We start from the raw sequence: 144179 nt of genomic DNA, 5'->3' as shown, positions 1-144179 counted from the left end.
CTTTTTAAAAAGCGTGTAATAATGAGAACCTTCAGTGATCCCGAATAAGTGGAGATAAGTGCAAGAACCTTCTAATCAATCTCGCCATCTGAAAACCACTTCCTCGCCAAAATCCCAAACGCCTTGACACACATACAAACGCCTACACATGCAAATACCTACACTGATATTTAAATATAAGAGTTAGTGCAGAATTTGTTTTAATTCTAAATACAAGATCTCATCAATCTCCTTTTTTCAAACTATATATCTATATAGTTAGACTTTTTGTGCCATGTCTAAGTTATGCTGGTAATATTGTTTTAAATTATTAAAATAAGAGGTAAAGGTGCATTTGTTTAAATAATGATATATTTAAATTAAATAATATAGTATATGATGAAGAAAATAAAGGCCAGTCCCCAAAAGAGAAAATTACGTAAAGAATTATTACAACCTGCCCGTAATTATGACATCTACTAAACAAGATTTCAAAATTAGCATAGGCATTAAAATTAAACAATTACCAAATTTAAAAAAAATATAAGACAAAGGAGAAAAATATAACGATTAAAAAATAGGTCAAAAGGAAAAACCTGAACCTGAACTTAGGGGTGTTCAGTCTGAATCCGTCCCGATTGGCCCGATATCGTTTCGATCATATCGGGACGGGTCTTGTCCCGACCCGAAAATAATGGGATGAGACTTTACGGGATAGGACAGAAAAAGGGTTCGGGACGGGACGGGACATAGGATTACCATCGGGATGTCCCGTCCCATCTCGAATATTATATATATTTTTTTTATGTTAAATATATTAATTATATTAATATAATTTATACTTATATTAATTATATCAATTATAATTTTAATACTTTCAATTCTTATTTAAAGCTAAATTTTTTTTATATTGATAATTTCAATGGCATGGAGTAAATATGACGATATCTTTCTTTATAATATCTTAATAATATTAATATAAATTATTCTTATATCTATTGATTTAATAACTTTTATTTATAACATATTTTTTACTTTATTTTTAGAAGAGTAATTAGCTTAGTACATTTTTACTAAAATAAAAGAACAATGATTTGATGTTGTAGTTAACTTGCTTGTTGTTGCTAATCTTATAGTATAAAGATCACTTATATTTGTTATTATAATGTGCAGTTGTAATTAATATAATTCAATAATTAATTTAAAATTATTTTTATTTATGTACTTGTGTTGTTTTGATTTTAAACTTAATAAATTATATGATTTAAAATTTTAATAAACATTATTATCCAGATCTTTTTTTAATATTATTTTATTTATTGGGACGGTGGGACGTCCTGATCTTGTCCCGGTCCCATTTCGTTCCATAAACACCCCTATCTAAACTCAAACCAAGTTGACCTATTTGAATGAATCCGCATTCCTCGCATGCATTAAATGGATATGTTAAGCTACAGTCAAGCACCGTCCTGCCCTTCAATTGGAGCTTAAAAGGAAATTGCAATTGCAAAGTAATAATTGGGCTTAAACTTAAATTTCTTGCCCAATATCAGGCCCAGTTACGGCCCAACAAGCAAGGCCAGGTATCTGATGATATTCTTTGAAACTTAGTTCCAATGACTTCACGGTCATATAGGATATTATATTTTAACTCCAAAATAAATAATAAATCATTAAAAAGGTGAGGAAACCTGATGAAGTTACCACTAATATGTAAAATATTAATTTTGGCGCACTGTTGAATTTGTATTTCCACCATACTTCAGAGGATGATACGGAAATAACAGAGAAATTTCTGATTTCAATCTTTGTCACATAACCAATGTAAAAATGATACTTTCGTGTCAGTTGTAATTTTAAGCTAACATGGAAAATAAATTTTTATTAACAAAAGGTCCATCGACCACGTTTAATACACGTAAAAATTTAGACAAAATAAATAAATAAATTTGAAAAGCAGAAAAATCCTTCATTTTCTTCAAACTATCTTGAATCCCATGAGCTTTGCCTGATAAATTAATTAGATGTCAAAGTTAGGAAACATGGAAGCAGTATGGAAGCCTATGAATTATTTGATTATGTATGTTTTTCCCATTCCTGATGTCTATGTCTATAGCCATAATCATGGGACATGATGAGCTCTTTCCAACCTAGATCGTAGAGACAGAAAGATTCGTCCAACACGATCGAATTAATGGGATAAAGGGATTTGGAAGTTTTCGTATTGTATGATCATTAGAGCCATACACTCATGCATGCAGTGATTCAAGAAAATCCAATCCTCGTGGAAATAAGGAGTGCGTGGCTTTGGTTTTCTGGTCGGAAGTTGAGGGAAAAAAAGCTAACGTTGTAGACTTGTGGTGTTGTGTTATTCTTGTCTGGTGGTGGCACATATGCTCATTCTAATTTAAATAGACCCTTCTAATCACATTTCACACACAAATAAAAGTAGTTACTTCCTTACTTTCATTTTAAAAAAAAAAATATGTACTGTATCCATCCCTCCATATTATATATAAAGACTAAGATATCCCTAACACCATCTCATTAGAATTAATGAAAGACGATCAAGTCCTTGATTTTATTTTAAAATAGAATTATTTTAAAATAGAATGAACTTTTAATTTTACTCATATTTAAATAGGAATGTTTAAATTTGTATTATATTTTCTCTCATAATTAATGAGTTTAAATAAGGGTAATATTAAAAAAATAATTAATACTCTATCAAGTGTCTATATTAAGGATCCTCAATTTCTTTTAGAAAATGCTTTTATAATAAGAGTTGGGGAGTGTTTTTCCTTCTTTCCTTTAACCCTTTTACTGTGAAGAATGGGAAGAAGTGTTCAGTGAGATTTTATTTTTATTCCCACATTAATAAATACAAATATAAATTTAATAAGAAAAATAATTTTAAAAAGTACTAATAAGTGTTATATATTTTTAACCAAATTAGCTTGGATGGAAAAAATGTTTTACAATTTGGAACCGAGGGTATACATGAAAATGCCAATATACCCTGAAAACTAAAAGCTTAAAAAGATTCATTATTAATTTCCCAGATGGGAATTGAATAGTGATGTAAACCAACAAAGAAAGACATGAAAAGAGATGAGAAAATAGCTTTCTGCATATTGAAGATGAGGTGACCTTCCTCCACCTCTCTGTCTGCCAATCAAGTTTGGATTCTTGATGTGACCAGAAAACGACTCCGATTTTGAGTAAAATGTGCATTATATTGTTCAATTGATTTCAATAAACAGGCTCTTAATATGATCAACATAATTTTTTAAAATTTTTGTGTGAAAGATAAATCTATACCAACCTTTTTTATATTGATTGAACGGTTATATATAAAACTTATTCTTTTTTCGTCTTCTCCTTTTTTAAGATAATGCAATACACTCACAGCTTACATTTACTCCACCCGCCAATAATGTTTGAGAGAGACAGAGAGAAACTAATTATGAAAAATACGTTGCCTTGCATGTTATTAGCTGTCTGAAGAGCGAAAATGGGTGAATCTATGAAAAGTACAGGGGCCCTATTTTCATGCATCATGCATGGAGTAGAAATATCAAGTATATTTTCATATTTTAGTGGACGAAATATTATTTTAATTGAATCACAATTTATTTATATCTATATATTTAATATTTGTTTTTTTTTGTTAAATCGGACTAGGAAACTGATATGTGAAGTTTAACTGGATTTAATTTAATGTAAAGAGAAGTAATAATAAAGTCCCACAATAGAAAAATTGAGTTAAAAAAAAGGTGTATATGTAAGTGAAGAAAGGTATAAACTCAATATCTATTAAGATTTGGTATACTGTAAATAAACCTCATTTATATACATCGTTTTGTAATATTTCAAAGGTTAGGTGGATCTTTTCCCTTTCTGGAAGCTATCATTTGTCAACAGCTGGTTTCTATAGTTTAAATTTATCATTATAACTATCTTTGCATGTCATATAGAACCCGTAATAAGAGTTGAGAATATTAATCAAGTTCATTGAATTACCCCATCTAATCTAAACCTTTTTTTTTGTTTTGCTTGAATTTTAAAAATTACAAGTACTTTGTCTAAAAAAACTTCCAAGCCTAACTCGTTTAAATCATAGAAAAAGGACTCAGGTTTGAGCTCATGCTCATGCTCAAGTTCCCCATTTAAACTCATATTTATTTTAAGCATACAAATAAATTATTTTTCAATTTTTGAATTAAATTTACACTTTATAATATTTGTTTGTACTTTAAAGTTCTGAATTATATTGCTTATTTAAAATTTCAAAACATTATAATTTATATTTTAGATAATAAATATGTAATATCATGATGTTAAATTTAATTTTTAAACATTTTTAAAAGAAAAAATTGAGGCCCTATCCATTTTTTTAAGCTTTAATGATATGCTGCAAGCCTTTTTCATATTTGAATCTGGTGAGTAACCAGAATAACTATTTGATTTACCCAAATAATTGTAAGAAATTTTATCACATAATATTTAAAAAGTATCAAATTTCAAAAAATTTGAAAGGACACACATGAGTGAAAAGTGCTTTAATCATGAAGCTTTTTTTAAATTTTTAAAGAAAAGTGTATCTTAATAATTTTTAAATATTAAAAAATTCAATAGCTATAATTAAAATACTCATTGAGTCAATGAATTTAAACTATTCATTAGATTCAAATTTGAATTTTTTTTCTATTTGCGTTTGATTGGTTGAAAATTCTTTCTACAGGAAGAAAAGAAAAAAAATATAAAAGAAAGAAAGACAGAAGAATCGAACTATGTGACCAATTTAGTTGGTCAAGAATGTTTGGACTATATGTTGATAAGAGAATTAAAAGGTCCAAAAATAACGTAAATTATTACTGGTCAATAGTGAAAGGAAATTTATTATTAATTAATTAAAGTGGGGATGAATCGGTACCCTTCGAAGAAGATGCTTGGGTTGGCACCTTCGTGGCTTTCACCAATCAACTTCGACCCTTTTGCCCAAATAAAGTCTTATTGGTTGGAATTGACTCTTCAGTCGTTTTTGCAAATTATTGCACTCACGAAACTTCTCACCACACATACACAACAAAGCTAATCCGTATCTTTCCATTTTTATTAAAATTAAAATATAATTCCCCAAAATTACGTTATTCTGCATGTATTCTGAGAAAAATTATAAATAAATCGCACTATATTAGGAAATTTCAAAAGATTTAAACAATATGGCATATTATTATTAGTTCCATATTTTATACTCACGACTATATGTTGTCATTATCATTATCTTTGAGTTTTTTTTTTGTATGTAAAAACTATATATTCGATTAAAAAAAATATGGCTACTGTTAAAAGGAGCAGAGATAAATATAATCTATCTCAAATTATTCTGGATCATTCACGAGGGTGATTGCGGGACCTGGCAGACAAATGAAGGTAGTCTATTTTCTGCTTAGCTATGGAGATGATGACGAAACTTAAATATTGTCACGTATTTTAATTTTTCTTTATTATTTATTCTTTTTTCTTAATTCTTGAAACTTTTTATATTCTTTCTTCTTTAACTTATTTCATCTGTACCTCATTTCCATGTCTTGAAAGCATAACAATTAGCATATTCGATCTAATAATAATTTAATCAAATCTTGTTGACGTCTAAAAGAAAACACTTTTAAAGTATTATTAACTTGATTATCTCTTTTCTAACAAATCACGAACAGCTTAATTTCTGTATTTTATTTATTTGGTGTCAATAATTTATTATTCACTTTGCGCCTAGTCTTGAACAAAGATGTCAAAAATAAGATGAATTTCGGCCATGTTTTCGTAATTTATTTTAATTAATAATGATGTGTCTGCAAGCAAGGTGAAAAATCATACATGGAAACAAGGGATACAGCGTACTTACTGTCAAGACCTTATCTGAGAGCTGTTGGAGAACGTAGCTTTCATATCTGTCCCTCCACACAAACTGAACCAAATAAATAAAGGTCCAAAGTTTTTCACTAATTAACAAAGTTGCACGACTCACTTTGATCCAAACAATATTAAGGATGGAAACTTCATCACACGGTACAACATCCCCACGCTAGTCCCTTCACTTTCTTCATTTTTGATATAGATTATTTAAATTTTGTGAGTTATTTCAAACATAATTAGTTGGTCAAAATCGATCTAATTAATTAATATTGTAGCAAACTATGTACATGGTATTTGATAGTATTATTGACTAATAATTCCGAAATGTAACAAACAATTTAATATTTAATATGGTTGATGAGGCGGAATTGAAGTTAGTTCGGGTTGGTTTCAAACCAATGACAAGCTGTGCATCATTGTGTTTGAAGAACGTGCAAAGGAAAGGATCTAAGTGATCTGATCTGATGGAAAACTAATCAATCTAAGAATAGTACGTAGTTGGTATGCCCACATGACCCACCCTTCGGTTTGCCTTTGGAGTCAACAATCTCCCATCTCCACCCCTTTCTTTTCCCCTCCTTAATTTCTACAGCATCCTACACTTTCTTACCCCTAACCAAAAAAAAAAAAAAAGATACATCACATTCATTAATTACTATAAGCTAAAAAGTAAAACACAAATTAAATTTGATATAGTTGATTGAATTTTAATTCTTGTTTCATACCAAAAAGTTTCCTCTCTAATTTGAGAAAATATAATTTTTACTCTTTAAAAATGCTTTTTATATTAATTTAGTCTTTGAATTTTGATCCAAAACAACACAATTTTTATAATTTTGTAATTCAAAACAATTCAATTCTTATAGTTTTTGGAGTTAGCACAACAATCATTTCCTATAACTCTTTACCTCAATACATTGTTACTAAAATTCAAGGAGTGAATAATCAATTACTAAGTGAAAGTTTCTGCACTAAAAGTTATATTATCCATAGTATTTATCAAAGTTATTGCACAACTAATGAAGTCAATCATATTTCAAAGTAGTAGTTCGAGCGAAGTATTATGGATTATGATTATATTGATTATCATACAATAGCTTAAACCGGGACAAGCACTTATAAATATTTATTCTCTTAAAAAAAATAAATGTAGAGGCACATTAGGTTTGTGAATTTATGGTGCGTAACTATCTCTAGCGGCCTTTTCTACTTTTGTTTCCACAATCATATCATCCCTCTTGCACTCACATCAACTTTCTCACCCCCTTACGTAAATTCACATCAAAGCAACCATAAAATTTTCTCTGCTCACAAACACAGACACAACACGCACACACAACCTTCCACACCATCATCAATCTTCTTCACCGCCAAATTCAATTCTCTCTCTGAGATACACAAGCATGTCAATCTCTCATCTCTTGCCTTTCTTCTTCCTTCTCCTCGCGTTCTCAACCTTCACGTCCCCGTCATCTTCCGCAACCGACTCCTTCATCTTCGGCGGCTGCTCGCTGCTGAAGTTCTTGCCGGGGACGGCCTACGAGAGCAACGTGAACTCCGTTCTAACCTCTCTTGTGAACTCAGCCATGTTCTCCAACTACAACAACTCCACCGTCCAGGGCTCCACCATGCAGGACACCGTCTACGGCCTCTTCCAGTGCCGCGGCGACCTCGCCAACAGCGATTGCTCTCGTTGTGTTTCCCGGGCTGTCAATCAACTTGGCACCTTCTGCCTTGATGCTTGCGGCGGCGCGTTGCAGCTGGACGGCTGCTTCGTCAAGTATGATAACGCAACATTCCTGGGCGTGGAGGACAAGACTATGGTGCTGAAGAAATGTGGGCCGTCGATGGGATTGACTTATGATTCGTTGACTCCGAGAGATGCTGTGTTGGCGAATTTGGGAGCGTTGGATGGGGCCTTCAGGATTGCGAGCTCCGGGGATGTACAGGGTATTGCGCAGTGCGTAGGGGATTTGAGTGCGAGCGAGTGTCAGGATTGTCTCTCCGATGCGATCCAACGGCTGAGAACGGAGTGTGGGGGCGGCGCGTGGGGAGAGATGTACCTGGCCAAATGTTACGCGCGATACTCAGAACGTGGGCGTCACTCGCCAGGCGGAAATGGTATGCAACGTTACAAATTCGCACTGGAGATTATTAAACTAAATTATATATATTTTTGTTTGGGAAAGTGCATGAATATTTTTAGAATTGGAACATATAATGCGAATATATAATATAAATATAAATATATCTAAAAATACGTAACAAGAATATTTTTCTATTGAATATATAAATTATAAGTTTTATAAAAACTTTTATTTTAATTTGATTTCACGAGCATAAAAATTTTCAAGCTCATTTTTAATTAAAATGAAAAATTATTATTTCTGTATTAATAAAATAACGTTGAAAATTCACTGTCATAAGGGGGTAACGTTTCAAAATGTTCGTGCCGGAGAATTAAATTAATTTTACCTTTTCCTACCCCTTTGATATTATTAATTGATAATTGATATTCTTTTCTGACAGTAAAGATAGATGTGAAATGAATATTCTTAGCTTACAAAAAAAGTTGTGATGTGAATACAAAGGGAATAACATAAAAAGAAACAATAACATATATATTGGAAAGTTTAAGAAAAAAGAAGCATAATTTGATCACCTCCAGATATGTATTTTTTGTTTAACAAAGAAATTAAAGAACTGATGGAATTGAAATAATCTAGAAACATTTTATGGTGTCAAAGTACAGTGACTTTAAATTCTTTTTGCTAGGCAAGAAATCAAACCAGATCCATATACCACATGCACAATATTTCATCAAAGAGGCAAAGAAGGTCCCACTTTGAATTAGTGTCTAATAATCTATGAGTTGATGAAGAATCCTATGCATGCAAAGAAACCACCTATAACAGGAAAAAAAAAAAAAAACTATCACCTCTATAATTGTTTGTCCTAATCCCTAGAAGGCGCATCAAAAGAATGAAAAGCCACTTTCTAGTGTTTAATTTTGATACCCTATACATGTGTCCCGTGAGCTTGTAAGGTAATTAACTTTCCATTAAAAAAATATAAAATATTTTTAATTAAATTATACTTTTAATAAAATAATTATTTATTTTTAAATTAATCCTACCTTTTCATATGTATTTTATTTATCAAAATATTTTATTTTAAAATAAATATCAATTAATTTATTTAATAAGTGTATTTAAAAAAAGATAATGATTACACTTTAAAAAATTAAAAATATTTTATATTTTTTAACGTTTAATCCCTCAAAAAAATATATTTAACAGAGGAAATAATCTTTTTGTGAAAAAAAGGTCTTAATTATTCTACCTTTCTTTAGTTTTACTGTTAATTTCAGAATATGTAGATGAACGGGTTTTATAAACTGAAATTCAGCTAGCCAGATTATTTTTCATAACTATAATTTTGCATTCGGATGAAAATGTCAATAATTATATATGAAATTAACCTTTTCATATATATATATATATAGATATATAATGAATTTGAGTGATGCAGATGATAGCAACAAAAATGATGAAGAGATCGAGAAGACATTGGCAATTCTAATTGGACTCATTGCTGGGGTGGGTCTAATCATCCTCTTCATCTCCTTCTTCTCCAAAGTGTGTGGGAAGCAAAAAGGTAAGTTTATTGAATTTTAGATCCAATAAGTGGCGTAAATTCAATCACTTGATAAGTATTTTAATTATAATTATTAGATTTTACTAATACTTCAAAATTATTGAGATAAATTTTTTCTTCAAAAATTTTAAACAAAACTCATACTCGAATACACGTGGTACTTTATCCTTATAAAAATGTGAGATTTTGATCTTTTTGAATATTAAAGACAAAATATCTAATAATCATTTAATTAAATCGACAGTTATTATTGTGTCACACATGAAACGCTCATTAAATAAATAGATTTGTGCTGAGTTAAATTAATATTTTGATTATATGCAGGTGGCAAATGAAAAAAAGATAGAGAGAGCTAGATGTGGGGGATACAACTACTCCAGCTTCTTCACCCTTAGTTCTCAAAGTACCACTTTTTGTTTTTGGTAATATTATTTGGTATTGCTTTTGTGATATTCAAAATCCATGCACATTTTTGTTTGAAAATGTTTTAATGAATTAATTGTAAGTTTCCTGCACAGTTCCTTGTAGCTTTATAAAGAGTATATAACCGTGAAGGCATATATTGATTGAGACGGTGAGGGAAAAAGGTCGTGGAGAGAGAAAAGGGGGGAGAGAGGGAGAGAGCTGATCAATGATTCGTCTTTCTTCACAGCCACATATATTTGAAGCCGGATAAGTTCAAATCAAAGAAGAATTTTTCGGGTTCACTTTTTTTGATTCATCATTTTTTTCATAATTAATTCAATTTTTTTATATATTCTATATATTTTATTTTTATTCGTATTTAATTTTTATTGTTATTTTAATTTTAAATTTTTGTAATTTCTTATTAATATTATTAATTAATTAATAAATTTATTATCCCATTATTATTATCATTATCTTTTATTTTTTTATTAATAAAAAATTTAAAAAAAAAACGAAGCTAGCTGTCTTGATGTGTACACACATAGTGACTTATTACTCACAATGTGTGTGTACGTATAAGGATTCATCTTGAATGTTCACCACTCTTAATAAAATATAAATTATCCAGATTTATTATTTTAAATTTATATATTATTTTTTATTATTAAAATAAAAAAATTATAAAAATTATATAAAAGTTTTTATATATCAGCTTATTACCAACTGGAACAGTAGTATAGATTTAATTTAAGGATTTAAATTTAATATTAAAATTTTTTATAAATTAACTATTCATATTTACTTCAAATAGTCTAGATTTAAAATTTTTAACTTATATTTTTTACAAAAAATTAAAATTTTCAATTAAAAAATTATCTTTATTTTTAATATTTTATTTAAATTTTTTTAAAAAAATTAAATTTAAATATAGATTATTCAGGATATATCTTGATAGTCAATTTATAAAAATTATAAATTTTTTAAAAAATTATAAAAACTATATCCAAGGTATATCTAGACCGTTAAATTAAATTTATACTATCTAAATTTGTGATAAACATATTTGTTAAAAATTTATAAATTTATATTTATTAAATATAAATAAAATATAAAAATATTAAATATTAACTACCCAGATTAAAAATGGGGATATAGTTCATGTCTCAAGGACCGGACCAATATAGGGACCCATATATATAGCCTTTCATGGTATTATTCCATCATTTTCCCGTACTTTTTTGTTAATATTAAAAGTATTATTTACTTTTTCTTATTCAGATTAATATAATTAGGATTATCTCCTGAATTATTACATACACACGTTCATCGGTATTATTCTCTCACCCCCTCCTCCCTTTACAAAATAGGGATCAATTTTACAAAAATTAATTTGATCAAATCATTAGTCTTATGTGCTTTAAAAATTAAAGCAACTCAATATAAAACTCTCACAGTTTCTGCACAAAAAAATTCCAAAAGTTAAAAATCCTTTAATTTATTTACAATTTAATGATAGTGATGAAACAAAAAAAAGTACACTTTACAGAAAGAATGATACAATGGAATATAGTGAAACATGGAAATCCATATCATATAATTATACAATTTCACAGTTTTTCCCCTTTATCTTCATCAACAAGCTCCCTATGCAACCATTTTCTAATTTTAATTTGTAGATGGAAACTGAAACTTTCATTAATAACCAAGAAATACAATAGAAAAAAAATAAAAAAAATAAAAGGAGATTGACCTAATTAAGCTATCATCATAATTCAATTTTGTGATGAGATAAATAATAATGGGAAGTCAGAAAAGGATGGTCCCTTCCTCAATTATTTAATAAATGGTTGACTAAAATGTCATCCATCTCATGTTAATGTGAAAAGTTTAAGGTTTTGTTGGTCGAAGAAAAGACAGCTTTTATGTCAAAATCACGAAAAATTTGCAATGATTAAGGAGGCATATTAAAATGGACCCCAAAAAAGGAATTGTATATTTAAAAAAAACACCACCTTTCATATGTATGCTTGATCTGTTCAAATTAAAGAGACTGCTTAGACTAATCCTATAATAAATTTGTTAAGGTATTTGATACATTGTTTCACAATCATTTTTAGAAAGAAATAAAGACGAGGGTTTAAGGTTCAAAATAATTATGTCAAATAGAAACTAAGTACTATATTCATGCATATGAAAAGTCTGTTCAAGCAACATGATAAAGTTTTCTGATAAAAGCAGACGAAATGTATTATATTTTTCTCTTTTAAAAAAACATATAATAAAATAATTGACTTATATGATTAGTAGAATGTTTGTCAATGAATTTAATTTATAATATAATTCTCTTTTAAAAAATTTGACGGCCATATGCATATCAACCGATAAAAACATTAGAAATTCCAAATCAACGATCATTATCGAGAAAGAATGAAATGGACAGAGAAAGTACCGGAACAAATAGTGATAAAGTAATTAGCCAATGAAGAAAGAAATAGTGTTTTGGTTTCATCACGTGATCTCACACTTTCAAAAAGTTTAAAAAGGTTCTTGGCGAGAACACAACACTTAGCTCCGTGTTTGTTTTTGCAAATATGCATGGCCCTATTTGAAAAAGCAAAGATTCTTCTACATCACAGCCTATCTTTCTTTATGTTGCGGCTTATGTGTAAAGATCAATATGGTGGAATTATATAAACACCTAGTGACCAAAATTGTTCTTATCTTTAGCTTCTTCTGGACGTTGGCCACACAAAGGAAAACAATTTAAAAAAAAACTATAAAAGTCCTCAATATATGATCTCATTTACTTATTAAAAAGGAATGAAATTAAATTGATTGAGAATATAAAAGTAAAAATAAAATAATTAAAGGATATACATGAGTACATTTATAAGAGAGGGATAATTTAGTCTATGAAGTTGAAAATTATGATTTATGAGATTTTTGAAGAATGTGATAATTCCTTCATTTACAGTATATATTAATAAATTTTATTATACTTGTCATAAGAAAAAGGATAATTTAATTTAATTTTTTTTATTTTTTAATTCTTTTAATAATCAAAAGGGACTGTGATCCCAAAAGAGGATGAGAGAAGTCTGCCAAAACAATGAAGAAGGGAAAAGGATTTGAGTTAGGCATAACTTCACTTTTTTTAAATAATTTTTATCCAAATTTATATACACATGTAAAATCGTCAATCGCTATATTTTGCTATGTGGACTTTATATCTTTTTTAATTAATAAAATATTAACAAAAATCTGTTTAGGTGTTAAAGGTTTTGAAGACTTGTCAAGATCAGATGTTTCTCGATTTAAATAATTTTTTTTTGGTTTTTCATCGGATATCCTAGAGAGTGTGGACATCCTGAGCTCTTTGCCAGCCCACCTCATTCCAAACTAATTCGAATTCTTGCATAGGTTGGGCCCTTCTTCGAGAGGTTTTTGCAGATACCACTAATATTCGATATCCTAAAGAGTGTGAATATCTTGAATTCTTTGTTAGCCCATTTCATTCTAGACTAATCTGAATTCTTGCATAGGTTGGGCTTTTCTTCAAAGGATTTTTACAGTTACTACTGGTGAGACATACTTTGTATGTTTAGTTATGCGACTGTGCATCCCAAAAGTAAAAAATGAGATCCCAAATTAACATGTCTAAACTCTTGATCACTTAGACAAGCGCTCATTGGTTCATAGTTTAAATATTCTTTATATAAGTATTTACAGATTATTATTAGACAGTAGATAGATTTGAATTTAGTCCATTAGGAATATGGGACGACTTTTTTATGATTAGACGAAGGTTTTTGTATTTCATGCCCATTTTTTAAATATAGTGGCCTATATCCTGAAAATAGTAGCCCAATCAGACCAGCCCATAGTAACTCATATTGGGCCTTGAGCAACACATCATGTCAAGTGCTTAGCTGGACTACTCATCCGGCCCATAGATATGTCTTAAAGAAATAGTCAAGAGCTAGTCCAAATAATTTTACACCGTACGATAATGTCTCATGGACAACTGAGGATGAAGATTGTATAGTAATATTTACAATAACGTAGACGACTGTGGCCCAAGAACCCTTCCTATTAACGCCTTCCGTCTTCCGAATCCGAGCCATTACCCTTACTTCCAAAATTCAAGCTCTATAGGTTCGCATCGGAAGAGGGAGCTCAACAATGGCGCTTGAATGGGTTGTACTAGGGTACGCCGCGGGTGCTGAGGCTATCATGGTCCTCCTCCTCACGATCCCTGGCCTCGACGGCCTCCGCAAGGGTCTCATCGCTGTGACTCGTAATCTTCTCAAGCCTTTCCTCTCTGTGGTTCCCTTTTGCCTCTTTTTGCTCATGGACATCTACTGGAAGTACGAGACTCGTCCCACCTGCGAGGCCGACACGTGTTCCCCCTCCGAGCACCTTCGCCACCAGAAGTCCATCATGAAGAGCCAGCGCAATGCTCTCCTTATCGCTGCTGCCTTGATGTTCTACTGGCTTCTGTACTCCGTCACCAATCTCGTTGTCAGGATTGAGCAATTGAACCAGCGGATTGAGCGTTTGAAGAATAGGGATTGACTCCGCTGATCGGTGGGTTGTCTGGTTAAGATAAGTATCTTACTTTTTGTTGGAATGATTTCTATTTGTGCTGTTGTATTAGGAGAACATTTTTTCATTTTCTGATTTTGTACCACTTATTTTGAGATTGAAGAAGAAATAAAAAAGAATAGAGACTTACTGTTATTTTGTTTGATCGGAGGAGTCTGTGGAAGGGAGTTTTTCTCACCATATTGAATGTGGTTTTTAACATGTGTGTACCCTTTTGTTCACTCTTGTTTCTGAAACCATTTCTTGTCTCGGATCTTCTAACATCTATAAAAGGAAAGTGATGGTGTGAGTAGTGAATGTGTATCTCATCAATGGCTTAACACTAATTATCCAATTGTCTTGTTCGTTTTAACCCTAGAGACAATGGTACATTGTTGTTTAATTTAGCAAGTAGGCGTTGAAGTTACCAGATTTTCTGCCCTGCCCCTGGCTTTGCCTTCCATGTCTATATGATACAACCAACAGTAAACGAAGACTATTTCTTTATTGTCCCAAACTTGGTTCGTTTGGATGGGTGACAATGGCTGTATCGGAATGGATAACTTCTCCTAGCTTGGAATTGTTTTAAAATGAAGGAGGGTAATGGAAAAGTATCGCAACTCCTTCCTCATACATATTTAAGTGTTTATCTAACATTTGAGTGTAGAGATTAATCCAAAAGGAATGGAGACTTGTTAGTGTTGCTTTGTTAGATGCAAAAATGGTTTTGGACGGGACTTTTTTGTGTTTTGCTTTCTTTGCACATTCCTGTTTCTGAAATCATTTCTGGTCTTGACTATAGCTGTCAAATTGTGATACATATGAAACTAAAGTTGAATGATGAGCTTCTGAATTGTGAATCACATCAATTTGCAAAATTTAACGATAATCAAATATAGCTTAAATATATGATTTAAAATATTATATCAATATAATATAAAAAAAGGCTCCCAAGAAAATCCATAAATATAATAAACATGGTAGAGGTGCATTTTTATTATACACACTACGCGATTGAAAAATCATTTGACACTCTAATATAATTAAATTGTTTATGCTTCTGCATTTTGTAATGAAATTGTTTATGTGCATTTTCATACAAAACTGAGCGATTGATGCAGCCATTTATAAGAGACTAGGATAAAATACTAACACAGTTGGATAAGTCACATAGAACCTGTTGACTTTGGCCTGGATAATTTAGAAAACTGTTGATTTAATAATTTTAATTGTGGAATTAGTTGTTTTTATGAACCTGTTCATACATAATTAAGCAGTTGCTGTAGCCATTTAGAGGTTCCTATTGATTTTGTAAAGCATCTTGGTGTCATTCTGTAGATGAACAAGTTCTATCTTTGTCCATGAAGGGTAAGGGACATGATCATCTTTCCGTCGGCCAGGAGGATGTTTATCTGGCATTGCATGGCAGAGCATCCATAGAACATGAAAGAATAAATCAAGAAGGCTATATAGAGGATATTCATATAACTCTTTTTTCCCCCCCATAACACAGTGGCTAGCTAAATTTACAAAGTATGCTTCCTGTTCTTGGGTTTGTCTTCCTTGTCTATATAATAGAGTGTGCAAGAAAACGAGATTTCTTTATTCTAGTTCTTCTGTTAGTCATTAGTTGCTAACAATAGAATTATTATAGCTCAAAGTAGTTCATGTTTACCAACGATGGTTGAGTGGAACGTAAAGGACTTAATGCACCTTAAGTGAGATCAGTCATTCAAATATTGTGAATGAAAAAAAAAAAAAAATTCACATTGAAAGAGCTACTTTTATTTGGACTCAATTTTTAAATTTGGGTTAGTTGTAGTAGTGCTAAGTGGCTGTATCGAGGGAGAAAAAGTAGTTTAGGTTTCAGATATTAGGATTGGAATGTCTCAACTAATACTGTTGTCGATCTTCAAGTCTTTCTTTCCATCAGGCATTCCTGGGAGTGCAGTTTAATTATGATTTTTGGGGATTGTGTGGTGTAGCTCTCCAGCAGATGAATTAGCTATACATATGCCATGCATCAATTCCATAGAATTGTTGCTGAAATTGCCTTCAATTATTGAAGATGAGAATGGATTGTGCTCGATTTTCAACTGGATATGGTTTGATAGGTTGTTTTTTCTCATTGATTCTAATTCATTGCATTGTCCTGTTACTACTTACTAGGCTTGAATTAACGTAGGTGTCTAGCTCCTGTCATCCCTTTTCCTCTTGTGCGTTATTCCTTTGAATTATCTTGCTATTGCTATGGTCCAACTTTAGTTAGTTTTCGTGGAGGCGCGCATTTATTAAACCCATTGTCCTGCTATGTCATATTTTATTGCCAATACAGAGAAATCCCTCGTTAAGACACTCAAAAACCCCTATTGCATTCAACTTAATTATAAACCCTCATCAAATGTTAACACTGCCCATACATTTTTACTGCTTTGTTGTATAACTTGTTTATAAAACGCATTCCCGATTCACCCATTAAGATTTTTGCCCGAGTTCTGATTGTTTATAACTTGTTTATTTTATGATGTTGATTGTTTAGAAATGATAGAGGACATGTCTTCTGATATACAACTCTCTGTTCATCAGATCTCGCCCCTGCTATGTTGTTATTTGCTGCTCACTACATAAAATTAATCATCTTGGTGCATACATTGAATGCAGTTTCCATGTTTTCAAACCTAGCCTTCTAGAAAGAGCACATTAGTTTCTTTCGATAAGGATATCATTAACGTTCAAAAAGTTTTCAACCCCCTTTAGGAGGAAGAAGACATGATGATGTTTGCTATACTATATTTGATTTTAGGATTTCAAGTTTCAACACTTTATTGATGTTTTCTAATAATAAGGAGAACATCCTATACGTTGCAAGGGTTTATGGAAATGATTCTAGTTTCATACCGAGAGGGAGATATATTCCTTGTTTGTCTAAATAATATTGCCCAAGTTCAACACGAAAACAAAAATAATACAAGTTTTTTCAAACACAAGAACTTGACAAAATTAGAATATATTTACCTTTATCAATAAAAGTTAATTTAGTTGGTAAGGATTTTGTTTATAACCCAGAAGATTGTGGGATCAAGTCCTGCTATTGATGTGAGAATTTTGTTGATGAGTGATCTGTAAATATTTTTACAAGTGTTTTTTGAGCTTAAAAGCTTGCCCTGATTTTGGTCAATTCTTTGAACTTAACTTACCTAATTTTTTTGTCATTAAAAAAGAGATAATATATTTACACTTTGGTTTTAACAAGATAACTTATCCATGAACGTACAATTAAATTGATGTATGAAATTGTTTAGTTCACAATTATCCATTGAAGTTTTGCGCAAACATAATATATATGACTGTAAGAAATTACAATTTATTTCTTCCATAATAAAATGTTCCCTTGGCATCATTCTCCTGTTGATTCAGAAGTACAGCGGCGGCTAAAGGGTTCTTCCCAATGTAATACTCTATGTTTTTGGATGCATATTTTGCAAGAAAGTCAGCGCATTGAATTCCTTTCTCATATATATATATATATATATATATATTGAACTAATCTGATAAGTTCACCGAACACATGAATGGCAATATTAGCTCATTTGATTGATGGAAGAGAGTACTTGGAGTAAGTTACCTTAGGATATCCTGCAAATATCCCATGCAAACTGAGTCCTCTTTTGATAGCTTAAAGTTCAACATGCAAAAATTAACACCAACAAAACCTGAGAAACCAACAATACATTTGAGTCTTGAATGCCAGCCCTTTTTTGAATTGATATTGAAACTTCCATCCACATTGATTTTGACTTTTGAATGCACCAAGTATCATCGCTTCCCACTTCACTACTAGAAAACGTCGGTGTAGATTGTTGAATTGGACAATAAATCACTCCATTTACTATTATAGCATTTGAGAATTGAGATCAAAGCCATCTACGAAAAAAAAAATATCTATAAATGAGAACACATGATACTAATAAAGCAAATCTATTCCATAATTTTTTTTTAAAAAAACAAGTATAGAAACAAAATATAGTATTTTCAATTCTCTCATTTACATGGCACTGGAATTGGAATCTAGTTTCACTCATAAAATTTCTTTTAGGCACTATACATGGGATTTACTGTTAATCAAGCTTTGGCTATTAAAAGGTATGCTAGTCTAATGTGCATATGGACTAATTAAATCTCTTATGCTGTGCTTGGCTCGCAAAAGAGAATAAGGAGAGAAAATGAGAGAAGAAAAAATGAAAAAAAGAAAAAAGTAAAAAAATGTAATTTTTTTTTATTATGTTTGGTTGAACGTGAGAAAACAAGGAGAGAAAAGTTTTTAATTTTATATTATTTATAAAAATATTTATATAATAAAATTTAATATTTTCATATGTTATATATATAATAATTTTTATCATATATTATTGACAGAACAAAAGTATAATTAAAAATTATTTTATCCAATATTAACAAAACATATTTTATTCAATTTGAAATTATTTATTAAATTATTAAATATATTATAATTTAATAAATATAAGGTATTTAATTGAAAATTAACCTGAAATTTTAAAATTAGCATTTGTCTAATTAGTCTAAAAATTAAATATATTTCCATTTTAACAAAAGTTCATAATTAAAATGTAATCACACTGTAAATATTATGATAAAAATAGAGGAAAGCAAGAGTCGACAATAAAACAATTAGCAGGTAAATTTAAAAATAAAATTTTCTCTTCAAAATCTCCCTATATTTAGAGAGAAAAGTTGGAGGTAAAAATATATGAGTCTCACATATTATTTTCCTCACTTTTTTCTTCCCTTCATTTTTCTCTCCTTAACCAAGCAAGGAAAAATGCTGTTTGCTCTTCACTTTTTCCCCCCACTTTTCTCCCCCCCTCACTTTTCTCCCTTGCCAAGCAAAGCATTAGAGTAGTTGCACAAGTAATTACACTCGTTGCATTGTAATGGTTGGATATAATTCAACTATTTGGTCAAAAAAAAAAAAAAAACAGATGGAATTCAACTACAAGCAGAGTTTTTGTGTGTGTGTGTGTGTGGCCATTTCTATCTTTTCTATCTAAATATATGAACGTATAAATGTATAATTCACCTGCGCGAAAAAATCTGTATTCCTCTTTACTTTCATTCAAAACAATTCTTATTTGTTTATATAAAAATTAAAACACTGCATTTTTTAAAAAAAGAAATTATCATTTTGATGCAATTCCATACATTTTTTTTTTGTTTTATATCACTTACTCTTCAGGTGAAGATATAGAGACGTGACTTGTAATATTGTTATAGATTAAACATTATAGAAAGCATATGAGTGAAAACTTGCTGAATGATAATATTTTTTCTTCGACCATATACAATATTCTCATTTTAAAATAATATATGATATCTAATCACTGAATTAAATACTAAATGAATGAGCTATATGTATAATCACATCACATCGCGTGTTCTATCTACAAATAGATGAATTTAACTCACTAGTTGGAAAATTTTTATATTATCTTTTTTACTATCTTATTCATTCAAAACGATTCTTATTTCTCCATATAAAAATACGAAATTCATATTATATTTTGTTATTTCACATGACCTGTCCTTTGAAAATAAGATAGACAAAGTATCATGTGATGTTGTTATTTGTTAAAATTGAAAACTAGCAATGGGAAACAAAATAAAGAAGCAAAGAATTAAACCATAAGAAAGATTTGATGGTGTTTTACTTACGTTTTGAAGTACTTTTATTTTTTTTCGGATAGTATCTTCTCTCTTCTCTGGGTTCTGTCTTGTGAAATTGAGTCCTCCCCTCCTTGGATTGACATCGTTTAATCTAATTTTATAATCTAGTAACAAGATCGCTCTTTGAATCAATTTGGGTTGATTTAAGTTAATATAATCTATTACCTTATTCTTATAACCACTCCTTTACTTACAAATTTAAGTTGTTAAAAAGGAATGAAATGGAATAAATTAAAAATAAAAATAAAAATAAGATGATTATAATGTAGAAGGGGTGAGTAAACTATGTTCATAAAGGAGTAGGGTAATTTTAATTTAGTTCATGCAGTTGAAAACAATAATTTATGAGTTTTTCCAGGGGTGTGATGATTTTAACATTTGTGATATATTGTATTAAGTTTTATCATTCTTATCATGAGAGGGTAGAGTGATTTAATTCATTTTTATTTTAATTTTTTCAATCTATTTTATTTCTATCATTTCTAGCAACTAAATGGGACCTAAATTTTGGTTTGGCTTGGCTTGATCTATTTAACAAAAAGTTCATGCTTAAGTTTATAGTTAGACTTACTTATATAACTAGACTACACTTGTTTAGCTAAAACTTGACTTGGCCTATTTGAATAAATGATCTTATCTTTCTTTCTTTCTTTTTTGGGTCAAAGAGTAGTAAACGATCTCATCTATTGATGGATTTAATTCTAAGTCAAGGGGAATTGAATTGGTGATTATAAATTTCTGGTATAAAAGTAAAAATCGATTAATAATGGGACACTTTCTAAAACTGAATTAACGGCTATGGTTATTCTTTAAGTAACTAACATGGTGATATATATATATATATATATAACATTTTAAACTTTTGTGCATATATTTCTTAAATGAAAATATTTCTATTTTTTACAGCTGAATGTTGCATTTTTTTAAAAGGAAATACGCATTTCACATATCAATGACTATTAGAAATTAAACGCTTAAAATTTTGCACAAATTTAAGCGCCATAATTAAAACCATAATTATAGATACAATTGAGTTTATCTACGTCTTTTGGGTCAAAACATGGGGCAACTTGCTTTCCTGTTTGTTTAATTAGAAACCTTTCAGTACATCTTTGGCCAAATGGAAAATCTCAATCGTATTGCCCCAAAAACTAACCCAAATTTTTTTGGGAAAATCACCTAGAGAATTTTATTTACCAAGAAGGATCAAATAATTTTGAAATCATGCTGCATGATCAAGAGATCAAAATGTAATTAATTTTTAGTGAGAAAAGATAAAACATTGGCATGGAAAGTAAAAATAAAGTTAAATATATATATATATATATATATATATTTGCATTATGCCTAGTGGCTAACTATCTTTTTTGGTAGCCAAAAGCAATGTTTTGAAACTCAGATTGAAAGTCAAACTAAAAAGAGAAATGGGTTACAGTTCTAAAATTCAACTGGTTAGATTGCTGGTCAAATTGATGACATAAAAAATAATATTTATATACACAAATATGTAAATAAAACATTAATTTGATGACGATGTTTGGGATCTTGATGCCAAAGATTAGACGCCTAGACTGCTGGAGTATCTTGGAGCAAAATGGAGCTAGTAGCATGTCATCATGTCATGACTTATGAGCTTTTGATCTCGATACTAAAGGTTGAATCGCTAGAGCTGAAAGCAGAGGCTAGATGAGAGATCAGAGATTAAGCATAGGCTGTGGAGGGGAGATCATAAATTAGAGAAGAAAAGATAGAAGAGAACCAGAGATTAGTGTAATGTCCTCCTGACTTTACCAAAAGCACGAAACACGGTACACAAGATATTGTTATAATAATTAGGATGAATTAAAATTTCTTATATAAGCTTATCATAATACAAGAGTTTAAAAAATTAATTTAAAACCAATTAAATAAGGTAGCGAAAGCATAGAAATTGCTTATAGCCCTTAAAAGCATCAATGAAACATTTTGGAAAATTTCAAAAATTCCCCTGTTTGCCACAACACTAGTATCACTTGCCGCGGTGGATGGCATAGAGGGACTACGTCCCTCTTTATGCAGTGTGCCATGGTGTGCTCCTGCTGTCATGACAACTCTTTTAGCCAACTTTCAAAGTGTGTCATTTCACCATCTGACTTCTGATTTAAGTGTCCACACATAGCTCTTAGAATTACCTAATTATTAGCACAAATCTCCTACCTACACCTTACAAAACAAAAATTGGACACTCAGACATAAATGGGTTTGTTTTCCTTTTAAAACAACTACAAGGGTGTCCTAAGTCCCATACCTAACGCCAATAGCCTTGGAGCTACTTAAACCAATTCAAACAGACCACATACAACCTAATAGACCAATTATACAAAAAAAAAAATCCAAATCTAAATTGACCATTAATTGCCCCTTTTGCACAATAATTCAAGGGGGAACAATAAATTACACTTAAACATTCTCATGGCCATTTTAAAACACAATCAACATAAAAATATCACTTGTATTAGTATCTCAATCTCTCACAATAATTTTTATCAAACATATAACATTCTAGGTCGAGATACTCACATTTATACAATAATTCTCATACAAGTGATATCAAAACAATGCATGATCCTAAGGTGGCATAATTTATACAAATTCATTACATTACTAAAAAGAAAGAGAAGAGATATACAAACTAAAGTTCTTTAAGACTCGATAGCTCCTTCTTTCCTTTTGCTCTTATCGGAGTCTTCAATTGTAAAATGTAACTACGGTGTGAGTCGAGGACTCAATAACTAAATAATTTAAACAAAATACTTGTGTGTAAGAACAACTAGCATGTGAAGTGGTATTTAAACATAACATTTCATACATAACAAGTCACACACACACATGGCTATACAATAGAGATATGCATGATCAACACATCACCTTATATCCTGCTCATTTCTTTCAACTGAATCTGTGGGCTGGCAATTTGATAAAACCAAATCAATGTGATTGGATTTGCTCAAGCTCTCTAATTATGGGAGCCAGGGACTGGCCAAAGGCACCTTCACCCACTATAGACCACAGATTCCCCCTTTCCACGAATATCCGGGGTGTTATATGCCAAATCTATTTCAAAAAGTATTAGGACTTTTAAATAATAATAAAACTGTGCACCAAGGCCTCCACGGTGCTAGTGTATCATATAAATTTTCAAATAATGTTCCCAAAATAATATTAGGGTGAACTCCTACCCTCTTACAATGATCATGCCAAACATATGCTTAACAATTCCACACATGGCATAAACATGTAAATTACACTTGAAATAATTATTTTCACTATAAACCATACAACTTCACAAACACACACACACAGAGGAATTTAACAAAAAACTTTCAACATCACAATGTACAAAACACAATCATCCATTCCATTTCATATAAACTTTCTAACTCATAATCATTTTTCATATTAATAGGAAACATAAGTGTTCGTATTTAATGTTGAAAAGTATTTAGTCTAATAACTCAAGGAATTTGCAAGTTTGATTCCCCATTTTATAATTTCGTTGTAATGCATTTGAAACTTATTTTTCTAATTTTAATAGGGAACACAAATGTTCATATTTAATTTTTAAAAGTATTAAGTCTAACAATTTATAGGATATGTAGGTTTGGCTCTCAATTTTGCAACTTTATTGGAAAGCATGTGCAACTTATTTTTCAAATTTTCACATGCAACACCAATATTTATCTTTAATGTTAAAAAAATATTAAGTCTATTGTTTATTATTTTCCTATTGCCTATTTATCAGTATATAAAATAGATAGATCTTGTACTTCTCCATTACTTATTTATTCTTCAATCCTATTAAAATTTGAAAAAAAAAAGGTGCAAATGCCATATAATGAAGTTGTAAAATTGGGACCTGAACATGCAAATCTTTGGAATTGCTAGACTTATTACTACTGAAGGACCAAGCGATTTAATTTGTTAGCATTTTAAAATTAGTTAAAATTTACCTTGAATTAATTAGTCTACCAGAAGCTTAACTATTGTTCTCCCTTAAATTTAAGAGTAGCTAGCTGCTAGCTAGGCCCCATTCAAGAAGTACTTTTTAGCTGGCCCAAGAATATGAAAATGAAATTGAAAGCTATGAAGAAATCTGAATTATTTGTGTGTGTGTGTTTTTTCCCATGCCTTATTATTTTTTGATTGAATGAGTCATAAATAATTAATGTCAAACTTTGTTATAACGTATAATTGATTTAACTATTATATACATGAAGTTAATATTATAAAATATTGAAATAATAGTTGTGAATTATTGATGAGGTAGTTGCATATAATTACTATCAAAATCATAATGCATAATTTTAATTATTGGATACGTGAAGTTACAACTATATAAAGTTAAAATGATAATTATAAAATACTGATGAAGTAGTCATAAATTATTTAACTAATGTAATGTATATTTAATAGAGGTATTATTATCTCTACACTCCAATTTCAAATTACACTCAAGCCTCAGGGGATTTGTCTATGGTTCTTTTAATTTTATGGGACTTATTTACAAATAAATTTACTTCATGGGATCTATATGTAATTTTTTTGTTATCTTACATTTATTTCGTGCATCAATTAATTACCTTGACCCCACCATTAAATTTAGGAAAAATGACAATTAAGTTTCATAAAGACTAGCTAATTCAAGTTAAGTGGCAACTAATTTCATAATGCCAACAAAGTGCCTTAATTCTTCAGTGGTGATAAGTTTAACCTAACAGTTCTAGAGATTTGCAAGTTCAATTCTTAATTTTGTAATTTTCTTGCAATATATTTGAAACTTGTTTTTCCAAATTTTAATAAGAAACATAAATGTTTATATTTAATGTTGAGAAGTATTAACTCTAATAACTTAAGGAATTTGCAAGTTTGATTCTCAATTTTACAATTTCATTATAATGCATTTGGAGCTAGTTTTTTTTAATTTTAATAGGGAACACAAATGTTCTTGTTTAATTTTTAAAAGTATTAAGTTTAAAAATTTATTGGATTTGCAAGTTTGGCTTCCAATTTTGTAATTTCTTTGCAAAGCATTTGCAACTTTTTTTTTCTTCAAATTTGCACATGCAACACAAATGTTTATCTTTGATGTTAAAAAAATATTAAGTCTATTGTTTATTATTTTCCTATTTCTTGTTTATTAGTATATAAAATAGATAGATCATGTACTTCTCCATTACTTATTTATTCTTCAAGCCTATTAATATTTGAAAAAAAAAAAGTTACAAATGCATCATAACGAAGTTATAAAATTGGGACTTAAACTTGCAAATCTTTAAAGCAGTTAGACTTATTACTACTAAAGGACCAAATGACTTAATTTGTTGGCATTTTGAAATTGGTTAGGATTTATCTTGAATTAATTAATTCACAAAAAACTTAACTATCATTCTCACCTAAATTTAAGAGTAGCTAGCTACTAGTTAGGCCCCATTAAAGAAGTACTTTTCAGTTGGCCCTAGAGTATGAAAATGAAATTGAAAGGGATGAAGAAATTTGAATTATTTTGTGTGTGTGTGTGTGTGTTTTCCTATACCTAATTATTATTTTTTAATTGAATGTGTCATAAATAATTAGTGTTAAACTTTGTTACAATGCATGATTGGTTTTAGCTATTATATATGTGAAATTATTGTTGTAAAATATTGAAGTAATAGTTGTGAATTATTGATGAGGTAGTTGCATATAATTAGTATCAAAATCATAATACATGATCAATTTAACTATTAGATATATAAAGTTACATCTATAAAATGTTAAAATGATAGTTGTAAAATACTTTAATAGGGGTATTATTATCTCTACACCCCTAATTTTAAATTACACTTAGGTCCTAATGGATTTGGCTATGGTTTTTACATTTCGTAAGGCTTACTTGCAAATACATTTGCTCTGTGAGACCTATACATAATTTTTTCTGTTATCATACATTTATTTTGTGAATCAATTAATGTAATTACCTTGACCCCACTATTAAATTTAGGGAGAATGACAATTAATTTTGTAGAAGACTAATTAATTTAACTTAAGTTTTAACTAATTTCATAATGCCAACAAAATGCCTTGATTCTTCAGTGGTAATAAGTCTAACCTAATAGTTCTAGAGATTTGTGAGTTCAGTTCTTAATTTTGTAACTTCGTTGCAATATATTTGAAACTTATTTTTCCAAATTTTAATAGCGAACATAAATGTTTATATTCAATGTTGAGAAGTATTAAGTCTAATAACTTAAGGAAATCGCAAGTACGATTTCAATTTTACAATTTCATTCTAATGCATTTAGAGCTTGTTTTTCTAATTTTAATAGGGAACACACATGTTCTTATTTAATTTTTAAAAGTATTAAGTTTAAAAATTTATTGTGTTCGTAAGTTTGGCTTCCAATTTTGCAACTTCTTTGGGAAGCATCTGCAACTTTTTTTCCTTCAAATTTTCACATGCAATGCAAATGTTTATCTTTGACGTTAAAAAAAATATTAAGTCTATTGGTTATGATTTTCCTATTGCCTATTTATCAGTATATAAAATAGATAGATCCTGTACTTCTCCATTACTTATTTATTCTTCAAACCTATTAAAATTTTTAAAAAAAGTTACAAATGCATTATAATAAAGTTATAAAATTAGAACCTGAACTTGCAAATCTCTAAAAATGTTAGACTTATTACTATTGAAGAATAAAGGGACTTAATTTGTTGGCATTTCAAAATCAGTTAGGACTTACCTTGAATTAATTAGTCAACTTAAAACTTAAATGTCATTCTCCCTTAAATTTAACAATAGCTAGCTACTAGCAAGGGCCCATTTGAGAAGTACTTTTCAGCTGGCCCAAGAATATGAAAATGAAAATGAAAGGGATGAAGAAATCTGAATTGTGTGTGTGTGTTTTTTCCTGCGCCTTATTATTTTTCGATTGAATGAGCCATGAATAATTAGTGTGAAACTTTGTTACAATGCATAATTGATTTAAATATTATATATGTGAAGTTATGTTATAAAATATTGAAATAATAGTTGTTAGTTATTGATAAGGTAATTCTATATAATTAGTATTAAAAATGTAATGTATTATCAATTTAACTATTGGATATATGAAATTACAGCTATAAAAAGTTAAAATGATAGTTGTAAATTCCTAATAAAATTATTGTAAATTATTTGATTGATGTAATGTATGTTTAATAGGGATATTATTGTCTCTACACTCTAATTTTAAATTACAGTCAGATTCCAAAAGATTTGATTGTGGTTTTTAAATTTTATGAGACTTACTTGCAAATAATTTTTTGTGTGGGACCTATGCATAATTTTTTTTTGTTATCATACATTTATTTTGTGGATCAATTAATTACCTTAACCCCACTATTAAATTTAGGGAAAATGACAATTAAGTTTCAAGAAAGTTAACTCTTAGCTAATTTCGACTTGGATACTCCACCGAACAATTTGAGCAAGCTCCTGAATGATGATGCTCCAGACGTATGTCAGATTCATAGTTGTATTATTAGACCCTAGCTCGGTCTTTTCTCCTTGTTGAACCAAAAAAAACAGATTTTTCTTTTGAAATAACGTTTTCTTTTACCAAGTAGCATCTTCTAATTGTATAACCTTCTAATAAATGTGCCTTTAGAAATTAGAAAGATTACATAATCTTAGTAATTGTAACTCTTTACATAATCCTTTATAAAAATTTTTAATCCATTAAAGACATGACATTTCAAAAACACATCTGTTCGTTTTAAAATTATTCCAATATGTTGGGTAGACATCAAAGCCAATATTTATAATTTAATATTTCTACATATTTTTATAAAATCATGATATTTATAAATTATAAATAATATGGTTGTCCTTGCACGCTGGGTGGGACAGGGGAAGATGAAGACAAGAGAGTGATTATGGAGCTAGCCAGCAAGGTGGAGGCTCCACATAATAGATGTTATGTCTCTGTATGATTGTGAATCACTTGAAAAAGGAGAAAAAACAGAAATATATTTAGATAGATTGAGTGTATCATGTCATTTATGATCTGTCCAATCAAAGCAGGATATTTGAATAGCATTAAATATAAATTGATTATAATATTAATGATAGTAGGGAGAGAAAAGACGCAAAATTAAATATGAATTATGTTATAAGAATAAAATCAATTAAAATAATATCACATAAGATTTTATTTAGATGATTTGGGGCGTTCTAATTGAACAGACCGCAAATGACATGCACATGCTTTACCTAAGAATTTCTAAAAAAAAAACAAAATGAAAATTCAATAGATTACTCCTCTAGTCTTATTTATAAGTCATTTTCAACATGTTTCACTAGTACCAAGAAAAATTTTAAAATTTATTAACATTATCTTAAAATTTAATAAGTTTCTAACTTTGTCTTTATTAAACATACATATTTCAATAACATATTTTCTCTCTCTAACATTTAATAGAGGATAAAAGAAAAAATTTATGATGAAAATTTAATGATGTAACTTATAAATTAGGACCAAAATTTTTTTCTCTCTCTACCCTATAAATAGGACTAGAGGGAATAAGCTTTTAATTAAAATTATTACATTTATAATTAATTCTCATACTTGCAATATTAAAAAACACAGCTAAAACGAATTATGTAAGAACACGTTTCAACTACGAATTTCAACAAAGTAAATTATTTAATAAGTAGAATCAAGAGGGATGATTTACAAAAAATAGAGGGATAAAGAAGCTTGAGATATTGTATCTATCACTAAAACAAACTTCTCAACTAGCCCATGCAATTAAGACTAGTCAGAGTATATTTTTAGAAGGTTAAAAAGTAAAAATGTCTTGAATTTTTTTTTCGCCAAAAAATGTATGATATTTTAATTTTTGTCGGAAACAATTTTGTCTTGAACTTTTTAAAAAGAAAATAATTTTATCCTGCTATCAATATTAACCGTTAAGTTGACTTTATCTGCAAGCACATGACATTCAAGGTGGGGAAAAAACAGAACTACACATGGCCATTAAAAAAAAAAAAAAAACTAGCAGAGGCCAAGTAGTCGGTCCGGATCCGACGTTAACGATTCCAGTGTGCAGTTAGCTTCTTCTTCCTGTGTTTACGGACGTGTGGCGAGAACCGGCAGAGTTCTACCTCCCGTAGAAACGATGTCGTCATCGAAGGAACTTGCTACTTCATTATCCCTGTCACCTCCTAGGTTGCATAGATACAGGTACGAGTATCCGATACAATGCGGCATGATACGGGGATATGGCAAATTTTTAAAATTTTATGATACGGGTACGAGAATATTTATAATGTATATTTCAATATTTTATGATGTAAGTATAGGTATTTTGAGTTTTAAATAAGAATTTTTAAAGTAATATAAGAATATTTATAGTAATTAATTAAAATATTAAGTGTTTTTTTAAGTTTTTAAGTGATATAGTAAAAAATTATTGAAAAAAAATCATATAACAAATGTTAGAATATGAAATACGTTTGCAGAAGTATTCTACAAGTATCGTATCGGATACGGGTACGTTTACTTTTTTGAAGTATCCGTGCTACATCACCTCCTGGGGTGGACAATTCAGAAGTCTCGAATCGTGCTTCGGAGTCAACATGTTCATTTAGGCCTATGCGATTGGAGGAGCGGTGAAACGGGCTCATCGACGGCGAACCCTAATGCAGGCTCGCCATTGAGTTTCAATGCAGAGTTGATTGCTGTGATGCAGGAGATGATAAAGACGGAGGCGAGGAGTTATATGGCGGGATTAAAGAAAAGGCAGCTCATGGATTTGCGAACGCTTAAGTGAAGCGAGCGTGTTGGGATGAGCAAGTTCGATTCGTAAGTATGAGAGGAGACAAGAGAATGGAGTTCGCGAACGATGAAAAGTTTATCCTTTTTCTGTTTTAAATTCGTAGGCAAATAATTTTTCTTGATGTACGGAGACAGAACTCGTTCGCGAGAGAAATCAGAGAGTGGCTTTTGATGCCCAAGAAGTGAGAAAACCAAGGTGGTGGATGGAGTTGAAAATGAGAAATTTCGTGGGCGAAATGTAAAATTTCATCCATGTTCAAGGGCTCTAGTTCTGTTTTTTCGCCACAATGGAATTTCATGGCCACGTGTAAGTTGCCCCCCCCTCCTTAAAGAATCGCACGTGACCACCAGATGGTAGATAAAGTCTAATGCATGATTAGCTAACAGTCAACACTAATAACAGGGAAAAATTGCTCTTAAAAAAGATTTAAAATACTAAGCACTTCAAAAAAAAAGAAATTTCAAGATATTTTAGTCCTTTCACCCTATTTTTATAGGTAGTATCTATGGCTTTCTTCACAGTGACTTAAGGGGATTTTAGCTCGGTCTAGACTAACTGGAATGGATCCATTCAGGTAGAAGCTCTATCACCAACGTTGATCTATGTTTAGAACTCAAACTCATGATCTCTAATTAAGCTAATATAACACTTTTACCTGTTAAACCAAAACTCTCGTGATAGTGCCCATTTTTCGTGGTGTTTAGTAGTGAATGAAGCTCAGGGACGGACTCGTGTGAGAAAGTGGGGGTAATTGTGAATCGGGCCCGGGGCACTACATATTTACTATTTTTTATTACATACGGACCCTTCAAACCACCTCAAATTTCCTATATAAAGGGCTATGGCTTAAGCCTTCGCTAGGCATGAAATAGGGTTTGCAACTTAACTTTGCATGGTATATCTGGCTTTTTTCGTTGTAGCTTGGATACATCAGAAAGACAAAATATGTCTCACGTCGGGAAGGTTGAAGCAGATGTTCACCTTAATGCTTCTGCTGACAAGTTCCATGAAATCTTCAGCAGCAATCCTCATCACATCGCCAATTTCACTCCCAGTAAAATCAAGGGCGTGAGTAAGCATCAAGGTGATTTTGGCAAAGTTGGCTCCATCATCGTCTGGAACTACGTTCATGGTAAGTCAAACCGTTACTACATTTGAATATGAAATGACTGTGTAGTTTTGCGAGTATATATATGTGTGTGTGTGTGAAGCTGATTCATGAAATGACTGAGTAATTCTGTGACTGCGCACAGATGGGAAGCAGTGTGTGGCGAAGGATGTGATTGAAGCGGTGGATCCAGCAAAGAACCTCGTCACTTTCAGGGTGATAGAGGGAGATGTACTACAGCATTACAAGAGCTTCAAAGCGACGATTCAAGTGAATCCAAAGGCAAAGGGAAGTGTGGCCCGCTGGACTCTCGAGTATGAGAAGCTGCATGGGGAAGTTCCAGATCCTCTCTCTCTGACTCAGTTTCTGACAGAAATGAGCAGAGAGATTGATGCAAGCCTCACGCAGGGACAGGGACATGAAGAACAGTTATTGGGGATGGTGGAAGTTGATGTTCACATTGATGCTTCTGCGGACAAGTTTCATGAACTGTTCAGTAGCAGGCCCCACCACATCCCCAATATTTCTCCTGGCAACATTCGAGATGTTGTTCTTGAAGGAAGCTTGGGCAAGGTCGGTTCTATCATTACCTGGCATTATGTCCTTGGTAAGTACTTAACTTGTTTACACACACAGCAATTTCTGGTTTCATTTTTTGATGGAAGAACATGTTTGAACATGGTACTGATATACAAGAACAAATTTGTGGTGTACTGCAGAAGGGAAAAACTGTGTGGCTAAGGATGTGATTGAGGTGGTAGATGCGGAGAAGAATTTGGTGATTATGAGAGTGATGGAGGGAGATATTCTGAAGGATTGCAAGAGAATGCAAAAATCGGTGCAGGCAATTCCGAAGGATAAAGGGAGTGTGGTGCGCGTTACGCTTGAATATGAAAAGCTGAAAGGTCACGTTCCTGACCCTCACTCTCTCACACAGATGATGGCTCAAGTTGCCAAACACATAGGCTCTCATCTTGCCCAGTAGTACCATCTTTGAAGCCTATCAGTGTCATGGGATTTGAATATTCTTCAAATCCCAGAGTCCATCGTGACTTGATCTGTTGTTCTGTGTTATATATATGAGCTCCATATATATGAATAAAAACAGCTTCATTCAGTTGTTGTAATTAATACTCGTGGTGCTTATGCATTGCGAGATCAGTTGCATGCAGCTGTTCTTATGTAAGATATAGTAAGATTTGGGATCATGGTTGAATGAGTAAGTTTTATGTTGGGTGTTATGAAAGTTCACTTAAGGATTATGGAGTTTTTAACTCTACTTTATCAAATTCGCACATTTATTTATAATGATTTCATTGACGAAGATATTAATCATGATATATTTTAGCCACAAACATTATACTTCAATTGGCTGTATTTGAAAACTGTTACATATTCCTCATTAAAAAGAGACAATTTAATTAATTTTGATGGAAATGGAATGGAAATAAATAACTATAAAAAAGATTATATTTGGCATATATTGAAAAGGAAAGAAAATAATATTCATCTAAATAATATTTAGTAACAATATAATTGAGAAAACTGCATTAAGTATTTCTGATTATGTTTTCAATGACAGCCAACTTGTGTTCTGGAAGCTAAGCAATGGGTTTATACCAATAGCTCTCCTCCTCCTCCTTTATATTATATACTCATATTTCATTACAATTTTTATTTTTGCCTTGAGGAAAAATTTAGCTAACTTAGATACTAGTACCAGGAGCCTAACATGACCAAGACGCATGACTTTTAGATTCAAAGAATATTTGTAAAGGTGCTTACAGATCGTTCACTACTAAGATCTTTCAATCGGCTAACAGTGGGAAATTTCAAACGCGATTTTATAGGTTATGAGTCAAATCTTTATTCGTCAGACCAAATTTTGTTAGGATAATTCTCTTTTATGTTTTATGTGTTGGAAGCTACTTCTGCCGCCAACACGTCTGTTTGTGTTTCATTCATCAGTAGAGAGTATATATGTAGTGTATAGATAAACATATACTCTCATATCCAACCAACATATAAGATAGGTTTGTCAATGAAATCGGTCGGTTTAAATATGTTTAGTTAAGAAACATATTCTTCAATGACTTTCCAACCACTTGCATTTATCCTTGAAAGAATTGCATGATTCATTTAAGGGGAAAAATCTTATCAACAAACGTAACAGTCACCAAAATCATCATCCCATAGACATTCAACCAATTGACGGACGTAGAAAATAATAAAATAAATAACAATGCCTTTAATTTGTTCCTTAATTTAAAACATATTCTAAAAGTATTCTATGATCCTATAGACACATAGAAAAAAGTAAATAATATTAATTTTTAAATTCTTTTATTAATTGTGCTTGTAAAGAGAGATGATATAAAAAATTAAATGTAATCTTAAAAACTAATGACAATTTTTAACAATTTTAATAATATAAATTACTTTTAACTACGTTTCTCAATTTGTATGAAGTAGTAGTTAAAGCCTAAAAGCATCTATATATATTAAAGACCAAAGAGAGTAGATCAAAATCCAGCCAAGAGAACATGCAGCAATAATGGTTTAACTTGTTTTAAGATGTGGTGTTCATTCATTGTATCCTACATGCGGTTTGTGTTGGTAGGTTGAAATAATCTCAAGGTAATTTGTTTGTTATTAATTTCCTAGTTAGCTAGGAGGTTGAGTTCCATCTCATCCCATATGTTAGGGTTTTGTTCATCAGCCTTCAAGAAATGATGGGTTTATTGTGATGTTGTTGATTGAGTTTATTGCTCTTTATTATGATTAATAGATATGCTTTCTCCATTTTGATTCTTGTTATTTAACAGTTTGGTCCTCAACCAAGTTCATTAAAGCACTGTGATCGAGATATATTCATAGGGCCGTGTGTGACGCTAAATCAAGGCACTCAAAAAATGTTCATTTAATTTATATCCTACTAGTTATTATTTTTCCTGTTAAACATTAATATTAATTATATCTTTTCATTTAGAAAAGTAATATGATGATAGGTAAATAATACTCTCTCCTGTCTCTATTATAAGATACTTTCAATAACTTCAATAGAGCCACTAAATGATAGCTAACTTATTTGATATGTCTTAAAATAAAAAAAAATAACTTTACCCCTATTATAAATAGGAGGAGGGAGATATATAATATATAATGAGTCATAAAATTGAATTTACAATAAAGGTAAAATTGAAATATTGTAATAAATGACCCTCCATGTGCCTTACATTAATTAAAAACTAAAAAATCTTTTTAAAAAGTGTTCTATAATAGAGATAAGAGGAAATAATACACCAGACATTTTAAATAATTTTACTTGAGGCCCCAAAACTCCTTCACACAACCTTGTGTATTCCATGTACTCCCTTTGAATTATAATATAAGAAATCTTATAAAAGTCTTATTTAGTCCAAAATATAGGGTACTGAGTAACTTTTCTATAATTATTTTTCCAACTATACCCATAGTTCTTTTTTTTTTGCAAAAAATTGATAAATTAAAATTTTAATTATTATTATCAAAGCACTTATATAGGGTATTTGATGAGGGTATAATTGAAAAATATAATTTTTTAAAGAAATTAAGGTTTCAACTAACATTTTTTTAAAAATCATGCATTAGTTACAAATACCTTGTATTTTGGTCTAGAGGGAGCATATTATCTGATCCTTTAACTAGTTGTTTTCTATATTTGAGTCTATCATTTACCCCCTTTGCCCCTATGTGCGCGCGCCCATGGTGTTTTTAACTAAATTTTACGTATCAATAAAATTTTATTATTTAGTTAAAATTACATAAAATTACAATAATTTTTCCAATTTTGCCCCTCATAATATCATAATTAATATCATGGTGGTAGTGGATAAAGCAAACTATTGAGAGTTAATTTTTATTGGGTCACTATTTAGGGCTAGTGTTTTGTTTTAGGCTTGTGTGTCAGTGTGAATCTTGTTTATATTTCTTGTTTCTTGGTTTTTTGTTCATGTTGGCTATTTAAGGCCTGGCTTTGTGTTTGTGAATGAGTAGTAAAATTACTCTATAAAACATTGCAGATGGTGATGTGATCCAGCTCGTATGTGGCATTTTTCTGAAATGAATTATTCAGTTCAAGCTTGTTTTTCAACATGGTACTAGAGCTGGGTCAGTGAACTGACTTGATTCATTTCCTTTTCATAAACCTAAACCTAATAGCTTCCTAATCTTGATTCATCGTCTTCTTCATCGCCAGGCTTATATCTTCCCAAAATCTATCATTGCATCATCAACCATAACTCTTTCAAGATTCATCATGACATAAGCTGAATCTACACAATCCTTCACTTCTGCAATTGACATAAGCCACCCTCTTTATTTTCACCCTTTGGACAACCAAGCCTTAACTTTGGTGGCTCAATCACTCATTGGCAGCACTAACTATGCTGTTTGGTGTCGCACTATTAGAATGTCTCTTAAAGAAAGGAACAAGATTGGCTTGATAGATGGATATTGTAAGAGAGAATCATAAAAAGAGCTATTTTGAAGTCAGTAGGATTGATGCAACATAGTCATCTCGTCTTGGCTAATTAATTCAGTCTCTAAAGAGATTGCAACCAATATAACCTTCTTTGAAAACACTCAAGATCTTTAGAATGATCTTCGCGAGCGATTTGACGTGATCAATAGAACTAAAGTCTACAACCTTTATCAATTCATCAATACACTTACTCAAAGAGGTATGACTTTCAAGTAAGGTATTAAAAACTAGATCAGTCATTAAACTAGTCAAGATATTGGGTTAGGGGTCAGTGGTTCAACCAGAGTTGAACCGAGGGTTAAATCGAAATCAAATCGGTCATAATAAAATAATATAATATAAATGGAACTTATTAATTCTCAATACATTCATTCATATCCAAGACTTAACATCTCATAATATACAACAATAATTCAAGTGCTGAAAATTTTAGATTAGAAAAATAAAATAAAATTCAATTTGAAAATAAGATAACCATGAGGACTTTTTTCAATAAAGTGGAGTAATATGTAAAGGAATACAATTTCAAAATGGTTTAGAAAGTTTCAACCAAAAAATAAAATGGTTTAGAAAGTTGTGAAGCAAAAACGTGTAAAAGTGAAAATGTCAGCCTAGAAATGACATAATATGTACTGTGGTATCTTTTATTTTAAATAAAAACTAAAAAAAAATTCTTCCCTCCCTCTCTTTGGATGATACACCCATCTCTTTTCATTATAGTTTTCAAATTTGACTCTTTTATTGCCAGGTCTAGCGCTTTGGCATTTCATATCTATGTGTTTCAGATATGCTTCTTGATGTTTTTCTATTCTTGGTTTGTCATCTTGTAATTGTTCACCGTTTATATTCATTTCAGATCTGCTTAATCTTCTTATGTGTTTTGCTGCATCTGAGTTGCCTTTGTGATTCAAGCACATTTGGAATGGCCAAACAAAACAACATATATATATATATATATATCTCCTCAATTTCCATCTTCTTCTTCTTCTTTATTTTTTGGAATCTTTTTTCAGCATCATTTTAGGGCTTTTGGAGAGGTGAAAAAAGTAACCCATTCAACTCGCCCAACTTGTGGGGTTGAACAAGTTACTCCAAATTTTTTCTGAATCACATGGGTTAATCTAGATTGACTTCTATCCGAGCTATATATAGTAAGCCAAACCCAACATATGGTCGGTTCACTGATCTAACCAGTCAATCTAATCTAGTTTTCCAAACCATGCTTTCAAGTTTCTTTACAAAGATAAAAGAATTATGTGAAGAATATTCTACAATTATTCCCCTGCCCATATGTAAATGTCCATTTTCAGTTGAATATGCAAAGAGTATTCAGCAACAAAAGTTCTTTCAAATTTCTTATAGGTCTTAATGACTCCTACCAATCTACTAGAAGATAGATGCTGCTCATGAACCCTCTACGATCGATCAATCAAGCATACTCTATGATTTCACATGAGGAAGCATAACACTCCATTTCATCTTCTCCGTATCAATCGTCTAATTATTCTGCTTCTACAACTAGTAGGGGTCACGAATGATTTGGGGGTCAAGGTAGAAGCAACTCATTTGATGAGTGTTTTTATTGCCATAAAAAGTGCTACATAAGGGGTAATTGTTTTCACATTATTGAATTCCCTCATAATTTTCAAGGAGGAAGAGGACGAGTTAATCAACTTAGTTGAGCAAATCAAGTTGAAGGCTCTACTTCCCACAACATGTCAAAACCACAATAAGGCCCCTCATTTGATGGCTAGCAATTATCTCCAAAAGATTATGAGAAAATAATCAAGAATTTATAGGAAGAAATCCAATCTCTTTCAGTTAAATAACTTTTAGTTGGCAGAGTAGCTACTACTGACTTGATAAAATCTTCAAGTTCAAATTCCTATTCATCTTCTCACATTTCCAAACTTAATTTTCACAACCGCATTGGTTATTAGATTCAGGAGCTTCCTACCATCTTGTGAGTAAATTATCTTTTCTTGACTCTTATCATGAATAAAGTGGGCATCCACTTAAAATAAAAATTTCTAATGCTAACAAACTCATTGTCACATGCATTGGTCATGTTAGGATATTTGAACATATTATTTTAGAAATGTTCTATACATACCTAGAATCTACTTTGACTTGATATCGATTTATCAGCTAACAAAAGATCAACAATGTGTGGTTGCTTTTTTTCCTGACGTGTGTCTATTAAAGGATGTCTTTAGTGGCAGAACCAAGATGATTGATAGAGTAAAGTTTGGTCTATATTTGGTAGATGAAAGTTTTATTTCATCATCTAATATTCACACTAGTAATGCTATTTCCAATGATAATATCTGGCATCTAGGATTAAGGCATCCATCATATTCATTCCTCAAACATGCAACTCCTTTACAAGATAAATTGTCCTCTATTACTTCCTTTGGTTGTGATATTTGCTTTAAAGCAAAACAACCTCATTTGTCTTTTCCATATAATAAAAAAAACTACTTCTTGCTTTAATTTACTTCATATTGATATTTGGGGTCCTTATAAACATTCTACTCACCAAGGTTACTAATTTTTTCTCAGTATATATATATATATATATATAGTTGATGATTTCTCTTAAACTACTTGGATTTATCTCTTGCATAATAAACATGAAACTTTCTATTATTTAAAACAATTTATCTACCTCATAACAAATCAATTTTCTACTGAGATTACATGAATCAAAAGTGATAATGGAACTAAATTTATGAATCATGATGTTTATGCATATTTTATTGAAAATGAAATTATTCATGAAACCACTTGTGTTCGCACTCCAGAGCAAAATGGGGTTGTAGAAAGAAAATATTGGCATATATTAGAGGTTTCTTGAAGTTTAATGTTTCAAGCTAATATGCTAATTCAATTTTGGGGGAAGCCATTAGGATAGCTATTTATATCATTAATAGGATTCCTTCAAAGGTCTTGGATTATAAAATATCATATGAAATATCATATAAGAGGCAGCTTGATTTATCAAATATGAAAGTTTTTAGTTGTTTAGCATATGCCAAGATCCTGGGAGGCTAGACAAATTTAAAGCTAGGTTTGTTGAATGTATTTTTCTAGGTTATCCAAACAATAAAAAAGGATATATTCTTTATGACATTAAGAATGATGATATATTTGTCAATTTTGATATTGTTTTTCTTAAAAATAAATTTCCATTTTCAAAATAGCTATCTACTGATAATCAGTAGGATCAAGTATGTTTTCAAGAATCTTTTATTTTTGATGATATTCCTGATCCTGCTATTTCTTCTGACTCTATTTTGCATCCTAAAAATGAAATCGTGCTTGAATTTGATGAAAATAATATCACACCTCATAAAGTACCGATTTAGGTGGTGAAAGAAATGGAAATTTTGATAATGGCAAACCTATTAGATGAAGAAAAGCTTCCAGTTGGCTTAGGGATTATGATTGTTCTAATGCAAATTTTTTAAATAAAATAGACAAGAAAGGAAATAGAAAAGTCTTTTACCCTATGCAATATAGTATTAGTTATGCAAATATTTTTGAGTCATATAAGGAATTCATACCTATAACAGATGATATAAGTGAACTAGATACCTTTGAAGAAGTAGTTAAAGATCAAAGATGGATTAAAGTAATGCAAGATGAGATAAGTGCTCTAGAAAATAATAAGACATGGGAAATAGTAGACCTACCCCCAGTTAAGAAACTATAGGCCGTAAATGGATTTTTAAAAACAAGTATAATGCTGATAGGACCCTAAATAAGTTAAAGACTAGGTTAGTGGCTGAAGGTTCTAGTCAAAAGGAAGGAATAGATTACATTGAAACCTTTTCCCATGTTGTAAACATGACAACTGTACGTTCAGTTTTAGCCATTGTTGCACATAATAAATGGAACATGATTCAAATAGACATTCATAATGCTTTTCTTAAGGGGATTTAGATGAAGAAGTTGATATGAAAATACTATTAGGATTTAGTAAATATGGGGAGAAAAGTGTGTGTAAACTGACTAAATTCGTATAAGGTTTAAAATAAGCAGCTAAGTAGTGGAATATAAAATTGTGTGAAGCTTTAATTTCTGGAGGTTTTGTTCAAAGTAAATATATTCATTATTTACCAAACAAGATAAAGATGAGTTTATTATTGTTCTAGCCTATATTGATGACCTTGTTATAATTGGAAACAGCCAAGAAGGGATAAAGAAAACTAAAGATTTCATCCATATAAATTTTAAAATGAAGGATTTAGGTTTATTAAAAATATTTTCTTGGCATTAAGGTTGCTAAATCAGATAAAGGATTAATACTCAATCAAAGAAAATACACTTTAGACTTGATAGCTAATACTAATTTAAGAGCCTCAAAACCAAGAAATGTTTCTATAAATCCTAGTTTAAAACTTCACAGTGAGCCTAAAAAGGGGGAGAAAGATGACCTGTTAAAATATCCTACTAGATATAATGTTTGATTGAAAAGTTGCTGTATTTAACCACTACTAGGCTTGATAAAAGCTATACAGTTTGATTGCTAAGTCATTTTATGAGCAATCCTAGAAAATCACATCTAAAAGCCACATTAAATGCCATAAAATATCTTAAAAAGGATCCTAGTAGAGGTCTTTTATTTCCTTCCTCAAGAAACATGGTATTGGAAGGATTTTGTGATTCAAATTGGGCTTCATCCCCAGAATCTTACAGGTCAATTAAGGGTTATTTAGTTAAACTAGGTGGAGCCATTATTTCCTAGAAGTTAAAGAAGCAAATTACAGTTTCAAAGGCTATAGGAAGTGTTGTGTCTAAGGTTATATGGTTCATTGGTTTATTTAAATATTTTATGCATGTTTATGACTTAACTCTTGTGTGTATTCATTGTGATAGTAAGGCTACAACCTAAATTACTTCAAATCCATTTTATCATGAAAGAACAAAATATATTGGGATTAATTGCCATTTTGTGTGAGAAAACTTCAAAGTGGGTTGATCAGTTTAAAACATGTGGTGTTAGGTGAGCAGCAAGCAAATATTTTAACCAAGGCTCTTGGTTAAAAAACACATGAACGTATGATGTACAAGTTAGGCACTTTTAATATCTTCAAATCTAACTTGAGGCGGAGTGTTGAGAGTTAATTTGTATTAGGTCACTATTTAAGGTTTGGTGTTTTGTTTTGGGCCTGTGTATAAATGAGCTTTCGTGCTAGTGCCAGTCTTGTTTATATTTCTTGTTTCTTGTTATTTTTTGTTCATGTTGGCTATTTAAGGCCCGGCTCTATGTTTGTGAGTGAGTAGCAAAATTACTTTGTAAATCATTACAAGTGGTGATGTGATCTAGCCAGTATGTGGCATTTTTCTAAAATGAATTATTTAGTTCAAGCTTGTTTTTCAACACAAACGTTAATATCTCCTCCCTTTTTCAAGATAAGGGCAACGTTGTTTAACTACTCAAAAATATTATTGACACCTCTTATATGTAAGGACAAAATAAACTTTTAGAAAATATTTTATGTATAAGGATGGAAGGAGTAATCCATTAAACCTAATTCAACCATAACTAATTTGATGGCCATAAATTTCTAGTTAACTTTTTTTTTTCATCAAATAAATTTCTAGTTAACACTCAATTAATAACGGTAAATTTTCTAACAGTCAATTAATGATAATGGTTCTTCTTTAAATAACTAATATAGTATAGAATACACTTAAACCAAAAAAAAAACCGAAATAAGAATTTAGAAAATACTTTATATATAAGGATGGAAGGAGTAATTCATTAATCCTAATTCAAGTATAACTAGTTAAATTTGTTTTGGCCAAATAAATTTCTAGTTAACACGCAATTAGTAGCGGGAAATTTTCTAACAGTCAATTAATGATAATGATTCTCCTTTAAATAACTAATATAGTATAGAATATACTTAAACAAAAAAAAAGTACTAACCGATCTAAATAATAAAGAAAAAACCTTTTTCCAACTTTAGTGAATATTTTTAAAATAAAAATATTAAATAAACCGAAAAGATAAAAAATAATATTGGACTTTGTCAGAACAATCCATCAGCTCAGCTCCAAAATTTTAATTTCAACTTTTAAATGGGTTTATCTGATTTTGTTTTCGTTTTTCATTTTTGAAAATATTATGTAAACCACCTTTTAAAAATTACTATTTTTCTAGGATGAAATAAAAAGAAAATCTATTGAATTATGTTAATTTGAAACAATTTTAGAATTTAAAAATAGTCAGTTGATTGCAGTGATTACTAGTGGTTTATAATAGTGATTGGTCACGGTTGGTGATTGTTTTCAAGAGATCAATGATAGCCAATGGTGACAACTCACTAATGGTAGTTGTAGCTGGGATTATTATTAACAACGGTGGCTACGTGATCGACAATATTAAAGGGAATTAGTTGGCATGATAGTATAGGTGGCTAGCTAGCAGCAATTGTAGTATAGTGATGTTCTATAGTTGAGGCCCTTATAATTGGCAATGGCCACTAGGAGTAATCGGCAATACAAGTTGATGTTGGCAGGTAACGGCAAATGATAGTAGCAGTGGAGGTTAATTAGTGGTAACAATTTCCATTTTAAGAAAATTATAAACAACTTTAAGATTTTTCTTGTTTAATTTTTTTATTTTTAAAACAATTTTTTAAAAATAATTTAAATCCAAAAACACTTATCCAGATAATTTTTATTGTTTTATTCTTGAAAATTGAAAACAATTTTTGAAAACACAAATCAAACAGGGAAATGTTTGGACTCATTCCAAATTCTAAAAAACAATATTTAACATACGTCCTAATCAAAATAGACAAATACAATATATAATCTACCAGCATAATAAGGTTGAAGCCACATTTTTGACGTGGAAACTAAACATTGAGGGGTAGATAGCTTGCACGAAATGTGTTTCCAACATCAGAAGTGAGTGGTTCTGATTTTGGACCCCGACTTCCCTCTCCTTTGCATTCATTTATTTCAACACATGAAAGTTTCATCTTCTTTTTTGTTAAATCAGAAAAAGCCAAGCTCACGATGAATGGGAGTAAAAATATCTTAATTGTTTTGCGGGTTAATATTGAATTACCTGTCTAAGTAGTTAGACCAAGAGTAGCTAAGTCCCAATCTAAGTAGTTTTCAGCTAGTCAACTAACCCAATTATTAAAATTAAGAGTTATAACTGATTCTTGTAGATACATACCCAACCAACTTATAAATAATTTCAAGTATATTTTATTGATTTTTTAAGTGCTTTATTTGTGGTGGCGAAAAAATTGAGATTCATAATTGACTATCGCAAATTCTTAGTTAGCATTACAAATAATCACAAATACATATTTTATTGATTTCCAAACTGACTATTAATATTTTTTTAATTGCATGTAAGGATCATCTTGGTGCATACTTTGAATACAATTTTTGATAGGTCCTCACGATAGTAAAATGAAATAAGAGAAATAAATCTATTAAGATGGTATGGAACAAGAATCTTGTTCTAAATTTCTCTCAATAGCCACGCTCAGGAGAATTTTCAAAGGGTTTAAAAGACTGTTTTATTGATGATGATATGCTAGCTTCAATGTTGCTAGTCATATTTATAATGCTAAATACACTCTAAAATAAAATCTAGATAACTATCTAAGATAATGAATAAAATCTAGATAACTAAATAAAATCTCCCAAAATCTAAAATACTGAATAATAGATAAAATACTGAATCTTAATAAAATCTAAAGAATTAAATAGAATATAAAAAAATATTTAAAAACTAAATAAAATACTAAATCAAATGAAATTAATCCTAATTTATCTTTTGTCGCTTCCTTCTTGAATTAGTCTAAATTTTATTAGGAATCTTATCAATACCCCTTCTTGAAAACTCAACTTGTCCTCAAGTTGAAAAGAAGGAAATTGAGCATGCAATAGGTCATAGTCCTCCCAACTTGCCTCTTCTATAGGTCGCTCAAGCCATTCTACTAATAGATCAAGTGAATGATGACGAGTCCATCTATGATCTAAGACTCGATGAGGCCTTACATGTACCTCAAAATCTATTGATAATGGTAAGGAAGCTGGTGTAATTGGTAGAGCCATCTTATGAGCCTGGCGTAAGAGAGATACATGGAAAATAAGGTGAATACGGGCGTCAGTTGGTAGTTCTAATTCATAAGCTACTTTACCAATTCTTTAAAGAATCTTATAGGGCCTAAAGAAGTAAGGTGATAATTTTTCAAACTTTCACTTGGTAAGTGATTGTTGGCAAAAAGGTTGTACTCGCAACCACACCATATCACCTACAGCATACTCAACTTGCTTTTGGTGCTTGTCAGCATAAGCCTTCATTCGGTCCAAAGCCTTACATAAATCATCTTTTAGAAGTCAGATCATTGCATCTCTGGTCTCAAGTTAATCTTTCAAGTCAGCTACAGGTATTTCTCCTTTCACATCAAGAAGCAAGGAAGGAGGATCTCGTTTGTATACCAGTTTGAAAGGTGAACGGTTGGTTGATGCATGATAACCTATGTTGTATGAATATTCCGCCCAACAAAGAAACTTGTGCCAAGATTTGGGTTGCTCATAGGCAAAACATCACAGATAGGCTTTAAGATTGCGGTTGACCACTTTTGTTTGACTATTTATTTATGGATAGTAGGTAGTACTCATCTTCAACTTGGTCTGGCTTAATCGGAATAACTCTTGTCAGAACAAACTCATGAAGATAGGGCCCCTATCACAGATAATTAAGTGAGGTACCCCATGCAGGTGAATAATTTCCTCACAAAAGATTGTGGCCACCTTCTTTATAGTGTAAGAATGCGAAAGAGCAAGAAAATGTGCATACTTACTCAAATGATCCACTACTACCAAAATAACCTCAAACCCACCTGACTTTAGAAGATCAGTGATAAAATCAAGGGAAATGTCTTCCCAAATTTGAGAGGGTATGGGTAAGGGTTGAAGAAGTCTGGTTGGTACTAGGGTTTGATACTTATTTTGCTAACAAGTGGCACAATGTCGCACGTATGCCTTTACATCTGCTTTTATTATTGGCCAATAAAAATTCTCCACGAGACATTTAAATGTTTTAAGAAAATCACCGTGCCCTCTAATAGTAGTAGAATGGGCTTTTGCTAGCAACTTAGGTCACAACTATAATGAATAAGGAATGACTACTCTGTGGTCATAGAAAAGTTTTTTATTAAGAAGGTAGAATCTAGGTTGAGAAGTTAGATCTTTTTATAAATCCTGAATTATTTCATTAGTGAAAGGATCTAATGTCAACTTAGAAGAAAGTTTGTCCAACTCAGTAGCAAAAGGTACTGCCATTTGAAAAAAAAAATTGACATGTTATGAGTACTTTGACAACACATGAGCCCCCTTATTTTCTACTCCTACCTTGTGGATGATGATAAAATTAAAGGATAAGAGTTTGATGATAAGCCATTGTTGAGTATTTGTTGTGATACATTGTTGTAATAAATATTGGAGACTAGCGTGGTCTGTTCTGACTAGAAAATGCCTTCCTAGTAGGTAATGGTGCCATTTTTAGATTGCAAGAACTAACGCTAAGAGTTTATGATTATAAGTGGATTTGAAGCGGTTAGAGAAAGAGAATCCATTATTGAAGTACGCAATAGGGTAGTTATTTTGCATAAGTATAGCACCAATTCCTTCTATGGATGCATTGCATTCAACTATAAATTCTGCTTCAAAATTGGGCAACTGTAGGATAGGTGCCATCATTAATGCTTGTTTAAGATGATCAAAGGCCATTTGAGCTGGTTTAGACCATAAAAAGGCATCCTTCTTAGTTAACTTAGTGAGAGGACAAGCAATAATCCTAAAATTCTTCACAAAACATCGACAATATCCTGCCAAGCCTAAAAATCCACATAATTCCTTCACATTTTTAGGAGTAGGCCATTCACAAACTACTTCCACCTTTTTTGCCTCAACTTCAACTCCCTGGGCAGAAATACTGTACCCTAAGAAAGGAACTCGTGGTCTCCCAAGAAAGCATTTTTTTAAATTAACATAGAACAAACTTTCCTGTAAGGTCTGCAAGATAATATGCAAGTGGTCTTGGTACTACTAGATAGAGGAACTGTATATCAAAATATCATCAAAGAAGATCAAGATAAACTTTCACAAATAGGGGTAAAATAAATCATTCATAGCTGCTTGAAAAGTGGCTGGTGTATTAGTTGAGCCAAAAGGCATAACTATGAACTCACAGTGTCCCGCGTGAGTTCAAAATGTTGTTTTGTAAATATCCTCAGGTTGCAACCTAATCTGATAGTACCCAAATTGTAGATCTAGTTTGGAAAAGTAAACCGCCCCGTATAGTTCATTTAATAACTCATCAATATTAGGAATTGGATACTTATCTGGGATTGTAATGCTATTCAATTTTTAGTAGTCTATATAAAATCTCCATGAATCATCTTTCTTTATGACCAATAATACTGGACTGGCAAATGGACTGGAATTGGGATGAATAAAACCTTTGTTTAATAATTCTTCAACTTATTTCTCAAGTTTAACCTTTTGATAATATGGATACCTGTATGGTCGTAAGTTGGGTGGTTTGGCCCCAAGTAGTAGGGGAATGGTATGTGAGTGATTTTTGAATGGTGGTAAGGCTATGGGTTCTTCAAAAACACCTGGGAAGTCTATAAATAAAGGTTCAGGGTTGAAATCTGTGAAGGGTTAAGAGTTAACAGAAGCTTTTATTTATTGAATTGAATTAAATTGAGCACCTTTAGTAGTGCTAGGGACTCCTTATAGCTTATACCTCTTGCCATTCAACCAGAAAATCATAAAGAGTTTATTTCAATTAGCTTGCACTGTATTAAGAGATGTTAGCCACTTAATGCCCGTACCAGATTCACCCTCTTAAGAAAAATGGGAAAAAATATTCTTTAATAGTCAGTTCTGTAAGCTTAACTCACATATCTTTACATACTTGGTTGCAACGTACAATACTACTATCTTTAATTTAGACTTTGAATGCAAAAATATAATGAGTGGGAAGACGTAATTCTTACACCAATGAGTCTAATATAAAATTATGAGTGGACCCACTATCTACAAGTAACAAGACTTCTTTTATGAATAGTGTCCCTTTAAGTTTCATTACTGCCTCTGTGTTGCTACCTAAAATAGCATTTAATGAAATTTTTGCCCCCTTTACTATAATATTATTAGGTTCATAGTCTTTAAAAGGGGGAATGGCTTCATCTCCTTCTTCTGTGATTTCTATTAGAGAAAGCAACCCCCGACAGTGGTGCCCAGGCCGAAACATGTCTCTACAACAAAAATATAGCCCCTTATCTTTTCATCTTTGCTGTTCGACATTCAGGGCTGAATTTCTAGTTGACACCGAACTCATTTCTGCTTCCCATTGGCATTGAGGTAAGCGATCTCTATGAAGATGACAAGAATGAGAGATCCAAAGTTCTCTGATTGCGTGTGCCAAGTGCAGTATGGAAATGGGTTTAGTTCTGGGTTAGGTTGGCTTTAGTTTTATTGAGATCCACTTTATTTTTAATTTCTAGTGCTAGACTCACCGCTTGGTAAACCGATCTTGGCTTATGGATGCATATGTCTAATCTCAACTCCTCCTTCAATCTATTTATAAAGATGCCAAGCAAGCAATGCTTCAACTAGTTCTTCACTAGCACTGATTGTTTTGCAAACTCTATGTAGTAATCCTGTACTGACCCTTCTTGCTTGATGCTACAAAGAAACTCGTCTGGACTTGGTATTCAAGGGGTTTGAAATTCTCCTAAAATGTTGCCATGAGTTCATCCCAATAGTGGCTGATCCAAGCGAAAAGATCTAATGCATCACCCTTTAATGATAATGATGCCACGTCCAGCTTCTCTTCCTCAGGTGTGTTATGGTATTTAAAATACTTTTCAGCCTTTAAAATCTAGTCTCGTAGGTCACCTTCATTAAATATTGAAAATTCAATTTTAGTGCAATGAAATCTGGTGCGTCTATGATTTTCTTGCTCATCTTCGATCTCTTCATCTTCATAAGAGTGTCTGCAGTATGAATCTCTTAATTTCTTGATTGCTAAGGTTTCAAGAGCCTTTACCTTTTCTTTTAATAAATTGAGAGTTTCAAGTTTTTAAGCAATTGCAACTAATTGGTTTGACATGAGTGAATTTGAATTTTTTGAGTTGTTGGACGAGTTATCAGACAGATTGGTTTGATCGCTACATGTGGTAACCATGGCTCTAATGCCAAATTGATAGGTGCTCATGATAGTAAAATGAAATAAGAGAAATAAATCTATTAAGATAGTATGGAACAAGAATCCCGTTCTAAACTTCTCTTAATAGGCACGCTCAGGAGAATCTCTAAAGGGTTTAAAAAACTATTTTATTGATGATGATATGCTAGCTTCAATGTTGCTAGTCATATTTATAATGCTAAATACACTCTAAAATAAAATCTAGATAACTATATAAGATAATGAATAAAATCTAAATAACTAGATAACTAAATAAAATCTCCCAAAATCTAAAATATTGAATAATAGATAAAATACTAAATCTTAATAACATCTAAAGAATTAAATAGAATATAAAGAAATATTTAAAAACTAAATAAAATACTAAATCAAATGAAATTAATCTTAATTTATCTTTTGCCACTTCCTTCTTGAATAAGTCTAACTTTTATCTAGAATCTTATCAATTTTCATGTTTTCGAAACCTAGCCTTTTATAAAGAGCACATTAGTTTCTTTTGATAAGGATGTCAATAATGCTCAAAAAGTTTTCAACCCCTTTTAGGAGGAAGAAGACATGATGAAGTTTGCTATACTATATTTGATTTTAGGATTTCAAGTTTGAAAACTTTAATGATGTTTTAATTTCTAATAATAAAGAGAACATCTCATACATTGCATGGGTTTCATACTGCGAGGAAGATATATTACTTGTTTGTCTAAATAATATTGCACAAGTTCAACAAAAAAACAAAAATAATGTGCTATTTCACACACAAGAACTTGGGAAAATTAGAATATATTTACCTTTACCAACAAAATTTAGTCCAGTTGATACATATTTTATTTATAGCTCCCAAGGTTGTGTAATTAAATCTTGCTATTGATGTGATGATTTTGTTGATGGACAATTTGTAAATACTTTGATGAGCATTCTTTGAGGATCGGAAGCATGGCCTAACTATGGTTGATTCTTAGAACCCAACTTACCTAAACTTTTTGTCATACAAAAAGAATATATTTACACTTTTGTTTTAACAAGATAACTTATCCATGAATGTACAATTATATTGATGTATGAAATTGTTTAATACAAAATCAGCCACTAAAGTTTCACACAAACATAATAGATATGACTACAAGAAATTACAATTTATTTCTTCTACAACAAAATGTTCCCTTGGCATCATTCTCATGTTGATTCAGAAGTACAGCGGGTAAAAGTTTGTTCCCTATGTAATAATATATGTTCTTGGATGCATATTTTGCAAGAAAGTCAGCACATTGAATTCCTTTCTCATTTTTTTTTTTTCAATTTCTCTGATAAGTTCACACATGAATGTCAATATTAAGCCCATTTGATTAATTGGAGAGAGCACTTGGAGTCTGTCTCACAAGTGACCTCATGACATCCTGTAAGAATCCCATGCAAGCTGAGTCCTCTTTTGATTGCTAAAAGTTCAACATGCAAAATTAACACTGGCAAAGCTTGAGAAACCAACAATCCATTTGAGTCTTGAATGCCAGCCCTTTCTTGAATAAATGTCGAAACCTCCATCCACATTGATTTTGACTTTTCAATGTACCAAATATCATCGCTTCCCACTTCACTACTAGAAAAAGGTATAGGTTGTTGAATTGGACAATAAATCACTCCATTTACTATTGTAGCATTTGAGAATTGAGATCAAAACCATCTGCAAAATAAACATATTTATAAATAAGAACACATGATACTAATAAAGAAAATCTATTTCATAAAATAATAAAAAAAAAGTATAGAAACAAAACATAGTATTTTCAATACTCTTTATGTACATGGCACTGGAATTCGAGTTTCAATTTTTTATCCTATAAAATCTCTCTTTTAGGCACTACACTTGGGATCTACTGTTAATCAAGTTTTGGCTATTAAAAGGTACGCTAGTCTAATATGCATATGGGCTAATTAAATAAATCTCTTAGAGTAGTTACACGAGTAATTATACTCGTTGCATTGTAATGGTTGGATAGAATTCAGCCACAAGCTGATTCTTTTTTTCTTTTTGGGGCCATTTGTATCTTTTAATTTCTACCTAAATATATGAACGAATAAATGCATAATTCACCTTCGAAAAAATTTGTATTCCTCTTTGCTTTCATTCAAAACAATTCTAATTTGTTTATATAAAAAATAAACACTGCATTTGAAAAAAAAAAAAGAAACTATGATTTTGATGCACTTTCATATATATATATATATACACACACATATTATTTTATGTCACTTACTCTTCAGGTGAAGATATAGAGACGTGACTTGTAATATTGTTAGATTAAACATTATAGGGAGCATATAAGTGAAAACTTGCTCAATGATAATATTTTTCCTTCGACCATATCAATATTCTCATTTTAAAATAATATATGATATCTAAACACTGAATTAAGTACTAAATGAATGAGCTATATGTATAATCACATCACATCGTGTGTTCTACCTACAAATATATGAATTTAACTCACTAATTGGAAGATTTTTTATATTATCTTTTTTACTATCTTATTCATTCAAAACGATTCTTATTTCTCCATATAAAAATACTAAATTCATGTTATATTTTGTTATTTCACATGACCGGTCCTTTGAAAATAAGATAGACAAAGTATCATGTGATGTTGTTATTTGTTAAAATTGAAAACTACTAATGGGAAACAAAATAAAGAAGCAAAGAATTAAAACATAAGAAAGATTTGATGGTGTTTTACTTACGTTTTGAAGTACTTTTATTTTTTCGGATAATATCTTCTCTCTTCTCTGGGTTGTCTCTTGTGAAATTGAATCCTCCCCTCCTTGGATAATATCAAGATCCCTCTTTGAATCAATTTGAATTAATATAATCTATTTCCTTATTCTTATAACCACCCACCCCTTTATTTACAAATTTAAGATCTCATCTGGTTGTTAGAAAGGAATGGAATAGAATAGATTAAAAAAATAAAAATAAAATAAGATGATTATAATGTGGAGAGGGATTGGTGAACTATATTTATAAGGAAACAGAATAATTTTAGTTCATGAAGTTGAGAATAAAAATTCGCAAAATTTTTTTAGGAGTGTGATGATTTTCACATCTTTGATATATTGTATTAAGTTTTTATCATTTTTATCATGAGAGAAAAGTGATTTAATTCATTTTTATTTTTAATTTTTTCAATCTATTTCATTTCTAGCTATCAAATGGGACCTAAATTTTAGTCTGGCTTGGCATAGTCTATTTAACAAAAAAGGTCATGCTTAAGTTTATAGTTAGACTTATTTATATAATTAGACCAAACTTGTTTAGCTGCAACTTGACCTGAATTGACCTATTTTCATCCAGAATTTGAAAAAACGATCTTATCTTTCTTCTTCTTCTTCTTGGTCAAAAGGGTAAAGGATCTCATCTATTAATGGATTTATGCTAATTCAAGTGGGATTGAATTGACGATTATAAATTTCTGGCTAAAAAGTAAAAACTCGATTAATAAGGGGACACTTTCAAAAACTAAATTAACGGCTATGTTATTCTTTAAGTAACTAACATGGTGATATATATATATATATATATATATAACATTTTAAACTTTTGTGCATATATTTCTTAAATAAAAATATTCGTATTTTTTACAACTGACTGTTGCATAATTTTTTAACGAAATACGTATTTCACACGTCCATTAGAAATTAAACGCTTAAAATTTTGCACAAATTTAAGCGCCATAATTAAAACCATAATTACAGATACAAACAACTGAGTTTATCTACGCCTTTTGGGTCAAAACATGAAACCTTTCAGTACATCTTCAGCTGACCGAAAATCTCAGCCGTCGTGCCCCAGAGGCCAACCCAAACAGATTTTAAGAAAATATTGGGCTTTATCAGAACTGCCCATCTGTTAGATCATCTCTAAAGTCATAATTTACATTTTCTTAAGGTCAAAAAGTGATATTTTTCTAGATTTATACTACTGTATAAGATTTTTTTTTTTTGCCTGAATAATACTTTCAGTAATAAAGAAACTGAGTACAAGAAAATCCACAAAGCTAAAGAAATGCGAACACAAAAAGGACCCAGTAACGGCGAAAAGAAAAAGTACAAACAAAGCACATTGTGTTCATATTCTGTGCTCATTAGCCTAAGTTGACTGATATGGGTATTTCATTTTATTTTAAAAGGATCTGTGCTGTCCATTTTAAATTTATTTTTAAGCATTTTAAAATATTATATTTTTTAAAAGAAAAATTTATAAAAATTAAATAATATAATAAAAAATTTATAGTATATCTGGATAATTAATTTATAAAAATTATAAATATTTTAATATTAAATTGAATTAATTAAAGTATATCTATACAGTTCAATAAAGTATATCCATTTATTTAATTTTTAAAATTAAAAAAATTAATATTAAATTAGTCAGTTCAGATTAAATTTATACTAATCAGATTGATGATAAACATATTTATTAAAAAAACTTAATTTTGATAAAAATAAAATAAAATTTTTAAAATTTATACAGTCCAGATCTTATAAAAAATGATAAGTAACTTGTGCTTATCCTCTAATGAACACCAAAGACAATCTAAACATAATATTAACTTTTTTATAATTTTGTTTTAATAAATATAATATTAAAATTATATAAAAATCAATTTAAAATGAATGGCAAATATCATTTTAAGATAAAACGAAGGGTCAACTGTCCATATCAACCGAATGGCTAATGAGCATGCAATTGCTTATGATGTTGATGAGCATGGAATGTAACGTATGATACATATGCACGCATAGGATCAGTGACGTACCTAGGAAAATTGCATGGTGGGGGCAAAATTTTTGCTCAAGATAAATATGATTTTTTAAAATATCATTTTAAATTTTTATTAAATTACCTTCAAATTAAAAATTTTTTAAAATTAATTGCTAAAGAATAAGGCATATTACATAAAGTTATAATGATGTATTAAATAAATCAGTCCGAATATAAATAAAATTTGTATAGTTATTGAAGTTATTTTTTTATTTTTTATTGAATAAAATCTGTTTATCTTTAGTAGATAATTTTTTGTAATAATTTTTAAAAAAATAGAGAAATTTATTTTTTGAATTATTGTTCTCTCCATTTGAGATTACATAAATTTTTAAGGAGATAAGTGAAAATTTTTCTTTTGAAAGGGGGCAATTGAAATTTTTTGAGGGGGGCGTTGAAATTTTTCTAAGTCATTTTATACAATTTCTTCTAATCTTGTGGGGCAATTGCCCCCATGAGCCAATGAGTTGACACGTCCCTGCATAGGATGCAAATTGGGAGTCGGGAGTTGGGACTGACTTTACCGCAAACTTAAAATCATAAAGATTGAATATTTTTAACTTATCAAGAATAGACACACAATATTCCTTCTAGCATAAGAGATAATTCTTTTATCATATTTATAACTCATGTTATTATTTTATATTAAAATTTTACCTTTTATCCTTCAATAAATGTTAAAATTTTACATTATTAAATTATATATATATATATATATATTTAATGGAAATAAAATTAAAATTATTAAATTTTAAAAAATAATTATTTGATCCTTACAGCTTTGATTTAGTTATAATTTAGTTTTTAAATTTTAACTCATTATAACTCAATCCTTAAATTTTATCTTTTTCAACTTAGTCCTTATAGTTTTAGCCATTTAAATATTTGTCTTTATATTTTAAAAAATAAAATTATAAAGATTAAAAATATTTAAAAATTTTAATATTTATAAAAATTAAAAGGATTTAGTAATTTAAAATATTAATAATAAATTTTAACATAATTTAATATTTAGAATTTTATTTTTTAAGATTTAGGGACTAATATTTAAGTGATTAAAAATATAAGAACTGAGTTGTAAGAGTTAAAGTTTAATAACTGAATTATAACTAAATTAAAACTTCAAAGACTAAACTACAAATTAAAATTAAGAGATTAAGTTACAATTGAGACAAAACTACGAGGACAAAATGATTAATTTTTCCTTAAATTTTTAAATAAAGTTGATGAGTTATAAAATTTTCTTAATTGCAACAAAATATGTTATAGGTAACGTTTACATATCATCAAAAAGAGTAATCCACAAATTTAACAAGGTTGATAAAAAAAAATTGAGGGGTAATCGTAGATAGCTTTTGCAATAAGTTTATCTCCAATATCAGAAGTGAGTGGGTATCAGGAAAAGGCAAGTATTATCAGACATTTATTTCGTGGACCAATTAATTAGCTTGATCTCACTATTAAATTTAAGAGTAATATCATAGCTAGCTACTAGCTAGGTCCCATTCAAGTAGTACTTTTCAGCAAGCCGGAGAATATGAAAATGAAATTGAGAGGGATGAAGAAAATCTGAATTATTTGTGTGTGTGTGTGTGTGGGGTTTTTTGTTACCCAATTATTTGTCAATTGAATTTCTTTAGTAGCTACTGTGTTCAGCTAATCCAAGTATCAAAAATCTAAAGTCTGACCCTATATAACTCTGCGCTGTTATTTTATACTTTGTTGTGACCTGAATTATTGTCATGAGAAACTAAATTAAACCTAAGCCACTCATATGTCAACTTTCTCAAAAAAGAAGTGATGAAGAAGAAAGTTGTATATGATGTTTGTTGGGCATAGAAACATTTTGGAATAGAAGAGAACATAGCTAGGCCATCCATCGATTTCAAAAAAACACATATAAGTGAATATCACATTACATCTTAACTCAATTCCTTAAAACGTTGAGTTTATGAATTCTTTCTACTTATATTCCTTTTCTCTAACTATAGTAAATGAACACTTGGACTTTCCAACAATTTTCTTCTTAAGTGTGAATTTATCAAGGCTTTTTGCTTTCTTAGCTGAGCCACCCACCAATTTCAAGAGAATATATATAAGTGAGTATAATATCACATTTTAACCCAAAACCTTAAAGAGTTAATTTTATAGGCCCTTTTCACTTATATACCTCTTTTCTAATTCAATTCTATCTGATATGAGACTTTTTTTCATGCCAAGCCAAGTCAAGTCACCTCACACTTGACTTCTCAACAATGTTTTCAAGGCGCGAGTAGCACTTTTCCTTTAAATTTAATTTGCTTCCATCTATTTCAATCTCTTGATGCAAATTGGGTTGATGACAAATTTTTTCAAGACACAACGAAAACTATTAAGTATGGGTTTTTTTTTTGGTCAAAAACTCTTAAGTATGGTTTAGTTTTTACTCCCAAGACCCACGCCAAGGCAATAATAACTTTACAAAGTAAAAATTTGATTTGATCTTTGGTGCACTCATAAACAAATTAAAAACAAAGAGTTCCAATAGTTAGATGTTATAAGTGCATGAGTGAAAGTAAAAGGCATTTATAAATAATGAAGTGATATATGCCTTGAAGTGGTACATATACCTTATAGTAATAAAAGTCTTTTACTTAAAAGTCATAACTATGTAAGTTCATGAACTAACATAGTTTAATAATTAATATTAATCAAGCATTATTTATAATAATTTTTCATGCATGAAACTAGGATGCTTGTGATGGTGTTGTGAAAGGCATCAATGGGCGAGCAGGAGCGGGGTGCTCATTATGGTGTCCTAATGAATCTTGGCTTTGTGGTTGCTGTCTCAATATTGAAGTATGTGTACTCCCTTATAGTTGATGGATTGAATACGGCTTGGGAACATGGTTTTAGAAAGATGTTAACTGTATGTTAGCTGTGACTCTGTTATCACAACAAACCACTTCTGTGAGTGTGAATAACTTTTTGATTAGGCAGATCCATTTTCTGTTACAAAGGAAGTGGTAAGTTGAGATTGGTCACATATATCGAGAAGGAAATAAATATACTGATTTCTTAGCTTCTTTTGCTATTTCCATGAATTTTGGTGTGCATCACTTGGATAATCCATCGGATGATTTGAGGAAGCTCCTGAATGATGACACTCTAGGCATCGGTCAGATTCACATTTGTAATATTAGACCCCAGCTGGGTCTATTCTCCTTGTTGAACCAAAAAAAAGTAGCATCCCTTTAATATGTAGAATTTTTTTGAAATAATATTTCCTCCTACCAAGTAGCATATTTTAATTTTATAATCTTCTAATAAAGTTGCCTTTAAAAATTAGAGAGACAACATATCTTTAGTAACTAGAACTTTCTACCTACGTAACCCTTTATAAAAAGTTCCTTAATCTATTAAGGACATGATATTTCAAAAACATGTTGGGTTGAGATATCAATGTCAATATTTATAATTCAATATTCGACATATTTTTATAAAATCATAATATTTATAAATTATAAATAACATGGTCGTCCTTGCACGTTGGGACCAAGGGACAGGGGCTGATGAAGATAAGGGAGTGATTATGAAGGTGGAGGCTCCACATAATAGCTGTTATGTCTATGTATGACAATAATTCACTTCAAAAAGGAGAAAAAACAAACAAAAGGGAAATCCAGCGGACTGAGTTTTTAATTGAAATTATTAAATTAAATTTTATAATTAATTCTCGTACTTGCAATATTAAAAATACACAGCTAAAATGAATTATGTAAGAACGCGCTTCAACTGCGAATTTCAACAAACTAAATTATTTAGTACGTAGAATCAAGAGGGATATTATTTACAAAAAAAAAAAACAGAGGGATAAAGAAACTTGAAATATCATACCTATCACCAAAACAAACTCCTCAACTAGCTCATGCAATTAAGGCTTTGAATTTGGTGACTAGACGTTGAGCGCCTTGTATTGCTTGAGTCATTGAAATTTATATTAATAATTTAAATAAACTCACTTATTTATTAATTTTAAATGAATTATAAATTTAAAATTTTTAGTCTAAACTTTAATAATTTAGAACCATTAATCTCAAGTGCATCACTTGGATAATTCATTGGATGATTTGAGGAAGCTCCTGGATGATGACACTCTAGCATCGGTCAGATTCACATTTGTAATATTAGACCCTAGCTGGGTCTATTTTTCATATTGAACCCAAAAAAAAAAGGTAACTTCCCTTTAATGTGTAGAATTTTTTTGAAATAATATTTTCTTTTATCAAGTAACATCTTTTAATTTTATAATCTTCTAATAAAGGTGTCTTTAGAAATTAAAAAGATAATAACATAATCTTAGTAACTATAATTTTTTACATAACCTTTTATAAAAGTTTCTTGATCTATTAAAGACATGATATTTCAAAAACATGTTGGGTAGAAATATCACAGTCAATATTTATAATTATGAAGGTGAGGTTCCACATAATAGCTGTCATGTCTATGTATGACAATAAGTCACTTCAAAAAAGAGAAAAAACAATTCAGCGGACTGAGTTTTTAATTGAAATTATGAAATTAAATTTATAATTAATTCTCGTATTTGCAATATTAAAGATACATAGCAAAAACGAATTTTGCAAGAACGCGCTTCAACAGCGAATTTCAACAAAGTAAATTATTTAGTATGTAGAATCAAGAGGGATTGTCACGCCCGATCCAGAATTTTTCAAGAAGAAAAATCAAATAAAAAATAAATATTTAGGAGTTGCCACTAAAATTTTAAAATATAATTTTAAAAACCTTTTTAACATGTCGTCTACGCATAGAGAAAGGGGTAAGGGAGTCGACTGTGTGAGGGAAACATGTTAGGCATCTCACAATACTCATTCATGTGAATGATTATCTTAAGTTGACTATATAAATTTAAATGGCTTTAACAAAATATATTAATTATCCTTAATAAAAAATCAGACAAAAAAGTAAGAAAATTAAAAAGGAAAAATTTTATTTATTTATAAGTTAGACTTGACCTAAGATAAAATTCTAGAATCCATGTACCCTTTTGAGGATTAAAATCAATGTAGTTCAGGATAAAAATGCTTGTCTCTTGGTTGGAATTTTTTTAAAAAAATATTAATTATTAATTTTTTATAAAGTAATTTTAATGTTGGTTTGTAATTTTTATTTAAGAAAATATTTTATTTTTTTATTTGTGAAAAAATTCTGAGAAACAATTTGGGAAAATATTTTAATAATATTTATGAAAGTTTCATACATTCACCTTTCAAAAAATATTTTATTTTATTTTATTTATTTATTTTCAGAAAAACTTTTATTTTTATCTAAGGATAAAATATTCTAAAATATGTATTGCCAATAATTTATCACTATGTAGGGTAAGTTATTTGATTTATAAATCTGTGAGAACTTTGAAAGTCTCACACAATTGATGATTTTAAAACTATGTAAATGTGATAATTTATCGCTATATAAGATAATAAATTAATTAACTTATAAATTTGTAAGGGCTTTAAAAGTCTCAAGCAATTAAAAGGATATAAATTTGTGAGAATTTTGAAAGTCTCACATGATCAAAAGAATATAAAATACTTTATAAATGCACATATTGATAATTTATTCCTAAATTCAATTCGCTCAAAGTAACATATGATACCAAAAATTTTCAAGCTATTTAATTAGTACACGTGCATATCACAGTGGCACAAGCAAAATGTTAACTATAAAATGAGACGTTGAACAATATATTAAGCTATTATTGTACACATCAAAACTTAGGGCCAATTAAGTGATTTTCTCAAGGGCAAATAATGATTTCCTCCAACGCACATGGTACCACGTATGAAGACAAAAATATGAGATGAACATTGGAGGATTATTCAAGAAGAGATGGAAAGCAATGTGTGTAGGTTAATATTTTTTATAATAATAACCATTAAATGATTTAAGACTTAAAGCTTTAAGATCTAACTTTTTGAAATCTTCTACTAATGTACAAGCATATCTATGGCTTAAAAGAAGGTGGACTTACCTCTATGAAACTCAATCAACTAGGACATCTGTTGTCTTCTCTTCCCTTCCTTCCTTGAGTCGCTCTAATTGTTCTTTTGCTCTACCTTTATTTTTTTTTATATAGGCTCTTATACTTAGATTTTTTCTATAATCTCAATTTTATCATTTTCTATATCATTATTTTTTATATTATTTTTTTATTATTATTTGAAGATTAATTGTTATCCTACCTTTTATTTTATCCTGATCATTGTATTATTTTGAAATATTCAAATCTTAATATTAAATATTAGGTTATATTATCTTGAGATCTTCAAATCATAATATATTATTATATTATCTTGAAATCTTCAAATCATAATATTATATTTTGATTATTATATTCAAATTTTTATATTATACTGTGATCTAGCTTTATTATATTTTTTTCATTATCTTCATGTCTAATACCTTTTAATTTATTTATTTATTTATTATTTGTTATAAAATATTTTTTATTTTCATTCTTATTATTTTCTCTTTTTTTATTTTATTATAGATGTTGCCTTATTTATTAGGGTTCGGATAAAATACGGTATTTGCAGGGATTATTTACAAAAAAATAGAGGGATAAAGAACGTTCAGCTATCGTATCTATCACCAAAACAAACTCCCGGACTAGCTCATGCAATTAAGGATTTGGATTCGATAATTATAAAAATTGAGTGCTTTTATTGTTTGAGCCATCAAAATACATATTAATAATTTAAATAAACTTACTTATTCATTAATCTTAAATAGATTATAAATTTAAAATCATTGATCTAGATTTTAAAGATTTAAATGATACAAATACTCAATTTTTACTCAGTGCAATCACTGACTCTGAATCTTTTTATAGAGTTAAAAAATAAAAATGTCCTAGAATTTTTTTATGAAGCATTTGGCATTTTAAATTATTTTGAAACAATTTTATCCTGAAATTTTTAAAAATAAAATAAATTTAAAAAAATGAGAACTGCACTTGGCCATTAAAAAGTAAAATCCAGCAGCCGCCGAGTAGCCCGTCCGGATCCAACGTTAGCGATTACAATGTGCCGGTAGCTTCTTCTTCCTATGTTTAACGACCTGTGGCGAGAACTGGCGGAGCTCTACCTCCGTGGAAATGATGTCGTCATCGAACTAACTTTCTACCTCATTATTCCCGTCACCTCATGGGGTGGACTCTTTCGAAGTCTCGAGTCGCGCTTCGGAGTCAACATTTTCATTAAGGCTATGCGATTGGAGGAGCAGTGATGCCGAACCCTAATGGAGGCGCGCCATTCAACTTCAATGCAGAGTTGATGGCTGTGATGCAGGAGATGATAAAGACGAAGGTGAGGAGTTATATGGCAGGATTAGAGAAGAGCCAGCTCATGGATTTGTGAAGGCTACAGTTAAGCGAGCGTGTTAGGGTGAGCAAGAAGTGAGAAAACGAAGCGTGGATGGAGTTGAAAATGAGAAATTTCATGGGCGAAATATAAAATTTCATCCATGTTCAAGGGCTCTTGTTCTGTTTTTTCGGCACACTGGAATTTCACGGCCACGTGTAGTTCTTTTTTTTTTTTTTTTACTTTGTTGTGATCTGAATTATTGTCATGAAAAACTAAATTAAACCTAAGCTGCACATATGTTGTAAGAACACGTTTAATTCTCGTACTTGCAATATTAATTATTGTCATGAAAAACTAAATTAATTCTCGTACTTGCAATGTTAAAAAACATAGCTAAAATGAATTATGTAAGAACACGCTTCAACTACGAATTTCAACAAAGTAAATTATTTAATACGCAGAATCAAGAGGGATTATTTACAAAAAAAAATAGAGGGATAAAGAAACTTGAGATATTGTATCTATCACCAAAACAAACTCCTCAACTAGCCCATGCAATTAAGACTAGTCAGAGTATAGTTTTATAAGGTTAAAAAGTAAAAATGTCTTGAATGTTTTTTCTTTTCCAAAAATGTATGATATTTTAAGTTTTTTTTTGAAAAAAATTTTGCCTTGAAATTTTTAAAAAGAAAAATTTTTTTATCCTGCTATCAATATTAACCGTTAAGTTGATTTTATCTGCAATCACATGCCATTCAAAAAAAAAAAAATCAGAACTACACTTGGCCATTAAAAAAAAAAAAAAAAACTAGCAGACGCCGAGTAGCCGGTCTGGATCCGACGTTAGCGATTCTAGTGTGCTGTTAGCTTCTTCTTCCTATGTTTACGGACCTATGGCGAGAACCGGCATAGTTATACCTCCCGTAGAAATGATGTCGTCATCAAAGGAACTTGCTACTTCATTATCCCTATCACCTCCTGGGGTGGACTATTCAGAAATCTTGAATCGTGCTTTGGAGTCAACATGTTCATTTAGGCCTATGCGATTGGAGGAGCGGTGACACGGGCTCATCGACGGCGAACCCTAATGGAGGTGTGCCATTCAGTTTCAATGCAGAGTTGCTGGCTATGATGCAGAAGATGATAAAGACGGAGGTGAGGAGTTACATGGCGGGATTAGAGAAGAGGCAGCTCATGGATTTGCGAACACTTCAGTGAAGCGAGCGTGTTGGGATGAGGAAGTTCGATTCGTAAATATGGGAGGAGACAAGAGAATGGAGTTCGGGAACGATGAAAAATTTATCCTTTTGCTGTTTTAAATTCGTAGGCAAATAATTTTTCTTGATGTACAGAGACAGAACTCATTCGCGAGAGAAATCAGAGAGTGGCTTTTGATGCCCAAGAAGTGAGAAAACAAAGGTGGTGGATGGAGTTGAAAATGAGAAATTTCGCGGGCGAAATGTAAAATTTCATCCGTGTTCAAGGGCACTAGTTCTGTTTTTTTGCCTCACTGGAATTTCATGGCCACGCGTAGTTTTTTTTTTTTTTTAATTTCTTAAAGACTGTCACGTGACCACCAGATGGTAGATAAAGTCTAATGCATGATTAGCTAACAGTCAACATTAATAAGAGGGAAAAATTGCTCTTAAAAAATTTAAAATACCAGGCACTTTTTTTTATTTTAAAAAAAGAGATTTCAGGATATTTTTGTCCTTTCAACCTATTTTAATTGGTAGTATGTATGGCCTTCTTCACACTGACTTAAGGGGATTTTAGCTTGGTCTACACTTACTTGGATAACTAGAATGGATCCATTCATGTAAAAGCTCTATAATCAATGTTGATCTATGTTTAAAACTCAAACTCATGACCTCTAATTAAGCTAATATTAACTTTTACCTGTTAAACCAAAACTCTCGTGATAGTACCCATTTTTCGTGGTGTTTAGTAGTGAATAAAGCTCGGGGACGGACTCGTGTAAGAAAGTGGGGGTAATTGTGAATCGGGCCAGGGGGACTACATATTTACTATTTTTTATTACATACGGACCCTTCAAACCACCTCAAATTTCCTATATAAAGGGCTGTGGCTTAAGCCTTCATTAGGCATGAAATAGGGTTTGCAACTTTGCAACAAAATATGTCTCACGTCGGGAAGGTTGAAGCAGATGTTCACCTTAATGCTTCTGCTGACAAGTTCCATGAAATCTTCAGCAGCAATCCTCATCACATCGCCAATTTCACTCCCAGTAAAATCAAGGGCGTGAGTAAGCATCAAGGTGATTTTGGCAAAGTTGGCTCCATCATCGTCTGGGACTACGTTCATGGTAAGTCAAACTGTTACTATATTGGAATATGAAATGACTGTGTAACTTTGTGAGTTTATGTGTGTTTGTGTGAAGCTGATTCATGAAATGACTGAGTAATTTTGTGACTACACACAGATGGGAAGCAGTGTGTGGCGAAGGATGTGATTGAAGCGGTGGATCCAGCAAAGAACCTCGTCACTTTCAGGGTGATAGAGGGAGATGTACTGCAGCATTACAAGAGCTTCAAAGCGACGATTCAAGTGAATCCAAAGGCAAAGGGAAGTGTGGCCCGCTGGACTCTCGAGTATGAGAAGCTGCACGGGGAAGTTCCAGATCCTCTCTCTCTGACTCAGTTTGTGGCAGAGATGACCAGAGAAATTGATGCAGGGCTTACGCAGGGACAAGGATATGAAGAACAGTTATTGGGGATGGTGGAAATTGATGTTCACATTGATGCTTCTGCAGACAAGTTTCATGAACTGTTCAGTAGCAGGCCCCACCACATCCCCAATATTTCTCCTGGCAACATTCGAGATGTTATTCTTGAAGGAAGCTTGGGCAAGGTCGGTTCTATCATTACCTGGCATTATGTCCTTGGTAAGTACTTAACTTGTTTACACACACAGCAATTTCTGGTTTCATTTTTTGATGGAAGAATATGTTTGAACATGGTACTGATATACAAGAACAAATTTGTGGTGTACTGCAGAAGGGAAAAACTGTGTGGCTAAGGATATGATTGAGGTGGTAGATGCGGAGAAGAATTTGGTGATTATGAGGGTGATGGAGGGAGATATTCTGAAGGATTGCAAGAGCATGCAAAAATCGGTGCAGGCAATTCCGAAGGATAAAGGGAGTGTGGTGCGCGTTACGCTTGAATATGAAAAGCTGAAAGGTCACGTTCCTGACCCTCACTCTCTCACACAGATGATGGCTCAAGTTGCCAAACACATGGGCTCTCATCTTGCCCAGTAGTACCATCTTTGAAACCTATCAGTGTCATGGGATTTGAATATTCTTCAAATCCCAGAGTCCATCGTGAGTTGATCTGTTGTTCTGTGTTATATATATGAGCTCCATATATATAAATAAAAACAGCTTCATTCAGTTGTTGTAATTAATACTCGTGGTGCTTATGTATTGCGAGATCAGTTGCATGCAGCTGTTCTTATGTAAGATATAGTAAGATTTGAGATCATGGTTGAATGAGTAAGTTTTATGTTGGGTGTCATGAAAGTTCACTTAAGGATTATGAAGTTTTTAACTCTACTTTATCAAATTCGCACATTTATTTATAACGATTTCATTGACGAAGATTCTAATCATGATATATTTTAGCCACAAACATTATACTTCTGTTGGCTGTATTTGAAAAATGTTACATATTCCTCATTAAAAAGAGACAATTTAATTAATTTTGATGGAAATGGAATGGAAATAAATAAGTATGAAAAAGATTATATTTGGCATATATTGAAAAGGAATGAAAATAAATTCATCTAAATAATATTTAGTAACAATATAATTGAGAAAACTGCATTAAGTATTTCTGATTATGTTTTCAATGACAGCCAACTTGTGTTCTGGAAGCTAAGCAATGGATTTATACCTTTAGCTCTCCTCCTCCTCCTTTATATTGTATACTCATATTTCATTACAATTTTTATTTTTTCTTTGAAAAAAAAATTATATAACTTGGGTTCTAGTACTAGGAGTTTAACATGACCTTCAGATTCAAATAATACTTATAAAGGTACTTACAGATTGCTCACTATTAAGATCTTTACATCAGCCAACAATGAGAAATTTGAAACATAATTTATTGGTTACAAGTCAAATTTTTACTAGCTAGACCAAATTTTGTTAGGATAATTCTCTTTTATGTTATATGTGTTGGAAGCTACTTCTGCTGCTAACACGTCTGCTTGTGTTTTATTCATTAGTATAGAGTATATATATTGTATAAATAAACATGCTCTCATATCCAACCAACACATAAGATAGGTTTGTCAATTAAATCGGTCGGTTTAAATATGTTTAGTTAAGGAACTTATTTTTCAATGAATTTCCTACCACTTGCGTTTATCCTTGAAAGAATTGCATGATTTATTCAAGGGGAAAAATCTTATCAACAAACTTAACATTCACCAAAATCATCATCCCACAGACATTCAACTAATTGACGGACGTAGAAAATAATAAAATAAATAACAATGCATTTAATTTGTTCCTTAATATAAAACATACTCTAAAAGTTTTCTATGATCCTATAAGACAAATTGAAAAAAATCAATAATATTAATTTTTTAAATTCTTTTATTAATTGTGCTTGTAAAAAGAGAGATGATATAACAAATAAAATGTAATCTTAAAAACTAATGACAATTTCTAACAATTTTAATAATATAACTTACTTTCAACTACGTTTCTCAATTTGTATGAAGCAGTAGTTAAAGCCTAAAAGCATCTATATATATTAAAGACCAGAGGGAGTAGATCAAAATCCAGCCAAGAGAACATGCAGCAATAATGGTTTAATTTGTTTTAAGATGTGTCGTTCGTTCATTGTACCCTACATGTGTTTTGTGTTGGAAGGTTGAAATAATCGCAAGGTAATTAATTTGTTATTAATGACCTAGTTTGTCGATGAGTCTACAAGACTACAACCTATATAAAGAGTCATAAATCACAATGTATTGAGGAAGCTAGGAGGTTGTGTTACTTCCATCTCATCCCATATGTTAGGGGTTCGCTCATCAGCCTTCAAGAAATGGTGGGTTTATTATGATGTTGTTTTATGAGTTTATTGCTATTTATTATAATTAATAGATATGCTTTCTCCATTTTATTCTTGTTATTTAACAGTTTGGTCCTCAACCAAGTTCATTAAACCACTGTGATCGAGATATATTCACAGGGCCGTGTGTGACACTAAATTAAGGCACTGAAAAAATGTTCATTTATATCATACTGGTTGTTATTTTTCCCGTTAAATATTAATATTAATTATATATTTTCATTTAGAATATATAACTAGTCATTAAGAAAAGTAATATGATGATAGATAAATAATACTCTCTCCGATCTCTATTATAAGATACTTTCAATAATTTTACTAGAGTCATAAAATGACAGCGAACTCATTTAATATGCCTTAAAATAAAAAAAATTAACTTTACCCCCATTAAAAATAGGAGGAGGGAAATATATAATATATAATGAGTCATTAAATTAAATTTACAATAAAGGTAAACTTGAAATATTGTAATAAATGATCCTCCATGTGCCTTATATTAAAAACTAAAAAATCCATTCACAAAGTGTCCTATAATAGAGACAGGAGGAAATAATACACCAGGCATTTTAAATAATTTTACCTTAAGCCCCAAAACTCCTTCACATGACCTTGTATATTCCATATACTCCCTTTGAAGTACAATATAAGCCATCTTCTAAAAGTTTTGTTTAGTCAAAATAATAGGGTATTGATTAACTTTTTCATAATTGTTTTTCCAACTATATCCATACTTCATTTTTTAAAAAAAAAATGATGCATTGAAATTTTAATTATCATGATCAAAGCACTTATATAGGGTATTTGATGAGGATATAATTGAAAAGATGCAAATTTTTTAAAGAAATTAAGGTTTTAACTAATATTTTCTAAGAATAATAGATTAGTTACAAATACCTTGTATTTTAGTCTAGAGGGAGCATATTATCTAATCCTTTAACTAATTTTTTGCTATATTTGAGTCTATCATTTACCCCCTCTGATCCTATATATATACATGGCATTTTTAATCGAATCACATATCAATAGAAGTTTATTATTTATTTTAGATTACATAAAATTATAATGATCTTTCCAATTTTTCCCCTCATAATATCATAATTAATATCATTGTAGTGGTGGATAAAGCAAACTATTAAGATTTAATTTGTATTGGGTCACTGTTTAGTGCTGGTGTTTTGTTCTGGGCCTATGTGCTAGCATCGATCTTGTTTATATTTCTTTTTTCTTGTTTTTTTATTCGTGTTGGCTATTTAAGGCCTGGCTTTGTGTTTGTGAGTGAGTAGTAGAATTACTCTATAAAACATTATAGATGGTGATGTGATCTAGCCCATACGTGGCATTTTTCTAGAATGAATTATTCAGTTCAAGCTTGTTTTTCAACATGGTACCTGAGCCGGGTTGGTGAACTAACCTGATTCATTTCCTTTTTATAACCCTAAACCTAACAGCTTCCCAATCTTGATTCATCATCTTCTTCACCGTCGGGCCTATATCTTCCTAAAATCTGTCATTGCACCATCTGTAATATCTTACTCTATTAAATATCATTAACTAATAAGACTCATGGTAATCAAAGGATTAATTCATACTGGCGATTACTAAGGTTTAATTCAAAATCAAGGGATATCAAGTTTTTCATAGTCAAAATAAGTTTAAATCAATGATAATCTATTATAATAGAGTAAAAATAAATTACGGAAGTATGAGACACCTTTGAGAAGTGAAAGATATCAAAAACAGTAAAAAAACAACTCATGTGCTGTGAAATAGGGTAATGCATCGCAGCTCGTGCATGCTGCACCGCGGTGTGTTACACGTAAATATGACAACAAATTCTGCTGTCATTTGACAACAAAATCAGAAAACTTTCGATGCGTCCGGTTCTCCATCTGACATTTGAATGACGTGATTTAGGTGTATATAGAAAGCTCTTTTCATAAAGTAGCTAATGGCATTGGTTTTACCTCTAAAACAACTCACATCAGGAAGTTGGACATTCAAGCATATTTTGACAACTTATCACAACTTTCACACAAAAAAGGTGTCCAAAACCTACAACGAGTGCTAAAAGCATTTCTTAACACCTAGACCATGTCCATTGGACCTAGAACTATCAGTACAACATGTCATATGCACTTAAACATCAGTACAACATAAAATCACTCCTCAACCCCTTTTTACCAAAAACAGAAGGGGGAGGTAATTACCATTGCATTGCATTAAAAATCATTTTAACATGTGTAAAACATTATTCCTACATTTGTACTAGTATTTTATCCCTATCAACACACACACACACACATCATACATAATTACTCAGAGCCCAAAATACAACTCATATATTGCAATAACAAAATAATGCAAGTGAGAGAGTATGTAACCTATAATTGACATTCATATTCTATTACACAAAATAAAGATAAACTAGAGGTATACAGTAGGAATGTACTAATTTCTAGCCTCTTGAGCCTTCTCCTCTTTTGCACCAAAGCTAGAGCCTGAAAAGTGTTAAAGAAGAGGAGTAAGTCTAGCCACTTAGTAACTAAGGTAAAACCTACCCTATGTAGTCATATATCAATTGTAAATCAAATACATGCATATAAAACCAAATACTTCAAACATGCTTTAACACATATAAGCACTTATTAGTCCAGTTACCATGTTTCATCTCATACATGCTAAGTACATAATCATAAGGCACTCACACATGTGATCATGACCTGCTACAGCACATGACTTGCCACAACTCAAAAATGACATATGACACGTCATACACTTACATAAGAAATGATCAACTAACCTTATATCCTCCTTATTTCCTTATACTGAAACTATAGGCGATAACATTAAATAGGGCTCTATTTATGTGACAGGACTACCTAAGCTTACCAATTATGAGGTGTGACCTGGCCAAAAATCACATGACTCACTTTCGAACCATGGCTTCCCTCACTTTTAAATTTCTAGGGTATCTCATACCCTAAGCTATTCTCCTCATTAAACTGGTGGAGAAAGCTTAGTTCTAGTCCCTCGACAAACTATAGGACAGTCCTTTGATAAACTGTAGGACAAGGCTATACCCCCGTGCATCGAAAGGTAGCCTAAATATCATATGGATTTCTCTCTACTCCCAATCTCTAGGCGAACTCCCACCCACTAATCATGCCATAAATGATGCTCACTCATTTCTATATTTTCATTTACTCAATATTAGAGTCAACACATTAGGCTCACGATCAAGTGCTACCCAAGTGAGCATCAATTTCTTAAATTCACTTATATCACATAAACGCACCCTTTTTCAATCACAATTACTCATCTTCATCAAATATATTATCTATTACTTATTTAAAATACATTATAAACATGCAACTTATCTCAAGTATCACTTTTGCAACTTAAAACTCATTTTGAAATTTCTTTAACATATTTAACACATATCAAAGTGATTTGATAAATATAAAGTTTCATTGCATGATGCACACATTCACAAGTCAAAATTTACATATTAAACACATAATTAATACCACATTACAATTAACATATAACTATTTAAAGTAGGGTTCCCTCAGTTACCTCAAACCTTTGAAATGTTAAAGGTTTGTCCCTCAATGTTATAGCTTCCAAGTTTAAATTCCCAAGCCAAATAGGTGTCTAAGAGTTCAATCTACAATTTACTAAGTTAACTTTCATTAACATTGCCTATCTCACACATTTCAACTCTAGTCTTCCCTTTCTAGGTTACCCAATGCCCACATTGCTTACCTTTAGGCATACCCATTGAGTTTATTATCTATTTATAACATCATATAGTTTCAATGAATACCCACATTGCCATTAGTACCTTAACAACCATAATAATGATAGATTTAATATCCATTTTTAGATATTAATGGAACTCATCATCCAACAACCACCAAAATCATTAATACTAGCTTTAAATACTCTAAACAAATCTCATTAACTCTATATGTGTCAATGGGTTCAAACTCATAACCCATGTGGACTGAAATCATCATCCTCATCCAAAACTTAACTCAAATCCTTGAGAAAATGAAAGAAAAAAGGAAAAAAAGGGTTTAAAAATCTTACCTTAGATGATTTAAAGCTTCAAACCTTATCAAATCCTCCCCTAGATCATGCCTTAGTAGAGCAAATATGAGCTCATCCATTTCCCTTTCCCTTTCCTTTCCTTTCTATTTTTTGTATCAGTTTGTGACATATTTCTATAGAATTCATGCTGTGTGTTGCGACGCCTATCTTCACACACCACAATATATGGTATAGAGAAGGCAACTCTCATTTTGTGGCCTTATGCACTGCTGTGCACCACGCATGCGCCATGGCATGTGGCATAGAGGCTTTTTAGCTAGTTTTTCTCCACTTTTTGGTCTCTAAGTGACCTAATTTCTCTTTGGACCTAAATTGTACCTGAAATTCTAACTAAAAACACTTATTATTCTCCTCTGATCACACACCACGTCAACTTGCTTAATTATCCTAATTAATCTTAGTAAATTAGGGAATTAAAAACTGAGATGTTACATCATTAACCACAACTCTCCACCAAATTATCGATCATCATCTCATTTTTTTTTAAGATTCATCATGATAGAAGCTGAAGCTACATGATTCTTCACTTCCGTAATCGACATGAACAACCCTCTTTATTTTCACCCTTCCAACACCCAAGCCTCAACCTTAGTTGCTCAGTTGCTCATCAGTAGCACTAACTACACCATTTAGAGTCATGCTATTAGAATGACTCTTAAAGAAAAGAACATGATTGGCTTAATAGATAGATCTTGTAAGGAAGAATCGCATAATGAGCTATTTTGAAGTCAATGGGATTGGTGTAATGCAATCATCCTGTCTTGGCTAATTAATTTAGTCTTTAAATAGATTGTAGCCAGTATAACCTTCTCTAATAATGCTCAAGATGTTTAGAATGATCTTCGCGAGTAATTTCACGTGACCGATGGAACCAAAGTATACAGCCTTTATCGATTTATCAATACACTCATTAAAGGAGGTACAATCGTTTCAAGTTACTTCACAAAGCTAAAAGAATTATGGGAAGAATATTCTATAATTGTTCCCCTGCCTACTTGTAAATGTCCATATTTGATTGAATATGCAAAGAGCATTCAGAAATAAAAGCTCTTTCAGCTTCTCATGGATCTTAATGACTCTTACCAATCCACAAGAAGCTAGATTCTACTCATGAACCCTCTACCCTTGTCAATCAAGAATACTTTATGATTTCACAATAGGAAGCATAACACTCATTCCATCTTCTTTGTATCAATCATCTAATTAATCTACTTCTACAACTACCAGATGTCACGAATGATTTGGAAGAGGTCGAGAAAGCAACTCATTTGATGAGTGTTTTTACTGCCATAAAAAGGGCCACATTTAATGTCTACCTTGACATTACTAACATCCACCATAAAATCACAACAATAATGATAATTAAGAGCAATGATTACTCTTAAGCTCACATTAAATATAGAAAGGTTAAAACTAATAATCTTTTAGAAATTTTTTTGAAATAGTTAGGATTCCATAAAAACCTTTCAAATAAGTAGTTTAAGCTCAAACTTAATGATTTATAAAGATATGGGAAGCATAGAAAAGTTTTGGGAAGCAAAACACTTGAAAACAGGGCCAAAAATGTCATTTTTGAGTACTATGGCATATGTGCTGTAACATGTGGCACAAAGAGGCAAATTTGACTGCTATACAATGTGCCACTACTTGTGTGCAATGCACTACGGCACACGTGTCCCTATCATGATAGCAAAAATGTTGTCATGATAGCTTTTCAAAACAAACTTCGAACGCGCTCCATTTTCGCATCCAATATCTGATTGGAGTGATTCAAGCTCCCACACGAAGCTTATTTAATAAGCTAACGAATGATATAAGTTTTGTTATGATTTAACATTGTATAAGAATTTTAGACACTCGGATGCAAAAGTCAATTTTTAAAATGATTTTCAAGCATCCAAGTACCAAAACTCAAAACTTATACCCTTAACCCATTTTGATACTTAAACCAGGTCCAATGGACCAAAATACACCTGATTGAGCATTTAAATACATAAAAACATGCCAAACATGAAATTTGGCCACTTAATACCAATTTCACCCAATATAGTCAAAACACAAAATCACTACCATATACACCATTTGGCATCTATTGTCACGTAATATACCACATATACATTATCATCGCATATATAAAACATTTCTTACACTTGTATTAGTATTTTAGCCTATCACTAAAAAAACACTACATATTCACATCATATAAAATATTAGGCTAAAATACAAAATATTACAGTATAATACAAGTACAATCAATCAAAATGATATGCATTCCTAATTGAAAACATATAATATCATATTACTAAGTTTATGTACATCACTCAAATATAATCGGGCATTACTATTTGTAATGTAGATAATTTCCTAATCCTTGTCCGATTCCTTTTCCTACTCAAACTCAGCTGTAGAACTTATAAAATAATAATAACCACAGGGTGAGATAAAAATCTCAGTAACTAAAATAATCTACAATATCTATTAACATGCTAAGTTATAAACAAGCTTTAAAACATGCATAACAAACACACCATATATAATTCACCACAATAAAATGCATGATCATTAATCATCCAATCCTCCAATACTCCCGACTGAACTGGTAGGCTATTTCACAAAACCAAACCACATGTATGGTCCCCAAGCTCATCTTTCATGGTAAGACTACCCAGCCAAGGCATCCTAAACCACTTCTAGACTACAGATTCCCCTTATTACGAGTAATTGGGGTGCCATTGCTCTAACACCGTATCCTATAGATGCTAAAGAGCATAGTCTCCAACTCTGCACCCTTCTGGATACTAAGAGAGAAAGTCTCTAATACTGCACCCTTTTTCAGGCACTAAGGAGAAATATGAGTTGGACCTGGCATCCTAAGGTGCCAGCAGTACTATATGGACTTAATCTCTGCTAACTTAATTAGGGTGACCTCCTACATTCTAACATGCCATGTTTCACTACACATTTCCACTTGACCATGCATAAACCACTTTCTAAGCAAATATAACAATTCTTACTACTTACTATAAAAATATAGAATTTCACAAATTAATACTCCACTCATTTTCTAAAATAGTTAACTTTTATAAAATTTATATGTATATACATAACGAATCATATAAGAATAACTTGAGAATAATCTATACAAGATAATAAATAATGTAAATTATCTAGTTACCTCAACCCTCTTGTTACTAAAAGGGTTACACGTGGTACTAAATCTCCTCTTGTATTAAAGCAAGTTTTCTCACACCATAATCTACAACAACAAGTACTATATGTTAATTTTTAATCAAGACAAGCACTATTAGCTACCAATAACATCCCAATTCTCCTACTTCTCACTTATATTCTCAATAAAGAGGCTTGTCAAGATTGTAATTTCTCCACACATTCCCCCCAAGCCTCCCTCTAACTTTATCATAACATAACACTTAATATCTTAACTTATTACACTTTAAAGCCTCATAATCAAGCTAGGGCTTGATCCAATTTGCACCAAACAACAAATAAGGTTCATATTACCACTTATCCAAAGTTAAGAAACTTTAATCAAACCTTTAAAGTCAATTGAAATCTTTAAAACATAAACCCATAGCTTAATCTATTCAGAGCAAATTCTTTCACTTTCAAATTCCATGAAAAATGAGATGAAAAGGTAGAAGAGAAAGGTGAAAAACTTACTCAAGAGTTTGGAGGCCCAATTTAACTTTAAAATCCTCCCAAAATAAAGCCCTAACAGTGCCTAAATCCTTCCCTTTCGTGTCCTAGGTTTTTCCCTCACAAAATTGCCTTTTTCTGATGATTTTCATTTTTTATGCTGTCTATGCTATGCTGTGAGTGTAGCACATGACACACAAGCCACGGTTCACAACACAACAAGCAAAAAGTCATTTTTACTCCCCTAGATGCCATCCGATTCGATCCAACTTCCATCCTAGGTCAATTTAAAGCTAAATATGACCCAAGAAGCCAATTAGCAACCTAAAAATATAATTAAATTAATTAATCATTTTCTTAATTAAATTATTCCTTAATTAACAATTTATTCCAGATTTAAAGTTTTTAGATGTTACACCATACAAGAGATAATTATTTTCACATTATCGGACTCCCTCCTAATTTTCCAAGAGGAAGAGGATGAGGGAATCCACTTAGTCAAGCAAATCAAGTTGAGGTTCCACTTCCCATAACATGTCAAAACTACAACAAGACTCTTCATTTGATCGCCAGCTACTATCTCCAAAAGATTATGAGAAAAAATTGAGAATTTAAAGAAAGAAATCCTATCTCTTTTAGCTAAATCACTTTTAGTAGGAGGAGTAGCTACTAATGACTTGGCCAAATCTTCAGGTTTGGATTCCTATTCATCTTCTTACATTTCCACACTTAATTTCACAACCATACTAGTTATTAGATTCAGGAGCCTCCAACCATGTTATGAGTAAATTGTCTTTTCTTGACTCTTATCATGAATACAGTGGGCACCCAATTAAAATAAAAATTCCTAATACTGACAAACTCACTATCACACACATTGGTAGTGTTAGGACATTTGAAAATATTATTTTAGAAAATGTTCTATGCACACCAAGAATCTGTTGTGACTTGATATCAATTTTTGAGCTAACAAAAGATCAACAATGTGTGGTTGCTTTTTTTCTTAACATGTCTCTATTACGAAATCTCTTCAGTAGTAGAACCAAGATGATTAGTAGAGTAGAGTATGGTCTATATTTGGTAGATGAAAGTTTTATTCCATCATCTAATATTCAAATTAGTAATACTGTTTCCAATGATAATATCTAGCATTTAGTATTAGGGCATCCGTCAAATTTGATCCTCAAACATGTAATTTCTTTACAGGACAAATTGTCCTATATTAATTCCTCTTGTTGTGATATTTGCTTTAAAGCAAAAAAACTTGTTTGTCTTTTCCTTCTAGTAAAAAGAAAACTACTTCTTGCTTTGATTTGCTTTATATTGATATTTGGGGTCCTTGTAAAGATTCTACTCATCAAGGTTACACATTTTTTTCACTATAATTGATGATTTCTCTCGAGCTACTTGGATTTATCTCATGCATAATGAACATGAAACTTTCTATTATCTAAAAGAATTTATTTGCCTCATAACAAATCAATTCTCTACTAAGATTAAACGAATCAAAAGGGATAATGGAACTGAATTTGTGAAACATGATGTTACTACATATTTTATTGAAAATTGAATTGTTCATGAAACCACTTGTGTTTATACCCCATAGCAAAATGGGGTTGTTGAAAGAAAACATTGGCATATATTACAGGTTTCTCAAAGTTTAATATTAGAGGCTAATATGCTAATTCAATTTTGGGGGGAAGCCTTTAGGACTGTTGTTTATATCATTAATAGGATTCTTTCAAAGGTCTTGGATTATAAACACTATATGAAATATTATATAAGAGCCAGCTTGATTTATCAATTCAGTTTTTAGTTGTTTAGCATATGCTAAGATTCCTAGGGGGCTAGACAAATTTGAAGCTAGGTCTGTCGAATGTTTTTTCCTACGTTATCCAAACAATCAAAAGGGATATATTCTTTATGACATTAAGAATGATATATATTTGCCAATCAAGATGTTGTTTGTCTTGAAAATAAATTTTCATTTTCAAAACTACTATCTACTGCTAATCAATAGGATCAAGTATGTTCACAAGACCTTTTTATTTTTAATGATATTCCTTGTCCTGCTATTTCTTCTAATTTTGTTTTGCATCCTATAATAAACCTATGCTTGAATTTGATAAAAATAATAGCACATCTAATAACAGTACAGATTTAGGTGGTGAAAGAAATGGAAATTTAGATAATAATAGACCTATTAGACAAAGAAAAGCTCCCAGTTGGCTTAGGGATTATGATTGTTTTGATATAGATTTTCTAAATAAAATAGACAAGAAAGGAAATAGAAAAATCTTATACCTTATGCAACATATTATTACTTATGCAAATATTTTTGAGTTATATAGGGAACTCATAGCTGTAACAGATGATATAAGTGAACCTGATACCTTTAAAGAAGCAGTTAAAGATCAAAGATTGATTAAAGCAATGCAAGATGAGATAAGTGCTTTAGAAAATAGTAAGACATGGGAAATAGTGGAGCTACCCACAGGTAAGAAACCTATAGGTTGCAAAAGGATTTTTAAAAAAGAAGTATAATGCTGATGGGACCCTAAATAAGTTAAGGCCAAATTAATGGCTAAAGGTTTTAATAAAAGGAATGAATAGATTACACTGAAATCTTTCCCTAGTTGTAAAAATGACAATTGTAATAACCCATAAAAAATATATATATATTATTGTGTTTAAAATTGTAGTTATATTAATTTTGGGACATTATGACAAGAGGGAGTGTTGGTTCAGTGGAAATGTGCATATAGCTTCTTTCATTTGGTCTGGAGTTCGAATCTGATGAGGCCAAAAGAGTTTTATTTTCTTTCTGCATTTTGCTTCATGAATTTACCAAATTACCCTCCTTTCAAAATATGAAATATCTCTTCCCCTTTCGATCATTCCAGACGCGAGAGAAAGAGTGAGAGAGAAAGAGAGGTGCTCTGTTTTTCCCCTTCGTTCTTTCGTTATTCCTCTGGGTCTTCGCGTCCTTCTCTTCCAATTCTGCCACCTCTGACCACCGCCGTTCGACACGCCATCGACAGGAGTAGAAACTCCGCTTGCCGCTGCTGTGACATCGCCGAGACTCTTCGTTCTTTCCTGCTCTGTGTCTTCCATAAACCACTGTATTGTGGTACAAATCGTGAGTTCTTCTCTTCCTTTTTCAGCCATGAGTTTCGTCTTCTTCTCTAATTTAGGAACTGTTGTTATTGAGCAGAAGAACCAAACATTTCTCTCCTCTTATTTATCTGCTCTGTTGTTGCTGTGTAGCGTGAAGCTCTGAGCTCTTCTTGAGTTTAAATTTCTATGTGTGTATGGATGTGTTAGAGGTTTGAACTGTGCGTATGAATAATGAATGGTTGAAGCTGAAATTTTTATATTTTTTTTCTGGAAATCTGCTGCTGGCCGTGCTGTGTAGGAAAAAAAAGAAAAAAAGAATGGAGATTATGCTATATATATATATATATATATTTTTTGGGTTTATTTGAAATGAGTAGCTTTCATCTTTTGTTCTTTCCCTTGACCAACCTGTGAGTGTGAGGTATGATGTAACCTTGTGCAAATTGCAAGTTTTCCTTTTAAGCCTTGCTGCTGTCCGCGACTGTTGAGGGAAGGGAAGAATGGAATTAAACTACAATTTATGTATTAAAAGTATGATTATGATGAACATGGTCAGAGTTTTTGAGTCAAATAAATTTTGTTTGAATTGAATGATGTAAAAAAAAACTTGGACATGAAATTTGGAGGTTAGTGCCTAGAAGACTTTTGTTAAAATTCTTGTGAGAGAGAGTTGTTTGATTGTGCATTTACAAAAATCTCATTAAATTCCTTGGAAGACATAATCGGTTAGGATGCTATGATCTTGTGAATTTAACTTGGAAATGGTAAAAGGAGATATTTGAGTGGGCATTTTTCTATAATTCTCTTGGATCTCGCAAGAAACATGAATTGGTTTGGGTATTGCTCATTTGTGAAATTGAATCAAATATTGCGAAGAAATTTATTTATATTATTGAGAGATTAAGTGAATTCTTGAAAGTTTTATGGTTATTAATTTATAAAGTATAGTGTTGTCTTATGATTTAATTTTGGAATCGAATTAGAACTGGAAAGAAATTTTTATAATTATAGAAATTCAATTAAATTGCATTATCTTATATTCTTATAGGGGGTTTGGAAGAAGAAGATTTTGATAGGAACTAAAAAGGGAGAAAATCTTTGAAAATTTGGGAACACCACAGGTAAGTGGATAACGTCCCAATCAATATATATTGGAAATTTTTATTATCAAAAGATCGTTTTTAATAATTTATGGATATTTATAAATTTCTCTTGTTTTAGCTACTTTTGTTAATTAAATTGCTCTGCTTCTTGAAGTCATGATTTATATTTTTATATTGATGAAAATGCTTTCTTAAATTCTAGTAGTGCTTTATTTGATAAAGCCAATTATAAAAATTTGTGAACAGTTTATGAGATATTAATTGTGAATTTTTATAATTAGAAATATTGGTTCTTTTATATGTTTCATGCGAGTAAGATTTTAAAAAGAGAAAAGGTATTTTGAAAGTGATAATTTTCTCGCATGTCTGAAAGTGAATTTAAAAATGGGACTGTATACAGAACACTGATTGCTAACGGCAGTTTCGTTAGCCCTTGGCGCGCCATGGTCAATTACTAGCTAGTTTGGATTTCGTGAGCTTTGTTCTCACGTCTGTTATTCGTGGGTTTTGTACCTGCATTTATTTCGTGGCTTTGACCACGTCTGGTTAGATACCCTCGTGGATTATGTGTCCACGTCTGTTTCGTGGCTTCGGCTACGTCTGGTTACTTAACCTTGTGGACTGTGTGTCCACGTTTGTTTTCATGGCATAACCCACGTCTGGTGATTTATCCTCGTGGACTATGTGTTCACGTTTGTTACTTATTCTGATAAGTCCCTATACTTATGAGTTTTTAAATTTTTATGGATCTATTTTCATTGGTTTTGATTAATGACATGTTTACAATTATTTATTGCAATTATTTGCTTTATTAAAGTTAAATGATAAATGACATTTGGTACGATACTTTAATGAATTATGATTTTGTTCAAAGTTATATAGAATCTTTTTATTCTGAATTTAATTAAGTCTTCTTGTAGATCATTGTGTTTTTTTTTAATTTTTATGTTTGATTATTTATTATTGGGACGTTATTCACTGGAAAATAATTTTTGGTCTCAGATAGTGTAGCTGACATTGAATCACCCACTGAACATTGAGGAGTTTTTGATTGATTAGAAGCGAAGGAGCTAAGGATTTAACTTTCTCTTGACGTAAAGTTTTAATTATGAAATTTTATTTTGTAAATTTATTGTTAGGTGCTCCACATAGTCTGTGGTCAGTTTTTTTTTATGTGGTTATATATTTTATCTGTCAGTTGGAAGGAGCTCTACTCCTGATTGGCTTGATATTTTTGGTTGAAATATTGTCTTGTAGAATTTTTGGGAAATCTTATTTACGGAGGAGATTCTGTCGAAATTTCTACAAAATATTGAGACTTTTATTACTACCAAAAATGTTTACGTATGTTCTAATTCAAACTAAAACATAATTATCTTTTAGTTATGAAAAGATTACCCAATTCAAGGCTTAAGGGATGTGTGATGGATCACATCCTTTGCCGGTCACCCTCTATTTTTGGGGTGTGACAACAATTGTATGTACAGTTTTAGCCATTGTTGCAAATAATAAATGGAACATGATTCAAATGGGCGTTGATAATGCTTTTCTTCAAGGGGACTTAGATGAAGAAGTTTATAAGAAAAAACAATTAAGATCTAGTAAATAGGTGGAGAAAAGGGTGTGTAAAATGACTAAATCCCTATACGATTTAAAGCAGGCAGCTAGGTAGTGGAATATAAAGTTGTGTGAAGCTTTAATTTTTAGAGGTTTGGTTAAAATTAAATATGCCTATTCATTATTTACTAAACAAGATAAAGATGAGTTTAGTATTGTTTTGGCCTATATTGATGACCTTGTTATAACTAGAAATAGCAAAGAAGGGATAAAGAAAACTAAAGATTTCTTGCACACAAATTTTAAAATGAAGGATTTGGGTTTATTAAAATATTTTCTTAGCATTGAGATTGCTAAATCAGATAAAAGATTAATACTTAATCAAAGGAAATACACTTTAAACTTCATAGCTACTACTAGTTTAGGAGCCTCAAAACCAAGAAATGTTCCTATAAATCCTAATTTAAAACTTCATAGTGAACCTAAAAAGGGGGAGAAAGATGACTTGTTAACAGATCCTACTAGATATGGATGTCTGATTAAAAAGTTGCTATATTTAACTACTATTAGGCCTGATATAAGCTATACAATTCAATTGCTAAGTCAGTTTATGAGCAATCCTAGAAAATCACATCCAAAAGCTAAATTGAGTGCTATAAAATGTCTTAAAAAGGATCCTAACAGAGGTCTTTTATTTCCTTCCTCAAGAAACATGGTGCTGGAAGTATTTTGTGATTCAGATTGGGCTTCATGCCTAGAATCTTGTAGATCAATTACAAGTTATTTACTTAAACTAGGTGGGGCCATTATTTCCTACAAGTCAAAGAAGCAAACTATAGTTTCGAGGTCTTCTGTTGAAGCAAAATATCGGGCTATGAGAAGTATTGTGTCTAAGGTTATATGGCTTACTGGTTTGTTTAAAGATTAGCATGTTTATGACTTAACTCCTGCATGTATTCATTATGACAGTAAGGATGCAATCCAAATTACTTCAAATCCATTTCATCACAAAAGAACAAAACATATTGAAATCGATTGCCATTTTGTGTGAGAAAAACTTCAAAGTGGGTTAATCAATTTAAGACATGTGGTGTCAAGCGAGTAGTAGGCAGATATTTTAACTAAGGCTCTTGGTCAAAAAATACGTGAATGTATGCTGTACAAGTTAGGCACTTTTAATATCTTCAGGTCTAACTTAAGGGGGAGTGTTAAGAGTTAATTTTTGTTAGGTCATTGTTTAGGGTTAGCGTTTTGTTTTGGGCCTGCATGTAAATGGCCTTACGTGCCAATGCCAGTCTTGTTTATATTTCTTGTTTCTTGTTTTTTGGTTCATGTTGGCTTTTTAAGGCTTCGCTCAGTGTTTGTGAGTGAGTAGCGAAATTACTTTGTAAAACATTACAGATGGCGATCTAATCCAGCTCGTACGTGACATTTTTCTGAAATGAATTATTCAGTTCAAGCTTGTTTTTCAACATAAGGGTGACATTGTTTAATTACTCAAAATATTATTGACACCCCTTATATTTAAGGACAAAATAAACTTTTAAAAAATACATTATATATAAGGATGGAAGGAGTAATCCATTAAACCTAATTCAAGTATAACTAATTGGATGGTCATAAATTTCTAGTGAACTTTTTTTTGGCCAAATAAATTTCTAGTTAACACTCAATTAATAACAGGGAATTTTCTAATAGTCAACTAATGATAATGATTATTCTTTAAATAACTAATATAGTATAGAATATACCTAAACAACAAAAAATACTAACCCAACTTAAATAATAAAGAAAAAAAACCTTTTTCCAACTTTAGTGAATATTTTTTAAAAATAAAAATATTAAATAAACCGAAAAGATTAAAAAAAAATTGGACTTTGTCAGAACAATCCATTAGCTTAGCTCCAAAATTTTAATTTCACTTTTTAAATGGGTTTTTTTGATTTTGTTTTAATTTTTAATTTTTGAAAAATAATATTTAAACCACCTTTTAAAAATTACTATTCTTCTAAAATGAAATAAAAATAAAATCTATTGAATTATGTTAATTTGAAACAACTTTTGAATTTAAAAATAGTCAGTTAACTGTAGTGATTACTAGTGTTTTATAATAGTGATTGGTCATGGTTGGTGATTGTTTTGCAAGTGATGAATAATAGCCAATGGTGGCAACTCACTAATGGTAGTGGTCGTTGGGATTATTGCTAACAACGGTGGCTACGTGATCGACAATATTGAAGGTAATTAGCTGGCATGATAGTAAAGCTGGTTGGCTGGCAGAAATTGTAGTATTGTGGTGATCTATTGTTGTGGCCCTTATATAAGGATTGGCAATGGCCACTAGTAGTAGAAGTTGATCTTGGTAGGTGATGGCAAATGATAATAGCAGTGGGGGTTAACTAGTGATAATTTCCATTTTTAAAAAAATTATAAACAACTTTAAGATTTTTCATGTTTCATTTTTTTATTTTTAAAAAAATAACTTAAATCCAAAAACACTTATCCAGATAATTTTTATTGTTTTATTCTTGAAAATTGAAAAAAAAATAAAAAATCAAAAATCAAACAAGGCAATGTTTGGAACTCATTCCAAATTCTAAAAAAAAAAATATTTAATATACGTCCTAATCCAAATAGATCACCAATACAATATACAATCGACAATTATATAATAAGGTTGAAGCCACATTTTTCACGTGGAAACTGAACATTGAGGGGTAGATGGCTTGCAAAATAAGTGTTTCTCCAATATCAGAAGTGAGTGGCTCTGATTTTGGACCCTGACCTCCCTCTCCTCTGCAATCATTTATTTCAATATATCGAAGTGTCATCTTGTTTTGCGAAAAATCAGAAAAACCCAAGCTCATGATGAATGAGAGTAAAAATATATTTTATTTTGTGGATCAATATTGAATTACCCTGGTCCCACTATTTAATTTAAGAGTAGCTACGTCCCATTCTAAGTAGTTTTCAGCTCGCTAGTTAGCTAACCTGATTATTAAAATTAAAACATAAGAAAATATCATTTAAGGATCGCTGTAACCTTCTAATAATTAAAAAAAATCCTAAAATTCTGAAATATATATCACTTAGCACCTAGGCCTATTTGAAAATAAAATTTTGGGAAAAAATACCTAATTACTCCTATAGTGTTTTACAAATGAAATTAAATTTAAGATTCACAATTGACCCTTGTCAATTCTCAATTAACTTAACAATAATTCTAAGTATATTTTATTTATTTTTTAATGGTTTATTTGTGACGGCAAAAAAATTGAGATTCATAATTGACTCTTGTAAATTCTTAACTAGCATTATAAATAATCTCAAGTGTATTTTGTTGATTTCCCAACAACTATTCACATTTTTTTTAATTGCAAATAAGAATCATGATCCATTATTATGGTCTCAATAATTTAGGGTCTGTAATTATACTTAATGTTCTTATAGGGCCCTCAATTGTCATTTTCCACAAAAAAAAAAAAAAACTTGCACTGTTATTTGATATTTTACTTTGTTATTTAATCGCCAATATCACTCCTGGTAAAGTCAAGGGTGTGAGTAAGCACTAAGGTGATTTTGGCAAAGTTGGTATCAGTGTCTGGAATTATGCTCATGGTATGCCAAATTTTAATGTCCAGAGTTTTTATGTCCATGGTTTTTGTTTACTTTCGATATTGAATATATGTATGTCTTAAGATATTGAAGCAAGCTCTCTGATCTATATTGATGTCAAACGACGCCCACCTCTGTGTTGATCATTTCTCTAGATCACACAGATTATATATGGTTGGAGGGGATCAAAGTTATCACAGTACTGCATGAGATGATGGGATTTTTTTTTTTCGCGATTCCTTTTAATTGAGACTTTACAATATGATAAAAAATTCCAGAAATTAAATCCTTACATGTGATCAAATAATTAATAGTAATTCTCAATAAATGTTGGTCTAACTAATAAAGATTTGGTCTATAACCCCATAAGATCGATTGTGAGTCTAAATCCTGATATCTATGTAAATACCTTGTTGATGAGTGTTATGTATAAGTGTATCTTTCAAAGTCTTTTTTAAGCTTGGAAGTATGTCCTAACTATAAGCAGCACTTAGCTCACCTAAATTTTTTTTATGAAAAAAAAAAAATTAATATTAATTGTGACAATATCACAATACGTAGATGGCAAGACCTGCGAGGCCAAGACTGTCATTGAAGGCATAGACGCAGCAAAGAAGTCAATAACTTTCAGAATAATAGAAGGCGATGTGCTTGAACATTACAAGAGCTTCAGGGCCACGATTCAAGGCATTCCAAATGAAAAGGGAAGTGTGGCCCACCGGATCTTTGAATATGAGAAGGTGCACGCACAAATTCCAGATCCTCACTCTCTGATGCAGCCTGCATCAGAGATAAGCCGAGACATTAATGCCCAACTTTCACAAGGACAGGGCCACGAGGATCAGTTATCTGGGAAGGTCGAAGTTGATGTTCACATTGATGCTTCTGCGGACAAATTTAATGAAATTCTGAGCAGCAGGCCACACCACATTCCCAATATTTCTCCTGGCAACATTCAAAATGCTATTGTTGAAGGAAGCTGGGGAAAGGTCGGTTCTGTCATTGTCTGGCATTACATCCATGATAAGCACTTAACTTCTTCATGCAAATGCATGTGTATATATATATTCCCTCTATCTCTAGATATAAGAAGTTTTTTAAAATCTTTTTTTGTTCCTAAATAAAAGAAGTGTTAGCATATTTTTTAATGAATGAATAATTATACCCTTATTAATTTGAAAAGAGAAAAAGAGATTCATTTTTTATTTACTATAATTAGGGGCAAAATTGTAATGTTGCTATGCTTTTAATTAAATAACTAACTTTTATTGGTTTACATAATTCAGTTAAAAACATCTTGTATATTGGGACAGAGGGAGCAAGATCGAAGAATATGTTTGAACATGAAATTGATGCAAACAAGAAGAAATTTTCTGGTTGACAAATCTGCTGAAGGGAACTAGGGATCGGAGGTGATTCGTGCCATAGATGGGAACAAGAACTTGATCACTTTGAGAGCTGTGGAGGGAGATACCATGAAGGATTTCAAGAGCATGGACATAACTCTGCAGGCAACTCCAAAGGATAAAGGGAGTGTGGTGCGCGTTACGCTTGAATATGAAAGGCTGAAAGGTCACGTTCCTGATCCTCACACTCTCACACAGTTGCGGATATTGCCAAAGACCTGGGTTCTCATCTTGCCCAGTAGTACGTACCCATCCTTCAATCCTCGATCTTGTTGCCAAAGTCATGGGATTTGAATCTTAATTCAAATCCTGAAGTTCATCAGTGTGTATTGCGTTCTATGTTTTATGTTGCGAATAAAAGCAGCTCATTCAGAAGTTGTATGCAATGCTTGTGGTGCTTTGTTCTTATGTATCGCCATCAGCTTCTGTTCTTATGTGTGATGTAAGGCTTGAGATTATTCATGTTTGAATCAGTATGTTCTGTTTGCTGTTATTAGGTCCATTTTATGATTCTGAAATTTTTCATTTTCTGGGTCGACATCTGCTATTATGCTTGAACGCAAATCTACAAATTGAATATAGTTAGTTTGATTTAGATTAACTCGTGTTTTCAAGATCTTTATATTTATCTTTCCAGGAATTTAAATAATTTAATCAATTAATTATCTCAACAAAGCGAAACTAATTACTTATTGCATTAATAAATTTTAATTATAATTAAATCTAAAATGTCTCACAATTTTTGTTTCCGAACATCTATTCAAAACGAGGCGAAAATCTATTTCCCTCGAGAAGAACGATTTTTTTATTATATATGTTTTTTAATATCGTCAAAAATTAATTTAAATAAACTCATGGCCCAAATAAATAATTGACTAATAGAAAATAAAAATTTCATAAAATTCAACAAAAAATACAAATAATGACCCAGAATTAAAACTATAATTTTTCCATGATATCCTCTCTGTTCCTTTTTTTTTTTTTTGGGATACATCAGAAATCTTATGTCAATGATCGTTTGTCATGGTGGCATTGAGGATAATCATCCTCTCACATGTCAAGTGTTAAAACCGACATTGGGAAAGGAGAAGAGTAAAGCACAGCACACAATATACTCTCTTTTATTGAAAAAAATTTCATTAAAATTTTAAATATTAATAAAATATTTTTAAATATTGACATATTAAATTTAATTTTTTTAAAATAATAATGATTGACATAAAAATATTCATTTAAAATTAATGATGTTAGAATTAAAGCATTGATGAAAAGATATTTTATAAAATTAAGAAATGAAACTAAAACTTTATACAAAATTAGAGGATGGAGTTTATATTTTAACTATTCAAAATTAAATTTCAGGCCTCACGCAACCAGTTTCAATTTTCATCTTTGGATCGTTCAGATATAATATGATGGACGGTCTAAATTTACAACTTTCTACATTTATTTTTTAACAAAATTATTTTAATAGATGCATAATCTAAAATAAAGATAATCTCTTAACTGTTAGTTTTTCAAAAAAAAAAAGTTTTTCATTTAAAAATTACAAGTTGAAAAGCTATAAATGTGAATTATATGAATATTAAATCTGAATGATCTAGAGATAATGAGCTTTCAGTGCTCATCTATATGATTATCATTGAACTAGCATGACTCATCACTCATGTGTCCATATATATATATATATATATATAATATTAAATCCATCCCAATTTGGATTATTTATAAACCATAAATAATAATAGAGAAAATGATAAAAAAATAACTTAAAATGTATAGATAATAATTAGGTACTGTGAAATATGATATTTATTTTTTAGTCTTTGAGGACTTGCCAGACAACATTTATATTTTTGTGAAATAACATATTTGCACTTTTTAAAAATTGATCAGTTGCTATGTGCAAATTTTTTTTAATAAAGCTATGTGCAAATTTTTTTATCAGTAAAGATCAAGAATTAAAAATCAGTTATTACTTTTCTTAAGGAAATGACTAGTTTTCTTAGAGAAATAACTAAAATGAAATAGAAAATTACAAGTTATTCTATATAAATCTTTTTATAAGTGAACTCTAACAACTAATAGTTACCATATTTTTTTTTAAGAAATAACTACTTTTTTTAGGGAAATGACTAGAATAGAATATCAAATTACGAATTTCTTTGTGTAAATTTTTTAATTAATGAAGTTTGACAGCTAAAAATTAATGACTATTTTCTTTTGGAAATTAAAATGACTAGTTTTCTTTTAAAAAAAAAACATAAGTATAACAGATAGCAAATTACAATTTCTGATGACCATCTTTTATTTTCATGTTGGTGAAAAAGTCTTTTCACATTAAAATTATAATTAATAAATTTTAAAACTTGTTTTAGTTTCAATAAAAAAAAAGTGACTTCTTGTATTTTGGGTGAAAAAAAAAAAACCATGGCAGTTCAACGGCTGAAATATCTAGTAAATAAGTTTTAGCCTGATATGATCTTTTTGCAGGAAACTAGTATCTCTATTAGTCTAGCTCTCTCTAAGGCTGAAGTGACTTCTTGTCTTTGGAGTTGGCACGGATGCTGTTAATAAGGGTGGAGGCGCGGTGGTTGCTTGGAAGAAGCATGTTGATGTTATGGTTTTGAATGGTTCCTCTATGCATTTTCATATGCCTTCTGATATTTCCTGTCACACATTCTCTTTCATGTATGGTCCTCCAAGGGTTCAGGATAGGTTTCTTCCATGGGACTGGATAAAGAATACTGGCAACGCAATGTGTGCACATTGGTTACTTATTGGTGACTTCAATCAAATCTTATTATCTTCGAACAAGGCAAGTACGGCAAGAAACTCACCCTCTTCTAATCAATTCAAGGAATGTATCTCACTTATAAACATTTTGAAAAATTTGTCAACATAGTCCTAAATTTACTTAGAACAACAACAAGAAGGGTTCTGACTTGACTTTGGAACGAATTGAAAGAGCTTTTTCCAACGGGGAGTGGTTGCAATCTTTTCCATACTCGAAATTACTTAATCTTTCAAGAGTTACTTCATATCATTGTCCTGCTATTTTTTCAACTGCTTTTGAGGCTCCTCCTTCACACATGCTTAGAAGATTTGAAAACTTTTGGATACATTTTAAAGATTGTGAGTAAATCGTTTATGCTTGTTAGCGAGATTTTGCTTCAGGATCCCCAAGTTTTAGGATTCATAATTAAACTGTCAAGGTTGCTTTCAAGTCTCTCTCTCGAGGGAATCTATGGTTGGGAACCTAAATCATAGAATTAATTTGATTGAGAATGAGATCCAAAAGCCTACTACGGTATTAGATTCTGCGTTATCCTGAGAAAAATCTCCTACAGCAGCTACAAAACGTCAAGCATGATTTAGAGTTTACCTATGATTGTCAACATATTTATTGGGAACAAAGAGCCCAGGTGAAATGGAAAAAGGAAGGGCAAAGAAATACAAATTTTTTTCTTCTTACAGTGAACAATCATAGAGTCAAAATTTTCATCAGATGTCTAAAACTTGACTCTAGAATTTGGATTGATGATTGCTAACCTGTAATAACCTAGAAATAAAATATATATATATATATATTATATAGATTTAAAATATTTTATTGAGAAGGATTATTGATCTAGTGGGAGTTGTGTTGATAATTTATTTTTATCAAGTCATGAGTTTCATTATTGCTTATGCCAAAAAAACTAAAGAAGAGACTAGGATGTTTTTTTCTCAGCTTTGCAAAATTACCATAACGCTCCTCTTTTTAAAAAATAAAAATCAAACCCATCAGAATTTTTTCCCTTCATTTCTGCTTGCTGCAACCCCGGGGGGGGGGGGGGAGAGAAATTTCATATTCCTCCACACTGATCATTCGTTGTTGGCAATTATGGGGGCATCATCCACCGCCGTTGTGGGTGTTAGGAAACTCGCAAGTCCTCCGTTCTTCCTCCTCTGTCAGAGTTGCAGCTGTGAGTGTGCTATCATTCTTCTTCTTTCTCTTCTCTCTGCTGTAATTTTTTTTCTCCTTCCCTCTTTGGTTCTAGCAGCAACGTGAAGGCTCGTCCCTCCCCTTTCATCCTTATCCGTCCGCTGCTGCAAGGAGTTCCGGTGCGGTCATAATCGACCTTCTCCCCTGTTTCGTGTTTGTGGAGAACATCACCGATGTAGAGGTGCTGGTGTGGAAGCCAGCCTTCTTTCCTCTCCCCTGTTTAGTGTGAGTTTTGATCTCTCCTTCCCTTCTCTTGCTGGTTGGTGATTTGAGATATAGAAGTGTCACGTCCTAAAATTTTAACATGACTGACATGAAATATATGTACAAATTCACATCTTAAAGCTTGATTAAGAAAAAGATTTAAATTAATGTATCAAGTTTTACTTTTCACATAAATCAAAATATCAAATTTTTTATAAAATTTCTACAGCACCTCCCTTAAAGGTAGAATTCACCGAAAATTCTTCAACAAAAAATTTACAACATATATCCAACAATATAAAACTTTGCTCCTCAACAGCAAATAATTAACATAACAAAAAGAGACAGGACCCTAACTATAGTTAATGTGGCACTCTTAAATTGGACTTCCAAAAGATATTATATAGGTTTTCGAATTTTATATGAATAAGATGATATTCTCAAAAATAATCTTCTAGTCAATTCAACAATGAGCACATCAGAGATCAGCAGGGAGTACGAAATCAGCTTTAGTATCTAAGACCAAATAAAATATTTTTTAGTGAATAATGTCCCAATAATAAATAATTAAACATGATTAAAAAGGAAAGTTTGAAATAATTATGTAAGTCAAATAGACAACAATTTTCATAAAAATTTAATAAACTTCAAAATAAAGTGACTCTATAAAATTTTTTAAATAAAATCTTAAACCATCGAAATATCATAACAAATGTTTTTATTACTTAATTTTCAAAAAGCACATAAATGAAATAAATAGTTATAAATAATTTACTAGATAAAAATCAATGAAATATAAAATCACCAAATAGTCAAATTCACAAATTTTTAGAGACTTATTAGAATGATAAACAAACATGGACACACAGTCCACGAAGGTAAATAACCGAACACGACTTATGCCACGAATACAAATGTGGACACACAATCTATGAGGGTAAGTAATCAAACGCAGTCGAAGCCATGAAACAAACGTGGACACACAGTCCACGAGGGTATTACTGACCAAACGCGGCTTGAAGTTACGAAACAAACGTGAGTACTATGCTCATGAATAACCATCCCTCCGTTCCACATGCATTGGCCATCGCATGGGGCTAGTATCTCCTATAAACACCCTGCTAGCTAGGTGTACCATGGCCCGCTAAGGGCTAACAGAACTGCCGTAAGCAACCAGTGTTCTGTATAAAGTTCCTTTTTAAAACCATTTTCAAACATGCGAGAAAATCATCACTTTTAAGATACCGTTCTCATTCTCAAAATCAAACTCGCATGAATACTTTTTAAGCATTAAAACTTGCCAGAATAAAATTTCATATTCAATGCTTATGCTTGCATTTATTGAATAATCAAAAATTACCAACGCTATGATGAATCGTTTTTCGTAGCAATTCAATAATTTCCAGAATGAAAATCCCATAATTAAAATCCAAACTTGTATTTACTGATAAAATAAAATTATCAAATCTGGTAAAGATAACTTCACAAAAATAAAATACTTTAATCAACAAAATATTCAATAATCACATTGTTGCAGTAAAAAGGATTTGTATAAAAATGTAATATTTCAGTAAAAATTTTATTGGAATATCAGTTGGGACGCTATCCACTTACTTGTAGTGTTTCTAAGTGCAAATTCACACTTTAGAGTTAAATCTTCCTTCTTCTAAACAAACTATTCAATGTAGAAGATAATTCAATGATTTTTACTCAAGTTCAATAAACTCTTTATTCTAGCAACAACATCGTGATCACTTAAGTTTTCAACTAAATACGATTTATGCCTTAATTCCTACTTATCCTTAATCACACTAAAACTACAAATCTCTTCTATCACTCATTTTTATTTAGGTATATTCCCAAAATCAAGTCTTCAAATAACATTATCATGAACCATGTAATTTTTCAAAATTCAATTTGTCTCACAGTAGCATTACAATAATAATAATAATAATAAAATTCTTCACAAAACTCAAGTTAAATTCATGGATAACTAATACCTAAACCAAATATGTCCTTACTAAAGTTAATGAAACTTCAAGAAGTTCATAACCAAATAAAACTCATTCTATTTGACACTTTTTCAAACATCTTGAAGGCATCACCGCTTAAACCATAATAACAAGTTCATTTTTCTTCAAAAATCTCTATTCCTAGTTCCGACTTCCTTTCAAGCATTTTATCAAACATCTCATATGCATCCATATTCAAACAAATACCAAGCCTCTTTTTTCCTCAATACCTTGTCCCAAAAATTCTAAATATCAATATCTAAATTAATAAATCTTCCTAAATTTCATTCTTTCAATTGAATTAGAAATAAGCTCAAATATTATCCAAATTCACACTACATCTAGCTCTAAAAATTGAAACTTTCCAGCTTGCCTAAACCTCTTCTCCTCTGTTCGAACATACACAGCAGCAAAGCAAGAGGAAATAAAAAAAATCTAAAATTTAAACACGCACGCACAGCAACAGAACCAACAAGGAGAAGGGAGTTCAAAGCTCCTCACCTTCAATCAGTAGCGGTAGAAGCAAGAGGCAGCAGCTAGTTATATAACCATGGAAAAATGAAAGCTGATCACACACCCGTATGAACACTAGGATGGAAGAGGAAGGAAAAAGGCCAAGCACACACACACACACACACGCACACACTCTCTCTCTCTCTCTCTCTCTCTCTCTCTCTCTCTCTGTGTCGCTGAAAAGAATCAAGGAAGGAGAAGAGAAAGAAATCGACAAAACAGAGTAGGAAAGAACTCACTCACTAATGGCAGCACCTACAGAGACACACTGATAGAAAAAGAACAAGAAGGACGTTTCCAATCATCCACAGCCTCCAGCAACTCAACCCTTTATGCACACCGACGACGCAGATATAGCAAGGAAAACAAAACAGAGATAATAAGAATCATGAAGAACTTGGGCATTTTTGCAAGGCAGTGTTGAGCATCCATGATCGCCGATGACACGGGGAGAACATTGGAGAAGGAAGGAAAAGGAAATAGAGATGGCAGAGGGTTTGATTCTGAGCTTCCCTATGTCTCTAGTGAGTTTAATCTGGAATAGAGGATCAAAAGAGAAACAAAAGCCACAAGTCTGATAGATCAGCGACGGACGGAGCTACAGTAAAATGCCGGCGATGTGGATATACGGTAGACAAGTGACTGAGCCATAACCCATGACAGTGAGAGATAGGTGATGCAAAGCAGAGGAAAACAAAGAAAGAACGAACCGAATAAAAGAGGAAGATTAGAGAATCCAGCGATCCAACCTACTGTCGCAACGAAAATGAACAGAGAGGAGAATGACGGACGAACTAACGGCGATGGGAGGAAGAAAGTGCGACGGGGAAGAGGAGAAGAGAAATGAAGAAAAATCACGATCCTACCTCAATCTGCTTTGTTCAGTCCGCCGAATGAAAGAGAAAAGGAGATGAAAATATTATATAAAGCCTATGGCAAAAATTACCGTTAAAGACCCCATCAGATTTTATTATTATTATTATTATTATTATTATAATGTTTTTATAACAATAGGTAAGGGCACATTCAGTAATTCTCTCATATAAAATAAAACTAACATATTGACTTAAATAAAATTTAAACTCTACACTTTCATATAAGTAACCAATATGAATTCAATCAAGTCACTACATCCTCATTTGTCAAAAATTAAAATAATTAAATTAAATATTAATTGAGATAGAATTTGTTTAAGTTAAAATTTAAGATCATTATACTCTTACTAGACTAACATTGTTTCAGGATAAAATATTTTTAAAATTAATAAAAATACAATTAAAACTGATTATTATATATTTTAAATTTTTACTTAAAATTCCTGGGTTATTACAAGAAGCTTCAAGCTCTCTTCCCACTCATTCTATATGCGCGTGCGATGTCTTGTGATTAAGGTGGTGATTTTTTTTCCTACTGTTGTGAGTATTGGATAGGGATGAGAAATTGATTCAAGCAGAAATCTTTAGTTCTAAGAGCTAGATGATAATTGAAAGACTTGATTTTCTATGGATTAAGGCTGATTTTTGTTGTTGAAGGAATGGAATTTGATAAGCTAGATTTGTTCAAATGTTGATATTAGAGTTGAAATTGATCTACCTATTGAATGAATGGAACTTAGGAAGCTGATTAAATTAAATAATTATGTTAGAGGATCTTTAGAAAATGGAAATTGGAAAGGAAGAAACTTAGTATAGGTTTGAATTTTGATGCATATGAAATGTTCGATAAAATGCTTGAAAGGAAGTTGAAATTAGAAACGGATATGTTTTGAGAAAAGTGAAAGATAAGATTTGCCCATGCTATTTCTTTGAAATTTTTTGAATTGAAGTTGTAGGAAGTCTAATAAAATCCTATTATTTTTTTAAGGAGATTGAAAGAGAAGAGAACTTGATATCAAGGCTTGAACAATAGTGCTTACAAGTTGTTTGGAATAACGCTTGTTAGAAGAATTTGACATGCTATGACAGGATTCTTAGGATGATTGTATTGTTGTGAGTAAAAATACCACAAAAGACACTTCATAATGAAAATTGAGGCAGGAATTAGAGATTTGTGGGATAGGTAATTTGATTAGTAATTCAAGCGCTAGAATTGATATGTTAGTGTTATGTTAGTCTTTGGAATTTCTAAGGAATAATTGATGCAATGTTTGGAGAGAAAAAAAATAATAAAATAAACTATCTATTTTTATCTTTGAATAAATTTGGGTCGTAAATTTTGGACTGTTCAATCTATATACAATGACTATAGTATTATTTGAATAATAGGAAATTAAGGACCTCGGGTTGTTACAAGAAGGTCTGCTTTAGAAGTAAGGTATATGTTTGGGAATTTATTAGGTTAGTGGATAGCGTCCCAATTAATTTTTCAATAAAAATTTTCTTTACTACAATAGTACATTTGTTTGAAAAATTGTTTAGTAATGACGACGTGGTTATTGAATAGTTTGTTTATTAAACTTCTTTATTTTGTGAAATTACCTTTATTAGTTTTGAAATGTTAGTTAATCAATATATAAAAGTTTGGATTTTGATTATGGGATTTCATTATGCAAATTATTGAATTGCTATGGAAAAGAAAAACGATTCATGCGAGTTTGACATTGGAAATGAAAATTTTATTTCAAAAGTGATGATTTTCTCGCATGTTTGAAAATAAATTTAAAGGGGACTTTATATAGAACACTGGTTGCTAACGGCAGCTCCGTTAGCCCTTGGCGCGCCATGGTTCATCTAACTAGCAGGGTGCTTGTAGGAAGTGCTAGCCCCGTGCGATGACCAACGCACGTGGAATGGAAGGATGGTTATTCGTGAGCATTGTACTCACGTTTGATTTTGTGGCTTTGAGCCGCGTTTGATTAGCATTACCCTCGTGGATTATGTATTCACGTTTATTTCATAGCTTTGGCTGCGTTTGGTTAGTATCACCCTCATGGACTATGTGTCCACGTTTGTTTTCATGGCATAAGCTGCGTTTGGTTATTTACTCTCGTGGACTATAAGTTCACGCTTGTTAATTGTTCTGATAAGTCCCTATAATTATGAATCCAATGATTTGATGATTTTCATATTCTATTGGTCTTTATTTAGTAATTTGTTTATAAATATTTATTTATTTCATTTATGTATTTTCTTGAAATCAAGTGATATTATCATTTCCTATGATAGTTTAATGATTTGAGATTTTATTTGAAATTTATAAAGCCATTTTGTTATGAAGTTTATTAAACTTTTAAGAAAATTTTATCTATTTAACGTACATAAGCATTTGAAACTTTTCATTTTAATTATGTTCCATTATTTATTGTTGAGACGTTATTCACTAGAAAATTATTTTGGTCTCAGATACCTCAGCTGACGTTGATCTTCCTGTCGATCCTTGAGCACTTATAGACAGGTAGAGGGTTGATTAACATTTTTCTTTTGGCATAATTATAAATGTTTATGTATCTTATTTTATCATTTTTTTTGAAAAGTATGATTAGGTGCTCTACATAAGCTATAACTAGAACTTTTATTCGTATATATATGCTATCTGTCGATTGGAAGGAGCTAAGCTCCTGAATTATTTGACATTTTGACTACATCAATGTATTGTAGAAATTTTTGAGATATTCTATTTATAGAAGGGGTTTTGTTAAAATTTCTATGAACATATTGAAAATTTGTTATAATTATTAGTGTCAAAAGTGTTATAATTTCAATATAAATCTGATTTAATTTTAGAAATAGAGTGAATTTACGATTTAAGGCTTATAGGGATGTGTGAAATGGTTCACACACCCCGTGCCAGTTGCTCTCCAAATTTTACGGTGTGACATAACCAGAGCTTCTTTCTGTTACTTAGGAGCACTTTAAAAATATTTATTCTTGTTCCAGTGAGTGTAATCTTGATCAACTTACATATGATCTTAATTCTTTTTATATGCCACAGGTGAATGAGTCAAATCAAATGACCCTTACTGCTCTTATCTCAAGAAATGAAATTATGGCAGTTGTGTTTAGGGGAAATGGCACTAAGGACCCTAAAAACACACATAATTGCAATTTGAGCCTAAAAAGTCTGATATTGCATTATAGGCCTTTGGGCCCTTATTGTAATTTTTTTGAGATCAAAAGTACATTTTTGCCCTTTGTTCGATTTGAATTCAAAAAGCCTGCGGGAAATCATACACAACACAATATCCATTATGCACAAGACAATGCCCACATATGCTCAACTGAAAGTCCATGCCTTTCCAGTATTTCAATAGCCAAGGTTCAACAAAATGGACAACTTAGGCAGATCATATACAATATAATATCTATTATGCATAAGATAATATTCACATATGCTCAACTCAAAATTCATGCCTTTTCAATATTTCAGTAGCCTAAGCTTTATAAAATGGACAACTTAGACATACCATGCATAACACAACATCTACTATGTACAAGACAATGCTCACGTATGCTCAACTCAAAGTTCATGCCTTTTCAATATTTCAGTAGCCTAGGCTCAACAAAATAGACAACTTAGGTAGATCATGTACAACATAACATACATTATGCACAAAATAATGCTTATATATGCTCAACTCAAAGTTCATACCTTTCCAGTATTAAGAAGGACAATTACATTATATATGAATAATTTCACGTTGGTACTAGCCTAGCTACTAAAACAAGTACCCACATAAATTTAACATGATATTTCAAGTCCAATATATATAAAAAGTTAGCAACTATATCCAAAACATCTAATAATTACTTTTCTATATACAAACAAAAGATATCTGTGATTTTCAATTATCTAAAAAAATATTACTTAGGAATACTTCCATATATATAATTATAGTTGTCTATATACACCAAAAAAGTATAATGTGACTATTTCTCATGTTGGGTTAGGATTCTTACATGTCTTGCAATTATGTCTGACCTCCTCACATCTTGAACAATGATAAATCTTTTTATTTTAAAATTGAGACTCTATCCTCCTTGTTCATAGCCTCCCAAGAGGACGGCTGGTTAAAGGTGGTCACAAAAATTTTTTTGATAAGTTATTTGTCAATGTTGCTGTATCAAGTAAGCTAGGCTTAACAAAATACACAAGTAGGCAAACAATGTATAACACAATATCCATCAATTTTTTTGAATCCCTCGCTAAATGCCATTTTTCATAACTAAATTGCATTTTAGCTAGAAATTTTGTCCTTCATTAAATTCATAGGTAAAAAAAGGATCGCTAAATTTAGCGAGGAATTGTATTTCCCTCGCTAATTGGTGAGGGATTTAGTGAGAGATTCAATCCCTCGCTAATCTCTCTCTAATACTATTTAAAATTTGATAACTTTAGTGAGGAATTAGTCTCTTACTAATCCCTTGCTAAATATGCTTATATTTAAAAATAACTATGCCACATCACCCCCATGTGTGATGTCAACTTGTGACATGTCATCAACAATCTCATGCTTTGTCAACCACCATGTCACCTATCATCTTGCGCCCTATCACCCACCACATGTGCGACAACTCATGACACGTCATTGTCCACCTTGCGCCATATCACTTGCTTCTTACCATATCATATATTCATCATGTTTACACTAAAATTAAGGCTTGAATCTTTGACCTCATACCTTCCAAGCTTTATGCTCTCCTTCTTTGCCAATTGAACTGAAAGGCACTTGCAATCATTATATGAAAAATTAAATATGTATATATATTATTTAACTATATAAATATATCAAATAATATATTATAAAAATACACACATATGCATATTAAATTTTATTTTCAATTATTAATATGTTAAAAAATATTTATATTTTATTTAAATTATTCTTTATATTATATTTTTAATAAAATATTATTTTATTAATGAAAATTAACTTAGAATAAAGAAAATATTAAGTAATTTTATTATGAATATTTTAGTTAATTTTTAAATTTAATTATTATTTTTAAATAAAAATAATTAAATGTATAATTAAAAGTCATTGTCAAAAGTTAATTTTTAAATTTAATTATTATTTTAAAAGGATTGGCAATCTCTCACTATTTTTCTCACTAATTCTCTTATTTTAGAGAGGGATTAACAGTCCTTCACTATTTTCCTCTCTAATTCTCTTATTTTAGAAAGGGATTGATAGTCTCTCGCTATTTTTCTTGCTAATTTTTTTATTTTAGAGAGGGATTGACAGTCCCTCGCTAATTTCCTCACTAATTTTAAATCAAGTTACGAAATTAATGTCCCTCGCTAATTTAGTATTTTAGAAAGGAATAGACGATCCCTCGCTAAATTTTTTCACTAATTTGCATTTTTCTAGTAGTGCATTATGCATAATACAAGATTCATATATTCTCAACTAAAAGTCCATATAGTTCTAATTTATCAGTAAGTCAGGCTTAACAAAATGCTTAAGTTAGGCAAACATTGTAAATACATAATCTACTATGCATAACACAAGGTTTATATATTCTTAACTGAAAGTCCATGAGATTCTAGTTTATCAATAGACTAGGCTTAACAAAGTGCTCAATTTAGACAAACAATGTACAACATAATATCTACTATGCATAACACAAGGTTCATATATTCTCAATTGAAAGTCCATGTGATTCTAGTTTACCATTAGGCTAAGCTTAACAAAATATACAACTCAACATTCAACAACAACAACTCAAAGTTAGTTTTTGCACAACAAATATTTCAAGATTTCTAATAGCATATTTTCTTCATATTAGGTCATATTCTATTCAATTCACATGTTAAAGTCCAATATAAATAAGTCAACTGTCATTATTGTATAATAACTAATCCACTTTAAAACTTTTACAGCTAACTTAATGCTTTAGCAACATTTATCTTATATTAGTAGTAAAATCACAACTAAAATTCCAATTGAAGATTTTCCCATCCAACCTAAATATTTGGCTAAAATCTAACTATTTTGGATAATCCTCTCATTAATTTATGCAGGGCTAAGAAGCCAGCAAGCCCGTTCCATCACTCTCTGCTTGTGGTTTAATGAAGAAAACATGGCCAAGCAAGAAGCAATCAACAGCAACAAATACTGAAAGCCAACAAAACATTACATCACTCTTTGCTTGTGGTTCAACTGTCAGCTCTTTCTTGTTTCAACATAAAAATGGTAGATAGCATCCTTAATCAAAGCTCAACAGAAAATTTTCAACCAAAGCACTGCTTGAGATAGAGGGATTTTAAAATCTACATACCTCGAAAGTTACTCTTCACTATTAAAGTTAATAAACCTTTACATCCTCTAGCTAGGTAGCCTTCTTATGTTTGTCATCAATCCCACCACTTTCTGTTCGTTCATTTCCATTTCTTTTCATAAAGGGTAAAAATTATATTTTTGGTGTAAAGAAAATTGTAATAAATGCCCAAAGGCTTAAGAGTAGTATTATATTTTTCAAGCCCAAATGCAATAATGTGTGTTTTTAGAGCCCTTAATGTTATTCCCCCTTTATTTAGCTTACCAAAGGACAACTTGCCCAAACCGATAGTTTTCATGCTATTTTTTCCAAAAATTTTGGAATATTGTTGAGGATGATGTCTTCAATATGTCTCTCACATTTAGACCTTTGAAAATATTCTCAAGGCTCTTAATCGAACTTTCATCACTCTCATTCCATCCAAAGGTAAATCTATCCAGTCTTTAAGAGATATAAGACCTACTACTCTTTGTAATGTTTCCTACAAGATTATCTCAAAGATATTGAGTAACAGGCTTAAGAATATTCTTCCAAGATTGATCTCCCCCTTTCAAAGCACTTACTTGCCTTATATTTATATAGTCATCTTAGACAACATATTGGTGGCAGCAGATCTGGTTCATCAAATCCATTCTACAAGGGGAAAAGGAAAAAACTAGATTCATTAATACTTGATTTCTCTAAAGCTTTTGATAAATTGTCTTGGAATTTTCTAAAGGCCGTCCTTCAAAGTATGAACTTCCCACTTAAATGAATTAATTTGATTTTCCAATGTATTTCTACGATGGAGTAGATGAATATTTTTAATGGATGATTTTCTCATCTAATTTCTTCCTCCTAAAGAGAAGTAAGGGGCATTTAATGGAATCAAAATATGTCAAAATTTATATTTGGTCTCTCATCTTTTATCTACAGATGATTCCATTATTTTCTTTGAGTATATGGGGGAAAACCATTAAGGAGGTTTTGCAAATTTTTTGCAAATGATTTAGTTTTCAAGTGAATGTTCAGAAATCCTCTTTGCTCCTTAGTCCTAATTGCTTTGCTAAACTTAAACAGGAACTTGCAAGACATCTGGGTATATAAACCTCTAACTCTTTTAGCAAGCATCTAGGCACTAGGATTGACACTAAAAGAGACAAATCATTAATTTTTGCCCAGTCTATGGAATCTATTAAGAGAAAGATTACTTTTTGGAAGGTTAAACTTTTATTGCAGGCTTCCAGACTCACTTTCATCAAATCTATGTCATCTACTTCTAACATCTACACTTTGTCATGTGTAAAGCTACCATAATGTCTTTGTAATGTCATTGATGCTAAGCTAATTGATTTCTTATAGGGTGTCAATGATGGTAACAAGAATATTCATCTTCTTAAAAGAAATATTCTCTTTTCTCTTATAAGGGATGGTGGACTTAGTTTGAGAGATGCTAAGAGCATGAACTTGGCTTTGTTGGCCAGGTAGATCTGGAAAGTGCTTGATGCTGAAGAACATTTGCTTTTGGGTATTTTCAAAGCCTTGGATTTGATTAAAAAGCATCTTACCTAGCAGGTAGGGAATGAAGATTCTATCCCTAAAACCCATGAGACTTGGTGGAAGCTTTCCAATAGAGGTCTTGCTCATATCCTAAACATTTCAAAGGTTTTGGATCTTATAATTCCCAATCCAACTCCTTGGGTAGCTGTTAAATGCATGGAATGCTCTTCTCATTACCAAGCTCTATGGCTAGGAGAAGGCCAATTCCATTTTAAGGATATCTATCTCTTTTATTGGTTTGACTGATCGACAGATATGGGGTCTTGGCTCCTATTCAATCAAAGATGGTTACTCAATAATTACTTCTGCAAATCAAAATAGGCCCTTAGCTAGGGAAGGAATTTTGGACTTTCTATGGAAATTTCATTTGCCTTACAAAACTCTCTTATTCATTTAGAAAATTATTCATGAAGCAATTCATATTGGGGATGTATTGAATAAGCATCATCTTAGCACTACTCTTCAATGTGTCTTTGGCTATGACACAATAAACTTTGCATCATACCTTTTGTGGTTGTCCTTACACAAGAGCTATCTAGCTTGGCTATATGTCTTTATGCTTCACAAACATTTTCCCTCAAGGTCTTACCACTTGGATTCTTCAAATATTAATAATTTTATACCAGAATCAAGAGATTTAGATGTTTAAACGCATTTATCTACTGTTATGTCTAATTTGGTATACAAGAAACCATGCTTTACTTACAAGTAAGGTCCCCCTGTTCAACAGGTCATTAGAGATTTTAATGAGCAGTACACATTTTTCAAAGGTGTATGCAGATGGAATAGTAGTCAACATTAAGGAAAAAATATAAATCTTGGAATTACTGAAGGAATTTTCATCTTTCACTCTCTTAATCAAGCTCATTTAGTCAACTGAGAGATTCAGGCACATCTTTTTTCAAAAAAGAAGAAATGTTAATGAACTGAGTTTTGATTGGTTTAAGAAGGGACATAAATTCCGCTAGTCTCCACCTCACAACTCCTAGTGTTCTTAATTAGTTTATTGTATTAGTTTTGGTAAGTGGAATTAATTAAACTAAAACATGAAATATGTTAGTGTGTGTTCCGTTTTCAATTTATATTTAACAAAAGTTCATTTAAAGGATTTAATTATTTGTTAGATTTGATAAAAATACATTCAACATATAATTTGAATATATTTTTAAGAATTATCCAAACAGGCCAAACATTAAATTATATTATTTCCCCATTTTCTGAATATCTTATTTCCGGCTGGTTTTTCTTCGATGCTTCCTTCAACTGCCTCGCCCATAATTTAGTCTCTCTGTTGCCTTGTTTATTTTATTTCAGCTCTCTTTGTTGCTTCAGATTAAATATTCCACGCGTTTCGTGTAGAGAGACCAAAAGGGTAAACACAGTAGCTACTGGGCTTGGCAACAATCACATATTGACACATTTGACAGTAAAATGATCGGTGCCAAAGAATCAATTCAATAAGAATCAGATTCCAATAATATTTTATTAAAAGATAATATGGGTTGAAAATACTGTTTCAAACTGATAATGACATATAAACTAATGTGCAATAGAAATCTTATATTCATTTATTTGTTTAAATCGATATTTGTAATTATTTTAAAAAAATTATTATTAAATGGGAATAATTGTTTCTCCTCAGGCAGAAAAATGGGATGAATTCTTTTTTTTTTTTCATGCTTTCTAATCCAAAAAGATCATCATCATAATTTAACAAACATTTGTATTCTCATTGTAGAAAAAGAAAAAGACTTGACCCCCATTCACTTGCATAGAACTTAGAAGCCTCTCCGTTTCTCTCTCCGGCCAAGCTCCCAGAAATTTCAACCTCTAACAACCTGTTGTGGTGTCACATATTTTTATCCTTGTAATGTTTCTGCTTTATCTTTGACTTGGAAAACTTTTCTTTATATTTTCAAAGGGCTCAGCGACAGCGACCCGCAAGAGAGAAGGCAAAAAAAAAAAAAACAGAGAAACTGCCGAGTTCTAAAGAAAATGAGGTATCTCGAGTCTCCAACCCCGCCCGCCAATGCGGAATAAATAAACGAAGTCGACGCAAATGGAGAGGAAATGAACGAAGATGTCAACCATGAGTTGAGAAAGAAGACTTAACTAGCCATTTACATACGGTTTCGGTTGAGTTATACATGGCAGAGCTCCCCAATTTTAACGAGATTGTCGCAGAACGACTTACGGAGAAGAACAAGCAAGATTGGTTTGAATGGGTTAAGAACTATCTAATATCTCAAGATCTCTGGGAAGTAACAAGTGGTAGTAGCGCAAGACCAGACGAGAATGTGGAAGATTTTGCTAGATGGCGAAGAATCAATGCTGTAGCATTGCATGTCATTCGTATCTCTTGTGGGCCTAACAATCACTCTCGTATAAGAGGTGCTTCTGAAGCTAAAGTTGCATGGGACATTCTCTATCGAGCTTACATAGCACCAGATTCTCCTCCCAGAGGTCAGTGTCCTTCTGATAACTGAGATAAGTCCTATTCATTTGTTGATCATGTCGAGAGATTTATCTATACGTCACTTGAATCATTTTAGAGGTGCTTTAATTAATTTGCATATAACTCCAAGTCGTATACTAGTTTATCATGCTGCGTGAATGAAAAATAACAGAGTATTAATTAACAAATAATTAAATTAGTCATCTTCACAAATTTACTCGAAATATGATTCTTCCTTGTTTGTTAAGGCTACTAACAGTTCTCTCACTGTTCTTTCTGGTCTATGTTAATAATCATTGACACTGTCGTATCACTATCTGAGGTAGTACAATCTAAAATTATAATAGTTAGATTCTAGCAAATATCTATGCTAAACCCTTAGCTCATGGGCCTTTCGAGCACACCGTACCCAAGCTGGGCTTGATTGACATACGTGTTCCAGCTTCCCTAGGAGGGTTTAATAGAGTGATTAGCTAACAAAAAGTGGTTGACATGGTTAGTGCGTGGTTCAATTTTGTTATTTAGCTAATTTCAATTGCTATACCACATATATGTAATTTCATCCTGCATGAATGACAAGTTCAATTTCTCTAAGCGTATCACACATTCATTAATTCTCTCTCTCTATATATATTTTTCCTTAATTATGCATATATCTATTTGTATTACAGTGATGACAGAAGTAGTAGATTTTGATATGGCTATTTTGTACAAGGCTATATCTGAGAACAACTGGTCTGCTGCGAAAGAATTCATTGATCACCATCCTAGGGCCTTGGACGAAGAGCTTGCAGCTTTAACAGGAGAAACACCTCTCCATGTGGCTGTAAAGTTTGGGCATGTGCGCATGGTAGAGGAGTTGGTGAGATTAGTCCCACCACAATACCTTAAAATACTTGATGCTCATGGCTATACTCCACTTGGAATTGCTGCATCACATAGGGGAATCATTCCAGTAGCGAAATGCTTGGTCGAGAAAAACAGCAGTGTACTTGCTATTCGCAATGGAGACCTTAAACTGATTCCTGTTACATTGGCTTTTCGTGTTGGCCTTAATGAAATGGGACGTTATCTCTATTCTGTCACTCCTTTGCAAGTCTTCAAACCAGAAAATGGCTCTCTGGGTCCTTCGTTTCTCAGAGGCTGTTTCATTACTGGAGATCTTGGTAATACAACTTACAACTAGTTCTGGATAATTATGTCAACAAATCATAATCTATGCTTCATGTTGATTCCTTTCTCTATGCTTGTTTATATTGTTATTTTGATATTCCACCTCATGCTAATGTGATTATGATATGTGAATAGATATTGCCTTGGATTTACTTCAACGATGTGAAGAGCTGATTTTTACGGCTGATTTTGGGTATTCAACAATTGAGAACATTGCATTCTATCTTTCTGATTCTCTCAACAAAAGTCAACTTTGGTTCTGGAAGCAATGGATTTATCGCTGTTAGTGCATATCACTACTTTTAACTGTCTTTTTTTTTTTTTAACCCATACGATTTTCTATATGTTTGCTCTTTTTAATTATATACTAGCCAAAGTTCGGAATTATGATGATGAGAGTAATGATAGTGAAGCTGAAGTTATTTTAACTATTACTTGTATAATTTTGTTTACATTGTGATATATTCTGTAAAGGAAAGGGCTTAACACTGAACTGAGAGAGAGAGAGAGAGAGAGAGAGAGAGAGAGAGAGAGAGAGAGAGAACTTTACATTTCATTGATGATAGCTGGCTTATATATCAGCTTTTTCAAAATAAAATCCAAGTCTAAAAACATATCTTAGACTGGTAGGACAATAGGAAAGGTAAACCCTGAAAAACAGAACAGCCATACCTACAAACATATCTTTTCAACTACAACAAAAGAAAGCTGCCATGATAGACCAAAAGTCTAGCACGGCTAACGAATATCAGTAAGAATATCTTTTCCTAAAGTATCTAGGCAAAGTCTCATTACATCAACATTCCTCCTTGAGACTTTGTCTTGAGACACTGAGCTTCATTCTAAGCTCCTGAAACCTGTCTTTAGGCAAAGTTTTAGTGAATATATCTGCAACTAGTTCTTCGGAACTGCAATGTACAGGACATATTTCTTGTTCCCTTTCAGCTTCTCTGAGAAAATAAAATTTGACCTTCATGTTTTTGGTCTTCCCATGCTGCACAGGATTTTTTTTTTCAATAGCAATTACTGATTTGCTATAACAAAATACTTGAGTAGCTTCAGCTTGCTCAGACCCAAATCTGTCAATATCTTTCTTAACCAAATTGCTTGGTTTGCTGCTGCAACTGCTGCTACATATTCAACTTCTGCTGATGATTGAGCCACATATCCTATGAGCTTGGAATCTGATGTACTCTTTCCATCATCTAATCTCCCAGCTTAATCACTATCCACAATTCCAATTAACTCGGATTCTGTAACAGATCTAAACCATATTCCCAAATATGATGTGCCTTTTAAATACCTCAGCACCCTTTTACCAACTACACAATCCACCTCACTTAGTTGTTGCATAAATCTTGATGATAAACTTGCTGTAAACATCCTATCAGGCCTTGTCTCGGTCAATTTAAGCAAGCTTACAACAAGACTCCTACACTCCTACACCTTGATGCATCAGCCTTGATATCTTCTCCTCTACATTCAGATAATTTTTTATTGACTACCAGAGGAGTATCCTTAGGCTTATAGCTTTGCATTTTAAATTTTCTCAAGAGATCTTGAACATAAGGTTGTTGAGAAACAAAGATTCCATGATCTGTCTAATGCAGCATTTCAAAACCAAGAAAGAATTTCATCTCTCCGAAGTCTGTCATCTCAAATGCCTTTTACATTTGTTACTTAAAAGCATCAATGCATTTTGTATCACTGCCGATTACCAGTAAATTATCAACATACAGGGATACAATTAACACATTCGCAGAAGATAGAGTTTTGGCATCAAGAGCAGCATCATTACAGCTCCTCCTGAAACCTCAACTGCAAAGAAACTTATCAGTTCTACAATACCAATCTCCAGGAGCATGGTTTAGGCCATAGAGGGCCTTGTGCAGCTTATACACCTTGTCATCATCTTCATTCTTCTTAAACCCATTAGGTTGTTCTATAAAAATCTCTTCTTTCAGGTATCCATTTAAGAAAGCAGATTTGACATCAAGGTGGTAGATTTTCCATCTGTTTTGAGGAGCTAAAGCAATGATGAGTTTGATTGTATCAAGTCTAGCGATCAGAGCTTATGTGTCTCCATAACCAGTTCTGGGATAATGTGCATGCCCTTTAATCACCAACTTTGCGTTGTGCTTGTATACAGAACCATCAGGATTGAATTTGGTTCTTCATGTCCACTTAACTCCAATAACTTGCTTGTGTAGTTGTGTTGGGGTCTATCTACCAACTCCCAAGTGCCTTTTTTCTCAATAATAGAGATTTCATCTCTCATAGCAGCATTCCAATCTTCAAACTTGGAAGCCTCACCAACATTTGAAGGATCAGTGATGGCCATTCTGCACCTTGCATAAACACCTGTCAAACTACTAGTTTTCAACATTTCTGAGTCTGTAGTGTTCTTAATGCAAGGTTCTGAATCTGAATTTAACACTTGAGTAGCATCTCTTTGATCAACAAGTCCACTTGAATAATTTGTTGAGGTTGGGGCACTCTCAATAGGTGAACTTTCCCAATTCCACATTACATTTTCTTCAGCTTTCACATCTCGACTAATTGATTTCTCAGTTTGCAAATCAAAGATTTTGCATCCCTTTGACTGACTGCTATAACCCAAGAATATTCCTTTCTTTGCCATTTTTGACAGTTTATATGCTTCTATATCTGATACAAGCATATAAGTTAATGATCCAAAGACCTTCATATGATTAGCTGAAGGTTTTGGACCACTTCAAGCTTCAATTAGGGTTTTTTCATCAATTGCATGAGTTGGCAGCCTATTTTGAAGATACACAGAAGTATGTGCTGCCTCAGCGCAAAATCTTTTTGGCAACTTCTTTTCATGCAGCATACATCTTGCCATTTCAAGTACAGTTCTGTTATCTCTCACATATTCCATTTTGTTGTGGAGAGTAAGGAACAGTGAGTTGATGTTGCACTCCAAGATCATCACAAAAAAGCTAGAGAATTCATTTGAAGTATATCCTTCCCCATTATTTGTTCTTAATGTCTTCAATTTGCATCCACTGAGTTTCCACCATAGACTTGAATTTTCTAAAAAAAAAAAAAAAAAAAGCTGGGACTTGCTGCTTAAGAAGTAAATCCAAGTCATTCCGGATAAATCATCAATAGACAGAATAAAATATTTATTTTGACTCTGGGAGTTTGCATAGGACCAGATATGTTTGAATGAACCATTTCAAGTTTTTCAACTGCTCTCCATTTTGATTAAGAAGGAAATGGGAGTCTATGGATTTTTCTCATTTGCCAACTTTCACACACATCATCATTCACACAAACTTTGGACATATCCCTTACAAGACCTTTATCTTGCATAAACTTCAAAGATTTGAAGTTAGCATGGCCATATCTATTGTGCCACAACCATGAATCATCAACAACACTCCTATAAGCAAGAGAAGGCTTTGAGAGTTGATAGGAAATCTTCTATCTACTGTTGGAACAACAGAAATTTCAACTCCAAATGAAACATATATGGCACAAGTTTTGTTTTTGAAGATCAAAGAGTATCATTTTCTCAACATTTGCCGAACACTCACTAGATGTCCATCTAATTTAGGAACCAACAGCACATCATGTATAAATTTAGTTCCTTTTAAGGGTTGGACAGGAATGGTACCTTTTCCAATAGATTCAATAATCTCACCATTGCCAAGCCCGATAGTAGTCTTCACGGTTGAGTCTAGCTTGCAGAAATGCCTTGGATTTGATGTCATATGATTTGTGCAACTGCTATCCAGCAACCTGGAAGCTTTATCTACTGATTTATCTGACACTATAGACATGAAGAGATGGCCTTCCCGTACCTTTTCTGTTGTGGTAGAATAATTCTGACTGAGAGGTTTAGGGAGAATTGAGAGGGGAGAGAGAAGAATAGAGGAGGTAGAGAAGAATTGAGGGAATTTAGAGACTGTAGGGATAAACTGAATAGTGCTTGGCCTTTTCTCATAAAACATAATGAATACAAAAGTCTAAAGGTATTTATAGCAATACGGATCCCCAACAGCTATATAACTAATTGACATCAATATTATAAAAATATAACAATACCCCCCCCCAAGGTAAAGAGATCCTTGACCTCAAGGATTAGTTACACAAGAAAATGAGGAAACTTTTGCTGAAATTGGTACAAAGGCGTCCAACATGCTTCCTCATCTGGCAGTTGCTTCCATTTAACTAAAATTTCAGTGATGATTCGACCTTTCTTGCAGCCCACTCTTTTCTGCAAAATTAATTCAGATTCTATTGTCGTTGGAAATTATGGCCAATCAAGTGGTGGGTGTCTTTGCTTCACCTTGGAATCAGGGTACAACTTCAATAAAGACACATGGAAGGTAGGATGTACTTTAGAGTCAGGTGGTAAATCAATAACTGTCTATAAGGTAGTTTGAGACAAACCCATTGTCCCACCACAAACTCTTGGTCAGATTTGTGAGCATCAGCCTTTTGCTTCATCATTGCAGCAGCTTGATGCAAATGATGCTTTAGAATCTTTATCATCTCTTTCCCATCTATGAAGGACCTGTCTAACACATCTAGAATAGAATTGTGAAGTAAACAAGGACAATGGAGAGGAGGAGTCTGACCATATAGAAGTTCAAAAGGAGTAGCCTTAGTTGCTGTACGAAAAGTAGTGTTGTACCACCATTCAGCCTGTGATAACCATTTACTCCATTCCTTGAGTTGGCTCCCAACACATGCACCTTAAGGATGATAGGCTGTAGAAAGATACTGTTGCATACCTAAAATTTTCAAAAATTCCTTCCAAAAACCGCTTACAAAAATTAGATCACTATCAGATATAATTTCAGTAAGGGCATCATGTAATGTATAAACACAATCCATGAAAATTTGGGCTAAAGAAGATGCTGAATAAGGATGTGTTAGGGGAATAAAATGTGCATACTTACTCATTCTATCTATCAATATCCAAATTGTGTCCTTACCATTGGATTTAGGAAGTCCTTCAATAAAATCCATAGTAATATTTTCCCAAATTCTTCTAGGTATTGGAAGAGGTTGTAACAACCCCGGTGATGCAATAGCTTCATATTTACAACGTGCACAGGTATCACATTGCTTGATAAAATCTGTAACATCATTAATAAGTTTTTTCCACCAGAATAATGCTTTAATCCTGATTTGGTATCGTATGTGGACAGCTTTCCTTTTCCTCCGGGGAAAGTAATAGCACTCGGCATACTAGAAAGCGTAAACCAAGCACAAAAGCTGACTCCCTAATATAGCTGGCAACTACCTAAAACCTAAAAGAACTTGATGGATTTGATCAATAGGCTTATAAAAGCATTCCATTCCAACTCAAACTGCTATGGTATGTGGCTTGAATTCCTGAATGCCCCCCTTGAGGACTAGAATGCAGCCATTCAAGAATTTCTTGTTTCAAAATAGGATCCTCTCCTACTACTAACTTCCCCTTCCTTCTCAATAAATCAGCATCCCAAAAAAAATGGCCCTAAATCCCATTACTTTCCCGAACCTTCTTTTGAATTTCCATGATTACAGCATCATTCTTCCAACTCCCCTTGACTTTATCAAGCATTTCAAGCGAAGAAGTGTCTAAAACAATATGCATTAATTGCTGTTTAGGAATTCTAGAAAGAGCAGCAGCTATAGAATTTTCGTGCCCCGTTTTATACTGAATTTCATAAGTAAATCCAGCTAATTTAACAATCCAAAACATCTGAAAGGATGTTTTTAGCTTTTGTTAATGAAGTAATGCCAGCACCACAACTATTAATTCCTTCTCATAAATTGAGAGTTTTTGATGTCTCTCAGCCAAACTCTTGCTAAAATAAGCCATCAGCTGTCCCTCTTGCATTAACACGGCTCCCAATCCTACTCCACAAGCATCTGCCTCAACTATAAATTGTTTGAAAAATTTGGAAGTGTGAGAACAGGTGCAGAAATCAAAACAACTTTGAGTTTATTAAATGCTTTAGTAGTTGCCTATGACCATTCAAACCCATTTTTCTTGAGAAGGGTTAAAGGCTTAGTTAAAATCCCATATCCTTTAATGAAGCGTCTGTAGTACCCTGTCAAACCCAAGAATGCTCTTAATTGCTTAACATTCTTTGGTTTAGGCCAATTAGCTACTGCTTGTAACTTCTTCGGATCAGTTCTAACTAAGCCATTTCCAATCAAATGTTCCAAGTACTCCACCTCTTTGGCAGTGAAAGAGCATTTACTTTTCTTGACAAAATAATGGTTTTCTCTTAAAATAGAGAAAACTTGCCTCAAATGCTGCACATGGTCATTAATATTAGCACTATAAACCAAAATATCTTCAAAGAATACCAGAACAAACCTCCTTAGAAACGATCTTAAAATGTTGTCCATAGCTCCTTGAAAGGTTATCGGGGCATTAGTTAAGTCAAAGGGCATAACTAACCATTCATAATGTTTGCTATGAGTTTTGAATGTTGTTTTATGTACATCTTCCGCATCATTTTGATTTGATGATACCCAGCTCGTAAATCCAGCTTTGTAAACCACCTTGTTGTGCTCAATTTCATCATATAAATCTTCCACTAAAGGAATAGGATACTGGTTTTTTATAGTCTTCTTATTCGGCTTCCTATTATCTATGCACATCCTCCATTTACCATCTTTCTTTTTAACCAAGACAATAGGAGCTGAAAAAGGGGAAGAGCTTTTTTGGACAACCCTTGTTTGAAGAAGATCCCCAGCTAATTTCTCAATTACATCCTTCTGTGCAGTGGGATATCTGTAAGGCTTCAAATTAATTGGATTGGTGCCTTTCTGTAGAATAATTGGATGGTTATGGCCTTCCTTAAAAGGTGATAATCCCTTAGGCTCCTCAGAAAGGTCAAAAAAATTTGTCAAAGTGGTTGCAATTTCTGTTGAAATTTCCTTAGGAGGTTGAAGTGAAAAATATTGCAAAGTTGTTGGATACTCTATAACAGGTTGTATTAAATAAACCTGACTATCCCGAGTGTCTCTCCTCCCTAAATACTTTGGCTGGACTACCTTTTAACTGATTAGGAATGTTAGCTTGGAATTTACATAGCTTTCCTTCATACTAGAAAAACATAGTGAGGGTCTCATAGTTCCAAAAAGCATTTTTTATGCTTTGCAACCAATGTAACCCTAAAACCATGTCATATGAATGCAGTTCCAGAATTCTGAAGTCAAAGATAAAATCCAAGCTCTGCATGTGCCATTTGAAACCCTTCCACATTCCATGTACTTTTAATTTTTGACCACCAGCAACCTCAATCCATGACTATGAGTATTACTAGGCTGCCACCCTAACTTTCTTGCTAACTCCAGATCTAAAAAAATCATGTGTGCTTCCACTATCAATGAGAATTTGGAGCTGTTTTCTACCATAGTAACCCACAACCCTCATTGATGAAGTGCCTTCAATTCCTTCTATTGCATATAACGAAATTAAGGGTGACTCCTCTTCTGGAGTATCATTATTTTCTAAGTCCTCAGTTGACTTTTCTTCATCTATGTTTTCTTGAATTTTGATGAAGTGGAGCTGCATCTTTTGTCTTTGGGGGCATTTATGGTCTCTAGAAAATTTTCCATGACAATAGAAGCACAAATTCTTGCTTCTATGTTCAGCTTCTTCCTCCGTAGTCAAAGATTTAAAGGTGTTACTGCCACTTTTTGATAAAGAACTATTATTTTTAGGAAGAGAAGAGGGTTTCCCTTTTGCTGGGCCCCACTACTTAGAAGGGTATTTTTATAAGAAGGCCAAGCGGTCTGGTTCAACAGTGACGAAGTATTCCTAGAAGTAGACGCGTGTGTTGGAGTCTTGCCACCAATCTTTTTTTCTGCCATGCGTTGAATCGAGATTTCTTGCATGCAAGCTAGCGATCAAGCCTCCTAAAGAGTCCTAGGTTTAAAAAGACGTATGGGTCCTCTGTATTCCTCCATCAATCCTTCCAAGTAAGCATCAAGGGGATAATCCTGGAAAAGGTGGAGCTTGCAAGCGATGGAGTCAAACTCATCATTGTAGTCCGCCAATGACCCCTTTTGGCAAAGTGGCATCAAGTCGCCTATGAGTCTCTCATGTGCAGGCCTAAATTTTTCTCGAAGCCACTCGACGTACTGTTCCCAGGTGGGTTCGAAACCACCCCATGTTTTCTCTATCGCGGTGTGCCAAGACCATGCCTTCTCGTCCAGGTATATACTCGCCGTTCGCACCTTCTCATCTTCTGGTGTATTGTTTAGTTCGAAAAACGCTCACAACGCATAAGCCACCCCATGACGTCAGACCATGAAAACTTAGGAAACTCCATTTTTGTAAATTAGGTCTTGCATCGGTGCTCATCTCTGGTACATATATCTTTGTTCTCGAGCTCGATGACCCTCTATCTTAAGATCACGTCGTCCTCTTATGTCATGAGTGGGAGGACCTTCTTCTCTTTCTCACATGAGTAACTATAACTGATTAGAGATGCCTTCAACCATCTCTATTAAAGTGTCAACCTTTTCAAATCTTTCTTCCAATCTTGTAACACAATCATCCATCTCTTGTTTTTTCTGGTTTCTGGTTTGCACCATAAACTATCAGGGTAAGGGGGAAGAGATCAAGAAGAGCCAATGGTCAAGGATTGGCTAGCTCTGATACCACTATTGTGGTAGAATAATTCTAACTGAGGGGTTTAGGGAGAATTGAGAGGGTAGAGAGAAGAACAGAAGAGGTAAAGAAGAATTGAAGGAATTTAGAGATAGTAGAGATAAGCTGAATAATGCTCAGCCTTTTCTCATAAAACATAATGAATACAAAAGTCTAAAGGTATTTATAGCAATACAGATTCCCAACAGCTATATAACTAATTGACATCAACGTTATAAAAAGCTAAAGGAGTTATTTGCGACCGTAAGGTGCCTAATAAACTTAAAGGAAAGTTTTATCGCACTGCTATCAGACCGGCAATGTTATATAGTAGTGAATGCTGGGCTCTAACAGGACAGCAAGAGTATAAAGTTGGAGTAGCAGAGATGAGAATGTTACGATGGATGTGCGGACATACACGTAAAGATAAAATTCGAAATGAGCACGTACGCGAAAAAGTGAGGGTAGCACCTATTGAGGAAAAAATGGTAGAAAATCGGTTGAGATGGTTTGGGCATGTACAAAGAAGATCAAGGGAGGCACCAGTGAGAAGAGTGGAACATATAACTTTGAGTCCGATTAAGAGGGGTAGAGGAAGGCCTAAGAGAACACTCTTGAAAGTTGTTGAACGCGATCTCTTAATTAATAATATTCCTAAAAGCTTGATAAATGATAGAGCACAATGACGTCTTGCAATCCATGAAGCCGACCCCACCTAGTGGGATAAAGGCTTGTTGTTGTTGTTGTTGTTATAAGAATACAACATTTTTGTCCACAACATTGGCTAGTTGCCTTTGTTGATGCTGTGGTCAATGTTGTTGATTCTTTTGCCTTTTGAATCTGCAAAATCTATCAATATGCCGCCCATGTTTCTTGCAAATCCTTCACTGAGCCTTTTTCCAACATTTATCTTCATGGTGATTTGTTATTAAAGCGACTGCAAGATGGATTTTCCTTTCTCAAGCTCTTTGCTTTCTCCATTCTCTTGCTTTCCTGGAAAGTTTCTATTCCCAGCTGCCTGAGCTATATGGTTTGAAGTTATGCCTTGCTTGAAAAGCTCCTTCAGTTCGACCCACAGAACTCATTGTGGCTCTCTGCTCCTGAACTTGCAGCTTACTTATCATTTAGTCTACAATCAGTGCTTTTAAATCACAAGAAAGCTGCCATGACAGACCAAAAGTCTAGCAAAGCTAAAACAAAAAATCAGCAGAATATCTTTGCCTAAAGTATCTAGACAAAGTCTCATTACATCAACGTATTCATCAATATTTGGTTGAGCATGCTAGTTTCAAAATAATTATATCCATCTCACCTTTTATCTCTAGCATGAAAGTCCTCTACTTACACTAGCCAAACGCCAGCATTAATAAGCAATTCACTCCAGTATTATTAGCCAAGATTCCTCTCAACTATTTTTCATTTTTATGTCCTCCGCCGTCTGCTATTCTATCTAAGCCAAACGCAAACAAGCCTTGATGCATATTTCATGAAATCATAGCATGTAAACTTATTTGCATCTGTCATAGTGTATGTTTTAATTAAGTAGGATGAAATAAGCAAAATAATCTTCGAAAAATTAAATAGCTTCACACATTACTTGTCCTTTTATTTATTAATTTTATCACTTTTACTATTTGAAGAAGCTCACGTTTCTCCATTTCTTTGATCAATATGTGGGTGGAAGATATCAAAATACCATCAACCACGGCCACTAATCATTTCTGTGTAGACATGCAACAAGAAGGCGAGATGAGTGACAGAGCCAAAGGTGCAATAATATAATACTCTCTAACAGTTGATTGGAAGACGAAATCAAATAATATTACAAATCTAATAGAACACACACGTATATATATTCAAAGATGTGAAGAAAACTATTTTATTTATCATACATGAAAATCAGTTATGTCAAAATGTAAAATTTGAAAATAAAAATCAATTTGGGCATAGTGTTGAACCTAACTGTGATGGAATGCAAGAAAAAGATAGACCTGCGTATGCATATACATGTGTGTGTAATCCTTTTGAATGATTGGGCTGACAAGATTCCATCTCAATAGGACTAACTCTACTACGCTGGCTCATGTCCCTCACTTGTAATTTGTCTGGTATGTATGCCAAAAAATTCACCAAAATTTAAATTAGTAACTTGAGATTTTAGTTCTCATGATTAAACTTGACTAACATTAACTTATATTTGAGTTACCAATTGTCCAGGAATGAGGGAAATACATAAGCTGAAGTTGCAACATGCACAAGCAACTGAAATTCTAAACCTAGCCTGTAAGAATCTAACATCTTTGAATCAGGATAAAAAGCAAAAGATTGCAACAGCACTGTTGACGGCGGCTAAATTAGGAAATGTTGAGTTTTTGTTTAAGGTATCAACGGCAACCCAGGATTAACTTCAATGGTTACCTTTTTTCAACAAAAGGGCATGCTTTCTTCAATGCTGTTGAATATCGTCAAGCTGAGATTTTCAACCTCTTCCGTGGGTTTCACTTTAGGAATGTGGTCGCAGCAATGTTAACTGAAAAGAACAATAACTTGCTGCATATGGCAGCCATGTTGGCTCCTGCTTCCCAACTTAATCGCATTTCTGGTGCTGCTTTGCAAATGCAAAGGGAATTGCAGTGGTTCAAGGTTAGAAGTTAATCAAATTAAATGCTTTTCTTTGTGTGAGAGATGTAATTCAACTGGAAATGAGGGAATGATTGCATTAGCCCAGATGTAACAAATAGTTTAAGATACAATTTTTCATCAGCACTTTTATTGTTTTTCTCTTTTTGAAATATAGGCGGTAGAGTGTTTGGTGAATCCCGGAATTGAGCTTCGTCTAAATAAAGAAGGGCTGACTCCTCTGGACTATTTCAAAAAAAACCACAAAGAACTGAGGAATGAAGGAGAGAAATGGATGAAAGATACCGCATCTTCTTGCTCAGTTGTTGGTGCTCTTATCGTTACCATTATGTTTGCCGCAGCTTATACTGTTCCAGGAGGAAATGATCAAACTTCTGGGTACCCAATATTTCTGAAGGAGAAGTTATTCAAGGTTTTTTTAATTTCAGATGCATTGTCATTGTTTGCTTCTACTACTTCTATGCTTACATTTCTAGGAATCCTTACGTCACGTTATGCGGAAGAAGATTTCCTCTACTCCTTACCTACAAAACTGATCATAGGCCTTTCTTCACTTTTTCTCTCCATTGCAACTATGCTGATAGCCTTTTCGGCAACAATAATCGTCATGTTGGAACATGACTCATCACGTTTATGGGCTTTTCTTCCTGTTATTGTACTTGCTAGTGTTCCAATAACAGTTTTTGTGTTACTACAATTTCCCCTTCTTGTTGAAATAATTTCTTCTACTTATGGTTCAGGCATCTTCAAGAAGAGGGTGGTGAGGTGGCCATGAAATGTGTGTATAGTTCACATCTTATTATTATTATATGTATTTACCCCTTGAATCTTAATCGTGTAAAGCAGCTGGATTTTTTTCCAGCCTAATTAATTAAGAGCATATAACTTTGTGATGTGTTGATCATCTGCCTTTGCGCATTCAGAACATAAATGTGTTGATGTGTTGTGTTGTGCCAAATTAATTAAAGTGCATGTGTGTGTTTTAATTTGTTTCATCCCAAGTCTTCATTTTCTTAGATTATTTTATTTTCATAAATAAATTTAATCATGCTAGGAACGAATACATTTACAGCGCAAAATAGAATTTATGATTTTTATTTAATAAATAGTATTTATCTTGTACATAAAATAGGGACGGCAATGGATTGGGTGGGTCCCCGCCGTCTTTATCATTTTCTTTTTCATTTTATATTTATTTTTATCTTACAATTGTGGGAGTTTTATTTTATTGGTATAAGGGATTATGACCGTTTAAGATGAGAATTTGCATTCGAATCGATATAAATACATAAAACACATTTTAAAAAAATTACCACTTGATAATAATACTTGAATATAATCTAATCAAATAGTCATACACACACAAACTTTATTTTATACTGGTAAAAGAAACTCAACTTTTTCTTACTTAAAATTAAAGGTTTGAACTTTGAACCAGGGGAATGGGATAAAAAAGTTTACGGGTGCTCTATGCTCACTTTGTCCCACACCAAAAATGTGTTTTATGAATAAAATATCATTTGAATTAATTTGTTTACAATAATACAGTGGCGAATGTAAGAAGAGCATCTAGGAACCCATACTTAAAAGCATTCTTTATAAAACATGGAGTTTTTATTTGTAAAAAAAATGTTGAAATCAATTCAACCCCCTACTTTTAGATAAATTTTCAGTTTTGGCCCCCCACATGGTGACTTCTAGATTGGTCATTGTACATTATAAATATGAAATTTAGAAAATCATACGCCGCTCAATACTTTAAGAGAAAAAAATTGAATAATAAGTTAGAATATTATCATGAATACATCACGAAGGTAGATGAAGTAAAATCAAGTAAAGAAGAAACCCAGATGAGAGGGTGACATTAAGCTTCAAGTGGGAACCAAATCCTGAGAGGTAGATGCCTAGATGGCAGACGGGCTTGCAATTAATTAGTGATTGTCTACCAATATCACAATTGAGTGGTTCTAATTCTATTTATTTATCATGTGGTTTATTTCTTATTCATTTGGGTTGGCGTATTTAATAATAATCGGAGTGATTAAGAAGTGGAACCATAAATAAAAACGGCTTTCGAACTGGTTAGAATAACATAAGCAAAATGCCAGTCTGCGATCACGTTATGAGGGAGGGAGAAACATACGATGGGCCTTCAAGAAATTTGGAACCCGAGGAAGCCTGCTTTGAATAGAAGACATGTGTCCTGTAAAGGTTCGAATCTCGAGAGGCCACGTGGCATCAATGGTTGACAGGCTCAACGAACACGGACGATGGATAAGCTGAACATGACATCTTGTGATTGTTAGGCTGGAGATTAAAACACAGGATTTCACCAAGTTTTACTTTCGGCATTAAAAAATAACCGTTGCCAGAACTTTCGGCTTAAAAAGAGAGACCGATGACGGGACAGCTGGCAACAAATGAAGACGTGACTAATATAATTTTGGTTCGATTTTTACATATTTATCAGCTCTTTTTGTCATCTGTGTTATTCCAGGAAGCAGGCTGTGTGTCTGATGTTGAAACAGCAACACAACGAGCTGCTGCTTTGTTTGACCAAGAAAATACGTTACCTTCTCCTCCTTTAGCCTTAATAGATAGAATTAGTCATTTTTAATTTGTTTTTCTCAATGGAAGCGGCACATTAATTTATAGTTCTTTTAATTCTCCCCAACAAATAACTAGCAAGTGGCGATGAAATTTATGTTTTTGTTCCCTCGTGAAACAAGATCTTTTTTTTTTTTGGGGACTTTGATCAAGTCTAACACTGCCACGCATTAAAAAAGACTCAAAAAAGTGATAAGGTGATTGCAAATTGACTCACGTTAAAATAAATTGACTTATAATTCGGGGAATCAAGGTTGAAATCGAGAGAGATATGTCTATATCTAGTACCCAACTCTACTTCAAATAGGATGGTCTCTGATCAGAGTGTGAGCAATCATAGAAACTCTACTCTTTTCATGGTGGAACGATTCCGTAATTGTTTTTTTTTTTTTTTTGCATGCATGGTTTCTGATGTCCTTGTTCCCGTATGTAACGTTGGTTAAAAAAAATTAAAATGGGCTCTTGATGTGTCTAGAACGATTCAGCATACACAGCACATGGCCGATTTTAAAAGAAAGAAAGAAAGAGTAATTAGAAATTGTGAGCCCAAGATGCGTACAGGTCCATTTTAGAACTTCTGTAGTCCAACCTCCCATAGTCCCATGTATGAATTTTGCTATAATCACATCATTAATTCTTATATAAAATAGTAGATTTATAATTTTATTATAATAAATTGATAACTTCATTATACTAAATATTTTTACAACTACAATTCAAAAATTCACAACTTGTAATATTTCTATGGTCGTTAGCACTTAGCACTACAACTCTAGTGGTTGACTGCTGGCTAGCCCAATGCCAATGGTGGGATTCCAACGGCCGATCGGCAGGGGATATGATATCAGCATTGGTGACCATGATGCAGATGAGATTTTTTAAAATAAATGAAGAGTATTTAAGTAATTAAAAAAACTTAATTTCAATTTAATTCCTTATTCATGAAATTTCATAATTATGTCATCCTATGAGTTATAAATATTAGGCTATACATAATTGTCCTTAAATTAAAGTCTCTCATTGATAGTTGATACCATCAATATATATATATACACACACACATTAGGTAAGGGGGACATTGATGCACAAAGAGAAACTTCTTATTCAATATAAAATACATATAGTAATAATAAGATGTCAATTATATTACACACACAATTCATGGCCACTTCTTCACTTTCGTTATTACAAGATAAGTTTACAGGAGTGTTTTTTTTTTTTTACCTTAGGGAGCATTTCAAAAGCGCGTCCATATTGAGCACTCCGAAATTTATAGGAGCGCTTAAAAAAAGTGCTCCTGTATGTACATTATACAGGAGCGCTTTACAAAAAGTGCTCCCGTAAGGGAGAACCAGTATATAAGGGCAAAAATCACACACTGGAGCCCTCTTTAAAAGAGCGATCCTGTATGCTCGAACCTATACCGAAGCGCTCTATTAAAGAGCGCTCCTGTATGATCTATATAGGAGCGCTCTCTATAAGAGCGCTCCCGTATGCCCGAACCTATACCGGAGTGCTATATTAAAGAGCGCTCCCGTATGATCTATATAGGAGCGCTCCCGTATGATCTATATATAAGAGCGCTCCCATATATGGTACTTTATAGGAGCGCTCTTCAAATGAGCGCTCCTGTATATTACTTTTATTTTTTTTTAAATTAAATTTTTTAAAATTTCTCCTTTTACATCTCTTTAACAATAACAAATCATAATGTCAAAAACTAATTTAAAAATAATATCAACATAAAAATTTATATACAAGAAAAGAATTTGAAACTGATACAACAATTTCAATTTTCTAACTAACCTAGTTTAATTTCTAACAAGCCTTATAAATGAAACTATTGTTATTTTTCTAATATTGAAATCTAACTTCCAATCACAAACAGCCAATAATATATTCTGACCATTCTTCAACTAAATCTTCCATTTGCTTCATAGTAAAATGCGAATATCTTGCTCTAACAAAATACTACACAAAATATAAAAGCAATATATAAGTAATTAACATTATATTAACTTAATTTTAAAGCTTTTGACTTACATTTTCAGGAATGATCAACTCTTGTTGTGTAATTACTTTTCTTATAAACTTCATAACATAGTATCCATATTTCCAACTTTGTAATTATATAGGTACCTATAAAATAATAAAAGATGTCATTATTAAAATATGGTAGAAATAAATTCTAACTTAATTTAAAATATTTCAGCGATGGACAAGCGCTCCGGAAGAAGGCGCTCTTCCGAAGAGCTCAACCACGAGCGCTCCGGAAGATCTGTTAAGAAGGCACTCTTCTGGACCAGATCTTCCAGAGCGCTCGTCCAAGAGACTCCGAAAGGTCCGGAAGAGTGCCTTCTTCCGGATAGCTTAACTACGAGCACTCCCAAAGGTCTTTTTAAATTTTTAATATTTTATTTATATTAATTAAGAGTATTATCTTATTGAGAAGCCCTGACATACAAGAGAGCTTATTTAGAAAAGCGCTCCAGTAAATTCTGCATTTACATTTTAGAGTACTTTTTAAAGAAGCGCTTCTAAATACCCGCTCCTAAAGATATATTCTGTAGTAGTGCTTTCTCCTAAAGATGCCTGGACAATAAGTAGAAGAAATTATTTCAAGCAAAAGAGGAAACTGTAAAAATACAAAGAGGGTTACTGGAACACTAGCAAACATAATGACAAGAAGATAAGCCCATGAATGTGATGTGGTATGTTGCAGCATGATGATTATTGTTGTGGAAAAGGCGACTAACATAGCTACAATGGGTAGAAAAAGTGTAGAAAGGCCTATGTTCAGTTTTCCGGGTAAGGAATAAAGGAAGTCTTCCTCAGCATAGCGTGACGTAAGGATTCCTAAAAATGTCAGCACAGAAGTAGTAGAAGCAAACAAGGACACTGCATCGGAGAATAAGAAAACTATAAATAAATTTTTGTTCAAAAATACTGGGTACCCTGAAGTTCCATCATTTCCTCCTGGAACAGTGAAAGCAGTAGCAAACATGATGGTGATGATTAGAGCACCAACAACTGAGCATGAAGTTGCTGTTTGTTTCATCCATTCCTCTCCTTCCTTCTTGAGTCCTTTGTGGTTTTCTTTGAAATAGTCCAGAGGATTCAACCTTTCTTGGTTTAGTTGAAGAACATGTCTAGGTTCCACCACTTTCTCTACCGTCTATATTTAATTAAAGAAGTAAGGATCTAATAGAAAAGTTGTGATCAATTATATCTCAAAAGATTTGTTATATCTTACCTTGAACCACTGGAATTCCCGTTGCATCTGCAAAGCGGCACCGGAGATGCGGTTAAGTTGGGAAGCAGGAGCCAACATGGCTGCCATGTGCAGCAAGTTATTGCCGAAGGGGCCACTTGGCATTGTTGCTACCACATGGTTCCTAAAGCGAAATCCAAGGAGGAAGTTGAAAACTTCAGCTTGACGATATTTCACTGCATTGAAGAAAATATGCCCATGTTGTTGAGCTGAAATCATCTTCGACACTAATTCTGGTTTCTTTTTTAATACTTCGCACAAGAACTCTACATTCCCCGATTCAGTTGCTGCCAACAGTGCTTTTGTAATCATACCCTCTTTATCTTTGTTCAGACAATTTAGATTCTTAGAAACTAGCTTTAGAATTTCATCCGTCCGTCTATGTGCAACCTTCATCTTACGTATTCCCTTCATTCCTGGACAATTGGTAACTCCAGCTAAAATCATCAAGACTGAAATCTTGAAAGTATATCCAATTTAACTTTTAGGAAACTTTCAGCATACCTGATAACTTATATGTGTACGAGATGAGACTGTGTAGTAGATGCATCCCTATTGAGATGGAATTTTGTTAGCTTAATCATCCGAGCAAGGATCACATACACATGCATACAGAGGATATGAATGCATGCATGTCTCCATAGGTTCGCCTGTTTTTTTTTTTTTTTTAATTTTAACAAGGGTCACACACAGACACGTGTATATTGTATGTATATAGTGGTTTATCTTTTTCTTGTGTCGTACGTGGTTAATTTCACTTGTATGCAAACATTTAACATATATACATAAATTATGGATAGGACTTCTAATTATGCCCAAATTGAGCTCATACGGTTTTCAATTTCACATTTTATTTTCACATACCTGATTTTCATATGCCATAAATAAAATAAAGGACTATGCAACATCTTTTAATCCATATGTTCTAGTATTTGATTCTTAGTATTATCTGATTCCTTCTTCTTGTAAACTGATAGAGAATATTGTACCTTTAACATTGTTATTCATCTCGCCTTCCTGTTCATCAATGTCTACGCAGATATGCTCAGTGGCTGTGGTTGATGGTATTTTGATACCTTCCACCCAGAAAGTATCAAAGAAATGGAGAAGTATGATGAGCTTCTTCAAATAATAAAATAACTAAAAGAACAAGTAATTTGAGTGAAGCTATTCAATTTTTCTGAGATTGTTTCAACTATTTCATGTCACTTGCAAGCGCATGCACAAGCAAATTAGTTTCCAACATACTATGATTTCGTGAAATATAACAAGACCTCTTGGGCATTTGGGTTAGCTAGAATATTGTATATATAGTGAGCTTAAAATAAAAAATTGGAGGATTTGTTGAGCAATCTTAGCTGATAATTAATATTGGACCTGCTCCCATATATGCTAAAAAGCGAGATATTTCCTATTCTGCAGGTTTTTATTCCAATATTTTGAACCAGGAGGGAAACCACTCAATTCTCATGAGTGCCACATAACTAGGGCCCAAACTAAAATGTAGTTACGTTAACGTTGCCTATAAGCTAATGAGATATGTTTATTCCACTGACTTGGGAGAAGACAACATCAAAACAGGCTTCGAGTTCTATTATTATTATTATTGTCGTTGTTGTTGTTAGGAAGGCTGCATGTTTGTTATATCTTCGCTCTTCTATTGGTTTAAATTGGTAACTATATATTACCGTAACCAATGCAAATATATGCACATGCACATACATACATGTATAATGCTTAATTATTGCCACTGAACTGATCAACACAACAAAATTTTACAGCTATAATGACTACTATTATGCTGAGAAATAGCTTAAAACAATAATGATTTATGACAACATTAACCGTAAATATATGTAGAGTGTTGTATACAGAGCTTTGAGTTGGCTGAGTGAAAGTGATTCAGAAGATTGATTTTGGACAATTTTTCAAACAATCATTTGCACGCAGAACAAAGATAAATTAATGCATTGAGTGAAAAATTATCGAAGAATATGCTTTTAAGTTGACTACTGTACTTAGTGGACTTCCATTTGTGTTAGAGAGAAAAGGTGATGACATGGATATAATTATTTTAGAATGAGTATACTCAACCAGATATAATAAACAGAACACGAGGAAAATGAAATTATACCAGTGACAGTTAAAATAACTTCAGCTTCGCCATCTTTACTTTCATCATCATAATTATATTCAGCATTTTGACTAGTACATAACTAAATTAGCAAACAATATATAGAAAATATTGGGATAAACAGAATGTTGAACGGATAAGTACTAACAGAGATAAACACATCGCTTCAAGAACCCAATTTGACTTTTGTTTGGAGAATTAGAAAGATAGTATGCAATCTGCTGAATTGTTGACCGGTTCTTCACGTCAGCAGCAAAAAGTAGCTCCGGCATCGTTGAAGCAAATGCAAGGCAATATCTATTTATATATCATAATCATATAGAATGTCATAATCAAAAACGTGAACATATACATTAGAGAAAAAAATGAAAATGAGACATATATTATGACTTGATGAAATTATATAGAAGTAATTTTAAGAAATGTTACCAAGATTTTCAGTGACAAAACAGACTTTGAGAAACGAAGCACCCCTTATGCCTCTTTCTCCTTTGAAGAATTCCAAAGGAGTCTTCGAATAGAGATAACGCCCCATTTTATTGAAGCCACAATGAAAACCCAATGTAACAGGAAATATCCATTTCTGGTATTTATTTGAAGTTTCAAGTACATTTTTATTTTCCCTGACCAAGCGTTCTGCAATTGAAACGAGTCCGCTATGTGATGCAGCAATGGCAAGTGGAGTATATCCAGAAGAATCGTGTGTTACAAGATCATTTGGTTCGACTAATTCCATCAATTCCTCTATTATGCGCAAATGACCAAACTTTGCAGCCACGTGAAGAGGTGTTTCGCCTCTCGCAGAAAATTTTACCTTCCAATCACTAGGATGGTGATCAATGAATGCTTTTACAGCAGACCAGTTGTCCTCAGATATAGCCTTATAACAACCATCCACTTCAGTACAATCTTCTACCTCTGTCATCACGTAATCACCAATTCTTGACACACATACGCGCATAGATCATAGGAATAATTAAGAGAAAAGGTATGGAGAAATCAACCGAGAATGATTAATGAATGTGTCAGCATAGAGAAAATTGAATTGTGAACTTTTAACAATTTTATTATGGCACCTGTCTCTTCAGCATCACTTTGCGCTTCTTCTTGTTTTTCCGGTGGAGACGAGGTAGTAGTCTCATTAAATTCTGAACTTTGTTGTTTTCCCTCAGAAGGACCTTTGCCGCTAACTAGCTCACGACCTTTCCCTTGACATATAAGAAATGTACAGTTCAACATATGACATAAAATAGCATGAAGGTATGGCTTATAGCGAGTGTATCGTAAGAAAATTAAACCATGCGCTAGCTAATTCTCTCCATTTTTTATCAGCTAATTTCCCTATCAAACCCTCTTAGGGAATCTGGAACATGTTTGTGTGTCAATCACTTCTTGCCATTTGCTAGTGGTCTCAGGTAACATAAAGTAGTGGCAAATCGATGACTTTTTAAATGGTAGACAATTTTTCTGTCTTCAGTCCTACTCTCTATATGGAAGACGCTGGATTGGCTACTGACAGATGCAGCTAAAGAAAGTGGGTGGTTTTAGTTTTCTTTAAGTTAATAACGTTAGCTTAGTTGAAACTGAACCAAATGATGGAGATATATATACTGTAAAATACAACAAAAGTAATAATAAAAACTTACATTCATTTTCTTCATTATTTTCTCTCTCTTTTCTGCATTCAGCTTGCTTTTGTTGCAGCTACTACCTTAAGAGTTATAATTGTGATTCTCACAGTACCATATGACAAGCCGGGGGTGAGGGACACACGAAGATCTTCAAATCAATACAACATCCACTAATTTCACAGGATGTTGAAGAAGCTAGCTAGAGCTGATACTATGCCGGCTACTTGTTGGATTTCTAGGAAATCAAGTCTTGATCAAGGAAAATGTAGCCTAAATAGCACCTCTAAAGTTCTTCAAGAAATTATAATCTTGACATGATTAACTAATGACAAGGGCTTATCCGCAGAAGTTTAAGGATTAAGAAGGAGCTCACCACAGGGGACTGACCTTTAAATTTGGAAGGAGGAGCCTGTGGATTGTATGCACGACTGAGACTATTCCATGCATCCTTGGCTTTTGAGGTATATCGTATATAAGAGTGATTGTTAGGCTCACAAGAGATGCGAATGACGTGCAATGCTGCAGCATTCTTTCTCTGCAGCATTCTTTCTCTTCCGCACTCTTTAGTCTGGTTGGTTTTTCACTACCACTCGTCTCTCCCCAAAGATCTAGAGATATTAGATAGTTCTCTACCCATTTAAACCAATCTTTATGGGACGACTCTGTGAGTGGTTCTGCAACTATGTCGTTGAAATTGCGGTTCGCTGCAGACATAACTCAACCTGAAACTGTTGTTGGAACTTGGAGATGGTGATGCACTCTACGTATTACGCTCCTGTGACCATGAGTTCAGTTTGAAAATTGAAATTGTAGCCAGCAGTTAATTGACAATATTTCGTTGAAAGGAACCAAGATTATAGACATCACTTACCAGTTGAACTTGGCTATGTAACTTCCCTTCTATGACTGAAACTCTTGAACGGTGTGTCAATAGCTTCTCTTCTTTAGAATTGACATATTAAAAACAAGAGCTCGAACTGGGCCCCGCATGATGAGCGAGGGAGGAAGACATGGTGCGGCTCCAAAAACTGGAACCAAAGGGAGCCTGCTTGGTTCGGAAGACACGTGTCCTGCAAATGTTTCAAAAGGTCACGTGGCATAAATGGGTGACCAAGCCAACTTGATAGCACCTTTCGGTATCAAAAGTGGGGATATTTCTGTGGGTATCAGATTTTTCACTCTCCATCATTGAAACTTTGGAAGACCAGTTGATAATTGCGATTGTTTAAAAGGGGAAGTCCAAACATTACTCCTTTCCATCATTATTATAAGATATTCTTTTAAATATCAAAGCATAAATTGACTACCAAGACATAAATAGAAATGAAAGAAAATGAAAAAAGAGAAACTAGACAGAAGAAGAAAGTGAAGAAGATATAATTTGAAAAAACAACAATCAAGGATCTCTATATAAAATTCATATCAGTTAATGAACTCAAATAAATTGTTTTTAATTTATAATTAATTATTATTAAAATCCAAATAGATATTTATTAATAAAAGATTAACTTAAATCAACAAGTATCTATTTGAGTTTTGACAATAACTAATCATTATTTGATATAAATTTCATACAGAGGATTATTATTTTCTCATGTAATTTTCTCTCATTGGCTAATCAAGAAAAAACAAGAAGGAGAGAAAAATTATTAATTTCATAGGGACAATAATAACTTTATATTATTGTAGAAAATATTACCTCTAAATCACAACATAAGTTTTTTTTCTAAAAACTTTGCTTGGTCCAACATATAGGATATCAGGTTAATGTTATATATTTTTCTCCCAGTAAACCCTTACTTTATTAAGTAATTAATGAGGGTGTTTTAAATAATCAAATGTTATATTTATTAAACTCAAAAATACAATTGAAAGATGTAAAAAATTTTAACAAAATCAAAATTTTAACTAACTTTTTCTATAAATCTAAATTAATTAACAATGACTTATATTATAATTTAGATATAATGAAACTTAAAATTTTAATGTATTATTTATATAATTTTCATTAGATATTACTAACGGAACAAAATATTTTTTGGACAAAAACTAATAGAATAAATATATATTTATTTCAAATTATTTTACCTACTTTTGAATTTTAGTTATAAAATTATTAAACATACAATAATCTAAAAATTTTGAACTGCAACATGTATAAGGATGAAAATATAGGGAGGTAGGGAGAGGAAAATGAAAAACATTTATGGGTAAATTTGGGAATAGAGTTTTTTCTCTAAAATCTCCTGTATTCAGAAAGAAAAGTTAAAAAAGAAAAACATGTGGGTCTAACATGATTTAAATTTGATGAGTAGCTTAATTAAGCAGATTCACTCAATGAGTGTCTCATATGGTATGATAAGAATGATTTGATTTAATTAAACAGCTATAAAATATTTTGTTATATAATATTTAAAAAATATCAAATCTCATTTTTTGAGGGGATAAATAAGTAAGAAGTGTTCTGATCATAAAAATTATTTTGAATCTTTGAAGACAAATATATCTTGATAATTTTTAAGTATATATTGATAAAATTATATAGCTGTAATTAAGACGCTCATTAAACAATTGTACTTATGTTACACACAAAATCCAAATCCATTTTCTTTTTCTTACTTTTCTCTTCCACTTACTTTTCTATGTCACCAAACATAGCATTTGAGACTTTTAAGATATGATTAATAAAATTTTATAAAGCCATCTTCAATTGGGAGGTAATTAATTATAAGATTTTCTAATTTGTACATCTATTAAATAAAAATAAACATAAAACAATATGTAATTTTAAATACATTGTTAACCAACTTATGGAGATGTAAATTACCTAGTTAAAAGTAGCTTATGATTTTAAATAGAGGAATCTCCTTACCTTTATAGGAAGGTAGGGTTGTCAAAGGAAATTTTTTCAATGGTAATCAAATTGAGTGACAATCAACCATATAAAAGTCAAGCTTGTTTTCTTTTTTTTTTTTCGGCTTTGATATATATATATATATATATTGTCACCTCTTGCTGAATGACACAAAATATATCTATAAACACACATATTTTAATCCTTAATTTAATAAGATTTTCTTTTTTTTTAGAATTGTAGTTAGTTATATTTGTATTAGGTTTGGGACATTCTTATGTTCTTCAAATGAAAGTCTTAATATTTTTATAGAAATTTTAGCAGAGCTTCCCTCATAAATAGGATCTACTGAAAATTCTACAATAAAATTTTCAAACAAAAAAATAAAAAAAAGCACTATAACTAAGAGCTCTACTCCTTCCAGCCGATAGACAAAATATATAACAAAATAAGGATCGTAATTGTAGTTTATTTAGAGCACCTAATCATATTTTTTATGACATAATATATAAATTTTATATTTACATCAATAGGAAATATTTATAGAATAAATTTCCACCCAGCTCCACAAAAGTCCTTCATTAGTTAAGCAAGACGTACAGCATCAATTGCTCTATTTGGGACTAAAATAACTTTTCAGTTATTAACATCCTCTCCGTAGCATTTTGTAAAATCAAAATGAATAAAATACAATAGTTATAAAAATTAAATGAGGAAGCAATTTAGTGTAAACAAATTTATAAACTTGAAATAAAAATTCTTTATAACTTTAATAACAAGAACATTTAAATTTGGAATAACAAAGCAGTTTTAACATTTGATATTAGCAATTAAAAATGATTAAATAATAAATAAGAATAATAATATTTACTAATTGAAAACCATTAAATATGTAAAATTCATATTTTTGGGGGTTTATCAAAATAATTTACAAATGTGGACACATAGTCCACGAGAGTAAATAACCAAACACAGCTTATGCCATGAAGAAAAATATAGACACACAGTCTACGAGAATAAGTAACCAAACGCAAACAAAGCCATGAAATAAATGTAGATACATAATCCACGAGAGTAATACTAACTAAACACGGCTTAAAATTATGAAAACAAATGCAAGTGTTAAACCCACGAATAACAAATATGAGAATAGAGCTCACAAAAATCAAACTAGCTAGTCATTAGCCATGGCTTGCCAAGGGCTAATGAAATTGCCATTAACAATCAATGTTCTATATAAAATTCCTTTCAAATTTATTTTCAAACATGCGAGAAGTCATCATTATTAAAATATAATTCCTATTTTCAAAATCAAAATCGTATGAATAGTTTTGAGTATTAAAAACTTGCCAAAATAAAATTTCATAACTAATGTCCATATTTAGCATTTACTTATAACCTTAAAATAACCAAAGTTGATATTGAGAGGGAATTCCTGCATTCTGATGGCCTATGTGCCACAGCAACTTGTGCACATACTGTGGCATGAGGCACAAAACTATTTTTCTATGTTTTTCGCACTTTTTGATGTCAGGTGGCCTGACCTTGCCCCGAACTCAATCCTAAGGCTGAAATCGTAACCCATAACACCTATTAGCTTTCTATAACCATACACCACATTAATTTACTTTAATTAACTTTATTTACTCAACTAATTAAAGATTAAATTCTTCATGATGTTATAGGCTATACTCATAAAACATCAGATCTCAAATTTTTGGTGAGGATGGAGAGTGTTATGATCGTGATAATTGTTTTGATTAATTTTTGGAGGGAAATGTATGCATCTTGTTAATTTTCAAGTATTGATAGAATTTAATATTTATAATTGAAAGATTGATTGAGTGAGTAGATTTAAGCTACTCATCAAATTCAAATCTTGGTGGAGTGCAAGTGATTTTCGAGGATTCCTGAAGCAATCATCTGCAGAAGGATAAATGAAATGAGTGAAAATTCATTGAAGAATAATTCCAACAACAAAAAATTCATTGAAGAATATGCATCTTAGTTGGATGTAAATAATTTTGGAATGAGCATATTCAACTAGATATTAATGAATATAATATGATGGTTAAAATAACTTGAGCTTCACCATCATTACTCTCATCATCATAATTCAGTATTTTGGCTAGCGTATAAATAAAATTGCTTCTTTCTGTCAGAAACTCATCATTTTATCCGTTATTTGCTCATGCGAAATATTGTCATTAATTAATACTCTCTTATAAGACAACATAGATAATTTAACTTGTTGGAAACCAAACATTCTCTGGCTAAGGGGGAAAAAAAGAAAAGAAAACCAAACACTCAGAGGTTGATGGCTTGCAATACCGGATTGTGTCTCCAATATCCGAAAGTCAGCATTTTCTAGGATAATTCTCCTTTTTTTCCCCGAGTCTAACCCCAAATAAACTTCTCAACCATAAATAATCTTTCACGCCAACAAAGCACCTCAACCACTTAGTGTACAATACTCTCTCTTGTTTTTAATATAAAATAAAGTTTGAAAACTTTTTTTGTGCTTAATATAAAATGAAGTTAGAGTAATTAATACTTTTTTATTATCATTTAAATTACTAAACAATAATTTATTATGGTTATTAATAAAGAAATTTATATATACTTTTTTTTAACAATATTAAGATTATACCAAACATTTTGTCAATAAGCATGAAATTAGTTAATTCCATCTAGAGAGAGTAAGTGATCAATAATTCATATTGATAATCATGCATCCTATTGTAATATTTGTTTTTGTTTTGTGAGTAAATTTTCTATGTTTTTTATTTAAAAGTCATTTTATAATTAAGATATATAAAGTAATTATTATTTACTGGATTTTGACGATCGAGTCACCAGGTATCTTTGGCCTGGAGCTAGAAATTAAGTTTAGAAATAATTTACTCATCTAATTAAATTCCCTTTTCTCAATTGAATATAGGCTTTGGACTAGGAGATGCTCCAGAATTCAGATGCTCCAGAATTCACTAGAGAATTCTATAACAGTATGGAACAGTTTCAGTTTCACGTGAATGTGTGCACTGTGCAAAGGAGAGAGGGTACTTAACTCTCATAAGCCATAAGGGCTTTGGATGACACAAAATTTTGGCGTATCAGTACTGTATTTGAGGGCCGGTGGACCAGGGCAGGGTAGGGCAGGGCTGTCCCAATACCGTCGCGTTTCCAATTACAAAACATGGGCTATGCAACTTCTCAGATGACTTGGCTATGCTACTTTCCTTCTATGACGGAAACTCTGGAACGGTGTGTCAATGGCTTGTCTTCTTGTTTTTTCCCTCAACCAACCAATGGCTTATCTTCTTGAGGATTCGCATTTTAAAACGACAGCTAGAACTGGGCCCCGCATGATAAGGGAGGGACGAAGACAAGACATGGTGCGGCTCCAAGAACCTGGAACTGTAGGGAGCTTGCTTCTTTCGGAAGACACGTGTCCTGTGAACTTTTCAAAACGCCACGTGGCATAAATGGATGGCCAGGCCAACTTGATGGCATCGTTTGGGATCAAAACTGGGGTATCTCTGGGAATCACATTTTTCACTCTGCATTACTGGAATGTGGAATTGGAAGTCCCGTTGTCCAAGACTTTTTGTATTGCGTACACTATTAAAATATCAGGGGGAGTGTTTTAAGAGAAAAATCTACTTTGAACGAAAAAAGTCTGAACATTACCCCTTCCTAAAATATATTTAATATTTTTTTAAAATATCTTTTATTAGGTGATAATTAATAATGTTTTTAATTAATTAATATATGACTTATTGAATAAAAATAAATATAAAATAAATATTTAAATACTCCTTCCGTTTAAAAATGTAAAGCATTTTTTGAGGAGTTGAATATTTAAAATTAAAATGTAGGATATTTTTAGTCTTTCGAAGTGTAATCATTGTTTTTTTTTTTAAAGTGACTGTATTGATAATAACTTTATATTTATTATAAAGTATTTAATAAGGATAAATATAAAAAGATAAAGTTAGTTGAAAAGAAGATAACTATTTTATTGGGGGTGAGATTTAATTAAAATATCTCATATTTTTAAAGAGAAGGAATATTATTAACTAGCTTATTAAATGTAAGTCAATTAACTTTGTAGTTTTTAATAGAGTTGTACACAACAGTATATATACTCCCTCTATTTTTATTTATAAAAAAACTATTATTTTTAATTTTTTTATATAAGAAAAATTATATTTTTCACTAAATATTTATCATAAATTTTTAAATTACTTTTTATAATTTCATTATTCACAATCACAAAAAATAATTAATGAAGACTTTATTAATATAATTAATAAATAATATTTTAATTTAATTTCTTTCTTTTTAAATATAATTAATATAATTAATTAATTTTTTTAAATTGTGTGATTTATTTTTTTTTAAAATAAAAATAAAGGTAATATCTCCTTTCTCCATGGACTACCTTTCATCGTGCAGGTGAAGGCAAAAATTAAGGCTTTCAATGGTAACCAGAGTGACAACTAATCATACAAAGAGTCAAGTTTGTTTGTTTTTGCCTTCCAATCATGCGACGGTTGTTAGGATCTTAAATATCAAAATCCAAATATTATACTCAATTAGTTAATTTCCAGTCACATTATTAACTTTTTATTATAATATTTTTATACTCCCTTCAATGTTAAAGAGTGAAAGATGTTAAATATAATCCTTCCATTTAAAAATATAAAATATTTTTAATCAAATCTCACCTCTCAATAAAATAATTAATTACTTTTAAATTAATTATATCTTTTCATATTTACCCCTATTAAACACCCTATAATAAATATAAAGTTATTTTTAATAGGGTACTTTTAAAAAAAAGACAATGATTGTATCTTGAAAAATTAAAAATACCTCATATTTTTTAACACCCAACCCCTCAAAAATGTCTTATATTTTTTAATAGAGGTAGTATGTATGGGAACAAAACCAAAATTTTATTAAATTTTTAGACATAAGTAATTAGTTTTAATTTTTTATTGAGGTAAAATATGTTATAATTAATTTATAAATAAAACCAGAGAAATAATAAATAGAGGGAGAATATTTCAAGAAAAAGGAAAGGAAATGTGAAAGCTACTACCTTTCTCTAGTTTGGAATGAAGGAATAAATTGGGGAAAGGAATGTATAAAATACTTGAAAGACTACTATAGCATCAAATATTATCCTATTAAATAAAAAATAAAAAACTTTTGTATAATCCAATTAAAACTGATCCTACGTTTTGTGAGCTCATGCCTGTTGGAAAAAAGTTAATGACCGGAGATAGTGAAGAAGTGGAATAATAAATTAACATTCAAAAGATCACATGGCAATGTAACCATCTGTATGATCAATAAACTGATCCATTTCACATACTTTCTCGTCTCTCCCCGTTTTTTTTTAATAAACAATAATAATATCATTAAAAAAACAAGAATTTACAATACATGGGTAATAAAATAATCTAAAGGACAAAGAGGTAAGAAAAGAGAAAGATCATATTTTCTCCTCGCGATAAAGGATAAAATTTAAACGTTTTTTTTTTCAAAATATAAGATAAAATTAAAACAGTCAATATGAAAATTATTAATTTCTTCTTATATTAAAAATTGGATGGAATATTGTGATTGGTTGAGCTGGGGATTAAAATATGAAATAGATTTTAGAAGTTGATTATTTTTTCAAACTCATTTCTTCTCACCTGCCAATCATGTTTAATAGGCGGAACCTAGCCTCCAAATTCCCATGCCCTTTGGTTTGCTGCAGTGAAAACCAAAAAACTCAGACACATGGCTTGCAATCAGTGATTCTGTCCTTCACCAATATTCGAAAGTCAGCATGTTTTTATGGAAGTGGGAATATTGGGACCTAGATGAGTTGGTTCACATGAGTTGAGAAAAATATAAGATGGATTGAATTTAATTTTTATTTGAGTTATTTTTTTTTTTTTAACTCCACGCAACTCTTATGATAGGTTATTCAAGTTAATTTACATAATTTGATTTATATTCTTGAACTTAGCTTCACAAGGACACGGGGTCATAATATTTGTATAATTTTACCAAATACATCGACGCACTGGTTTGTTTAAAATAATATTTTATTTATTAATTTTAATAAAATGATAAATTTTTGAAATATTTATTTCATTCGCATTTTAGTTTACGGCCAAAGCCTTCCTCATGCTTTTTGAATTTCTATGGGTTAGTGATAACTTTAATCTATCCCAAAAAAAAAAAAAGCCTCAGCTTTAGGTGATGTGCACCTAAATACTTTGTGGAGAAGTTCATTGAAATTTTCATTAACAATAATCACCACACTAATAGTTTTGATATGCATGAAAGGTGAGCTGTCTTTTAACTATGTCGGAAGTGATAAGCAACTATATATGTAAGTATATAACTACTTTCATGCTCGCAAAAAGCATATAGAAATTGATGCTCACTTTTCATGGGATCATGTTCTTAATGGTCGTATTTCCATACGTTATGTTTCCTTTGAAGACCAGCTTGTTGACTATTTAACTAAACTTTTGGGCTCTACTCGATTTATCTCTTTGCGACTTTGCATAACACACTCGTCTTGGCCATACCACCCTCTTGTTGAGTGGGGATGATAAAACAGACAATTGTGTGGGCCAATTTATATCTAAATCTAAGCCTAAAGTGAAGTCCAAGTTTGCTTTAGTTACTGATATTATGACAGTTGATTAACTAAGCACGTGGTTTCTGTTTTTCAGTCATACCTGATTATTTTTATTATTTTAATTTTAGTTTATTTTGTTTTGCTTTGCTGTCAGATGTCAGTGTATGCATACGTCTTGTAATTCAGTCTCTATATATATATATATATATATATCAAAGTCTCTCTTCTCTGATGCAATTCAATAAAAAAAGAAATATTCAGTTTATATTTTCTGTTTTTCTCTCTGTTCAAACTTGTCAACCCATTAATATTCTGACGAAACCTATTTCCAGGATCCATTACACTCTCTACAACCTATGCTAAAAAAAGTTCTCATCAATCACATCTATTAAAATCTTTGATTTATCATATCTTTTTACCAATATATAGAGTATAAACATGTGTGTATGTGCGTTATATCTAGGCCAACAAAATCATTAGAAAATCCTCAAAAGCATTTAATTATATTTCACTTCTTACATTGAACCACTGCATTTCTCTTTGCATTTGCTAAGTAGCACCGGATATGCGATTGAGTCTTGAAGCAGGAGCCAACATGGCTGCCACGTGCAGCAAAGTATTACTGTCAGAGGGGAAATGAGTGATGATACTGAATTCCTAAATCGAAACCCATGGAGGAGGTTGAAAATCTCAGCTTGACGATATAAAATACTAGAGAAGAAAATATTCCCCTCCGGATAAGGAACAGTGACCAGAGAGATTAGTTCTGGGTTTGATTTCAATACTCGTAACAAAAACTCAGCTTGCCCTTGCCGAGCTACAACTCTCAGAGCTACTGCAATTTGGTTACTTTTCTTGCAATTGCAGTAGTTTTCAATTCAAGATGGAAGTTTACTATAATACAATATTGCTATATAAAAATTGATCCTATCACTTGCCATGAGAAGGTTGCCAATATTAAGAGCAAGTTAATATGCATGTTTAATGAATATTTAAGTATAGGGACATCTACCAATCTTGGAGTTGGTAGGGTTGCAAGTAGATCGAAGATATAAAGCCTCAACTATTATTATTCATCATTCTTCCTTAACTTCAAGTATTTCAACATCAACTTCTTGTGATGATGCATTTGTTGTAAGTTTTAAATTCCTTATCTTTTTAAATTCTTTCACTTTTTTCACTAATCTAGTCTTTGTTTGATATTTTCTAATCCTTTATAAATACATGATGCAGGATTATCAAGATATTTATGCAATTATGGATCATTCTTCTTTGGATTAGTATCAACTTGAAAATTATTTAGAGGAACCAATACTTAAGTCTGATAGTTAGAAAGAATTAGATGTCTTGCAATGGTGGAAGAGGTATCAACATTGATATCCAATTCTTTCAAGGATGGCAGCTGATATTCTTAGCATGTCGATCACTACAGTAGCCAGTGAATTAGCTTTTAGCATCGGTTCACGCCTCTTAACAAAGCACAGAAGTTCCATTCTTCCAACTGATGTTCAGGCTATCATTTATGTTCGTAACTGGTTACATGGTATTGTGTACAATAGTAATTTTAATTTATATTTATTTTATTTTTTTACCATGCAAACAACATAATAAATAATAACTATAATTTTGTAAGCATTTTTGTTTACTTTTGTTGCAGATAATGAAAGTGAAGAAGAAGAAGAAGAAGAAGAAAATCTCAATATTTTTGCCCCTAAGTGGATCACAATCGAATTTTGTTGAACTTGATGATAGTGAAAAAGAAGAAGATAATGCTGATGCTATCAATGTTTGAGTTATTGAGTATTTATGTGTATTGATTTAAAAATTCTCATGAGACTATGGTTCTTAGTGGTAGATGTGGATAGATTTAGCTAATCTTGGCTTCATTGCATGCTATCATTTTCATTTGAATTGTGTTTCTAACATCTAGCTCATTTAGATGTTTTGTTTGTTTGGTTATTGCTACTTGTTGAGCTTATTGCAACTTGCTTATTGTGGTTAGTTTGTTTGTTTATCACTTATTATTGTTTAGCTTATGTGATTTGATATTTAAGTAAGATTTTATGTTATAGTCGAATGAATGAACCAATTTCAATTTGAAAAAAATAAAGGACTCAAAGTTTGCAAGACTGGCCTTAAGTTTGTTATGCTTAAGGCCGAGCTTTAGTATTGAACCCCTCAAAGGGGACTTAGGCTTAAGCAGGCTGGCCTTTTTAGGATTGAGCCAGTCAAGGGCCAGCCCTTTAAGGTCAGGCTAGCCCATTTTTCTAGCTCTAGATGGGTTCAGGTTTAAAGATGAGTTAAGTGTTGTAGGAGAGGGTAATAATGGAGGGTCATTTTTGGATATTCATCTGCAATTTGGTAGAGTTGACTAGAACTACATTGAAGATCTCATAGAGCAAGTAAAGGAGAAACAGAGAATCTTGTGAGAAGGTCATAGCTTAATCGATAAGTCAATAATAAAGTATGTGCTCATCATCCAACATATTGAACTTGAGACCTCTAAGTACATTACAGATGGGGATGATGAATATGTTGAGTATCTGGGTATTGGTGACTTATTGGAAGCTGAAGGTAATTACGAAGGTCATAAAGAACCCTAGTGTCCCATTGAGTAAGAGGGCACTAGTGATGGAAGTGGAGATGTAGGTGATAAGTGTGAGGTAACAAAAGGTAAAGCAATCAACTTAGATCAATGTAAGGTTGCTAATATTAGTCATGAAAATGGTGCAAGTGAGGGTTTAAGCTTAGATGAGGAGACTGATAGTAAAGGATTTGAAAGTAGTAGTGAAGATACTAAAAGTGGGATGAGGATTCTCAAGATAAGACTTCATTAAAGTAGATGATGGATTCAATTAAGGCGTGTAGTGGAGAGCTTAAAGATAAAGATGACTTGGATAGTGAAGAATTAGGCTCAGATGTTGATGATGGCTATTGGAGGAGGGTATAAGGCTTGGAGACTTTTATGGGCTAGACTCTCAACCTTTTTTCATGTTGAGCATGGCATTTGCCAATAAGGAGGAGGCATTGAGTGTAATAGAAAGGCATGTTATTTTAGTAAGAGTTAAACTGACTTGTAGCAAGAGTGAACCCCATAGAGTAAAGGCTAAGTGTAAGAAAACCTACCCTTTGAGTTACACGTGCCCTTTTAAGATATTTTATTGAATTGATAATGTTTGTAACTTAGGAAAACTTCGGATTTAACTTAGGGTATATGGATAGTTTGTTATGTTTCATTGAACTTGTAGGTGGAAGTAATGATATGGTCATGAACTTAGGATAGAATTGTGAACTATTTTATCAAACACTTTGTAAAGGCATCAAGCCTTCTCTTGGTGCTTTTGATATTACATGATCCCAATTTCAATCAATCTCCATTTTTTCTCTCTCTGTTTTTTTTTTTCAAATTCATTAACATAGGTTGGCAATGAGTAATAATATTTCAAAAACTTTCAATTTCAATTACTCTTTCAATTGAACTTAATCTCACAGCAACAAGGGCCTAATTTGTTCAAGTCAATCTAAAACTATTTCATTAACTTCACTCTTGGTACGTTACAAGGAGGGACCATTTTATTTAGGTAAATCCAACATGAAATATATCATCCTAAATTAAGGACCCACTATACCTCCAAAGAAAATAAAGTCATACCAAATAGATAGAGAACGAATCAAACAAGCTACTACATTGTAATTAATCAAAGACATTCATTTAAGTCAGTGCAAACACCACCAAATGTACTTCTCTTAAGACAAAATAAAGAAACTAAGCACCAACGACAGCTTAAGTTAGTGCATACACAAATATGACCCATGACATAACTAGATCCATATCAACATTCTTATTCTTTAATTTCTCTTGATCCCACTTTAGTTCATCAATAATGGCATTAATCTGCTCTTTTGTTCCTTCACTCTGTAGATGCTTCTTATGTAATGTTTGAATAGACATTACCATTAATCACACTACTTAGCACATAAAGGCAATTAGAAGTCATTGAAATCTAAAATTACCATAATTTATAAAAATTAAAATATAGAAAATAAATCTTTAAAAATAGTTGGGATCCCAAAAACCTTTAAAAACATGTTTAAAATGCCAAAACATAAGTATTTTATATACAACGAAAGTTTATAAGAATGCATAATCACAAAACATTTGAAAACATAGGCAAAAAGGTTATTTTCATCTAAAAGGACACACATGCCATGACTTGTATGCTTTCATTATACCATGTGCCATGGTGTATGTACTCATGATAACAAACATCTTTTCTACACGAACTTCAAACGTGCATCATTTTATGTAAGATGTCTGATTGGAGTGATTTAAGCATCTACACAAAGCTTTTCTTATAATCTAACTAATGACATAAGTTTTACGTCAATCTGATATTTCATTTAAAAATTGAACACCCGAATGTAAAATGACCATTTTCTATTACTTTTCCACATACGAGCGTCACAAATCACAACATTAATTTGTGTCATTAGCCACCACTAAGGTCTTAATCACATCTAATAGAACATTATTTACCTAATTGGACAGTTATATTAACAATCATGTAATCATAATACCATTTGGCCATTCAACTGTCTTGATTCATATCAAAAGAAGGTCATTTTCACATACACAAACATAGTCACTTTTTGGCCAAATTTTACACATCACAATAATCTCAAAACATACAACCTTATACTTGTGTTGTACTAGTATCTTAGCCCTCTAATCAAACTTCACACATTTTCACATCTTAGGGCTAAGATGCACATACAGTCATACAAAAGCAACTAACAATTTATAAAAATTATATATATATATATATATATATATATCAATAGAAAATTCATTACACAATCCCATATATAGAAATATAGTAAACCTACTACTCCTAGCCCAAGTCTCTTCCTCTACTACTACCAACATCTGAACTTATAAAATAGTAACCATAGAGTGAGACCAAGTCTCAATAACCAACATAATCCAAAATTTACAATTAACAAGTAAAACCATAAATAGGTAAATAAAACATTATTAAATGATAAGCTTATAAATATACTTATAATTATACAATCAATATCATATTCATGATCATACTATCCAACCAAACCTCTGTATCTACCTTCAACTAAATTTGTAGGCTATATCGAACTAACTCTATATAAATTAATCCTAGCTCACCTTCCATGAGGGAACTACTTGGCTAAATGTGTTCCATTTTGCTTTTGAACTACAGATCCCCCCTATCACACACGCAATCAAGGTATCATTTATTCTAACACCACATCTCACAGATGCTAAGGAGCATAGTCTTCTCATACCCATATGAGCATTAAGGAGAGAAATTCTCCAACACTGCACCTTTTTCGGGTACTAATGAGAGTATATGTTGCACCTAAAATCCTAAGGTGTCAACATTGCTATGTGGACTTTTACACTACTCTACCAAGGGTGAACTTCACACTTTATCATGATCATGACTTTTACATAATGCATTATCATATATTCATATATGTATAAAATAATTTACATTTATCATATTAGCCTTTAAAAACCAACTTTCTTTAATAAACTCAATTTATAAATCAAATCATATTTCAATTCAAAATCATATAAGTTTCAAATCATGTTAATGTACATTATCATATATCATATTACAAAATTTACTTATAAATAGTTAAACTAGCTAATAGATAGTATGAATTATCTGGTTACTTCAACTTTTCTATTCTAAAAAGGATTGCCCATGGTACTTTTGCTCTCTTCTCAATTGCTTATAATAGTAGTGAATCATGTCAATCTACATAATTATGCATTATATGTTAATTTCAAATTGAACACAAGTACTTATTAATACAAGTTAAACTAACTTAATCTTCTAATTCCTTCCCTTAAGTTTAACCACTTTCTATAAACTTTCTACAACTTCTATTAACTTTCTTATTACCAATAGAAGATTTTCACACTTAAAAACTTCTCAATTAAGGCTAAAGTTAAGCCCAATGCTTCAGAGCTCAACCATTAACCATTAAACTAATTATAAATCCTTTCTTTAATTTTCAATTTCCCTTTTTTAACTATAGAGCCAAAAACTAACTCTTCATAACTTCACAATTCAATTTCTCTGTATCTCAAACTAGGAGAAAATAGGATGGAATATAAGAGTAGGGAGGTATGAAGCTTACTCAATAAGTGACAAGTTGGAACTATCTCTCAGGTACTTAAGATAACATGCCTTAGCACCGCTGCCATCCTTTTCCTCTCCTTTCATGTTCTTTGCCTTATTTCTCCTCTAGCCCATAAACTTATCCACATAATTAATATTCAAATTTTTTCTCCAAGAGCTGTGACGCATGAGTTACTACACACTCTAGCTCATCCATGCAGCCTCGTTAGCTTTAATTCCACTCGATCTTAATCATACAATTGTCCAACAATCCTAAATGTCAACCCACCATCCAAAATCATGATTACATAATTAGTCTACTAATTTATTAATTTATCCTTAATTAGCAATTAGTTGCTAGATAAAAAATTCAAGATGTTACATCTCTCTTCACAAATGTCATCTATATGCTCCATAAGTACATTAATAAAAAAATTTACCCTCTTCATAAGTTTCAGACAATGCCATGTAAAATAGCCATATCCCCTTCTTGAAAAAACCATCAATGTTCAATGAGCATAAATGATAGCATATACAAGTTACAAAGAATAAGAACATACCCCTGTCATCCATCATTAACAACTATAAATCTTTTGCTAAGGTTATTCTTACTCCAAGAAGTCCAGCGAGGGGCTAACTTTCTACAATAGAAATACCTCTTTAGACCTTAATAGCTTAGCTCAGCACCCATCCTTAACAAGGTCACCCTCCTTCCAATACTTGAAGAGCTTCAACTACTACCTACCCTCTCGATGATGAAGACTTTGCATTTGAGCTCCTTGATCTTTTAGGTTTCTTTGTTGGTCATTCATAGAATGTGGCTTTTATGCCACATAGGTATCGCATCAATGACTAAATTAGTGCTAGCTACAACCCACATGACATGATAGATAAGTAGTGTTTTACAATGACCTTAAGTTTTAAATCAAACAAAAATTTTTCAATGAATACTTTATTTAAATAAATTTTATAGCAAGCAGAAATTGGTAGTTTATAGGAATCTAAGCAAGAAATTTTATTCAGGATCTAAAGTTTAAATTTTTTTTGAGAAAAAATTAGTTTTAAATTATAGAAAAATTTTGTGCTCTCTTTGGTAATATTTTTATGCCATTTCTTATGATATTCTCATGCTATTTCTTGTAATTTTTCTAAATAATTCTTGAATCAGATTTTATGAATGAAAAATAGAGCATTCTTTTCGGGATTTTATCCTCACTGCCATTCGAACTTCATAGAGCATGCTAGAAACAGATTTGTTTTCTTTGCACCCATTTTTCAGCTTTTCCTCTCTTCTCGATCATGTCCCTTCTTTGAGCCTCCTCGTTTGCAATTTTGTGGCTGCCTGATGGCGACGCGAGCACTCTGTTCTCTTCCGTAGTAGCTCGGCAAACCTCCTCTCTTATTTGTTTGACTTGCTCGGTGACTTGGAGGAGGCTAGGATTTTCCTCCTCTTCTTTGTGTCTACATATGAGAATAGTTGAGATCCTCAATTGTCACCAGCAGCATCACTCGGTGTTGCACTTCCATCTTGGGTTGTATCGAATAGCCTTCTTCCTCTTCCATGTCCGATTTGTAACTTTTTCTCCTCCCTATTTCTTGCATTACTGATTTGAAGCTGCTGTCGCGTGAGTTTGGTGATGGCGGATGCGTTCAGCTTTTATCCATTCTTCCTCCTTAGTTGTTGGTGTTGCATGTTTGCATGAGGCAAGCATGATCCTTTCCTCTTTTGGCCGATGGGTGTTGCATTTTTCTTTCTTTCAGCTGTCGTGGTTGTTGAAGGAGGGAGTTGAAGTCTTGTTTTAATTGCTATGGCTGTTATTGTGAGAAGGGCAAAATTTAGTTTCTTAGTTGTCTAAGGGAATAAGCTTGCTAAATGAGTATATACATGTTAGAATTTTTTTTAGTTGAAGTTGTTAATTTTAGTCAATGCCCAAGTGTGATTCAAGAGTTGATTGAGATTTAATTTGAGGTGCTTTATATCTTTGATGATGTTAGAGTTACATTGGGAATTGATTAAATTGTTGAATACTTAGTATAGATTAAATTTTGATGCACTCAAGATATTTAGGAAAATGCTTGAAAGAATGTTGTTAAATTGGCATAATATAATTTGAAGGATTATATACATGGTGACTTGAGCTATCACTTGGAATTATAAATGTTACTTGATGAAATATATGTCTTTACATATAAGTTATAAATTTAAACTACTTATTGAAATCGTGTAGCACAAAAAGGAAAATTGTTAAACTATATAATAATTAAGATTTTTCTTAAGCTTGGAATAAGGGCTGAGTTAATGATAAAGGTTGAATGTTGCTAAGTACTAATGATCTACTTGATATAAATTGTTGGAGGGTTTAGAGAAAGTTTTAGGTGAAGAGTTTGAATGGTAATTTTGCATGTTTAATATAAGAGGATTGTTGGGTTATGTGTTAGATTATTTGAAGAATCACTGAAGTAAATGAGAACTTAAGGGGGTCAAGTTGTAGAATTCTTGACAATTCTTAGGTAGTGGGCAGCGTTCCAAATCTTTCTGGCAGAATGTTTTATAAAATTCTTTTATTTAAATTTTACTGTTATTCCTTTATAAATTGTACAAATATTCTCATTAATCTTATTTTTCTACAAATTGTTTTATTTATGAACACGTGTTAATTTTTCTAAGGATTTATATTATTGGAAAAAATGATTGAATCGGATATACGACAATTTGTATTATTTCACATACGCAGTTTTATTATTTAATTCTACGTTGATATAAAATTTTTATTGCAATAATTTGTATATGGAGGAGATGATAATAAATTTGGATGATGGAAAATGATAGTTGGATAGTGTTTGCAAGTGAAAATCTTCAAGCTATATTCTCACTCCATACGCGCTTGATTTTAATGGGAGGGATTGAGTTTAAAATGCTGAATGTTAATAGTAGTTTCGTTAGCCCTTGGCGCGCCATGATATACCTAACTAGCAGGGTACTTATAGGAGATACTAGCCCCGTGCGCAGGCCAATGCTTATTTTTCATGAATTTTGTGCATGCGCTTGTTTCATGGCTCCTGTTGTGCTTATTTCGTAGCTTTTAACCGTGCTTAATTGGTTACTTACCGTCATGGATTATATGTCCACGCTTGCTATTTGTTCTAATTAAGCCCTCCTAATTCTAAACTTAACAATTTATTATTTTATATTTTCTCTTTAAAAGCATTCTATCTAGTCATACTATTGCTTGAAATCTTTATATTCTATGAACAGTATAAATTTTAATAAATTATTTTGTTCTATTAACATTATTCAAATTCATGATTATATCATTAAGAAAACTTGTTGTTTATTATTATTAATTTAAGTTCATATTTCATTATGTCAAAATATTTGAATGAAATTTCTTCATTAATTTCTTCATACATTTATATACATATATACATATATAATTGGAACGCTACTCACCCACAATTTTTTTGGTCTCAGATAATGTAGCTTACACTAAGCCTCCAACAAATCATTAAGGGGCCCTTTTGTTTTTGGAAAAAAAAGGATGCCGATTGTGATTATTGTTTTGTTAAGACTATGTATTCCTTTTGTAATCATAGCTTAGCGCTCTACGTGCATCATAGTTAGGTCTTGGTCTTATTTTGTATCATGTAAATTGCTAGAAAGGAGCTAGTCTCCTTACTAGTTTGGTTGACAGATTTTGCTGTTGTGAAATTTTTGAGAGATCCAAATTATAAGGGAAATTTTGTCAAAATTTTCATAAAACATTTAAAATTTTATGAACTTTACCATTATATATAACTTATATATCGATATCTTAGCTTAACTTCTAATTAATTGAGGTTTATGGAATGTGAGTTTATCTCATATTTCATGTCAGTTATACCCAGAACATTAGGGTGTGACATATTTAGTCAAAACAAAGCATTTAATGGTCAACATTCTAGATCTACTAAAACGGGTTAACATTGCACAGTTTGATAAATTTTGTTGATGACATTGCCCTTTTCCTTAGTTTAGGATGATGGAAGCACATGGCGTGATACTTTAAGGGCAAATATGTAACTTAACCCATCAATGTAATCAATGCCAATTAACATGGAGATTATGATAATAAATATATAATTGGCATTAAACTATTTAAAGGTTAATCAACATGTGTGATTTTTGAGGACCAATATCTGTAATAATTTAAGGAAAAATCACATATAAGCCTCGCATAATAGACTTATCTACAAATAGGTCTCACAAATTTGGAAAATACAGCCAAGTTTCTTGGAACCTAATTGTAATTAGAATTTTATGTAAAAAGACCTTTATGCCCCTACACCAAATTAAAAAATCTCCCAAAATAGTGTCCCTCCAAGAAACCTGATATGAATGGTCAAAAGTTCAAGCCTGGCATTGCATACTTTGTTCTCATCTTACACTATACATCAACAAAGAGGCTATGGCATGAAAAAAAATAAAAAAAGAAGCTAAATGCCATATTTGCTTTGAAATGATTGAGATCACTCTTTTGTTATCATCCTTGCTATAAAGCCCAAAAATCATCAGTTCCATCTCCAGCAAGTAAGCGTTCAGTACATGGGCATTACACCATCTTCCTTCACCTGTATCC

General features: G+C 31.8%; 8 protein-coding genes and 1 long non-coding RNA gene across 9 annotated transcripts; 8 read left to right on the top strand and 1 right to left on the bottom strand.

The window, feature by feature from the left end:
• Positions 1–7091: 7091 nt before the first annotated feature.
• Positions 7092–10070, top strand: LOC129323005 (plasmodesmata-located protein 6-like). Its single transcript, XM_054969503.1, has 3 exons — positions 7092–8019; positions 9430–9555; positions 9880–10070. Exons 1-3 carry the CDS (start codon positions 7302–7304, stop codon positions 9888–9890), a joined length of 855 nt encoding a protein of 284 aa, XP_054825478.1. The 5' UTR covers positions 7092–7301; the 3' UTR covers positions 9891–10070.
• Positions 10071–14065: 3995 nt separating this feature from the next.
• Positions 14066–14703, top strand: LOC129284456 (uncharacterized). The gene has a single exon (XM_054919946.1). It carries the CDS (start codon positions 14146–14148, stop codon positions 14536–14538), a length of 393 nt encoding a protein of 130 aa, XP_054775921.1. The 5' UTR covers positions 14066–14145; the 3' UTR covers positions 14539–14703.
• A 16275-nt stretch (positions 14704–30978) lies between these two features.
• LOC129284318 (MLP-like protein 28) lies at positions 30979–32488 on the top strand. The gene is made up of 3 exons (XM_054919739.1): positions 30979–31261; positions 31383–31844; positions 31957–32488. Exons 1-3 carry the CDS (start codon positions 31075–31077, stop codon positions 32220–32222), a joined length of 915 nt encoding a protein of 304 aa, XP_054775714.1. The 5' UTR covers positions 30979–31074; the 3' UTR covers positions 32223–32488.
• A 29809-nt stretch (positions 32489–62297) lies between these two features.
• LOC129284384 (MLP-like protein 28) lies at positions 62298–63775 on the top strand. Its single transcript, XM_054919848.1, has 3 exons — positions 62298–62524; positions 62642–63103; positions 63216–63775. The coding sequence occupies exons 1-3, from the start codon at positions 62338–62340 to the stop codon at positions 63479–63481; spliced, it is 915 nt and encodes a 304-aa protein (XP_054775823.1). The 5' UTR covers positions 62298–62337; the 3' UTR covers positions 63482–63775.
• Positions 63776–75996: 12221 nt separating this feature from the next.
• LOC129321478 (uncharacterized) lies at positions 75997–78695 on the top strand. The gene is made up of 3 exons (XR_008596015.1): positions 75997–76212; positions 77239–77311; positions 78296–78695. It is a non-coding gene; the product is annotated as an uncharacterized LOC129321478 (long non-coding RNA).
• A 2334-nt stretch (positions 78696–81029) lies between these two features.
• On the top strand, positions 81030–84340 carry LOC129322623 (MLP-like protein 28). The gene is made up of 5 exons (XM_054968910.1): positions 81030–81090; positions 83027–83519; positions 83779–83800; positions 83869–84093; positions 84236–84340. The coding sequence occupies exons 1-5, from the start codon at positions 81030–81032 to the stop codon at positions 84338–84340; spliced, it is 906 nt and encodes a 301-aa protein (XP_054824885.1).
• A 16922-nt stretch (positions 84341–101262) lies between these two features.
• Positions 101263–114543, top strand: LOC129322935 (uncharacterized). The gene is made up of 8 exons (XM_054969404.1): positions 101263–101807; positions 102471–102965; positions 103108–103254; positions 113292–113375; positions 113668–113715; positions 113825–113988; positions 114115–114250; positions 114405–114543. The coding sequence occupies exons 1-7, from the start codon at positions 101492–101494 to the stop codon at positions 114139–114141; spliced, it is 1281 nt and encodes a 426-aa protein (XP_054825379.1). The 5' UTR covers positions 101263–101491; the 3' UTR covers positions 114142–114250; positions 114405–114543.
• Positions 114164–115022, top strand: LOC129322622 (ankyrin repeat-containing protein NPR4-like). The gene is made up of 2 exons (XM_054968909.1): positions 114164–114250; positions 114405–115022. The coding sequence occupies exons 1-2, from the start codon at positions 114164–114166 to the stop codon at positions 115020–115022; spliced, it is 705 nt and encodes a 234-aa protein (XP_054824884.1).
• Positions 115023–119405: 4383 nt separating this feature from the next.
• On the bottom strand, positions 119406–122531 carry LOC129322621 (uncharacterized). Its single transcript, XM_054968908.1, has 4 exons — positions 122408–122531; positions 121115–121201; positions 120108–120541; positions 119406–120029 (listed from the first exon to the last, which is right to left on the bottom strand). Exons 1-4 carry the CDS (start codon positions 122529–122531, stop codon positions 119406–119408), a joined length of 1269 nt encoding a protein of 422 aa, XP_054824883.1.
• Between the last annotated feature and the right edge of the window lie 21648 nt (positions 122532–144179).

Source organism: Prosopis cineraria, unplaced genomic scaffold (assembly GCF_029017545.1).
Source record: "Prosopis cineraria cultivar Desert tree isolate PC_DT_omini unplaced genomic scaffold, ASM2901754v1 PC10, whole genome shotgun sequence".
In the NCBI taxonomy this organism is placed as follows: domain Eukaryota; kingdom Viridiplantae; phylum Streptophyta; class Magnoliopsida; order Fabales; family Fabaceae; genus Prosopis; species Prosopis cineraria.
Note: the sequence above shows the minus strand (reverse complement) of the source record. Positions and strands in the feature narration are given on the sequence as shown.

What these genes read in the sequence shown, in the direction of transcription:
- LOC129323005 (XM_054969503.1), top strand. Translation starts at nt 7,302, where the DNA reads ATGTCAATCTCTCATCTCTTGCCTTTCTTCTTCCTTCTCCTCGCGTTC. An exon ending in TCACTCGCCAGGCGGAAATG is followed by an intron (nt 8,020 to 9,429) that starts GTATGCAACGTT and finishes TGAGTGATGCAG; the next exon opens with ATGATAGCAACAAAAATGAT.
- LOC129284318 (XM_054919739.1), top strand. Translation starts at nt 31,075, where the DNA reads ATGTCTCACGTCGGGAAGGTTGAAGCAGATGTTCACCTTAATGCTTCT. An exon ending in CGTCTGGAACTACGTTCATG is followed by an intron (nt 31,262 to 31,382) that starts GTAAGTCAAACC and finishes GACTGCGCACAG; the next exon opens with ATGGGAAGCAGTGTGTGGCG. An exon ending in TACCTGGCATTATGTCCTTG is followed by an intron (nt 31,845 to 31,956) that starts GTAAGTACTTAA and finishes GGTGTACTGCAG; the next exon opens with AAGGGAAAAACTGTGTGGCT.
- LOC129322621 (XM_054968908.1), bottom strand. Translation starts at nt 122,531, where the DNA reads ATGCCGGAGCTACTTTTTGCTGCTGACGTGAAGAACCGGTCAACAATT. An exon ending in GAAGCGATGTGTTTATCTCT is followed by an intron (nt 121,202 to 122,407) that starts GTTAGTACTTAT and finishes TCTGGGTGGAAG; the next exon opens with GTATCAAAATACCATCAACC. An exon ending in GATGAATAACAATGTTAAAG is followed by an intron (nt 120,542 to 121,114) that starts GTACAATATTCT and finishes CCAATTGTCCAG; the next exon opens with GAATGAAGGGAATACGTAAG.
- LOC129322622 (XM_054968909.1), top strand. Translation starts at nt 114,164, where the DNA reads ATGGCAGCCATGTTGGCTCCTGCTTCCCAACTTAATCGCATTTCTGGT. An exon ending in GGGAATTGCAGTGGTTCAAG is followed by an intron (nt 114,251 to 114,404) that starts GTTAGAAGTTAA and finishes TTTGAAATATAG; the next exon opens with GCGGTAGAGTGTTTGGTGAA.
- LOC129284384 (XM_054919848.1), top strand. Translation starts at nt 62,338, where the DNA reads ATGTCTCACGTCGGGAAGGTTGAAGCAGATGTTCACCTTAATGCTTCT. An exon ending in CGTCTGGGACTACGTTCATG is followed by an intron (nt 62,525 to 62,641) that starts GTAAGTCAAACT and finishes GACTACACACAG; the next exon opens with ATGGGAAGCAGTGTGTGGCG. An exon ending in TACCTGGCATTATGTCCTTG is followed by an intron (nt 63,104 to 63,215) that starts GTAAGTACTTAA and finishes GGTGTACTGCAG; the next exon opens with AAGGGAAAAACTGTGTGGCT.
- LOC129322623 (XM_054968910.1), top strand. Translation starts at nt 81,030, where the DNA reads ATGGTAGTGGTCGTTGGGATTATTGCTAACAACGGTGGCTACGTGATC. An exon ending in CGTGATCGACAATATTGAAG is followed by an intron (nt 81,091 to 83,026) that starts GTAATTAGCTGG and finishes CACAATACGTAG; the next exon opens with ATGGCAAGACCTGCGAGGCC. An exon ending in GGATATTGCCAAAGACCTGG is followed by an intron (nt 84,094 to 84,235) that starts GTTCTCATCTTG and finishes GAATAAAAGCAG; the next exon opens with CTCATTCAGAAGTTGTATGC.
- LOC129322935 (XM_054969404.1), top strand. Translation starts at nt 101,492, where the DNA reads ATGGCAGAGCTCCCCAATTTTAACGAGATTGTCGCAGAACGACTTACG. An exon ending in GAAGCAATGGATTTATCGCT is followed by an intron (nt 103,255 to 113,291) that starts GTTAGTGCATAT and finishes TGTGGGTGGAAG; the next exon opens with ATATCAAAATACCATCAACC. An exon ending in ATGTTGAGTTTTTGTTTAAG is followed by an intron (nt 113,989 to 114,114) that starts GTATCAACGGCA and finishes GTTTCACTTTAG; the next exon opens with GAATGTGGTCGCAGCAATGT.
- LOC129284456 (XM_054919946.1), top strand. Translation starts at nt 14,146, where the DNA reads ATGGCGCTTGAATGGGTTGTACTAGGGTACGCCGCGGGTGCTGAGGCT.